This window comes from Salvelinus namaycush, chromosome 26 (assembly GCF_016432855.1).
Source record: "Salvelinus namaycush isolate Seneca chromosome 26, SaNama_1.0, whole genome shotgun sequence".
NCBI classification, from domain to species: Eukaryota; Metazoa; Chordata; class Actinopteri; order Salmoniformes; family Salmonidae; genus Salvelinus; species Salvelinus namaycush.
In genome coordinates, this window is record NC_052332.1 from 3,291,136 (window position 1) to 3,421,991 (window position 130,856).

Consider the following 130,856-nt stretch of genomic DNA (forward strand, 5'->3'; position numbering starts at 1 on the left):
GACAGAAAGACCACTAACTGCCAGTCTGTGGGTGGCGAGGCGTCTTTCCTTGCATTAGCCTAATTCCTTATTAACTACTCTCATCAACAGCTGCATTGACAAACCATGACACAGGTTTTTCATTGTATTTCACCTTTATTTAACCAGGAAAGACCCTTGAGGTTAGAAATCTCTTTTTCGAGGTCAGCAGGAAGTAGTCAGCGTGGACATACAATACAATGTAATACAATACGTTAAAAACAATCACAATAGTCAACAAAATGTTCCTCTGTCAGAGCTTTAAACTCAGCAAGCGATACCCTCTCCTCCAGTTTTAAAGTATTTTACAGCTCGTTCCAAGACCACGGAGCATTATAGGAGAATTATGTTTTTCCCATTTCAGTCCTGGCCTTAGAAACCGTGAAAGATAGTAGCAGCTGAGGCCGGAGACTATAAGTTTGTGATGACCTTATTAGTGAGGAGCACAGATAAGTAGGCAATAGTCCAAGCATGGCTTTGTACACAAAGAGATAGTAGTGTTTCAACCTTCTTGTAGGTGATGGGTGAGTGGTCTTGCGTTCGTTATAAATCTAAGCGCCCTGTGATACAGTGTCCAGCATCTAAAGGGTGCTGGCTGAGGCTTGCATGTAAACAATATCACCATAATCTAGCACAGATAGAAATGTATTGAACAAGGTCTTCCCTGACTGACATAAAGAAACACAATTTATTCCTGAAATAAAAACTCAACTTCAATTTCAGCTTTTTGGATAACATTTTAACGTGCTCATCTATCCACATACCAATACACTTATAAGAGGACACATTTTAAATGTGTTGAACATTTACAGTTAAAATGTTCAAGTGACTCCATTTGCCTGCTTTGAGATTGGAAAAAAAACATTAACTGTGTCTTGCTGGCATTCAGCACAAGTTTCAGGTTGGTAAAGTTGTTTCTTTGAATGTTGTCAAATGTTTGTAAGTTCTGAAAAGCATTGTCAGTGTTAGAGGCACAGGAATAAACTACTGTGTCATCAGCATACAAATGTTGATTTGTAGATTTTACATTACTACCAATATACAGTTGAAGTCTGAAGTTTACGTACACCTTAGCCAAATACATTTAAACTCAGTTTCACAATTCCTGACATTTAATCCTAGTAAACATTCCCTGTCTTAGGTCAGTTAGGATCACCACTTTATTTAAGAATGTGAAATGTCAGAATAATAGTAGAAAGAATGATTTATTTCAGCTTTTATTTCTTTCATCACATTCCCAGTGGGTAAGAAGTTTACATACACTCAATTAGTATTTGGTAGCATTGCCTTTAAATTGTTTAACTTGGGTCAAATGTTTCGGGTAGCCTTCCACAAGCTTCCCACAATAAGTTGGGTGAATTTTGGCCCATTCCTCCTGACAGAGCTGGTGTAACTGAGTCAGGTTTGTAGGCCTCCTTGCTCGCACACGCTTTTTCAGTTCTGCCCACAAATGTTCTATAGGATTGAGGTCAGGGCTTTGTGATGGCCACTCCAATACCTAGACTTTGTTGTCCTTATGCCATTTTGCTACAACTTTGGAAGTATGCTTGGGGTTGTTGTCCATTTGGAAGACCCATTTGCGACCAAGCTTTAACTTGCTGGACGTAGTGACGTCACACCAACAAAAACATGTTTTTCTTCTCGCAAAAACCTAAAGTGTCAAATAAAATGAAGTGGCTGAAGTGTTTCCATTACCCATTTAGGCAAAATGCGCATCAGTCCTAATAAATTGGTGATGGTCCGTGTCACAGTGAAACTTGCACTCCTGTAGATCTGAAATGCAGTAATTGGATGGTGAAACATGCCAGTCAACCAGAAAATTAAGGTGAAGCAATTCACGTATTCTTGAAAGTCAGGACAATCCTTATCCTGCAAAGAAACATTTTCTTCTAGTTCAAAAAATCGATTTAGCAAGCAGTAGGCATTTAGAATTAAGGAGCTTTAATAGTGACGTGTTGACAAAACTATTTGTCAATCGTCATTTATTTGAAAACACTTTCCATCATTATTTGTCGCAATAAAGAAAGTTTGAGAAAAGACAAATCCACCCCTGACGAACGGATAAAAATGTTGTTGATCATGTTGACAATGTATCTTATATTGTCAGTTTTCATTACACTGGCAATGATCTTTTGTTGTTGCGGCATTGCTTTTGTCGGAAAAACCTGGGTCAATGAAAACCTACCTAGTGACAACTCAAATCGCTTCGGAAAAAAGAGCCTTCTAATTAGCCTTCTTCTTACCTAATGAAACCCTGTAGCCGACATAACAAAACAATGTTTACATTCAATATTGTTTAGACAATCAAATAATATAATTGAAACTTAAATAAACAATTTCCAGAATCAAATGCAAAAATAGCCTTAATTTATTTAGTAGGCTTTAGGCTACTCGAACTTTATCAGCCGCACAGGTTGAAACTTTATATGGCCTGATATAAATGAACAAAAGCCTGAAATAATGTAATATTTAACTGATAATTAACTGAATTATCGTAAACAAATATGCAACCTGTTTGCACTTTAGCAGGCTGTGTATCCATCTACCGGGTTGTTGTCCTCTTTGTCCACAATGACTCCAAAATCCTTCCAAACAGGGTATTTTACTCGCGCAGCACCTGTTTCTATGTTGGTGTATTTCACCATCATTACCTTTCTTTCTCCTGTTACTTGACCCATTTTCGCGTGAGCTAGCAGTCAGGGATACTAATTGACAGTTCTCTACTCCACTCTCGCTGCGTGGCTGGTAGCCTAGTGCCATAGGCCTAGGTTATGTTTGTCTCACCACTCACGTAGCCTAATGGTATTCGCAACACAATTCAATAGCTCTTGGTTTTGTTAAACAAAATGATGGCATTTGGATATGGAATAAACAAGTCTGTCTGTTAATACTGAATGCTCACACTGGCAAATAATACCATTGTTCCACAGTATCAACAAATTAAACCCAGGAATGGTTTCAAATTTCAACTGATTTCATATCATGTGAGTTATTTTAAAAGAGCACATAATAGAATTGGCTTGCTCCGGTCCCTCTATGTGCTGTATGTAGATGGAAGGCTCTGGTCATGCTCATTGAACATTTTTTCATTCCCTATGTGTCTGTCTCCTACAGAGGGAAAGTCTCCAAGCTCCACTTCAGGAAAGCCACCATTACACACACACTCCTACACATGTGAAGCCTTCAATAACTTGGGAAAAACCATCACCATCGGTAACATGACGGTCCTCCATGATAAGACCATTCATATACAATGTTTTAACCTTAAAAATGTCATGACAACTAACTGAAGAGGTAGTATGTGAGAATGGATGTGTTGTGCTCATGGGGGCTTTGTAACTGAATTAGTGGCATTGAGGTCTCCCTCATCAGAACCAGAGTGGAAATGATGTGTGTGAGGGTTAGGGTTAATGACCTCTAAGTGGCTTCGTCCACTCCTCATAGAGGCACTTATTAAAAGGCTATGACTTCGAGGCTATGGTTGCTCTGAGGGAAAGAGCTCTTCACCTTGTGTTTTTTTAAATCAATAGTGGACAGCTGTTTTACAGTTTCTAGCCTGACTTTGCTGCTTAGTGGTAGTAGACACCACTTTCTATGGCACATCCCTTACCAATCCAAGATTAAAGGGCCTTTATTGTAAGTTTTACAAGTTGTGGTGTCCAGATAACTATTGCAGCATTTTATACAATTTTAAGTCATCACAAGCTGTGGATACAGGTATAAACGCTGACTGTGCAAACAATGTAACTTTCCAAAAGCACGCACAGTCATATTTTTTGTTCTGCCCTGGAGCACTTATTCATTATGTGCTCTGCCTTCTCTCGCTCCGCCAATTTGGCGGTCTCGCCAAAAAACTGTGATGTCGATCAACTTCTGGCTGATAGAGACAAACCCTGGGGCCTTTAATATTGCAGACGGGTAATGCTCGACCCCACGCTGGCTCCAAGTCTACATCCTCTCCTCTTTACTTCCGGCAATTTTGCAACATTGCAACAGTGATCAGTATGCGGGCCAGTTTAAAGCTGCCACTGAATCACTTTGTTCAATTAGCCAGTAGTACTTCTCTGAACAGCTGCCAAGGGAGAGAACAAAGCAATTTCATCCACCTCTTGTCTGAGGCATAAGCACAGCAAGGACAAGCGGCAGGAGCTCCGGGAAGCAGCCGATGCTAAACACGGCTAGGCTAGCCCTGCTCAATGTGGACAGCTAGACGCCTGAATCAGCATTCAGCACTCATTGTGTCTGTCTTTATTATGTTGCTGGCAGTGGCATATGATATTACCCTGGACTGCAGTATCTTGTCATGTCAGGTTTTGGAGGGACGTCTCATTCTCTACTCACATTGGGCCTACTGACACAAACAGGTTTGACTGGGAGGCTAAGGGCTGGCAACACATGAGCACATCAGTGAGAACATACTGTGTCACATACTGTATCATCAGCTATTACAGGTATTCCCAAACTGGGGTACTGGGGGTACGCACAATGCCGTCGGGGGTAAGCCAAATAAAAATGTGATTCTCACCTGAGAAGCCTCGTTTCACTGCCAAAAAATAAAATTACATCTAGTGTTCAGCGAAATAACAGCACAATGTCAAATACATGTAGCCTTGTCAAATAATGAACATTAACCGTTACTCTCTCACAGGAATTCCACTATCGGTCCTTATGGAGCAAAACGTAGCTGCTGCTCATTCCGTTTGCTCGAAAATGAATGGTTAAAAAAAAGTAAGGCCCGCGTCCATAGAGACACGTACCAGCTCTACTGGCAGTACTGCTACTACCAGCAGTACTGCCCCTGTCGACGACACAAGTTGTTCTGCTTCCACGAGCACATCCAATGCTAGCATCAGTAATTCTACATTTGTTGTTAGCCCAGCTAGCATGGACACTGACAGTTGTGAATCTGATGCAGCCGAAGAGCTACTGCCCCCTTACCCGGGAAAGCAATGAACAACAGACAGGGACGTTGGACCATCGAAGAGGCGCAAATATGATGAGAACTACATTGATTTGGGGTTCATTTATATTGGGAGTAGTGCCTTTCCTCAGCCACAGTGTGTTATATGTGCTAAAGTACTAAAGTACTATCTCACAACTCGATGAAGCCTTCACTCTTGCGCAGACATTTAGAAACAAAACATGCCAATTTGAAAAATAAGCCACAGGAGTTTTTTGAGTGAGAATTAAGATGACTTTCGAGTAGTAAGACATGTATAAAAGCAACATAAACCATTAATAAGAAAGGGCTAGAAGCGTCTTATATGGTGAGCTACTGAGCGGCTAAGACAGGCAAGCCCCCTGCTATTGTGGAGGACTTAATTCTATCTGCTGCCGCGGATATGGCTGGGACAATGCTTAAATATGACTGGGACAATGCAAAAAACTATACAGACAACGTCTTTCTCAAACAACACTGTTTCACAACGCATCAGTGACATGGCAGGAAATGTTTTGAAACAATTACTGCTTTGAATACAAGCCAGTGAATTCTATGCATTACAGCTGGATGAGTCAACAGACGTGGCGGGCCTGGCACAGCTCCTGGTATATGTCTGTTACGTTTATGGGGGGTCAATTAAGGAAGACATCCTCTTCTGCAAATCACTGGAAACCAGGACAACAGGAGAGGATATTTCTAAAGTACTCGACAGCTTTGTGACATCTAATGTACTTTGGTGGTCAAGATATGTTGTTATCTGTACTGATGGCGCATAAGCCATGGCAGGGAGACATAGTGGAGTGGTAATGCACGTGCAAGCAGTTGCTCCCGATGCCATTTGGGTACACTGCAGCATCCATCGAAAGGCTCTTGCTGCCAAGGGAATGCCTGACAGACTGAAAGACGTTTTGGACACTACAATGAAAATGCTTAACTTTGTTAAAGCAAGGCCCCTTCCCTGAACTCTTGTGTATTTTCTGCACTATGCAATGAAATCGGCAGTGACCGTGTAACGCTTTTAAAACAAACAGAAGTGTGCTGGTCATCATGGGGCAAAGTATTGACCCGTTTAAAAAAAAATTGAGAGACGAGCTTAACGTTTTCTTTACTTACCAAAATGTTCACTTGTCTGACCGCTTTCATGATGATGAGTTTCTCACACGACTGGCCTATCTGGGTGATGTTTTTTCTTGCCTGAATGATCTGAATCTAGGATTACAGGGACTCTCTGCAACTATATTCAATGTGCAGGACAAAATTCAGGCTAAGATTAAGAAGTTGGAGCTCTTCTCTGTCTGCATTAACAAGGACAAAACACTGGTCTTTCCATCATTGTATGATTTTTTTGTGTGCAAATGAACTCAATCTTACGGACAATGTCAAATGTGATATAACCAAATGTGATATAGCGAAGCACCTGAGTGAGTTGCTTGCGCAATTACGCAGGTACATTCCCGAAACGGTTGACACAAACAACTCGATTCGTTATCCCTTTCATGCCCTGCCTCCAGTCCACTTTCCAATATCAGAACAAGAGAGCCTCATCGAAATTGCAACAAGCGGTTCTGTGAAAATTGAATTTAATCAGAAGCCACTGCCAGATTTCTGGATTGTGCTGCGCTCAGAGTATCCTGCCTTGGCAAATTGTGCTGTTAAGACACGGATGCCCTTTGCAACCACTTACCTATGTGAGAGTGAATTCTCGGCCCTCACTAGCATGAAAACTAAATACAGGCACAGACTGTGTGTTGAAAATGATTTAAGACTGAGACTCTCCAATACAACCCAACATTGCAGAGTTATGTGCATCCTTTCAAGCACACCCTGCTCATTAACCTGTGGTGAGTTATTCACACTTTTTGATGAACAAATAAGGCTTTATATGTAAGATGGCTAAATAAAGAGCAAAATTATTGATTATTATTATATTATTATTTGTGCCCTGGTCCTAAAAGAGCTCTTTGTCACTTCCTACGAGCTGGGTTGTGACAAACTCCCACTCATTCTTATGTTTAATAAATGTATCGTATAGTGTGTGTGTGTCAGGCTTACAATGATGGCAAAAAACAACATTTGAGAGTGCGCTGACCCTGGTGCTAGAGGGGGTACGAGGCTGGAGTTTGAATGTTTGAAGGGGTACGAGACTATAAAAAGTTTTGGGAACCACTGACTGAGCTGTTACATGCTTCCTCTCTGGTGGCCATTTTTCCCTTGTTGTATATACCCAAGCTCTTTACTGTGCCACAGTTCTCTTTCAGTCGACTCGGTTCGACATCGCACTATGGGACATGCCCCCTCGTGTCCTATTCGCTGAAACCCTTTCAATCACGCCTAACAGGCCATTCAGAGCTTTGTGGGCGTGAGCCTCGCATATAGCACCTGCAATGCTCTGGTTTCCTCATTCAACTCCTCTTCACAAATCTAGTATTTGCTTATGAAACTGTTTTAACAGGTTTCTTCAGAAAACTTAGCTCTCAATTAAATTGCTCCATTCGGTGTGGGTTACCACTCTACCATGGGGCGTTGAGTTGCTTCTTTTCTATCGACAGAAATTCTGATAACTTATGCTTCGCTTTACCAAGCGAAGTTACCTCAGTTAGCTCCCCACCATTCAGAGTTCGCTAGCTGAACTGCAGAGTGTCTTAACTAGCTAGCTAGTTGGCTAACAGCGCCACACACAGTTCTGGCTAGCAACCAATGGGCTAACCCCCACTCGGTTTTCTTGGCTAAACTCGAGCGGTGCTGTTTATTCAAGTGTGTTACCCCACCATGAAGCACCATTCTTTATATTCCCCTGTAAAAGATAAACCGAACTGTGCTTTTTACCTCAAGCTGCTTTGTTTACGCACTGCTTCGTTTACGAGTCATCACTTGGTACGAGTCATCACTTCGTTTACGAGTCATCACTTGGTATTAACACTCGCTAGTTCAACTCGTGATCTCTAGCTCTCCTTCGGTCCCCACCGTTTAGTTAGCTAGCTGAACTGCAGAGTGTCTTAGCTAGCTAGTTGGCTAACAGCGTCACACATGTTTTTTTTAGCTAGCAACCATTGTGCTAAAAGATAAAGCTAGCTGTGCGTTTTTTCCTAGAGTGGCTTGGTTTACACAGCGAGTTGTCACTTCGTATTAACATACGCTTGGCTAGCTATCATCACTCTTGTGATAATAGCCTGCTAGTTAGCTAGCATCCCTGTTAGCTCTACTTTCACTACCCTGAACATATTTAGCACTTATTTCCCACTCCCCTGGTAAATAAAGCTTCCTGTTTCTGATTACCTTGTTTCAAACTATCATCGAACATAAACAAAGTACATGGCAAGTATTGTCCAGGCCTCATTCTCTTTTATTGTATTTTTGTTTATAACATTTTGGGTGGCCCATCAATTACCCCCCCCCCCCCCCCCCCCCCTCTTTGGAGGTAAAAAATAAACCTGTTTTTTCCAGCTTTGTCTTTTGTTGATGCATGTACATTCTACACACATTTTACATACATGGCTTTTTCTCATTTCACATAGCAATTATATTTTGATATACATTACATTTCGTTCTTGCTTGAGGTAGATTTAGTTTACAACAAAGTCCCAGGCTTTCCCGCTGCTTGAGCCCCCGGCAAAATGATTCGCAGGGGGTGGACCTTACAGACAAATCCGGAATTGAGGACGATGGCATGTCTCTTGCCGTATCAGGCAACGCCTTCTCTGACCAAGAGGTGGATTACACCCCTGAAGAAGAGTTGCTCTGCTCTGTTCTCCTGAACTTGTGTTGACCAGCCAAACTGCGGAGGTAGGGTAGTAGTCAATGACTGATCTCCCCTTCTTCGAGGTGATCAGACGCGCTGCCACCAAACTTGAGGTGGGGTATCCTACGCCTACTCCGCCTACCAAGAACACTAGGATGGATGGAATTACCCCTCAGGATAATTCCACAAACATCCGACAACGTATACAAGCCTTCCCAGACTGTGTGTTGTTTAAAAAAATATATATTTCACCTTTATTTAACCAGGTAAGCTAGTTGAGAACAAGTTCTCATTTACAACTGCGACCTGGCCGAGAAAATGCAAAGCAGTTCTACACATACAACAACACAGAGTTACGCATGGAATAAACAAACATACAGTCAATAATACAGAGGAAAAAGTATATATACAGTGTGTGCAAATGAGGTAAGATAAGGGAGGTAAGGCAATAAATAGGCCAAGGTGGCAAAGTAATTACAATATACCAATTAAAACACTGGAGTGATAGATGTGCAGAAGATGAATGTGCATGTAGAGATACTGTGGTGCAAAGGAGCAAGATAAATTTAAAAAAATACAGTATGGGGATGAGGTAGTTGAATGCGCTATTGACAGATGGGCTATGTACAGGTGCAGTGATCTGTGAGCTGCTCTGACAGGTGGTGCTTAAAGTTAGTGAGGGAGATATGAGTCTCCAGCTTCAGTGATTTTTGCAGTTTGTTCCAGTCATTGGCAGCAGAGAACTGGAAGGAGAGGTGGCCAAAGGAGGAATTGGCTTTGTGGGTGACCAGTGAGACATACCTGCTGGAGCGCGTGCCACGGGTGGATGCTGCTATGGTGACCAGTGAGCTGAGATAAGGCAGGGCTTTACCTAGAAAATACTTGTAGATGACCTGGAGCCAGTGGGTTTGGCGACGAGTATGAAGCGAAGGCCAGCCAACAAGATCATACAGGTCGCAGTGGTGGGTAGTATATGGGGCTTTGGTGACAAAATGGATGGCACTGTGATAGACTGCATCCAAATTGTTGAGTAGAGTGTTGGAGGCTATTTTGTAGATGACATCGCCGAAGTCGAGGATCGATAGGATGGTCAGTTTTATGAGAGTATGTTTGGCAGCATGAGTGAAGGATGCTTTGTTGCGAAATTGGAAGCCGGTTCTAGATTGAATTTTGGATTGGAGATGCTTAATGTTAGTCTGGAAGGAGAGCTTACAGTCTAACCAGACACCTAGGTATTTGTAGTTATCCACATATTCTAAGTCAGAACCGTCCAGAGTGGTGATGCTGGACGGGCGGGCATGTGCAGGCAGCGATCGGTTGAAGAGCATGCATTTTAGTTTTACTTGCATTTAAGATCAGTTGGAGGCCACGGAAGGAGAGTTGTATGGCATTGAAGCTCATCTGGAGGTTAGTTAACACAGTGTCCAAAGAAGGGCCAGAAGTATACAGAATGGTGTCGTCTGCGTAGAGGTGGATCAGAGAATCACCAGCAGCAAGAGCGACATCATTGATGTATACAGAGAAGAGGGTCGGCCTGAGAATTGAACCCTGTGGCACCACCATAGAGACCGCCAGAGGTCTGGACAACAGGCCCTCCGATTTGACACACTGAACTCTGTCAGAGAAGTAGTTGGTGAACCAGGCGAGGCAGTAATTTGAGAAACCAAGGCTGTTTAGTCTGCCGATAAGAATGTGGTGATTGACAGAGTCGAAAGCCTTGGCCAGGTCGATGAATACGGCTGCACAGTAATGTCTCTTATCGATGGCAGTTATGATATCGTTTAGGACCTTGCGCGTGGCTGAGATGCACCCATGACCAGCTCTGAAACCAGATTGCATAGCGGAGAAGGTACGGTGGGATTCGAAATGGTCGGTAATCTGTTAACTTGGCTTTCGAAGACCTTAGAAAGGCAGGGTAGGATAGATATAGGTCTGTAGCAGTTTGGGTCTAGAGTGTCTCCCCCTTTGAAGAGGGGGATGATCGCGGCAGCTTTCCAATCTTTGGGAATCTCAGACGATACAAAAGAGAGGTTGAACAGGCTAGTAATAGGGGTTGCAACAATTTCGGAAGATCATTTTAGAAATAGAGGGTCCAGATTGTCTAGCCCGGCTGATTTGTATGGGTCCAGATTTTGTAGCTCTTTCAGAAGATCAGCTATCTGGATTTGGGTGAAGGAGAAATGGGGGAGGCTTGGGCGAGTTGCTGTGGGGGGTGCAGGGCAGTTGACCGGGGTTGATAGGCAATAGTAATTTAGGCAGGTTACCTTGGCGTTCTTGGGCATGGGGACTATGTTGGTCTGCTTTAACCAAGTTCGTATAATAGACCGGGTCAGGGATATGTTGAAAATGTCAGTGAAGAGATTTGCCAGCTGGTCAGCAGGCCCTGCAGTCTTTTGGATTTGAACCTGTTTATAGGTCTTACTTACATCGGCTACGAAGAGCAAGATTACACAGTCGTCTTGAACAGCTGGTGCTCTCATACATGGTTCAGTGTTTCTTGCCTCGACATGAGCATAGAAGGCATTTAGCTTCTCTGGTAGGCTTGTGTTTTATGTCAACTCACGGCTGGGTTTCCCTTTGTAATCTGTGATAGTTTGCAAGCCCTGCCACATCTTTCGAGTGTCAGAGCCGGCATAGTAGGATTCGATCTTAGTCCTGTATTGATGCTTTGCCTGTTTTGATGGCTCGTCAGAGCAGTATTTCTTATAAGAGTCCGGATTAGTGTCCCGCTCCTTGAAAGCAGCAACTCTAGCTTTTTGCTAAGTGAGGATGATGTCTGTAATCTATGGCTTCTGGATGGGATATGTACTGTACGTACGTTTGGTCACTGTGGGGATGACGTCATCGTTGCACTTATTAATTAAGCAGATGACTGATGTGGTAAACTCCTCAATGTTATCGGATGAATTGAGGAACATATTCCAGTCTGTGCTAGTGAAACAGTCCTGTAGTTAGCATCCACTTCACGGGAACAATTCCATATTGAGCGCATCACTGTACTTTACTTTTGAAGCAGGAGGATAGAGTTATGGTATGATTTGCGAAAGGGGAGGGCCTTATATGCATTTTGTGTGTGGAGTAAAGGTTTCCTAGAGTTTTGAGGCCATAGTTGCACAGGTGACATGCGGGTAAAAATGAGGTAAAACAGATTTCAGATTTGCTGCATAAAAATCACCAGCCACAAGAAACGCTGCCTCTGAATGTGCATTTTCGTGTTTGCCTATGGCCCTATACAGCTTGTTGAGTGCAGTTTTAGTGCCAGCATTGGTGTGTGGTCATAAATAGACAGCTATATAAAATATAGATGAAAGCTCTCTTGGTAAATAGAATAGTCAGCAGCTTATCATGAGGTATTCTAACAAAGGAGAGCAAAAACTCTGGACTTTAACTTTAGAGATTGCACACCAGCTGTTGTTAACAAAGAAACACACCCCTCCTCCTTTCCTCTTACCCAAGTCTGCCATCCGGTCTTGGCAATGATTAGAAAAACCAGCGAGATGTACTCTGAGTGTACAAAACATTAGGAACACCTTCCTAATATTGAGTTGCACCCCATTTCAGTACAGGCTCAATTCGTCAGGGCATGGACTCTACAAGGTGTCAAACGCGTTCCACAGGGATGCTAGCCAATGTTGTTGACTCCCACAGTTGTGTCAAGTTGGCTGGATGTCCTTTGGGTGGTGAACCATTCTTGATACACACAGGAAACAGCTTAGTGTGAAAAACTGAGCAGTGTTGCAGTTCTTGACACACTCAAACCGGTGCTCCTGGTACCTACTACCATACCCCATTCAAAGGCACTTAAATATTTTGTGTTGTCCATTCACCCTCTGAATGGCACACATTCACAATCCATGTCTGTTGTCTCAAGGCTTAAAAATCCTTCTTTAACGTTTCTCCTATTGTTCATCTCCACTGATTTTAAGTGGATTTAACAGGTGACATCAGTAAAGGATCATAGCTTTCACCTGGTCAGTATATGTCATGGAAATGCTTTGCTGCTAATGTTTTGTACACTCAGTGTATATCCATGTCTTCGTTCAGCCATTGACTCTGAGAAACATAAGATATTACAGATTTTCAATTAAGTTATATTTTCTCTCCCGATGTAGTCTCGTCAGGATGGTGCCTCGCCTGCCTCGCTTTCGCCGTTTCCTCTTTCGAGTCCCAGGGATTAGGGCCTTGTCCGGAGTAAGCAGAATGTCCAGAGCTGTCGACTCGTTGAAGTAGTGTCACGCCCTGGCCTTAGTTATCTTTGTTTTCTGTATTATTTTAGTTAGGTCAGGGTGTGACAGGGGGGTTGTTTGTGTGTATTTGTCTCGTCTTGGGTGGTTGTATTGTATAGGGGGTTTTGTTGAGTGTATGGGGTTGTGTTCAGTATAGATGTTTAGGAAAGTCTATGGTTGCCTGGTTTGGTTCTCAATCAGAGACAGCTGTTTATTGTTGTCTCTGATTGGGAGCCATATTTAAGGCAGCCATAGGCATTAGGCTATTGTGGGTAATTGTCTATGTGATGTTGCATGTTTGCACTCAGTAATATAGCGGTCACGTTCGTTTGGTTATTTTGTATTGTTTGTTAAGTGTTCTTCGTTATTAAAAAGAATAATGTATTTCTCTCACGCTGCGCCTTGGTCTCCTCACTACGACGATCGTGACAGAATTACCCACCATACCAGGACCAAGCAGCGTGGTAAACGGCAGGAGAAGCAGCAGCAGCAGCAGCAGCAGCAGCAGGAGAGGCTGCACTATTTGGAGGAATGGACATGGGAGGACGAAATAGACGGCAAAGGACCCTGGGCAGAGCCAGGGGAATATCGCCGCCCCAAAGAAGAGCTGGAGGCAGCGAAAGCGGAGAGGCGCTATTATGAGGCGCTAGCACGGCAGAGCGGCTGGAGGCCCGAGAGGCAGCCCCAAAAATGTATTGGGGGGTGGCACACGGGGAGTGTGGCAGAGTCAGGAGTCAGACCTGAGCCAACTCCTCCTGCTTACCGTAAGGAGCCGGTCAGGGCGGAATTGGAGGTGAGCGACGCAGAGACAGTGAAGGAGTTAATGGGGAAATTGGAGGAAAGAGTTATGAGGGAGGTGCTGGTTTGGTGCATGAGGCACGACATCCGCCCGACTGAACGTGTCGGGGAGTTGATGTCACCGGGGACAGCTCTCCAAACTCGTCCTGAGGTGCGTGCTAGCCGTCTGGTTAAGACTGTGCCAGCCTCACGCACCAGGCCTCCTGTGCGCCTTCCTAGCCCTGAACGTCCTCTGCCAGCTCGGCGCTACAGCTCTCCCAGCCGTGCTTCCAGTGGAGAGAGGGGGCGTCGTACCAGGCAGGCACCGTGTTATGCGGTGGAGCGCACGGTGTTCCCGGTGCGTGTGCTTAGCCCGGTGCGCAACATCCCAGCTCCCCACATCTGCCGGGTTAGGGTGAAGATCCAGCCAGGGCGGATGGTGCCAGCCCTGCTCTCAAGATCTCCAGTGCGCTTTCACGGTCCGGTCTACCCAGTGCCACCTCCACGCACCAGCCCTCCGGTGGCAGCCCCCCGCACCAGGCTGTCTCTCCGTCTCATCGCTACAGAGTCTCCCGCCTGTCCAGCGCTGCCAGAGCCTTCCTCCTCTCCAGCGCTGCCGGAGTCTCCCGCCTGTCCGGCACTGCCAGAGCTTCAGCCCCTCAGTCCAGAGGCGCCAGAGCCAATCTGCCCAGAGCTGTCTGAGCTGTCTGCCTGTCCAGAGCTGTCTGAGCTGTCTGGCTGCTCACTGTCCGTCTGCCCAGAGCCGCCTGCGCTATCCGTCTGCCCAGAGCCGCCTGAGCTGCCCGTCTGTCCCGAGCCGTCAGAGCCGCCAGAGCCGTCCGCCAGCCAGGACCTGCCAGAGCCGCCAGCCAGCCAGGACCTGCCAGAGCCGCCAGCCAGCCAGGACCTGCCAGAGCCGCCAGCCAGCCAGGACCTGCCAGAGCAGCCAGCCAGCCAGGACCTGCCAGAGCCGCCAGCCAGCCAGGACCTGCCAGAGCCGCCAGCCAGCCAGGATCTGCCAGAGCCGCCAGCCAGCCAGGATCTGCCAGAGCCGCCAGCCAGCCAGGATCTGCCAGAGCCGCCAGTCAGCCAGGATCTGCCAGAGCCACCAAAGCGGGTATTAACTATGGTGGAGTGGGGGCCACGTCCCGCACCCGAGCCGCCGCCGTAGGAAGGCCCACCCGGACCCTCCCCTTCTGTGTCAGGTTTTGCGGCCGGAGTCCGCACCTTTGGGGGGGGGGGGTACTGTCACGCCCTGGCCTTAGTTATCTTTGTTTTCTGTATTATTTTAGTTAGGTCAGGGTGTGACAGGGGGGATGTTTGTGTGTATTTGTCTCGTCTTGGGTGGTTGTATTGTATAGGGGGTTTTGTTGAGTGTATGGGGTTGTGTTCAGTATAGATGTTTAGGAAAGTCTATGGTTGCCTGGTTTGGTTCTCAATCAGAGACAGCTGTTTATTGTTGTCTCTGATTGGGAGCCATATTTAAGGCAGCCATAGGCATTAGGCTATTGTGGGTAATTGTCTATTTGATGTTGCATGTTTGCACTCAGTAATATAGCGGTCACGTTCGTTTGGTTATTTTGTATTGTTTGTTAAGTGTTCTTCGTTATTAAAAAGAAGAATGTATTTCTCTCACGCTGCGCCTTGGTCTCCTCACTATGACGATCGTGACAAGTAGAAACGTTCATCCAAATCAAGGTTAGTGATCGCCGTCCTCATGTCCAGAAACAGTTCACTGTCATAGGAAATGATGGCGGAGACATGATCAGCGTAGAAAAAAATAGCAGAATTGGTCAGGAGCCCATAAGACGGCTGCTATCCACTGCAGCGCCATCTTCATGTACAGAATGAGAAAGAAGATGTACAGGCAGGAAGAGTAAACTGTTCTAAATTAGCAAGCCAAAGGGAATGATCCATCACGTTGCATCAGGAAACTCTAAGTACAGTACATGTTCCTTTTGCATAGACTATTTCATAAACTAACTCCTCTATTATTCTAAGCTCACCTTCACTGTATTGTTACCTGAATACCTCCATCTGCACCATGAGTGGTGATCTCATGTGTGTGTGGTCACAGACGGTTACCATTGTTACAAGGGTACAATAATGCCAAGAACAAATGTCAGCTGATGTCTTAAAGAACCAAATAATGCAAATAATGCAAATAATGCATAGATACTCCATGGATTGGATCAGCTAGAGCTGTCATCTCCCTTCAATGAATAAACATCGTCATATGTTCTCCTCTATTACTTCATAATGAATATGCAGGCCTTGATTCAACACTCCATTGATTTGTGGTACTTATGTCTGAGTAGTTTCCCTTCAAGGTTTTCCATTTAAGTAGCCCTTTTCTTGCAACTTGAAACCACAGGCCATCATTAGCCCGTCCATGCAGACCCTCCTCTGCATTCGCCGGGGCTTTTCATTTGTTTACCCTGAAAGGAAGTCATTTCTCAGTATTTCCTGGGACATAATGACCTGCATTAGCCAATTGTAGCTGGGAATTGACGAGGCTTGATTATAGATGTCGGCATAGCATTGGAAAGTCACACAGTATGCATAATGCATGTTGGTCATTTCCTCAAATCGTTTAGACATTGTAATCAAATCTGTCATGGTCACCAAAACATTTCATAAGATTAGGTTGTGTCATTCGAGAATTATCTGTATTCTAAGGTACAGCTTTCAAAGTTCTTGACATTTTCCATATTGACTGACCTTCATGTCTTAAAGTAATGATAGACTGACTTTTCTCTTTGCTTATTTGAGCTGTTCTTTCAATAACATGGACTTGGTCATTTACCAAAAAGGGCTATCTTCTGTATAGCAACCCTACCTTGTCACAACACAACTGATTGGCTCAAACGCATTAAGAAGGAAAGAAATTCCACAGTTTAACTTTTAAGAAGGCACGCATGTTATTTGAAATGCATTCCATACCTCATGAAGCTGGTTGAGAGAATGACAAGTGTGCAAAGCTGTCATCAAGGCAAAGGGTGGCTACTTTGAATAATCTAAAACACTATTTTGTTTACTACATGATTCCATTTGTGTTATTTCATAGTTTTGATGTCTTCACTATTATTCTACAATGTAGAAAATAGTCAAAATAAAGAAAAAAAAACTTGAATGAGTAGGTGTGTCCAAACTTTTGACAGGTACTGTGTGTGTGTGTGTGTCTGTGTATAAAATAGGGAATGGGTAAAACAGTAAGTTAACATTATTAAATCGATGTACATAGGGAAGCAGCCTCTAAGGTGCAGAGTTGAGTAACCGGGTGGTAGCCATCTAGTGACAGTGACTAAGTTCAGGGTAGGTTGTTGGGTGGAGGCCAGCTAGTGATGGCTATTTAACAGTCTAATGGCCTCGAGATATATAAGCTTTTTTCAGTCTCTCAGTCCCAGCTTTGATGAACCTGCACTGACCTACTGGATGATAGTGGGGTGAACAGGTCCTTGATGATCTTCCTGGCCTTCCTGTGACACCGGGTGATGTAGATGTCCTGGAAGGCAGGCAGTGTGCTCTCGGTGATGCGTTGGGTAGACCGCACCATCCTCTGGAGAGCCCTGCGGTTGTGGACGGTGCAGTTGCCGTACCAGGCTTTACACAGCCAACAGGATGCTCTCAACGGTGCATCTGTAAAAGTTGGTGAGGGTCTTAAGGGCCAAGACAAATTTCTTCAGCTTCCTGAGTTTGAAGAGGCGCTGTTGCGCCTTCTTCACCACACTGTCTGTGTGGGTGATGCATTTCAGATTGTCAGTGATGTGTACGCCGTGGAACTGGAAGCTTTTCACCTTCTCCACTGCTTCCCCTTTGATGTGGATGGGGGGCGTTTTATTCCTCACCTCCTCCCAGTAGGCTGTCTCATCGTTGTTGGTAATCAGGACTACCACTGTGTCGTCTGCAATCTTGATGATTGAGTTGGAGGTGTGCGTGGCCATGCAGTCATGGGTGAACAGGGAGTACAGGACGAGGCTGAGCACGCACCCTTGTGGGGCCCCTGTGTTGAGGATTCGTGTAGTGGAGGTGTCGATGTCTACCTTCACCACCTGGGGGCGGCCCGTGAGGAAGTCCAGGACCCAGTTGCACAGGGCAGGGTTCAGGCCCAGGGCCCCGAGCTTAATAATGAGCTTGGAGGGTATGGTGTTGAAGGCTGAGCTGTAGTCAATGAACAGCATTCTTACATAGGTATTCCTCTTGTCCAGATGGGATAGTGAAGTGTGCGGTGCGATGGCGGTTGCGTCATCCGTGGATCTATTGGGGCGGTAGGCAAATTGCAGTGGGTCTCGGGTGTCGGGTAAGATGGAGGTGATATGATCCTCAAAGTACTTCATGATGACAGAAGTGAGTGCTTTGGGTCGATAATCATTTAGTTCAGTTACCTTCGCTTTCTTGGGTACAGGATCAATGGTGGACATCTTAAAGCATCTGGCGACAGCAGACTGTGTCACTCTGTTATGTCAGACAACATGTTGTCTGGAACATTGACATTACTGCATTGTGATAGATATACGCCCATTGTTCATAAAGAATGTTTCCAAAGCCTTTTTCACACATCTCCATTCCAGCATCGTTGACAACACTTGCTACTCTTTTAAACTCATCTCAATATGGTGAGGGATTATTGTTTCTGAGATCAGGGCATCAGAATCTAAGCTTTACTCCGTTAATGCTACAAGACAAGTCCGGAGCACATGGACCTCCACTAACCAGATGTTGGACTGTGTGGAGAGATAGTACGTCAAATGTGACTCATTTCAGGAAACTAGGTGTATGTCGCAGATCAATACTTCACAGGAGAGCCATTTGAACGTAAACCTTTGGTAGAAGCCTACAATAAGGAAAAATTCCAGGTAAACAGAAAGTTGACAGATATAAATATTTTATAAATATTAGATGCTTACCCAGACACATTTGTCTAAATTGATGGGTCATGTGAAAGAAATGCTTTAACCCCCAGCCACATCCAGTGGTGAAAAAAATACTAAATTGTCATACTTGAGTAAAAGTATAAATCATTTCAAATTCCTTATATTTAAACCAGACAGCACAATTTATATCTTTTTTTTTTTTTTGACGGATAGCCAGGGACACACTCCAACACTCAGACATTAATTTAAAACATAGCATTTGTGTTTAGTCAAAATGTACTTTTGGGTGTCAGGGAAAATGTATAGAGTAAAAAGTACATTATTTTCTTTCAGAATGTAGTGAAGTAAAAATTGCTCAAAATATAAATTGTAAAGTAATGTACAGATACCCCCAAAAATTACTTAAGTGGTATGTTAAAGTATTTCTACCTAAGTACTTTTGACCACTGCCCAAATGCCTTTACAACAGTACATTAGCATACTGTATATACTGTTACACACGCACTTATCACATAGTATTCCATACATAAGTTAATGAAAATAATTTTCACCTGTAGTGCTGGTACTGCTTGATCTATGGCAGCGGCCTGAAGTACAGAGTCAGGTGTTGTTGCCAGCCATATCTTTCCACCTGCACCATACCATCTTCCAGTCCAACCAGCTGTGGGATGTTGACCTCTGTCACAGTGCTGTCCTTCACAACACCAGGAATCTCAGACAAAGTGTTCACTCTGGTCTTTCACTACACACACTTCATGCAAATAATGTTAGCTAGCTAGCCAGCCATCTAACATCAGCTGGTTAGCTAACAGCAAACTTTAACTAGCAATACAAACTGATTTTCATAGCTACCTAAAGTTAACCAAATAGGTTCAATGTTAGCTAGCTAACATTAGGCTATAACTAGCAATGCGAAATGGTATTCTGAGAAAACATCACTAATGCTAAACACAATTCATACATGTAAATTAATGTTAGCTAGCAAGCCAGCCATCTAACCTCAGCTAACGTTAGCTAGCTAACAGCAAGCTTTAACTTGGGGTATTTTGTTTAGACATGTCACGTTAACGTTAGCTAGATAAAAAATGAACTATAACCCCAATCCATAGAGTAACATTACTAGCAATACAAACCGATTGTCATAGCTAAATTTAACCAAATAAGTTAGGTTGAATGATAACATTAGCTAGCAAGCCAGCCATCGAACTCCAGCCGGCTAGCTACCAGCAGGCCTTAACTTGCAATGGAAACAACTTTCTGACAAAATTACAAACGTATAATGTCTGAAACTGTAGGTAGATTCTTCCCTGTGTACATGGATGAAAGCTTCATGGCAACTGCAACCCCTTTCATTAGACATCCTGTGTCGTTTCCGTTTAGTTTGCACAGCTTGTTTGGCCCGTTGGGTTCCACTGACTTCAAAACTCGGTAAACTTCTTCCGTGACAACAACACTGTTGATCGCCGTTTCTTTCCCATCACCGTCATCAGACGACTCTACAATGTCTTCTTCAATGAAAATGTTTTGACCTAAATCAGGGATTTCCTCGTCGTCTGATTCATTTTCAGAGTCAGAGAGAGTCAGCATGGCACAATCATCCTCCAGAAAGTAGTCCATTACAACTTTTTCCCAAAGACCTGATAAATTCAGGGCAGCGATGCTATTGAGGGCAGTAGCAACATATTTGCAGTTCTCCATGGCTAACGCTATATCTTTAGAAAAACTGCAGTAGAAAGGATTATCTACGCATAAAGAGCAGCTCATTTTATAGACACAAGATGCTACACCGCAGAATAATCTGAAACTCATCTCTCGGCATGTCCAGCCCACTCATTATCTCAACCAATCATGGCTAGCGGTAAGGTTCCTGTCTTTCTTTGGCTAAACCAACTAGGCTCTTAAAACTTCTTGTCAATACGGGGGCGCTGTTTTCACTTTGGGAAAAATCATGCCCAAATGAAACGGCCTCGTACTCTTTTCTAGATCATACAATATGCATATTATTATTACTATTGGATAGAAAACACTCAGCAGTTTCTAAAACAGTTTGAATTATATCTGTGAGTAAAACAGAACTCATTTTGCAGCAAACTTCCATACAGGAAGTGAAAAATCTGAAAACGAGGCTCTGTTTCAGGGCCTGCCTATTCAACTGGCTTTTATTTAGGGTTAATTTAACAACTTTTTTCGTATTTACAGATGGCATAAACGTTTGTTATTATTAAGGCACATGAAAGTTCACATGTTCGAGAAGGCATTTCTGCCAAAAAACGCATTTTGATAAAACAAGTTTTATGTTCAAACGGCTCTCCTGTGAAGTCGTGACTTGCGACATAAGCCTGGTTTCCTGAATCAAGTCACATTTTGTAATTGTCTCTGATTTTATCCAATGTAAAAAACACAATTTCCAATTTTGCTAAATAAGACCGAATCAGTGCGGTCGGTCACAAATAAACCCACATCAGTCGCCCCAGGATAAGGCCTTTCTGCAAAGCAAACAGACAATGTCATATCAATGTCATTTAGACATTACTCCATTCATGAAAAAACCATGGACATGTCATGTTTTCATAAGCTGCTAAAAACATCTAGACATCCATGACTGTTGGCTGGTGGATATTGAGTTCATCCCATTGGCCGGGTGTGGTCAGGGGAACTTCCTGGTGGCAGAATTAATTTCCTGTAATTCCGCCTTGCTAGGACCATTGTAAATATTCCTCGGCGCGTTACGTTTGACAGGATATATAAGGTTAATCTCTTAAATGTGTAATCCATTCGATTACACTTAACAGGGCAAACTAATGTCTATGATTCAGAGTATGGTTTGAATAGGATGCTCTAGTGGGATCTCTACATAAGCACACTATTAGTCTTGTGTTTTTTCCTTGTGCCAAGTCCCTGTTCAGTGTTGTCAGAGGGGTTTGTCTGCTCTTGGGAATGTTATGTCTCTCTGCTGGTGCTCGGTTGTGCAGCATGGGAGCTGAAGAGGGAGATTGCTCCTTTAAGCCCATAGATCTAGATGGAACAAATGCGCTTAGTAGAATGTGTTTGGCTTTCTTGCTTTGATCTATTTTCTCCATCAGTGCCTGCATATTCACCATGGGTAAGAAGGTTTTGACGCTTCACAATCCCACTAGTACTCCTCTGCATCTCATACTATGTTAATTTGTTCTGAAGAGTTATATATAGCTGCTTTTCATCCGGGTTATCTTTCATTTTAATTTCTCTTTCTCACTTTTAACGTGACTACGATCCCTTTTCTCCCATTCACACGCAATTGCGTAGTCAAAGTCGGTGAAGTTCTCTTTCTCTGCATGTCTCACTGAATCAGCAGTGAGAAATGTACACAAAGACTGAAATTAAATTGTGATGGGGTTTGTTTTGTCGCTGATGGGAGGGTTTTTCTTTGCCGCACTGAACCGCCTTCATGACAGATTGTAGAATCTTTCATCAAGAATTCCATCATCTGTGTTGGGCCACTCATTTCTCATCTGTTCAGGTGATTGTTGCTTTGCTTCCGTTGCAAGATGTATACATATAGACACAAAGAGAAAGTACATGACGAAAGCAAAGGCAGCCACTTTTATAAGGAATGCCTGCTCCGTGACACTTCAGTATGGTGAACTAACTGTCACCAACCGACTCAATTCGGTTTTATGTACCAAAATTTCAAATTGTGTTTTAAAAGTAGAGACTCAGAGCTAGAAAATGGTATATCATACACTACAGTTGAGGGACGATGAGAAAGTAATTCTGCTCAGAAAGTTGATAAACTTGTTACCCCACTTTTGAGAAAATGGCCCTTGAATGTTTTGGTACACATACTGGAGAGCTCGTCTTTGTCTACAGGTATTCCCAAACTGGTGTACGTGCAATGTTGTCGGGGGTACGCCCCCAAGAAATGTGAATCACTTTTTTTTTTTTTTTCACATTTTCAAACAGTTTTCCAACGGGGCTATACATTTGGGTGAGTTTTTTCTCTCACCTGAGTAGCCTCGTTTCACAGCCCAAAATAAAATTAAACCATCTAGTGTTCAGCAAAATACAATGTCAAATACCGGTAGCCTAGTCAAATAATTAACATCCAATCACATTAACCATTACTCTCTCGCGGTAATTCCACTAACGGTCCGTATGTAGCCAAACGTAGCTGTGGCTCATTCCGTTTGCTCGAAAATGTATAAACAACACATGAGCACATCAGTGAGAACATACTGTGTCACATACTGTATCATCAGCTATTACAGGTATTCCCAAACTTGTAACGGTTGTTCTCTTTTCAACCGAAAAGGAGGAGTAGTGATTGAACCAAGGCGCAGCGGGTTGTGAATACATAATTTATTTAAAGAAAAGACGAAAACACGAACTTCACTATAACGCGAAGAACGCACGAACAGGGAAAAATAGACTACACAAAAATGACGATGTACAAACATACCGAACAGTCCCGTATGGTGCGACAAACACTGACACAGGAGACAACCACCCACAACGAACACTGTGAAACAACCTACCTAAATATGACTCTCAATTAGAGGAACGCCAAACACCTGCCTCTAATTGAGAGCCATACCAGGCAACCCTTAAACCAACATAGAAACAGACAACATAGAATGCCCACCCAAACTCACGTCCTGACCAACTAACACATACAACAAACTAACAGAAATAGGTCAGGAACGTGACATAACCCCCCCCTTAAGGTGCGAACTCCGGGCGCACCAGCACAAAGTCTAGGGGAGGGTCTGGGTGGGCATCTGACCACGGTGGTGGCTCAGGCTCAGGGCGAGGTCCCCACCCCACCATAGTCAATCCCAGCTTACATCTCCCCCTACAAATGACCACCCTCATATTACACCCACTTAATCTTTTGGGTAACATCGAGACAAGGGGCAGCACCGGGATAGAGGGATAGCTCAGGACAGAGGGATAGCTCAGGACATAGGGATAGCTCAGGATAGAGAGGTAGCTCAGGATAGAGAGGTAGCTCAGGATAGAGGGGCAACTCCGGACTGAAAGGCAGCTCCGGACAGAGAGACAGCTCTGGACTGAGGGGCAGTTCTGGACAAATAGCCGCTCTGGGCTGAGGGACAGCTCATGACTGGCTGACGGCTCTGGACGCTCATGGCTGGCTGACGGCTCTGGACGCTCATGGCTCACTGACGGCTCTGGCAGATCCTGTCTGGTTGGCGGCTCTGGCAGATCCTGTCTGGTTGGCGGCCCTGGCAGATCCTGTCCGGTTGGCGGCTCTGGCAGATCCTGTCTGGTTGGCGGCTCTGGCAGATCCTGTCTGGTTGGCGGCTCTGGCAGATCCTGACTGACGACTGGCTCTAGCGGCTCCTGACTGACTATCGGCTCTGACGGCTCGGGACAGACGGGCGGCTCTAATGGCTCGGGACAGACGGATGGCTCAGACGGCGCTGGGGAGACGGATGGCTCAGACGGCGCTGGGGAGACGGCTGGCTCAGACGGCGCTGGGGAGACGGATGGCTCAGACGGCGCTGAGGAGACGGATGGCTCAGAGGAGACGGATGGCTCAGATGGCGCTGCGGAGACGGATGGCTCAGACTGATCCTGTCTAGCGGAAGGCTTTGGCTGCTCCTGTCTGGTGGAAGGCTCTAGCGGCTCCTGTCTGGCGGAAGGCTCTGTAGGCTCATGGCAGACGGGCGGCTTTGCAGGCTCAATACAGACGAGCAGTTCATGCGGCGCTTGGCAGACGGACAGTTCAGGCGCCGTTGGGCAGACGGCAGACTCTGGCCGGCTGAGACGCACTGTAGGCCTGGTGCGTGGTGCCGGAACTGGAGGCACCGGGCTGGAGACACGCACCATAGAGAGAGTGCGTGGAGGAGGAACAGGGCTCTGGAAACGCACTGGAAGCCTGGTGCGTGGTGTAGGCACTGGTGGTACTGGGCTGGGGCGGGGAGGTAGCGCCGGAAATACCGGACCGTGCAGGCGTATTGGCTCCCTTGAGCACTGAGCCTGCCCAACCTTACCTGGCTGAATGCTCCCCGTCGCCCGACCAGTGCGGGGAGGTGGAATAACCCGCACCGGGCTATGTAGGCGAACCGGGGACACCATGCGTAAGGCTGGTGCCATGTAAGCCGGCCCAAGGAGACGTACTGGTGGCCAGATATGTAGAGCCGGCTTCATGGCGCTTGGCTCAATGCTCCATCTAGCCCTACCAGTGCGGGGAGGTGGAATAACCCGCACTGGGCTATGCACACGTACAGGAGACACCGTGCGCTCTACTGCGTAACACGGTGTCTGCCCGTACTCCCGCTCTCCACGGTTAGCCTGGGAAGTGGGCGCAGGTCTCCTACCTGCCCTTGGCCCACTACCTCTTATCCCCCCCCCAAGAAATTTTTGGGTAGTACTCACGGGCTTTTCGGGCTTCCGTGCAAGATGCGTCCCCTCATAACGCCGGTTCCCTTCTCCGATTGCCTCTGCTCTCCTCAGTGCCTCCAGCTGTTCCCATGGGAGGCGATCCCTTCCAGCCAGGATCTCCTCCCATGTGTAGCAACCTTTACCGTCTAATACATCCTCCCAAGTCCATTCCTCCTTCTTGCGCTGTCCCTTCCTCTGATTACACCGCTGCTTGATTCTGGATTGGTGGGTGGTTCTGTAACGGTTGTTCTCCTCCTTTTCAACCGAAAAGGAGGAGTAGTGATTGAACCAAGGCGCAGCGGGTTGTGAATACATAATTTATTTAAAGAAAACACGAAAACACGAACTTCACTATAACGCGAAGAACGCACGAACAGGGAAAAATAGACTACACAAAAATGACGATGTACAAACATACCGAACAGTCCCGTATGGTGCGACAAACACTGACACAGGAGACAACCACCCACAACGAACACTGTGAAACAACCTACCTAAATATGACTCTCAATTAGAGGAACGCCAAACACCTGCCTCTAATTGAGAGCCATACCAGGCAACCCTTAAACCAACATAGAAACAGACAACATAGAATGCCCACCCAAACTCACGTCCTGACCAACTAACACATACAACAAACTAACAGAAATAGGTCAGGAACGTGACAAAACTGGGGTACGCGCAATGCCGTCGGGGGTAAGCCAAATACAAATTTGATTCTCACCTGAGAAGCCTCGTTTCACTGCCAAAAATAAAATTACATCTAGTGTTCAGCGAAATAACAACACAATGTCAAATACATGTAGCCTTGTCAAATAATGAATATTAACCGTTACTCTCTCACAGGAATTCCACTAACGGTCCTTATGGAGCAAAACGTAGCTGCTGCTCATTCCGTTTGCTCGGAAATGAATGGTTAAAAAAAAGTAAGGCCCGCATCCATAGAGACACGTACCAGCTCTACTGGTAGTACTGCTACTACCAGCAGTACTACACCTGCACCTGTCGACGACACAAGTTGTTCTGCTTCCACGAGCACATCCAATGCTAGCATCAGTAATTCTACATTTGTTGTTAGCCCAGCTAGCATGGACACTGACAGTTGTGAATCTGATGCAGCCGAAGAGCTACTGCCGCCTTACCTGGGAAAGCAATGAACAACAGACAGGGACGTTGGACCATCGAAGAGGCACAAATATGATGAGAACTACATTGATTTGGGGTTCATTTATATTGGCAGCAGTGCCTTTCCACAGCCACAGTGTGTTATATGTGCTAAAGTACTATCTCAAAACTCGATGAAACCTTCACTCTTAGAAACAAAACATGCCAATTTGAAAAATAAGCCACAGGAGTTTTTTGAGCGAGAATTAAGACGACTTTCATTAATAAGAAGGGGCTAGAAGAGTCTTATATGGTGAGCTACTGAGTGGCTAGGACAGGGAATTGTGGAGGACTTAATTCTTCCTGCTGCCGCAGATATGGCTGGGACAATGTGTGGGGAAAAGGCCAAAAAAACAACACAGACAACATCTTTATCAAACAACACTGTTTCACAACGCATCAGTGACATGGCAGGAGATGTCTTGAAACAATTACTGCTTCGCATACAAGCCAGTGAGTTCTATGCGTTACAGCTGGATGAGTCAACAGACGTGGCGGGCCTGGCACAGCTCCTGGTATATGTCCGTTACGTTTATGGTGGGTCAATTAAGGAAGACATCCTCTTCTGCAAACCACTGGAAACCAGGACAACAGGAGAGGATATTTCTAAAGTACTGGACAGCTTTGTGAAATCAAATGGACTTTGGTGGTCAAGATGTGTTGGTATCTGTACTGATGGTGCAAAAGCCATGACAGGGAGACATAGTGGAGTGGTAACGCGCGTGCAAGCAGTTGCTCCCGACACCACTTGGGTACACTGCAGCATCCACGAGAGGCTCTTGCTGCCAAAGGAATGCCTGACAGCTTGAAATATGTATTGTACACTACAGTGAAAATGGTTAACTTTGTTAAAGCAAGAACCCTGAACTCGTGTATTTTCTGCACTATGCAAAGATATGGGCAGCGACCATGTAACGCATTTACAACATACAGAAGTGCACTGGTTATCAATCAATCAATCAAATGTATTCATAAAGCCCTTCTTACATCAGCTGATGTCACAAACTGCTGTACAGAAACCCAGCCTAAAACCCCAAACAGCAAGCAATGCAGATGTAGAAGCACGGTGGCTAGGAAAAACTCCCTAGAAAGGCCAGAACCTAGGAAGAAACCTAGAGAGGAACCAGGCTTTGAGGGGTGGCCAGTCCTCTTCTGGCTGGGTGGAGATTATAACAGAACATGGCCAAGATGTTCAAATGTTCATAGATGACCAGCAGGGTCAAATAATAATAATCAGAGTGGTTGTAGAGGGTGCAACATGTCAGCACCTCAGGAGTAAATGTCAGTTTGGCTTTTCATAGCCGATCATTCAGAGTATGTCTATCACTCCTGCTGTCTCTGGAGAGTTGAAAACAGCAGGTCTGGGACAGATAGGTCCGGTGAACAAGTCAGGGTTCCATAGCCGCAGGCAGAACAGTTTAAACTGGAGCAGCAGCACGACCAGGTGGACTGGGGACAGCAAGGAAACATCAGGCCAGGTAGTACTGAGGCATGGTCCTAGGGCTCAGGTCCTCAGAGAAAGAAAGAAAGAAAGAACGAAAGAGAGAAAGAGAGAATTAGGGAGAGCAGACTTAAATTCACAGAGGACACCGGATAAGACAGGAGAATTACTCCAGATATAACAGACTGACCCTAGCCCCTCAACACAAACTATTGCAGCAGAGGGCCAAACAGGCAGGAAGATCACGTCAGTGACTCAACCCACTCAAGTGACGCACCCCTCCTAGGGATGGCATGGAAGAGCACCAGTAAGCCAGTGACTCAGCCCCTGTAATATGGTTTGAGACAGAGAATCCCAGTGGAGAGAGGGGAACCGGCCAGGCAGAGACAGCAAGGTGCCTTTGCTCCAGTGCCTTTCCGTTCACCTTCAAACGCCTGGGCCAGACCACGCTCAATCATAGGACCTACTGAAGAGATGAATCTTCAATAAAGACTTAAAGGTTGAGACCGAGTCTGCGTCTCTCACATGGATAGGCAGACCATTCCATAAAAATGGAGCTCAATCGGAGAAAGCCCTGCCTCCAGCTGTTTGCTTTGAAATGTTTGGGATAATATGGAGGCTTGCATCTTTTGACCGTAGCGTACGTATGTACGGCAGGACCAAGTCGGAAAGATAGGTAGGAGCAAGCCCATGTAATGCTTTTGGTTCTAGTCAAGATTCTAGCAGCTGTGTTTAGCACTAACTGAAGTTTATTTAGTGCTTTATCCGGGTAGCCGGAAAGTAGAGCATTGCAGTAGTTTAACCTAGAAGAGCCAAAGCATGGATACATTTTTCTGCATCATTTTTGGACAGAAAGTTTCAGATTTTTGCAACGTTATGTAGATGAAAAAAATATATCCTTGAAACAGTCTTGATATGTTCGTCAAAAGAGAGATCAGGGTCCAGAGTATCAGAGTATCCTGCCTTGGCAAATCGCGCAGTTAAGACACTGATGCCCTTTGCAACCACTTACCTATGTGAGAGTGAATTCTCAGCCCTCACTAGCATGAAAACTAAATACATAGAATATTTAATGGGCTTTTATATCATTATAATGCAGGGTTAATAATAATACTAATAATAATAATCATTGGTGTAACGATGCGCGCTGAGAGTCTGGAAGCAAGTTCAGGGAGTGAGTGATTTAATCAGTAAACGAAACACGAACAACGCACAGACATGAAACTGAAACAGAAACAATGACACCTGGGGAAGGAACCAAAGGGAGTGGCATACATAGGGAAGGTAATCAGGGAAGTAATGGAGTCCAGGTGAGTCTGATGACGCGCAGGTGCTCGTAACGATGGTGACAGGTGTCCGCCATAATGAGTAGCCTGGTGACCTAGAGGCCAGAGCGGGAGCACACGTCACAGTTGGATAACAGATCAGCTCTCGGAACTCATTAAGAGGGGGCTTCTATCTTCAATATGCTTTAAATGCTTTATTAGCCAAATGTTTAAAGTGCGTGCTGGTGACGGAGAGAATGCATTTGACGGTTTTTAATATTATTGCTTTCAGGAGGAACAGAAAATTGCTTGTCAATTCAGAAACCATGTGCCATGGAATCGGTACATCGAAAATCTCTTCCCAACTATTTTGCAGTCTATATGGCACAGCTGTCAATTTTACGAACAGATAGTCAATTTGTGCCACAGTTTAGACTTCCGATAGATCAGCGTTATAACTCCCCCTTGTGATAGTGTGGTGCTATGACACCATCTACAACTAACTGTCGCGGCATAAGCTCAAAACTTTTAAAGGAATAACCACTGTACCTTACATAGTGGAGTCTTGTTTAGACATGTAGCTAGCTAGCTAAACAAAGAACCATAATCCCAACTCATAACGTTACTACCATGCATGAATCTGCAGGTAGCTAACCAACTAGATTCAGTGTTAGCTAACTAGCTAACATTAGGCTATAACTAGAAATGCAAATGGCTCTGAGATGCAAATAATATTACTACACAGATCATACACGTAACGTTAGCTAGCAAGCCTGCCAGCTAACATTAGCTAGCTAGCTAACAGTACATTTTAACTTGATGAAAACTACTTTCTGACAAAATTAGAAAAATACCTGAAAATGTAGCTTGCCAGACTCTTACATACAATGATGAACGCTTCTCCCACTCTGTCACGGATGCCATGGTTTGAAGATGTAATTCGCAAAAAGGTGTTTTATACAACAGCCTTCTGTGTGTTCTCTTCTTGACATCCTCCGCATATTTCAAACACCAGAATTTTCTCCGTCTCCTTAGCTATCATTCTCTGCTTCCACTGGGCATTCCACTCATTTCAAAACTCTGTCCTCCAGAAAGTGGAGAGCAACACTTTTGCAGTTATTCATGCTATCTTTCAAAAAAGCTGCGTTAGAAAGGATTACCTACACATACTGAGCAGCCCTTTGTTATAGACTGAAGTGTGCTACATGTCAGACCAATCCGAACTCATCTCTCGGCATGTCCAGCCCATCCATTATCTCAGCCAATCAAGGCTAGCGGGAAGGTTCCTGTCTTTTATTTTGGCTAAACCAACTGGGCTCATAATTTAACAATTTTACTTATATTTACAGAGTAGTCACAACTGTCAGGGTGAACAGAGTAGGCCTACACATCCCTGCTATAGCATTTGTTTTCCTCTCTTTGGCTGTTGACATACTCCCGTTTGACAGACCAAGATGACCGAACGCATCCCCATTTTGAGAATGTGACAAAATGACAAAGCCACAGAGATGAACAGTATTAGCACTGTTGGCCCTGTTGTCACCAACCGTGGCTTTAGAGCAGGCATAATCACCCAGCATCTGCATGGGCTATGACTGTCCTATACTATTGGAGCACTGCTTGCTGCAGTCTCAGTCACATCAACTCCTCAAGTATCTCCCACTCAGTTTGGGAAAGGGGCTCTGAACGAGAATGGCTTTACTGTACCTCCCAACACTGCATAATGAATGAAATACTGCTGCTCCAGTCCTGCAGTTCTCGTCTGCACACATCTCATTTCGCAAAAGGTGACAATGTAAGAATGGCAAACGTTTTAAACAAAATTGCATTTCCTCACAGCGTTTGCTCAAAGTTTGTCTTTCATGATATGAGCGTTATTGATGGCACTATGTCTTTTCACTTCCACGAAACGGCAGCTCACTCCCAAATTCTCTGTAGTCAGTTTTTTTTCCAAAAGGTTTATTTTCTCTCAAACTGTATAATGCAAAGTAATTCCTAGCTTGTTTCTGGGAGTAGAGATGGCTATTTCTGCAATTAATGCGTTCTGCATTTGCATCGAACAGCCCCCGTGAAATGTAACTTTTCATTGAAGTTAGAAACCAATATACACATGCAGTTAGAAAAGCAAGCAGAAATTTGCATCCTGCAACAACAATTCCAAAAAGTTCTGGGACATTGTAAATTCCATGGAGAATAAGAGCACATCCTCCCAGCTGCCCACTGCACTGAGGATAGGAAACTCTGTCACCACCGATAAATCCACTTTAATTGAGAATTTCAATAAGCATTTTTCTACGGCTGGCCATGCTTTCCACCTGGCAACCCCTACCCCGGTCAACAGCACTGCACCCCCCACAGCAACTCGCCCAAGCCTTCCCCATTTCTCCTTCTCCCAAATCCAGTCAGCTGATGTTCTGAAAGAGCTGCAAAATCTGGACCCCCACAAATCAGCTGGGCTAGACAATCTGGACCCTTTCTTTCTAAAATGATCTGCCGAAATTGTTGCAACCCCTATTACTAGCCTGTTCAACCTCTCTTTCGTATCGATTCCCAAAGATTGGAAAGCAGCTGCGGTCATCCCCCTCTTCAAAGGGGGGACACTCCTGACCCAAACTCCTACAGACCTATATCTATCCTACCCTGCCTTTCTAAGGTCTTCAAAATCCAAGTTAACAAACAGATCACCGACCATTTCGAATCCCACTGTACCTTCTCCGCTATGCAATCTGGTTTCAGAGCTGGTCATGGGTGCACCTCAGCCACGCTCAAGGTCCTAAACGATATCTTAACCGCCACAGATAAGAAATAATACTGTGCAGCCATCTTCATTGACCTGGCCAAGGCTTTCGACTCTGTCAATCACCACATTCTTATCGGCAGACTCAACAGCCTTGGTTTCTCAAATGATTGCCTCGCCTGGTTCACCAACTACTTCTCCGATAGAGTTCAGTGTGTCAAATCTGAGGGCCTGTTGTCCGGGCCTCTGGCAGTCTCTATGGGGGTGCCACAGGGTTCAATTCTCGGGCCGACTCTCTTCTCTGTATACATCAATGATGTCGCTCTAGCTGCTGGTGAGTCTCTGATCCACCTCTACGCAGACGACACCATTCTGTATTCTGGCCCTTCTTTGGACACTGTTAACAACCCTCCAGACGAGCTTCAATGTCATACAACTCTCCTTCCGTGGCCTCCAACTGCTCTTAAATACAACTAAATGCATGCTCTTCAACCGATCGCTGCCTGCACCTGCCCGCCCGTCCAGCATCACTACTCTGAACGGTTCTGACTTAGAATATGTGGACAATTACAAATACCTAGGTGTCTGATTAGACTGTAAACTCTCCTTCCAGACTCACATAAAACATCTCCAATCCAAAGTTAAATCTAGAATTGGCTTCCTATTTCGCAACAAAGCATCCTTCACCCATGCTGCCAAACATACCCTCGTGAAACTGACCATCTTACCGATCCTCGACTTCGGCGATGTCATTTACAAAATAGCCTCCAACACCCTACTCAACAAATTGGATGCAGTCTATCACAGTGCCATCCGTTTTGTCACCAAAGCCCCATATACTGCCCACCACTGCGACCTGTATGCTCTCGTTGGCTGGCCCTCGCTTCATACTCGTCGCCAAACCCACTGGCTCCAGGTCATCTACAAGACCCTGCTAGGTAAAGTCCCGCCTTATCTCTGCTCGCTGGTCACCATAGCAGCACCCACCTGTAGCACGTGTTCCAGCAGGTATATCTCACTTGTCACCCCCAAAGCCAACTCCTCCTTTGGCCGCCTCTCCTTCCAGTTCTCTGCTGCCATTGACTGGAACGAACTACAAAAATCTCTGAAACTGGAAACACTTATCTCCCTCACTAGCTTTAAACACCAGCTGTCAGAGCAGCTCACAGATCAAAGCACCTGTACATAGCCCATCTATAAATAGCCCAAACAACTACCTCTTCCCCTACTGTATTTATTTATTTATTTGGCTACTTTGCACCCTCATCTACTGTCAAATCTACCATTCCAGTGTTTTAATTGCTATATTGTATTTACTTCGCCACCATGGCCTATTTATTGCCTTTACCTCCCTTATCTCACCTCATTTGCTCACATTATATGTAGACTTATTTTTCTACTGTATTATTGACTGTATGTTTGTTTTACTCCATGTGTAACTGTGTTATATGTGTCGAACTGCTGTGCTTTATCTTGGCCAGGTCGCAGTTGTAAATGAGAACTTGTTCTCAACTTGCCTACCTGGTTAAATAAAGGTGAAATAAAATATATTTTTTAATTATTTTTATTTCAGAAAAATGGCAATTTAATTTGACGCGTTGCCTCTGGGTTGTCTTTTGTATTATGTATAATTTAGACGACAGTGTTTCTTCTGTCACCACTGTAGTCCATTTGAATTCTGATGTTTGAGGATCAGAAAGAAAAACAGTGCATTTTGCTATTTTCTCACAGATCAGTCAAGAAACTGTGTAAGCGTAAGCGTGTAAGAGAGAAAAAACCTTTGTGGCTTTCGAGTATCTCTTTGTTTGCTTCAGCTGTTGCGCTCAATCTACTCTCTCAGTCCTTAAGGACCACGGTAAATAATGATACGCTGTGCACGTAGCACTAATGATAATGGAGCTCCCTCCTTCTCCCTCTCCTCCATTGAATGACTGACTTCCTGCCCATAGCTCCATTACAGGCACTAGTGGGATGGGGCGGAGTGTGTGCATGTGTCAGACGGTTGCACACAGAGGTCTTTTAACTGAGAAACAAATGAGCCTTTACCACAGGCACCAGGCTGGCGGACAGGGGGAGGCGAGGACAGAGAGCCACGGCACTAACACACACCCAGGTTCTCCTTAATTCTTTCCCCTGTAATTGACTCAACTGCCCTTTTTTTTCACATCAAAGCCAGGGCAAGGAGCCGAGGCTGGGACTATCCAGTGGTCATTCTTTACATTTTTTAAGCCCCCTACATAGTCGTGGCCAAAAGTTTTGAGAATGACACAAATATTAATTTCCACAAAGTTTGCTGCTTCAGTGTCTTTAGAAATTGTCAGATGTTACTATGGAATACTGAAGTATAATTACAAGCATTTCATAAGTGTCAAAGGCTTTTATTGACAATTACATGAAGTTGATGCAAAGAGTCAATATTTGCAGTGTTGACCCTTCTTTTTCAAGACCTCTGCAATCCGCCCTGGCATGCTGTCAATTCACTTCTGGGTCACATCCTGACTGATGGCAGCCCATTCTTGCATAATCAATGCTTGGAGCTTGTCAGAATTTGTGGGTTTTTGTTTGTCCACCAGCCTCTTGAGGATTGACCACAAGTTCTCAATGGGATTAAGGTCTGGGGAGTGTCCTGGCCATGGACCCAAAATATCGATGTTTTGTTCCCCGAGCCACTTAGTTATCACTTTTGTCTTATGGCAAGGTGCTCCATCATGCTGGAAAAGACATTGTTCGTCACCAAAGTGTTCCTGGATGGTTGGGAGAAGTTGCTCTCAGAGGATGTGTTGGTATCATTCTTTATTCATGGCTGTGTTCTTAGGCAAAATTGTGAGTGAACCCACTCCCTTGGCTGAGAAGCAACCCCACACATGAATGGTCTCAGGATGCTTTACTGTTGCCATGACACAGGACTGATGGTAGCGCTCACCTTGTCTTTACCGGACAAGCTTTTTCCGGATGCCCCAAACAATCGGAAAGGGGATTCCGAGGAAATGACTTTACCCCAGTCCTCAGCAGTCCAATCCCTGTACCTTTTGCAGAATATCAGTCCCTATATCAATCTGTCCCTGATGTTTTTCCTGGAGGGAAGTGGCTTCTTTGCTGCCCTTCTTGACACCAGGCCATCCTCCAAAATTCTTCACCTCACTGTGCATGCAGATGCACTCACACCTGCCTGCTGCCATTCCTGAGCAAGCTCTGTACTGGTGGTGCCCCGATCCCGCAGCTGAATCAACTTTAGGAGACGGTCCTGGCACTTGCTGGACTTTCTCGGGCGCCCTGAAGCCTTCTTCACAACAATTGAACCGCTCTCCTTGAAGTTCTTGATGATCCAATAAATGGTTGATTTAGGTGCAATCTTACTGGCAGCAATATCCTTGCCTGTGAAGCCCTTTTTGTGCAAAGCAATGATGATGGCACGTGTTTCCTTGCAGGTAACCATAGTTGACAGAGGAAGAACAATGATTCCAAGCACCACCCTCCTTTTGAAGCTTCCAGTCTGTTATTCGAACTCAATCAGCATGACAGAGTGATCTCCAGCCTTGTCCTCGTCAACACTCACACCTGTGTTAACGAGAGAATCACTGACATGATGTCAGCTGGTCCTTTTGTGCCAGGGCTGAAATGCAGTGGAAATGTTTTTGGGGGATTCAGTTCATTTGCATGGCAAAGAGGGACTTTGCAATTCATTGCAATTCATCTGATCACTCTTCATAACATTCTGGAGTATATGCAAATTGCCATCATACAAACTGATGCAGCAGACTTTGTGAAAATTTATATTTGTGTCATTCTCAACTTTTGGCCACGACTGTATATTCCACCATTAATGACTCGACAGGGAGCTTAGCTACAGCATGCCCTAAGTGCTGTCTCATCCGTGCCAATGATACAGCTCTCTGGCAGGATTAAAATCGGCCTCTATTTCTTTAAACCTCACTAGCTATGTTTTCATTAACTTGCCCAGTGATTTTTTTTTGGTCGACATTTAGAAGGTTCGCATAGAAAATAGAAGCAACAATTGCCTGCTCAGACGCGTTTCCATTGAACTATCTTGTGTCGATTAAAAACAGGTGGACGTAATGATGTCACACCTATAAAAAACATTTTGACAAATTGCACATTAATAAATTGGTGACAACCTGTACGCCCTCCCACCTACAATTAACGTACTGTATCAGGTAGCCCGTGAAAGCATTATTGACTTCTAGCCTGCCTCTTAGACCTTGTCCAGTATTTGTTAATAAAAGTTATGCTTGGCTGTTTTTGCCAAGAAAGCGCCTTATCATCTCCTAATGCACTCGTAACCTTCTTCCTGCCAATAGGCAAATAATCTGTCTCACTTTAAAATCTACGGTAGGATTTTTGTAGGTCAGGTCCTATCCTCTACCATAAATAATGGATTGAACTTCCTGTAAACGACTGCATGTAAAAGGAAATAAATGTGTTTCCATTTAGCTGGAGGAATAATTACCACAACCGAGGGTGTCCTTTTTCATCTAATATTACAGAGGCGCATTGCCGATTTTCAGAATGAACATCTCTTGATAGTTGTAGCAGACACAATTACTTCTTGGATGAGAATTTTGGATCCAAGCGTTAGGTAAACCAATATTAACTAGGATACTTGAAAGTTTGGTGATGAAAGATTCCACAGGGTGTTAATATTAAGCCTGATCAAAGATATAAATGCAACAATTTCAAAGATTTGACTAAGTTACAGTTCATATCCGGAAATCAGTCAATTGAAATAAATAAATTAGGCCCTAATCTATGGATTTTACATCACTGGGAATACAGATATGCATCTATTGGTCACAGATACTGTACTTTAAAAAAAGGTAGGGGAGTGGGTCAGAAAACCAGTCAGCATCTGGTGTGACCACCATTTGCCTCGTGCAGGGTGACACATCTTCACATAAAGTTGTCTGAGTATGCAGGACATGGAAGAACTGTGACATTTTCAGTTTACAGGACTTGTGTACAGATCTTTGCAACATGGGGCCGTGCATTATCATGCTGAAACATGAGATGATGGCGGAAGATGAATGGCACGACAATGGGCCTCAGGATCTCATCACGGTATCTCTCTGCATTCAAATTGCCATCGATAAAATGCAATTGTGTTCGTTGTCCATAGATTATGCCTGCCCATACCATAACCCCACTGGCACCATGGGGCACTCTGCTCACAACGTTGACATCAGCAAACTACTCGCCCACAAGACGCCATACACGCTGTCTACCATCTGCCAGGTACAATTGAAACCGGGAGTCATCCTTGAATCCTTCTGCAGCATGCCAGTGGCCATCAAAGGTGAGCATTTGCCCCCTGAAGTCGGTTACGACTCCGAACTGCAGTCAGGTAAAGACCCTGGAGAGGATGATGAGCTTCCCTGAGACGTTTTCTGACAGAAATTCTAGAGTTGTGCAAACCCAAAGTTTCATCAGCTGTCCAGGTGGATGGTCTCAGACAATCCCGTAGGTGAAGAAGCCGGATCTGGGCTGGCGTGGTCACATGCGGTCTGCGGTTGTGAGGCCGGTTAGACGTACTACCAAATTATCTAAAACGACAGTGTTCAATCAGCTTCTTGATATGCCACACCTGTCAGGTGGATGGATTATCTTGGCAAAGGATAAATGCTCACTAGCAGGGATGTGAACAAATTTGTGCACAACATTTGAGAGAAATACTCTTTTTGTGCATATGGAAAAATATTTTATTTCAGCTCACACTTTACATGTTGCGTTTAAGTTTTTGTTCAGTGTACCTTTGGCCTTTGATCAAGTTCAGAAACCACATTTTAATATTTATTACTTTCTGATCAACAGTGGATTATTAAAACATTTGTTGCCCGTAACATTGTTGGATAAGTCGACCATGACCAAACACTGTTGTACCCAATAATTTATATATACCCTAGATGACTAACAGGGGGTGCTGTTTTGAAGCCACCACGCCTCCATCTTGGCCCTCCTCCACATTGTAAAAAAATATTTGGGAAACTATAGAAATGCATTAATTAATGTCTACATTTGTTTTTGCCACGTTTATTCTATTACAGACACCTTAATGCATACTTTAATATTATATGTGAACTAAACATACAAATAATAAATAAACATTTTCCTTAAAGTATCATTTTTTGAAAGTACTAATATTACACCCCCACCCCCACTAGTTTACAATTGGCTCATTCATCCCCCTCCTCTCCCCTGTAACTATTCCCCAGGTCGTTGCTGCAAATGAGAACGTGTTCTCAGTCAACTTACCTGGTAAAATAACGGTAAAATAAATAAAATAAAAAAACACCCCCACTACAACTAAATACTTAAATACATGTAATTAAGTCCTTGAATCATTTAAATGAAATATTGTAGAATTCTATTCATTCCTATGGAGGACTGATTTCTGAGGAGTGCCAATATGGCTGACTGGTGGCTTTAAAGCCTCTCATTGGCCAATACATAGCATCAGCAATCCAGGGTTTACAGCATATACAGTACATCATTGGTTGTACCTTAAGTGTAGTATCTGGCAATCCAAGCACATTTGGCAACACCCGTTTGGCTTAACCATTAGATGTTGACTAGGTTTAGGGTAACGTGACTCCATTCAATGAACTGATTTAACCTTACTGCAACTGCTGCCAGTCTTCTCTTAGGATTCAGTATGTCAAAGTAATTTCCTGGAATTTTCGTCTCTTTAGATATTCCTGAAGTTTTACCATGTCCTCAATTTATGTGACTACAGTTCACTACTACCCTTGAAATTGTACTCGTTTGATGTCAGATTAAAAATTCTCTCCTCTGGCGTCTTTCATCTCGCACGCGTTAATGCTTGTTCAGTGTCACACACATTAGCTTCCCCCTTCCTTCCTCTATCGTATGATCTGTATCATCTTGAAAGCCATTGAGCCCCGAGACAATTTGTGGTATTAGATGACGCGGTATCCCCGCCTGCCAAATTAAATGTTTTCATAACAGCACCTGTGATATGATTCCATAGACATCCATTGGTTTGCAGAGCTGTCCCCATACCAAATATCTCTCCATTACTTGCAGTGGCTCATCATGCATCATTCAAATCACTGGGTCTTTACGACATGCGTTTGATCCGAGGCATGAGGTGCTATCAAATAGAAATATACCTCATTTGATCAAACCTCTCTTTTAAATGGCATAAATGTACTGTAAAGTTTAATATCAATATACAGACACCCGGATCCAGAGGATGAGAATAGCCACTTGACAGGAGGCCACTGTACTGACCCAAAGATACCATTACCGGTATTAATTCCTCTTGATGATTGAAAAGAGTCATGTGTGTGTCAATGGGAAGTGTGGCATTGGCTGGACCTTTTTGACTGTGGTCCTCCTCCTGGTTAAACCCCCTCACTTGCTCTCTCAGACCGCAGTCTTTGGATTGTCCTCCCAGCCTATTAGCACCGGGGGAAAGAGCTTAACAGCTCACCAGGGGGATGTCTTTGTTGTGCTGCTCAGGATCGTTAGGATATTGTGCTTAAAACCAGCCATGAAAAGTGTGGATTTTGTGACCAGTAATAATCCCGGCTCCTCTTGCATTGTGGCAGATGTGATTTGAGGGCCAAAGCAAATACGCATGGGCCGTGTGACAAACAAGACAGGGATTTTCTACGGAGGTGTAGTAAATAGCAGTGGAGGCTACTGAGGGGAGGACGGCTCATAATAATGGCTGGAACGGAGCGAATGGAATGGCGTCAAACACATGGAAACTATTTGATACCGTTTCACTGTTTCCGCTTGCCATTACCACAAGCCAGTCCTCCCCAATTAAAGTGCCACCAACCTCCTGTGGTAAAGAGAGCATTCATTGTGCTGTGCATTTCTGAGCTATGCTTCTGAATGATGAGAAGTTGAGCTGGTTCTGTGTCCCATGAATTAGCAAGAAATTGTACTCGCTATTACTATTCAGCCCGTCCAATACTGTTTCTTAACTTAAAACCTCTTGACACTAGGGGGGCGCCATTTCGACTTTGTAAAAATTCGTTCCCAAATTAAACTGCCTCGTACTCAATTCTTGCTCGTACAATATGCATATTATTATTACTATTGGATAGAAAACACTCTCTAGTTTCTAAAACTGTTTGAATTATTTCTCTGAGTGAAACAGAACTCATTCTGCAGCACATTTCCTGTCAGGGAGTGAGATTTCAGAAATCGAGGTCCCTGTTCTGAGGTCAGTTTATAAGTCCCCATGTAAGCCATCGGGCTACATGCACTGCATACGTCTTCCTCTAGATGTCAGTAAGCGGGGAGAATTTGAATGGAGTGGATTGCGCAATCTGGGGGCCTATATAAGACCGTGGAACGGAAGTACCGTTCTTTTCAACCGGGCGCCTGGCGCAGCAGGGACATCGCGATGGCCTCCTGCAAAGCTTTCGTTTTAGCAGTTCTATATCTCCGGTCATGTTTTTATTCGTTATAGTTGTTAAAGACATCATAAGGTAGTTAATTTAAACCGACTTATAGCAGTTTATATCAGTTTATTGCGATTTTCCTGGATTTCTTTGTGATGCGCTTTCACGAGTTGGACACCTCTCCAGTGGGTGGCTATCGTTAGCTGCTATTTCCACATGAGAAGAGGACATCTTTCAACCAAAAGACGATTGTTCTGGAGAAAGGACACCTTGCCCAAGATTCTGATGGAAGCTCAGCAAATAGTAAGCAGTCTTTATGCTGTTAATTCGTACTTATGTTGACAAATGTCAAATAATAATTCCGCCATGAATTATGGTGCGGTCTCGCTTTAGCGCACGCTGTATTGCGCAGTAACGTTAATTTTAAAAATGTAACACAGCGAATGCATTAAGAACTAATTTGTCTTTCATTTGCTGTCCAACTTGTATTTTTTAGTCAAGTTTATGAATAGTTTTCGATTAGAATAGGTGCCTCTCCAAGATGGCGCCGGACAGATTGCTTGAAGTTTTGGCCACTAATCACATTGTATAACCACGATTTGTGCTGCTAAATATGCACATTTTCGAACAAACTCTATATGCATTGTGTAATATGATGTTATAGGACTGTCATCTGAAGAATTCTGAGAAGGTTAGTGAAAAAATTAATATATTTTGGTGGTTTATACGTTATCGCTATTTTTGGCTTGAATCAATGCTGTTGTGATGTTTGCTATTGTGGTAAGCTAATATAACGCTATATTGTGTTTTCGCTGTAAAACACTTAGAAAATCTGAAATATTGTCTGGATTCACAAGATCTGTGTCTTTCATTTGCTGTACGCTGTGTATTTTTAAGAAATGTTTTATGATGAGTAATTAGGTAATACACGTTGCTCTCTGTAGTTATTCTAGTCGCTTTGGTGAGAGTTGTGATGGTGGCTGCAATGGTAAACTATGATTTATACCTGAAATATGCACATTTCTCTAACAAAACATATGCTATACAATAAATATGTTATCAGACTGTCATCTGATGAAGTTGTTTCTTGGTTAGTGGCTATTTATATCTTTATTTGGTCGAATTTGTGATAGCTACTGATGGAGTAAAAAACTGGAGTAAAAAAAGTGGTGTCTTTTGCTAACGTGGTTAGCTAATAGATTTACATAGTGTCTTCCCTGTAAAACATTTTAAAAATCAGAAATGATGGCTGGATTCACAAGATGTGTATCTTTCATCTGGTGTCTTGGACTTGTGATTTAATGATATTTAGATGCTAGTATTTACTTGTGACGCTATGCTAGGCTATGCTAGTCAGCTTTTTTACTGATGGGGGTGCTCCCGGATCCGGGTTTGGGAGGAATTAGAGGTTAAAGTAACGTCTATGAAGATATGGCCTTTGAATAACTTGGTGTAGTAATACATGTATGAAGTAAAGTAGTTCCCTAAAGAATAGTTTTATGGAAATTAGTTTTACCCATCTGAAGGTAAGGAGTCCCTGTGGGAAGAGACTCTTTTAGTGCTAATACATTTTGATTTAAGACTTTAAGACAGATTTAGTTCATTTATGTCCCAATCCCTTTTTTGTATTGACTGAATTGCCCAAATGTCAGAAGTCTAAGCTTTTATTTCCACACAGACACGCTCAAAACATGCATATGTGTCATATTGAATTTTGAGAAAAGAAGAACATCATGCCAGCTCTGAAATTTGCCTCTTTAGTATGAACAATTAAGCATGTTAAACTATGACAAAATTGTATTGTGTTTTGATAATGAGCGACTCCCTATTGGGTTATTTTAATGGAAAGTTCCCTATTTGGTTATTTTAATGGAAATATTACTTCACTGATTTTTCCTTTTATTGTCATTCACGCCAAATGAAGAACGATATCTGAGAAGAGCCATAAAACAATAGCTCAATCCCCTTGGGACGGATCATCTGTCTATTTCAATGGCTCCCACCCCTTGACAAAAAAAAACATACCCATTTTTGTATTAGCATAATCAATGGTCTAGTCAGAGGTTGAGAGAGAGAGCGAGGAAGAGAGAGGCCAGAGCCGTCTGCTTGCCTGTGATTCGTTGCTATTCCTCATAATTGGATCAAGTACGAACTTGTTCAGCTGTATGCTTTGTGTTCGGACTGGGAGCAGCCTGGGAAGAGTGCGTGGACATACCAAACAGAGCGAGACCGAGTGAGTGGGAGAGAGAGAAAAAGAGAGAGAGAGGCTAAAGGGGAGAGGAGGGGTGTGGAGAGGAAGAAAAGGGGAATATCCTGACTTGGCAATCCTTCCGCATTGTGCGTCTCTCTCTCTCTCTCCGCTAATGATCTGTTTCTCTGGACCTGCTGAGATGATTCCTCCCCTCTCGGCTGCTGCTTGAACACCACAGACAGACAGCATGTCACTCCTGCCACCGCAGTGCCTGCTTGATCTGTCCCAGCCGCTAGAGCCGCATCCTGCCCGTAGCGTTTACACAGCAGCTGGCTCCACTCTTCAAGTCCTCAGTTGAGTGAGCGCCTACTGATTCCACCCAGCGAACTGCACTGAACTCAACTGGATCATGTCTTCTGGGCTACTTTTGTTGTGCATCTAAGCTGAGCTGAATCTGATGCTTCTATTTCGGGACTTGTTTTGTGAACACATTTCCCATGAGAATGCTGAGAGAGTGAACCTGTGAAGATATCTTTCTCCCTGTCACGCAAGTCTTATCGGTTTATTTACCAGACGTTAACAAGGTAAACCCCGCAAGGCTCTGAAAAGCATCCTCCTTCATCTCTCACCCAACCCCCACCATGGTGATCTGATAATGGACAACACACTTTACAGTACCCGCCGCAGCCAGCTGCTGTGTGCTTTGAGTTGAGTCCAGAGATCCTTCTGTCAGAGAGAGAGAGAGGGAGGATGGCGGAGAGTGTGGAGGCGGAGGACTCCTCCGCCGGGCTGGTTGTCCCTCTCGGATCAGCGTCCCTTACCCACTCCTGCACCGATCCTAGACGAGCCCCAGAGGAGGCGCCGGAGGGGGCTGCGGCAGGTGGAGAGGGCGGGGAAGAGGGCACCGAGGGAGGCGGTGACAATTGCGATGGAGGTCAAGCCGGGCCCCTGGGATTATTGGGCTTGGCAGGGACCTGCTGCGTGTGCATAGAGATGGAACAGGTGCGCAGTTGCCTGCGCTCGGAGAAGATCTGCATCCTCCCCATCCTGGCCTGCCTGCTCAGCCTGGCCCTCTGCACTGCCGGCCTCAAGTGGGTCTTTGTGGACAAAATCTTTGAGTATGAGCCGCCCACCCACCTGGACCCTGATCGCATGGAACAAAACCCCTTCATCATCATTTCTGACCCCACACAGGATCTGCCAGTGTCATTTCCCCACCCCTCCCTTGTCCCAATGCCGACGACCACCACCACAGGACAACCTGAGGTCATAGTAGAAGGGAAACCCACCGGAGGACCCTTTGTACCCCAGTCCCCCAGAGTGACTCAGTACACCCCTACTTCTGCATTGACGTACCGCACAGACCCGCCCACGCAACCTGGACCCCCTAACACCCCAAAACCAGTGAACAAGGGGACACCAAACCCCTACACCCAAACTACTGTGGAATCTAATGACGTTATTCTCCCTAAATTCTGTAAGTACGCCACACTTTGTATTTCCAATGAAACCATGTGGTATTTTCATTTCCTCTCAGTTTTAGTTTACTCTCATCTTCAGTAAATATGTTCAGTTATATTAGCCTTGGAGGTTTAGACAAGAAAGGATTCTGAAGTGTAATGTCGGATAAAGACAAATTCACAAATATTAACTAGGGTAAGCATGTTTCTTTTAAGGAAACCAGATATTGTAGTCAGATGAAGGAAATCTACTGTCAGTTGATATTGAAATCAAACATCAGCATACTGGGTACAGACAGAAAGGAGATCTCCATGTGATACTATTCAGTGATAGTATACAATCCTCCAGTGTACAATACACAGCCTAAAAAGGCCATTACTTCTACATGTAGTTTTTTTTTAGCTTTTACAACCTTATTTTTTTCCTATTATGCAACTCTATAATGAGAATGATAATGCCTGTTGCTGAGCACTCTGTCTGAAAGCAGACATGCTGTGACTTGCTGTGTAGCCCAAGTGGCCATGACTAAGCCTCAGAAGAATTACCAACCTACCTGGGTGTGCGCAAGAAACACAATCCCTTTCGAAACCACCACAGGCTATTACTACTAAACAACCAACTATAAACTAAACAACTAGCTACTACTGCATAAACATGCCCCTTACAGTCCCACACACCACATGCGATACAGTTAATCACAAGCATGTTAATACCATGCTGTTATGTCAATTTCACCCAGCATTTCACCAAAACATGTTCTCATCTGCATATTTGAAAGCCGTGCATTATTTCCATTTCATATGAAAAATCATTAGCTGATGATGCACGACTTCCTAAAACGAAATGTTGTGGTGACGGAGAGGCTTCCTCCTGCCAGGCCGATGCTCCATTTCAATGTCAGAGCCTGCTGGAGGCTAATTGATTCACCCTCCACCTCTGAGCCACAGAGAAATACAATCCCAGTAATGCTATCTACCATGACTTTGAGAGCCGCCAGACTTAGAACTGCTGGGAAGCTGCTGAATCTACCAGCACTTTTGTCCTCTTGCAGCTTTCCCCCCCATTCCCTACGAGATTTCATATATGTTTTTCTCACCTGTCCTCATCTCAATTTGACTAGTATTGTCTCAGCAAAATAATCTTGCAGCAACAGGATTTGAACTTTTAGTCCAAAATGTGCTTAGCAACAAAAGAGTGATCAAATTAAAATCCTACATCTGTATTTGACTCTTGTGGTGTAGCTGTGAGTTTTTGTGGCTGCATGCCCTTGATGCATTTCCTCATGCAAATGAGACTTTCAGTGTAATTCATTCACACTTGACAATTGCCTGTTGGAGACGTGATGAGTAGACTATAGATCTACATCTCTTCGAAAGGCAGGACATTTGGCTAAGAACGCCTGCACTCTGATGGCTGACGTGTGTGCTTGGTTTAGTGAGCAGAGAGATGGGAAGGTTTCCTTGTGTTTGACACACCCCTGACGAAACAAAAGCATTGGCATTGAAATCTGCCAATCATCGGCCCAGATGAACGTTTAGTACTGTGTGTGCAGCTTCGCTCAGAAACTATGAATGCCTCACACCGATTGAGGTTTTTCGTAACTCATGCATTGATGACGTTTATATAATTTATTGGCTTGTTCCTCCACAGCAGAGTCACATTTTAGAAATTGAAAGAAACAGGTGGTGTGTCTGCTTCGTATGCATTCATTAGTCAAATCGAGGGCTGCTGTGAGGCAAGACACTCACCCTTTTTTAAGCTGCACGATCAATGTTTGGGATTTAAATTGGAAATGCGATCTGCTGCTTTGGTAATCCCAGACCAAATCAATACCCAGAGAGCAGGTCAGCTGTCCAACCAGGAAGCACAGTGAATGTGATAGTGATTTGTCGCATTATTTGACACATTGAGCAAATTAGAAAATGTGAAGGAAGCTAACGAATACGCCAATACGGATGCCATATCAATCTGTGTAGGGGTTTCAAAGTTGTGTCAGACATTCCTATGACTGCATGTGTGTATGAGACAGTTGGTGTTGTCGGCGACCGACAACACTCCTGTAATTGTTCTGCAAAAAAAGATATATACAACAATAACTCAATGTTGCAAGTACATGGCATGCTCGGGCTAGTTGACTGTAACATACATTAATACAAATGGTGCACCCTCTTAATCACAAATTCTAATGCGCTTCCTTTTACCCTAATTGGTATTTCCTAATAGTAATCAACTTTGCATTTCATTACAGTTTGGGTTGAACTGAGAAATGTCTAATTCCATTGTCACAATTCCCTTGCCAATTTGGTTTACCCACATGAAAAAATACTACAGTTTACTATAGAATATTATAGTACTTACTATACAATTCTGTAATAGACTGTAGTATACTGGGAGACCTCCGGTCGGTTGATCTAAGAAGACGTGTTTGAGAGAGGTCCCCATTTAAACGTTAATTTTACATGCCGCTGTTAGTTTTTATGTAATGTATCAGTTGGTTATATTCTTAAAAAAAAAAAAAAAACTGCTACAACCAACATATCGTTGAAGGTCGAACCAACTACTCGAATGCCGAAAATGGCTGCCGCGGCCAGTCCTGGTGCAGAGTTGGAGGCCTTTACTATGACCACACTTGTAGCTAAGCTAGCTAAACAAAGAAGTAGCCTAAAAGAGGATATGGCTTGTCTCCTCAGCACTTCACTGGCACCTCTCCAAACTTCCATTGACGCCTTTCGAGAAACGGTCAACACGTTTGGGCGACGCCTCACTACACTAGAAGGTTTCTCCACTGACAACACCGAGCGGATTGCTGAGCTAGAGGCAGCTGTCTCTCATATGAAAACGGCCAATACAGCTCTACTTTCCAAGGTACATTCGTTGGAGAATTATGCCAGAAGGGAATACATCTGGATCATTGGCATCATGGAGGGAATTTAGACTGGAGTCAATTTGTCTCTGACATGCAGGTGGGTAACAGGACAAACCGCCAGAGCTCGACCGAGCGCACAGATCCCTTACCCCCAAACCCAACTCAGGGGAGCGGCCTAGGGTGATCATAGCCTACTTTTATCATTACCAAAACAAGGAACGGTCAATGTGCTGGGCAAAGGAGCATCAACCAAAATTCTGTGGCCAAGATATACGATTCTACCCGGACCTGAGTGCCAATATCATGAAGAAAAGAGCTGAATTCAAGAACCTAAAAACCTGTCTCTACAAGAAGGGGATAATGTTTCAGTTCCTACACCCTGCCCATCTTCGTGTCTTTTGCAAGGGAGAGACCCTAATTTTTGACACAGTGGCCGAGGCTAAAGGATTCTATGTCCGGCGCGAAGAGAAAAGTTGATAGAAGAAGCGACCCGGCTGGCTAGCCATGGCGGGAGGGATATGTAGCTGGCTACTTTGCTAGCTGGCAATGGACTGATTTTCATGACATCCACTTGGATATTACTTTTCACATGAAAACAATGTTTATTTTTCTTGTTCCGGGATTTTGTTATTTTGTTTTATTTGACTGAGATTAGTGGCATCGTTAGCTATAATACATCACAATCAATTTGGCTGGCTAGCGGGAGCTGGCTGGACACACTTGACTGTTTACTATCTGACTAGCTAACGCCACATTTATATTGAAATGTATTTTTACAATGTAACAAGATGATTGCTTAACTCCAGGAGCACCCAGGGAAAACTTTATGACATCTATATTTGGCTGAGAAGATTTCAGACAACAGGGACATTTGGCTGACTTGCTAGCATGCACAACAAAAACCGGAGTGCTCAAGCACTGACTGGGTTATTTGAATGTGGCAGTGGATTTATCTGAGCACTTCTCTACCATTTCTAGTGGCTAGCTAGCTGATATATAGCTTGACATATGGACACCTAGCTAGCTACATCTAGAATCGACTGAACAAAGACCTGTATCCGTGCTAGCTGACTAGCATAGCTGGCACTAGTAACACATTAAATAGCCAACGTGGGTTTGGTATGTTTTGTTTGAACTAAGTTGGCATTAGCTAGTCTGTATAGACTATTTAGTAATGCTACAATCTCAGGGTTTGACTCGGATTCATTTCTTATTTGCATTCGCTTTCATGTGACTAATGCATTTGTTTGATTGAGTGGGTGTTTGGATATATTTAGCTTTCGCCTCAACCGAGACTCACTGATGTTGGAATATTTTGGCCTTCGTGTTTGTGGACTGCGTTCCCTGCTGTAGTCTTTGTGGTCGCGCTGTGCCTGAGTATCATATTTTACTCCCTGTGGTCGTGGACAGTGTGGCTGTGGGAGCGTGGCATGGAGCGCGCCCATAACACAACCCATGGGCCCGAAGTCTTGGCCAACAGAAGCACTTTATTTGGCTATTTTTGTTTAAGCCAATGGAGGATGTAACTGATCAACTATTGAGTGCCACTGTTAATATTTGAGTTCAAATTATTTAAAACTGGCGTTGTAAATAATTCTGTTAAAATCCGATCTGAATGGGAAAAGGAACTTGGTGGAGAGATCACTGGTGAAGTCTGGAATAGTGCCTCTTGTGCCCGGCTCAGCCTTATACAGGTAATATTTATGGTACATGTGACAGGTGTAAAAGGTTCTTGGCGGACTTGACCCACATGTTCTGGTCCTTTCCTCATCTGGCAGACTATTGGTTCACTATATTTAAAAGCCTTTCTGAAGCATTTGATTTAAAGTTGCAGCCTAGTGCAGAAATTACTATTTTTGGAGTACCAAAAAACAATCATTCTCTGACCTTTGCCTCCCTGTTAGCCAGCAGAAGGATTTTAAAGGGTTGAAAATCTATCAATCCTCCCTTAGCCTCTCTTTGGCTTAAAGATCGATCTGATGCTGTTCCTAAAATTTGAAAAAATGATGTATACTATTCGAGGGTCAACCACCTAATTGTATCCCACCTGGGACTCAATGATATCCTATTTTGAACAGTTCCAAAAACTTCCTCCAGATTCGTATTCTTGGCCCCACCCCCACCCCTTGAGGTTACTGCAATATAGGCCTATAAGATCACCTAATCACCTGAAATTGTTAGGTTATTACATTTTGGCTTGTATTGAAGTAACATTGTTGTATACTTTTGTTTGGTTTTCTGACATGTAACTCAATGACTTTCCCTTTTTAAATGTGTTTGGAGGCATTATGAGGGGGGACGGGAGGAAGGAGGTCGAAGGGCAACAAAAAGGGGGAAAATGGGGGAAAATGTCTCTTTTTATCTTTAATTCATTGTGAATATAAAATTATATACAAAAAAAACTGTAGAATACTATTCTACACACTGTAGTATCCCTCGAGCATGTGTTGTACCTACTATAGAATGTTGTAGTATACTATGTCTGAAAAAACACGACACTTTTTTAACTATGGTAAATACTACAGTATCAAATTTGCATATACCCTGCCCATTCCCCTCCTCCATATCGGTGGCACAAATTGGGATAAGTGAGAAACCTACATTCCAAGTATAGACCATATTGTGTTCCATACAGGTTAGAGAAAACAGCAGAAGTTCTGAACTATCCGGTCAGACCCCAGTGCTACAGTACCTACAGGTTATGGAAAATGTGCTCTTTTAGTATTTCTCCAGTAGGTTTTCCTATGTCAAAGATACCATAGTAGCACCATAGTATACTATAGCATTTTGTTCATGTGGGTAGCCACATTAAGTTGAATTAACTTCTTCACTCGAGTTCTGTATCATTTAGAGTTCGATATTCCTATGAAATATTACCTCGCCTCAGCAAAACTGGGCTTTGGAGTGTATTCACAGAACAGAGGGGCCTCTGCCTCAGTTTGACAGATAGCACACACACACACCCAATGATCTTTCCCTGTTCTGTTTATAAAGCCATTACTTGGGTAAATAACCCCTTCAGCTATCTTCTCAACACGTTCTCTTCAGGAAACAGCGCATTTACAGCGGCACAGTAGAAAATGAATTTCAAGCCAAGCTAATGAGCTATTCCCCATAAAGGCCGGAACTCAATAAAGGCAGTAGGTATAGGAAGCCATCTTGTTGTGATAGAGACAAATATGGACATTTGCGGTAAGCATTTTCTGTTCCCATTTACACATATTAATCCCTGTGGCTCATAGAAAATACCTGATATAGCACAATGCGCCCTTCCATGATCACAATGCTTAGAGATTAACAGGCTTCTATAGTGTTCACCCAGCAAACATGCCCACATTGGCACGATGTGGACTCAATGTGGGCTAAAATATTGGCCCCATGTAGGCTGCCCACATTGGGCCAATGCACCTTTCCGCAGATTTTTATGATTTTTTCATTGCAATGCATAAATTGTATCACTTTAAGCTTGAAAGATATTCAGTGAATGTGTTATATTGTATCAGAAAGACAACCAAGTTGTTGCTATCATACATACAGTATGTTTTTCATATGTCACATGGACTTGTTTAAGACTTCCTCATTGGCAAGATTCAAGAGTCAAAAGAATTGGCATCACACAACAGAACACTTAGGGCTCGATTCAATCAGATCCACTTTAGCCAACATCCGAGTAGTTGTTGTTTTGGCGGTGTCGAAAGTGGAACTGTGTTAGAGCTGTCAAATCCACAAGAGACTCCCGGCATAAAGCAGACATTGCCATTGGCAATGTGGGAGTCGCATTAACAGAAATTCCACACAGCCTTGTTTACAAGTTTGAACACTGGAATGTGAGATGCAATCTACACCTCAGTTAGGATTATAGAAAGCCTCATTATTTAGTTGAATTCTTTTTCATTGTGAGCGTAATTATTTATATTTAGCCTTTAATGACAAGAAGCAGTAGTTGCTGAAGTGAAAGAACTGGAAGAGGGAAGGCTGAGAAGAAGTGGGTCTAATAAAATGACCACTGTGACAATGACACTTTCTCGTTTTGAACATATAACACCAGTGGAGCTTCATGACAATGCTGCTCACCTTAGTTCCACCTCCGACACTGTCAAAATATCCGCTATGCGGGTGTCTGCTATCACAGGTTATGCTTGATCTGATTCAATCTATGCCTTAAATTGGAATGACACTTCTCAGTAACGTTTGCACAAAAGCGAGATGAGCAAACCCAAATTATTTTAATGAATTGCCGCCTCTACATTATGTAATAGCTGGGCTTGGTGTGGGCTAGCCCGTGTTGGGCTTGGTGTGGACTTTGTTCGGCTGGCTTGGGTTTGCCCGTGTTGGGCTGGTGTAGACTAGCCCGTGTTGGGTTAATGTGGGATTGGTGTAGGTTAGCCTGTGTTGGGCTGGTGTAGGCTAGCCCGTGTTGGGTTAATGTGGGATTGGTGTAGGTTAGCCTGTGCTGGGCTAGCCCGTATTGGGCTGGTGTAGGCTAGCCCATGTTGGGTTAATGTGGGATTGGTGTGGGCTAGCCTGTGTTCGGCTGGTGTAGGCTAGCCCGTGTTGGGTTAATGTGGGATTGGTGTAGGTTAGCCTGTGTTGGGCTGGTGTAGGCTAGCCCGTGTTGGGTTAATGTGGGATTGGTGTAGGTTAGCCTGTGCTGGGCTAGCCCGTATTGGGCTGGTGTAGGCTAGCCCATGTTGGGTTAATGTGGGATTGGTGTGGGCTAGCCTGTGTTGGGCTGTTGTAGGCTAGCCCATGTTGGGTTAATGTGGGATTGGTGTGGGCTAGCCTGTGTTGGGCTGTTGTAGGCTAGCCCGTGTTGGGTTAATGTGGGATTGGTGTGGGCTAGCCTGTGTTGGGCTGTTGTAGGCTAGCCCGTGTTGGGCTGATGTGGGATTGGTGTGGGCTAGCCTGTGTTGGGCTGTTGTAGGCTAGCCCGTGTTGGGTTAATGTGGGCTTGGTGTGGGCTAGCCTGAGCCCCTGCCCACCTTGCCCACAGAATACTCACATTGTGCCAGTTTGTAACTCATGATTGCTGGGCAGTTTTATATACACACTGTCCTTTGGGTTGTTGTATCCCACTGATGCTAAAAGGCATGGTTACATTAACATTAATAATACAACATATTGTAATGACAAGAAGCAGTAGTTGCTGAAGTGAAAGAACTGGAAGAGGGAAGGCTGAGAAGAAGTGGGTCTAATAAAATGACCACTGTGACATGGGATTTACTGCATTGGAAATTTGACCTAGATCAAGTTTCTCTCGATTTAAAATTTAAAATAATAGTGTTCTCTATGACCCTGAGATATGATTGTTTGTCTTAAATTGGTAGTATTCTTCTTCCTTAATCTAGGCTGTGATTTAAGTGTACCTTCCCCTTGACTTAAAATTGGATATCAATAGCAAAACTTAGTTGAATAATTTCTCTCACATTGTCTTGTAAAGATCAGTAATAAACCAGTCAAGGTGACGTAGCTACCACCTGACAGCACCATAAATCAGTGCACACATATTTGCCTTTGTGGTTTCATTTTGCGTAAGTATACAGCTTCACCAAATAATGCAGCATTTCCCAAACTCGGTCCTTGGGAACCCAAGGGATGCACGTTCTGGTTTTTGGCTTTAACAGGAGTATGATGATGGTGCCGCAGGGCTCTGAACCAACTATGCTATTTTGTTTGTTTTTTCATATTTTTTGTAACTCATTTTGTACATAATGCTGCTGCTACCGTCTCTTATGACCGAAAAGAGCTTCTGGACATCAGAACAGCGATTACTCACCTGGAACTGGATGAATCATTTTTCTTTAATGAGTCAGACGAGAGGGATTTACCCCAGACACCCGAACAGGCCCCCATCCCCGTCATTCGCAGGAGAAAGAGACGGAGGTTTCACGGAAGGAGTTAGGGGTGCCTTGTGAGGATCCAGCGACGAGTGGCTAATCAGCCTTTGCCATCGGTACTATTGGCCAACGTACAATCGCTCGATAATAAACTACAAGCACGTATATCCTACCAACGGAACATTAAAAACGGTAATATCTTATGTTTCAACGAGTTGTGGCTGAACGACGACATTAATTTAAAAAAAAATTATTTCACTTTTATTTAACCAGGTAGGCAAGTTGAGAACACGTTCTCATTTACAATTGCGACCTGGCCAAGATAAAGCAAAGCAGTTTGACACATACTCCATGTGTAACTCTGTGTTGTTGTAAAACAAACATACAGTCAATAATGCAGTAGAAAAAAAAGTCTATATACAATGTGAGCAAATGAGGTGAGATAAGGGAGGTAAAGGCAAAAAAAGTCCATGGTGGCGAAGTAAATACAATATAGCAAGTAAAACACTGGAATGGTAGATTTGCAGTGGAAGAATGTGCAATGTAGAAATAGAAATAATGGGGTGCAAAGGAGTGTGATAAACCCTCCCATGTCATAACCTTTCTGGGACCTGAGGCAGTATTGAGTCGTTTGGATGAATGAGGTGCCCAATGTAAACTGCCTTTTACTCAGAAGCTAGGATATGCATATAATTGGTAGATTTGGATAGAAAACTCTAAAGTTTCCAAAACTGTTAAAATAATGTCTGTGAGTATAACAGAACTGATATGGCAGGCGAAAACCTGAGGAAAATCCATCCAGGAAGTGCCATTATTTTGAAATGGGTGTTTTTCCATTGAAAGCCTATCCACCATATAAAGGGATATGACCCAGATTGCATTCCCTATGGCTTCCACTGGATGTGAACAGTCTTTAGACATTGTTTCAGGCTTTTATTCTGAAAAATGAGGGAGAATGACCACTTTGAATGAGTGGACAGTGGAAAGTCCAAGAGCCGTTTGGTGCTCGCGACCTAGAGCGCGCCTTTCGTTGTTTTTGCTTTATATTGACAACGCTATTGTCCGGTTGAAATATTATTGATGATTATTTAGACAACAAACAGCCTGAGGATTGATTATAAACATTGTTTGACATGTTTTTACGAACTTTACTATTTGGATTTTTCGTCTGCCTGTTGTGAGCCAATGGATTACTGAACAAAACACGCCAACAAAACTGAGGTTTTTGGACATAAAGATGGACTTTATCGAACAAAACAAACATTTATTGTGTAACATGGAGTCTTGTGAGTGCAACCATATGAAGATCATCAAAGGTAAGTGATGAATCTTATCGCTATTTCTGACTTTTGTGACTCCTCTACTTGGCTGGAAAATGTTTGTATGGTTTTGTGTGCTGGGCACTGTCCTCAGATAATCGCATGGTTTGCTTTCGCCGTAAAGCCTTTTTGAAATCCCACACATTGGCTGGATTAACAAGAAGTTAAGCTTTATTTTGATGTATTACACTTGTGATTTCATGAAAGTTAAATATTTATAATACTGTAATTTGAATTTCGCGCTCTGCAATTTCACCGGATGTTGTCGAGGTGTCCCGCTAGCGGCACGCCTTTCCCAAACAGGTTTTAAGTGTGCTTTCACCCCCCCCCTGACGAATAGCCTCGCCACCATTACAAAGTAATCCCTTTGACTATGCAACTTGCGATAATAGCCAACAAGCGGATTAAGACATCACTGGTTTACTTTGACTCAATCAGCTGGGTTTTAATCTATTGTGTTTGATGGTCCAGTGGTTGATTTTGACAAACGTTCCGAGACCGTAGGCCATCATTTAATTTGGAAATCAATTAAGGAAGTTTTATTTTAATGAAACAAGGACCATAATGTTTACACTTCAACCGGTTAGCGATAAGGAGCATTTGAATGGGGCCAAAGGGTTCATTATCATTATTACGAAAGGCCAGCTGAGGCGATAGTCTCTAATTTAATTAGGCTAAAATGTTTTGCCATTGATTAAGGTACCACCACTATTCTGTAATGGCTCTGTGTGCGTTCCTTTGTCCCCATTTAGTGACTCAGCAAATTCAAAAACAGTATGTGTTCCAAGTCCTCATTGAAAAGCCTCACCTATTCTGTGTCTGGCCATTTAGAGACCTTCAGGTTTGGCTGACGTCGGTACAAATCAAATGAGCACTCCCATTTCTGAATTACAGAATTCTACTTCAGAAAATGTGTAGATTATTTTTTACCTAACCTATTTAAGATCATTCATATGTGAACAGATGCCAGAGTACAGTGCAGAATTTGAGAATGATCCACTTAAAACATTGGTTCCTTTTGGTGATTAATATACTTAATTGCTGATGAAAGTGCATCAATTGTGCTGTTTATCAAACAAGGTCCATTACCTAATGGTGAGCCATCAGGTTGGCCCCAGCGCTGAACCCTAGGTAACCCCATAAATACATATCCTCAACCCTGAGTGACTTTTTAGCTCACAGATAAAAAAAAAGGCTTTCTCGCTCTGAGGTGTTGTCAGAATCTCCGGTTTGAAAAACATGCGGTGTCTCCCCTAAATAAATAATACAGAGAACAGCTAGAAGAGGGTTTAAAACCAACTGTGTCTGGCAGGAAGAGATTATATTTAGGACAGATCTGTTCAAAGTTCTCCCCTGGATATTTTTAGGTTTCACCTGTCATGTATCTGTAAAGATTAGCTTCTGGGCTTTCACCAAACCCTTTTTTCTCTCTGAGGTGAAGTTCATGATAAAGAAGCTGTTAAAGCTAATTAAATGGGTAAGAATTTGAGGTCCTACTACTTATCTCACCTGTCAATCATTATATGAACCAATGGTAAAACAAGGGCTTGGATCGGCATCCTAAATCAATTGTCTTCCAATGTACTCAAAGTCATAGCTTCTGAAGGAATTTTGTTTGTCACAGAGTGGAACACGGTCCTGATATGTAGCACCAAAGCCTTGGCCAGAAGATATAGGCTCTATCGGCGACTCAACAAAACGGAAATGGAAAAGCTACATCACTGTACCTTTGTCATAACCTTTGATTCAGACTACAGCACTTGTATTTCCACCTTCAGTGTTGCCAGTAAGAGACAATGGCTCAGTTGTGGAGTGCCACCGTAAGAGATGGATTGAAATTGACAGAAAGGGTACCTGGAGGGTCATGCTTTTTTAATTTCAGTCAAGGGGAGGGTTTAGTATTTGTTGATGTAGTCCAGGGGAGTGTCATGTAATTTGTAATTGATGAAATGGCAATATTTCTCAGTATTTCAGAATTAGTTGCTTATTAGGCTATATATCGATGTGTGCCCGACGCCGCCCCTCATCTCTGAGAGGCTACAAAGTGCAAGCACAAGTCATATTTCTACGAAAATGTACTTCCTTGTCACGTTCCTGACCTATTTCTGTTAGTTTGTTGTATGTGTTAGTTGGTCAGGACGTGAGTTTGGGTGGGCATTCTATGTTTTCTGTTTCTATGTTGGTTTAAGGGTTGCCTGGTATGGCTCTCAATTAGAGGCAGGTGTTTGGCGTTTCCTCTAATTGAGAGTCATATTTAGGTAGGTTGTTTCACAGTGTTCGTTGTGGGTGGTTGTCTCCTGTTTCAGTGTTTGTTCGCACCATACGGGACTGTTCGGTTTGTTTGTACATCGTTCCTTTTGTGTAGTCTATTTTCCCTGTTCGTGCGTTCTTAGTGTTATATGTAAGTTCGTATAGTTCAGGTTTGTCTACATTTGTTTTGTTGTTTTGTTAATTATTTCAAGTGGTTTCGTTTCGTGTTTTTCCCGTCTTGTTTTATTAAAATTATGTCATATCAACCCGCTGCGCCTTGGTTCAATCACTACTCCTCCTCTTCGGTTGTAGAGGAGGAGGAATACCGTTACATTCCTATAATCTTTTGCGCTGCTGGGATGGTGTAAATAAAACTGGGCTGCAGTACATCAAATCAAATTGTATTAGTCACATGCGCCGAATACAATAGGTGTAGACCTTACAGTGAAATGCTTACTTACGAGCCCCTAACCGACAGTGCAGTTTCACAAAACTTTTTACACACTGCAATGGATATTCCAGCCCTGAGCCACGGACAGCTCTGCTCTCACTGATCAAACCTTTTTTTGTGCTGCCTAACCAATACTGTGTAGGCCTACAGAGGCAGTTCAGGAGGAGAGTCAAATAATTATTCAGATTTTGGGGGGGATTAGGTCTATTCCAAAAAATACAATATATTGCGCAACGACTAGTCTTTGGCCTATGTTCTGCTCAGTTTGAAGATGAGAGCGTGATGATGAGGAGGACAGAGGTCAACTTTGATAGCTTGCTACTACTGTAATTGATTTTAATAAAACAATGTTTCTTGCCCATGATGTATTTATCAGAGTTATTGACCTCACAATAATTCAGATTTAAGTCATTTACAGTGTGGTGCTGAAACTTGACACAATCAAAAAATGGACAGTTCATGGTGCTGAAAGTAGACCAATTTCACTAGGCATAATTCATTTCAACCGTAGACTTTACTAACACTTTGTGTTGGAACCTATTTCTTCCTATTTAAGAAATAAGAGGTTAGCCTACCTGTTTGACAGACGAAATTAGCCTATAGGCTGCTATATCCATAGATTTATCGGCCAATTCCTCCACCCACCACTCTTTAAATAGCCCACCTCTGTGCTAGTGAAGGGCTGTTAAGTTAAAACCAGGACTAGTATTTAACGGGTATGAGAGGGTATGCCATAGGACTACCGTCCACATATTCTAAGTCAGAACCGTCCAGAGTAGTGATGCTAGACAGGCGGGCAGGTGCGGGCAGCGAGCGGTTGAAGAGCATGCATTTAGTTTTACTTGCATTTAGAGCAGTTGGAGACCACAGAAGGAGAGTTGTATGGCATTGAAGCTTGTTTGGAGGTTAGTTAACACAGTGTTCAAAGAAGGGCCAGAAGTATACAGAATGGTGTGGTCGGCGTAGAGGTGGATCAGAGAATCACCAGCAGCAAGAGCGACATCATTAATATACACAGAGAAAAGAGTCAGCCCAAGAATTGAACCCTGTGGCATCCCCATAGAGACTGCCAGAGGTCCGGACAACAGGCACTCCAATTTGACACACTGAACTCTGTCTGAGAAGTAGTTGGTGAACCAGGCGAGGCAGTCTTTTGAGAAACCATGTCTGTTGAGTCTGCCGATGAGGATGTGGTGATTGACAGAGTCGAAAGTCTTGGCCAGGTCGATGAATACGGCTGCACAGTATTGTCTTTTATCGATGGCGGTTATAAACAGCGCTTTGGTCAATGATGTTTTATGCTCAAAACACGACGTAAAATACCGGGGAAAGATGTGACTCCGACGCATAGTGGGATATAATTGTTTAGTTTCTTTGACATTCATAGGCTGAGCTACAACCTTCTATAGTCGATTATACAAAGAATGGACTTTGCGTGGGAACTAATCTAATTCTGTCACTATCAATTCATTATTAAGTTGTTCACTTTATGTACAATAGAAGATGTTTAACCCAGACAGCCTTCAGGGAAATACTTGTGACCTTCCATCATTGGGTTAAGCCATGGAAGAAGAGAAGCCAGGAGTTAAAGCTCACCTTTTTCAGGCGTCAGTAGGCCTACTCTCTGTCTGGGGTGGAAAGGTAGGTCTAACTTCTGAAAGTGCCATGCTCAGATTCCTAATGACGGCTCAGATTGAATTACTTGTTAACAGGGACAGTTTCGTTGCAAACAACAAAACACTGGTTTGGCATCGGAGAAATATGATAAGATGAACACAGGCCTATGTCTCTGTCCAGCCTTAGCCTGTAATTTAGGTAATTTGTGTGGTATTAAAAAAAAATCTGATAATATGTAAAATGACGTAGAATTGCATGACATTTTATCTGGACCTGCAAATACGATGATAGATTCATGCAATGATTTTAATATAAAGGAGATGTTTCCAACCCTATTCTTGTCCACGGTGGTCTGTGAACCCGGTGGCAGGTAGCCTAGTTGTTAGAGCGTTGGGCTTGTAACCGAAAGGTTGCTAGATCGAATCCCCGAGCTGACAAGGTAAAAATCAGTCGTTCTGCTCCTGAACAAGGAAGTTAGCCTAGGAACAGTGAGTTGTCATTGTAAACAAGAATGTGTTCTTAATTGACTTGCCTAGTTAAATAAAGGTAAAAAACCACAACCTTCTATCCCGCAGCCCTGTCTGCTATCAAACGTCCTGCGTTGCCATGCCATTTTTACAGGACAAAGAACAGTTTTTAAAACGGCATATCTGTCCAAGAAGTGAGGGTAAATGGTAAGCATGTTCTCTGCTTTCCACTCTGTTTTAATCATTATTTTGGGTATAGGGGAGGGTCACTTGTTTTTTTCAAGTGTTCAGGGTGGGTTTAGGTTACATATATTTTGCTGAAGGGAGGGCCATCCATTTTCATTTCAGAGAGGTCTGATTTTCTCAATGTAACCCTTATTTTATAAATAGTGTTAATGGCCAGTGTGGCCAACAGCCATCATGTCAGTTTCATTACTGCCTCATATGCCAATTGTAACATGTCCCTTCCCACATAGTCCCCCTGCACATCCCGTACCTTGATACAGTTCTTACATGACTGCTGTACTACTCCACACAATATTGAAGTGTTTTGGCAATCATAAAACAGCCAGCTAGGGAATAGACTTATATATTATACGGTACCATAAAGTCTCACCGAGAGCCAGTATGAAATGCCCTCTGACAAAAAGATGCCCAAATATCGATGTGTTTTCATCCGCTGCAGTGCCATAATAAAGAATAAGACATTAAAATGTCGATAAATGTGGTCGGCCATGAGGAATAACATTATCAGTGATTATAGTGGGACGGTAAAAACCACTAGGGTATTCGATTATGGAAACTCTATCAGAGAAGCTGAGTGGGTGAATTATTATTATTATTATTACGCCTTTATTTAACTAGGCAAGTCAGTTAAGAACAAATTCTTATTTACAATGACAGCATATCCCGGACAAACCTGGACGACACTGGGCCAATTGTGCGACGCCCTATGGGACTCCCAATCACGGCCGGATGTGATACAGCCTGGATTTGAACCAGGGACTGTAGTGACGCCTCTTGCACTGAGATGCAGCGCCACTCGCGAGCCTGAATCACTCGGTCTGCTTGTTTGAAACGCAGATTCAAGGTTTATAATTGCGATTTAAATTTAAACTATCATTATATACGCTTGGCAGAACCTGTCGAGAAGTGATGTTTCTCCGGCAATTCTGACACACCTGTAAGTGGCATTCAACAACAGGCCCTTTCTGTGTAATAGCCCCCTGCTCACCATAATGGCTGGTGTGTCCTCTTATTTGTCATTACAGGATAGCTGTGTAGACAGAGCAGGACAAACAATCAAGGTTAATATCGTGTGTGACGCCCAGTCTTCCCACTTCTACTGTGCTCTGCTAGGCTCTTTCCCACCTTGTTGATTAGCCCCTCGCTAATTCCCCATACTGCAATTAAAAGTCTCCCCGATGCCATTAGTAACCATCTGAACACTCCTCTGGAGGACTCTCTCTATTCTCTTTGTTTACAGGCTTCCAGTTGACTCATTCATCCCCCTCCTCTCCCCTGTAACTATTCCCCAGGTCATTACTGGAAATGAGAATGTGTTCAGTCAACTTACCTGGTAAAATAAATGGGCCAAAATGGCACACGTTTCTTCTTAACTCTTCAAAGATCCTTGAAGTCCTTGTTTTGAAGTGTGGATGCCATTTCCACTGAGTGTACAAAACCAATATTCAGTCGCAACCCCCTTTGCCCTCAGAACAGCCTCAATTCGTCTGGGGGAAGGACTCTACAAGGTGTCGGAAGCGTTCCACAGGGATGCTGGCCCATGTTGACTCCAATGCTTCCCACAGTTGGGTCAAGTTGGCTGGTAGTGTATCTTTTTTCCGACTAGCTCGTTCCATCTCATTGCACAGAAGCTCAATTGGATTGAGATCTGGTGACTAGGCTGGCCACTGCAGTAAACTGAGTTCACTGTCATGCTCGTGGAACCATTCCTGGGCAATCCTAGCCTTGTGGCATCCTGTTTCCTGTTGGAAAAATCAATTCTCAGATGAATACACTTTATCAAGGAGCCCAGTGTGTGCCATGTAAACACACCCCACATCATCACACCACCACAACCAGCCTGCAATGTTGACAAGCGACATTACGGATGCATGTACTCATGTGGTTCTCCATACCCATCAGTGTGAAACAGCAGGAACCGGGACTCATCAGACCAGGCAATGTTTTACCAATTCTCCAGTGTCCAGTGTTTTCGTTCCTTAGCCCACTGCAATCGCAGTTTTTTGCTGAAGTGGATCTCTGCATGCAAAGCATGGCTTTCTGTCATACCTTGTCCATAGACTGCTTACAGGGTTTTGTCATTTGGGTGAACTATCCCTTTAGCCAAGTCATTAAACCGGGGTGCTGACTGGAATAGGATTCTCATTATTCTACATGAGGAAATAGCAAGAGCAGTTGTAAAATTAGTATGGTTGTGTTTTTACAATTTCTCCATATACTTCATTCAAATCAAATAATATCTAATTTTATTGGTCACATATTCAGCAGAAGTTAATGCGGGTGTAGCGGATAGAGTGCAGTAGTTTCTAACAATTCACAACAGTAGTATCTAACAATTCACAACAATACACACAATCAAAAAGTAGAAAAATGGAAGTAAGAAATATTTAAAAATTAGCATGAGCAATGTCAGAGTGACATTGACTAAAATACAGTAGAATAGAATACAGTATATACATATGAAATGAGTAAAGCAGTATGTAAACATTATTAAAGTGACTAGTGTTCCATTGTTAAAGTGACCAGTGATTCCATGTCTATGTATATAGGGCAGCAGCCTCTAAGGTGCAGAGTTGAAAGCGGTGATAGAGGTGGTAGCCGGCTAGTGATGAATATTTAACAGTCTGATAGCCTTGAGATAGAAGCTGTTTTTCAGTCTCTCGGTCCCAGACAAATCATTCACCAAACCCTAAACCTCAACTACATCTCGTAACTAATAATGTAGAAATTGAGCAAGTTGAGGTGACTAAACTGCTTGGAGTAATCCTGGATTGTAAACTGTCATGGTCAAAACATTCGATACAACAGTAGCTAAGATGGGGAGAAGTCTGTCCATAACAAAGTGCTGCTCTACCTTCTTAACAACACGATCAACAAGGCAGATCCTACAGGCCCTGGTTTTGTCACACCTGGACCACTGTTCGTGTGGTCAGGTGCCACAAAGAGGGACTTGAGAAAATTGTAGTTGGCTCAGAACAGAGCAGCACAGCTGGCCCTTAAAAGTACACGGAGAGCTAACATTAATGACATACATGTCAATCTCTCATGGTTCAAAGTGGAAGAGAGATTGACTTCCTCATTACTTGTTTTTGTAAGAGATGTTGACAAGCTGAAGGTACTAGCACACAGCTCGGACACCCATGCATACCCCACAAGACATGCCACCAGAGGTCTCTTCACAGTCCCCAAGTCCAGAACAGACTATGGGAGGTGCACAGTACTACATAGAGCCATGACTACATGGAACTCTATTCCACATTAGGTAACGGATGCAAGCAGTAGACTCAGATTTAAAAAGCAGGTAAATAATACACCCTATGCACCTAGCGGGGACTGCGAAGTAACACAATAACACAAACATAGGCACAGACACATGCATACACACACATGATAACATACGCACTATACACACACGTACACGTGGATTTTGCATTGTAGATATATGGTAGTGGAGTATGGGCCTGAGGGCACACACTTAGTGTGTTGTGAATTCTGTAATGAATGTATTGTAATGTTTTTAAAATTGTATGACCCTCTTAATTTTGCCGGACTCCAGGAAGAGTAGCTGCTGCCTTGGCAGCAGCTAATGGGGCTCCATAATAAATACAAATAGAAATACAAATGCTTGTGAATTACCGCTGCTCTGATATCCAAAAGTTCTTTCCGGCTGTATGTAATAATAAGAAAAAACATTCTGGGCTAATAATGTAAGAAATAACACACACAGAAAAATATATACTGCAAAGTTGCTTAGGAACTAGAAGCAGAGCTGCCATGTCTGTTTGCACCATCTAGTCATTAACTTCTTTGATATAGGGGGCAGCATTTTCACTTTGGATGAATTGCGTGCCCATAGTGAACTGCCTCCTACTCTGTCCCAGATGCTAATATATGCATATTATTATTATTATTATTACTATTGGATAGAAAACACTCTGAAGTTTCTAAAACTGTTTGAATGATGTATGTGAGTATAACAGAACTCATATGGCAGGCAAAAACCTGAGAAAAAATCCAAACAGGAAGTGAGAATTCTGAGAAGGGTCGATGTTAAAGTCATCGCCTATTCAATTCCCTGTAATATATGGATCTGTTTGCACTTCCTACGCCTCCCACTAGATGTCAACAGTCTGTAGAACGCCCAATGAAGCCTCTAGTGTGATGTGGGGCCGGATGGGAGGTGTTTCAGTCACTGGTCTGGCAGATTGCCAGTTCTTGCTCAGGCGCTTTCCTCATGATATCGCCTTGCGTTCCATTACTTATACAGACATGAAGAAATGCTCCGGTTGGAACGTTATTGGATATATATGATAACAACATCCTGAAGATTGATTCTCTACTAAGTTTGACCACTTTATTCGACTTGTAATATAACTTTTTGAAGTTTTCGTCCGACGTTTGCCTGCATCTGAGCGAGCGTTTGGACACGTACTACACATGCTAGCAAAGTTAGCTAATTGGACATAAGTAATGGACATAATCGAACAAAACAACAATTTATTGTGGAACTAGGATTCCTGGCAGTGCATTCTGATGAAAATAATCAAAGGTAAGGGAATATTTATTATGTAATTTCGTATTTCTGTTGACTCCAACATGGTGGAGAAATGTTGTTAAATCTGAGCGCTGTCTCAGATTATTGCATGGTGTGCTTTTTACGTAAAGTTTTTTTTAAATCTGACACAGCGGTTGCATTAAGAACAAGTGTATCTTTAATTCTGTGTAAAACATGTATCTTTCATCAAAGTTTATGATGAGTATTTCTGTTATTTGACGTGGCTCTCTGCAATTACTCCAGATATTTTAGAGGCATTTCTGAACATGGCGCCAATGTAAACAGAGATTTGTGGATATAAATATGCACATTAGCGAACAAAACATAAATGTATTGTGTAACATGATGTCCTATGAGTGTCATCTGATGAATATCATCAAAGGTTAGTGATTAATTGTATCTCTATTTCTGCTTTTTGATACTACTATCTTTTGCTAGGAAAATGGCTGTGTTTTTCTGTGGCTATGTACTGAGCTAACATAATTGTTTGGTGTGCTTTCCCCGTATATCCTTTTTGAAATCAGACATGTTGGCTGGATTCACAACATGTGTAGCTTTAATTTGGTGTCTTTCATGTGTGATTTCATGAAAGATTGATTTTTATAGTAATATATTTGAATTTGGCGCGCTACATTTTTTCTGGATTTTGGTCAAGTGGGACGCTACCGTCCCACCTATCCCAGAGAAGTTAAGTTGCTATTACGAATGGGTAAGGGAACTGTACAAAGGTAAGAAGAGTAACCTTTAACTTGATCACCAGAAATGAAAGTGAAAGTATGAATATCGCTTTTAGTTTTCTAGGAGAATAATAATTATTATTTTTAACCTTTATTTAACCTCTCTAGGGTATGTGGGACGGTAGCGTCTCACCTCGTCAACAGCCAGTGAAACTGCAGGGTGCCAAATTCAAAACAGAAATCCCATAATTAATATTCCTCAAACATACATGTATTTTACACCATTTTAGAGATACACTTGTTGTAAATCCAGCCACAGTGTCCGATTTCAAAAAGGCTTTACGACGAAAGCAAACCAAACGATTATGTTAGGTCAGAGCCAAGTCACAGAGAAACACTTTTCCAGCCAAAGAGAAGAGTAACAAAAAGCAGAAATATAGATAAAATGAATCACTAACCTTTGATGATCTTCATCAGATGACACTCATAGGACTTCATGTTACACAATACATGTATGTTTTGTTCGGTAAAGTTCATATTTATATCCAAAAATCTGAGTTTACATTGGTGCATTATGTTCAGTAGTTCCAAAACATCCGGTGATTTTGCAGAGAGCCACATCAAATTACAGAAATAGTCATCATAAATGTTGATGAAAATACAAGTGTTATACATGGAATTTTAGATCCACTTCTCCTTATTAATGCAACCGCTGTGTCAGATTTAAAAAAAACTTTATGGAAAAAGCAAACCATGCAATAATCTGAGTACGGCGCTCAGACGACAAATCAACCCAGAGATATCCGTCATGTTGGAGTCAACAGAAGTCAGAAATAGCATTATAAATATTCACTTACCTTTGATGATCTTCATCGGAATGCACTCCCAGGAATCCCAGTTCCACAATAAATGTTTGTTTTGTTCGATAATGTCCATCATTTATGTCCAAATTCCTCCTTGTTGTTCGCGCGTTCAGTACACAATCTAAACTCACGAAGCGCGGGCAGGTCAAGGCAAAAGTTCAGACAAAAAGTCATATTACAGTCTGTAGAAGCATGTCAAATGAAGTATAGAATCAATCTTTAGGATGTTTTTAATATAAATCTTCAATGTTCCAACCGGAGAATTCATTTGTCTTCAGAAATGAGATGGAACTCAAGCTAACTCTCACATGAACGCGCATGGTCAGCGCATGGTCAGCTCATGGCAGACCTTACTCAATCCCCTCTCATTCGCCCCCACCTCACAGTAGAAGCATCATACAAGGTTCTAAAGACTGTTGACATCTAGTGGAAGCCTTAGGAAGTGCAACATGACCCAATTTCCACTGTATCTTGGATAAGCAAAGAGTTGAAAAACTAAAAACCTCAGATTTCCCACTTCCTGGTTGGATTTTTTCTCAGGTTTTGGCCTGCCATATGAGTTCTGTTATATTCACAGACATCATTCAAACTATTTTAGAAACTGCAGAGTGTTTTCTATCCAAATCTACTAATTATATGCCTATTCTAGCTTTTATGGCTTTGTAGCAGGCCATTTACTCTGGGCATGCTTTTCATCCGGACGTGAAAATACTGCCCCCTACCCCAAAGAAGTTTTAACATCTGCTAACCATGTGTATGTGACCAATAAAATTTGATTTGATTTGTCTCTTATCAGGACGTTTTTTGATCATCAGGTGAGGCAAAAGTACAATGTTTCTGAGGTGTGGGAGAAAACAAACACATTTCTTGTCAACAGCTGTGATATAAGGCACCTCATCTCCGTGCACAAAACCCTGACCTGAAAATTAACAGAAGACACGATGAGAGTAATTAGCTGATCATATGACACAGCTGACTAAAACAGATGCTCCCTATGTCTGGTAGCCCTAGGAACTGTTAACCTATAGCCTGGAGTAGCCTCGCACACACAGGAAGTGGTCAGAGACAATGGGCTTCCTCTCTACTCTTTAACAGATCATTTGGTGTTCAGGCCCCCAAGGGATGTGGGTTGTGGATAGGATACTCTATCTGCAAGCATGTCAGTGTTTTCTGGATGTTGTTGCGATGTTGGCTTGAGATGAAATAGTTATCACATAACCTCCTAGCTGCTGCTAGCGACACTGGTTTATTAATTCAAACCAGCGTTTTTGACTCTCAGGTCCCAGAAAAATGAACAGGCTATATTAACTCCTGAGCCTGCTATTGTTTTACAATTTAAGTGGGATACATGGTGTTTGTCTCTATAATGCCCAGTTATCTATCATAAAGCTATGACGATAAGTTTATCAGATGACAATAACATACACTTACCGTTACCTCTTCACATGCACTCGTCTAATTAATTATACCTGCCACTACCACTAGTGTGAAATATGGCACAGCAGTGTTTTATTACCCGCAACCAATGTACTGTACCTTTACATACATTGGCATGTGGTGTCACACACAGTTAATATAGTTATCATACATTTACTATTTCTGAATTAAATCAAAACAAATATATAGAGGAACTAATATGGTTGGCTACTCTGCCCAAAAGGATACCTCATTTAGCTGGTGAAAGTTGAAGAAAAGTCTATAAACTCGTAAGTTATTCACTAAAATGTTTTACTCAAGCTGTATTCTCCCCCCGTTAATTGGGCCCTCTGAAGAGGAGCCCTTGAAAGTCTTTATCGAATAGGAGGAGACGTCTGCTCAAAAAAAATCGGCCCAAACACGGCATCTCCATGGTGTGTATTAGATTATCCATTGGTTCAAGTTGTGGCCCTAGAAGCAGACAGTAAAGCCAACCAAAGGGGATGAGGGGGGTGGTTATGATTATAACACGCTCCATTGGTTGGAGAAATCCAATTGGGCTCTTGACTAAACAGACACCAGGTGGTCGGAAGCAGTCTGTCAACAACCATTGGAATGGGGAAAGAAACACTTTCAGGTTTTTTTCCCTTTCACTATCATTAGTTATGGTGCGAAATGGAAAGCATGGGTGTAGTTTATCTAAAAAAAAAAACATATTTTTTTTGCTTAATAATCACCCTCCCGGATCCGGGATCATCCTCATCAGAAAAGCTGACTAGCATAGCCTAGCCTAGCGCCACAGGGATATTCATATAATATAATTTCATGAAATCACAAGTCCAATACAGCAAATGAAAGATAAACATCTTGTGAATCCAGCCAACATTTCCGATTTTTAAAATGTTTTACAGCGAAAACACAATATATATTTGTTAGCTCACCACAATAGCCAAACACACAACGCCATTTTTTCACCGCAAACATAGCTTTCACAAAACCCACAAATAGAGATAAAATTAATCACTAACCTTTGAACAACTTCATCAGATGACAGTCTTATAACATCATGTTATACAATACATTTATGTTTTGTTCGAAAATGTGCATATTTATAGCTACAAATCCTGATTTTACATTGTGAATACGGCGCCAAAATTCACCAAATTGTCCGGAGAAATTTTGGACAGTCACGTAATCTAACCAAAAAACTCATCATAAACTTTGCTAAAAAATACATGTTGTACAGCAAATGAAAGATACACTGGTTCTTAATGCAACCGCTGTGTTAGATTTTAAAAAATAACTTTCTGAGACAGCGCCCAGCCATTCTCCGCCATGTTGGAGCCAACATATTCCACAAAAATACGAAATAACATATATTTCATATACATATATTAAATAACAAATATTCTCTTACCTTTGATGATCTTCCATCAGAATGTAGTGCAAGGAGTCCTAGTTCCACAATAAATCGTTGTTTTGTTTAAGAATGTCCATTTCTTCTGTCGAATTAGCAACTTTGGCTAGCATGGTGGAGCGCACATGCCCATGAACTCTTGGCGCATGGAACGAAAAATTCCAAAAGTCACAATAAACGTCGAATAAACTGGTCAAACTCAGTTGAAAATCCATCTTTATGATGTTTTTCTCATATGTATCCAATAACGTCCAAGACGGAGCATTTCGTTGTGTCTACCTAACGCATTTCAGAAAATAATATGGTGCTCTCTCGTGCGCAGCAAAATACTGCCAATTAGGCGGACCTGTCACTCCAAAAGCTCTCATTCGGTCTCACATCAAGCTAGACACCCCATTCAACATTCTGCCTGTTGACATCTAGTGGAAGGCGTATGAACTGCATACAGATCCATAAATATAAGGCAATTGAATAGGCAAGGCCTTACACAGACACCCATTTTCAGAATTTTCACTTCCTGTTTGGAAGTTTGCTGCCAAATGAGTTCTGTTTTACTCACAGACATAAAAAAAAGAAATTTGAGTGTTTTCTATCCAATAGTAATAATAATATGCATATCGTATAATCTAGAACAGAGTACGAGGCCGTTTAATTTGGGCACGATTTTTTCCCAAAGTGAAAACAGCGCCCCCTATTAAGAAGAAGTTAATCAGAATGTTGCCCCTAACTGCACAGTTACTGGAATTCAAAGTGACTGTAATTTACAGTTACATTAACAATGCAAGCCAGTCCAGCGATTTAAACACAACGCTTAGTAGTATTTCATTTAAATGGAAGATGTTCGCCTCACCCCCTACAGGAAGCGTTTCCTTATAAGAATATGAATCTACCCTCCCCATCAACAAGCCAATGTGGTGCCCTCAGCTCAGTTACGAGGTGATCTTATATTCCTGCAGTCACTGCACATATGTATGCCATTTAGCAGATGCTTTTATCCCAAGTGACTTACAGTAGTGAGTGCATACGGGTGTCCCCAGCGGGAATCAAACCCATGATCCTGATATTTCTAACGCCATGCTCTACCAGCTGAACCACATAAGACCACATCCAAATGTTGGTTCTGGTGATGTTTAGGTTGTAGAGGAGCATCAATCATCATCAGTGATGTAGAGGTAAAGAAATAAGTGGATAAACTATAAACACCAGGGGGCGATCGAGATAAGATGAACAATCACCGATATAAACCAAAACATATTACATTTTTGGAACTATGTTGTTTGATTGCCTTTTCAGGTAGTTAAAAATGACAGAAAACGCACATCAGGTCATGCCTCCCAAAATAGTTCATTTGGACTGGACACTAGAAATGTCCAGAAAAATAGGATGTGGAGATGTTCATATTGAAATGTGTTATCTTTTTAATCACATTCATGTTCTTATTATCTCATGTAAGCTATACTGAAATACAGTTTTCTTTATAGTAAACTGCAAAAGTGCACCAGTGTTAAATGCGCTTAGTTGACTCTAAAATGTTTGATAGAAATTACAGATTCTCTCAGGGGACCCAGTTTAACAAACAGATCACTGACCATTTCGAATCCCACCATACCTTCTCCGCTGTGCAATCCAGCTTTCGAGCTGGTCACAGGTGCTCCTCAGCCACGCTCAAGGTACTAGACGATATCATAACCGCCATCGATAAAAGACAGTACTGTGCAGCCATCTTCATCGACCTGGCCAAGGCTTTCGACTCTGTCAATCACCGTATTCTTATCGGCAGACTCAAAAGCTTTGGTTTCTCAAATGACTGCCTCGCCTGGTTCACCAACTACTTCTCAGACAGAGTTCATTGTGTCAAATTGGAGGGCCTGTTGTCCGGACTTCTGGCAGTCTCTATGGGGGTGCCACAGGGTTCAAATCTCGGGCCAACTCTCTTCTCTGTATATATCAATGATGTCGCTCTTGCTGCTGGTGATTCCCTGATCCACCTCCACGTAGACCACATCATTCTGTATACATCTGGCCCTTCTTTGGACACTGTGTTAATTAACTAACTTCCAAACGAGCTTCAATGCCATACAACACTCCTTCCGTGGCCTCCAACTGCTCTTAAATGCTAGTAAAACCAAATGCATGCTTTTCAACCGTTCGCTGCCCGCACCCACCCGACTAGCATCACTACTCTGGATGGTTCTGACTTAGAATATGTGGACAATTACAAATACCTAGGTGTCTGGTTAGACTGTAAACTCTCCTTCCAGACTCATATTAAACATCTACAATCCAAAATTAAATCTAGAATCGGCTTCCTATTTCGCAACAAAGCCTCCTTCACTCATTCCGCAAAACATACCCTCGTAAAACTGACTATCCTACCGATCCTCGACTTCGGCGATGTCATTTACAAAATAGCTTCCAATACTCTACTCAGCAAACTGGATGCAATCTATCACAGTGCCATCCGTTTTGTCACCAAAGCCCCTTATACCACCCACCACTGCGACCTGTATGCTCTAGTCGGCTGGCCCTTGCTACATATTTGTCGCCAGACCCACTGGCTCCAGGTCATCTATAAGTCTTTGCTAGGTAAAGCTCCGCCTTCTCTCAGCTCACTGGTCACGATAACAACACCCACCCGTAGAACGAACTCCAGCAGGTATATCTCACTGGTCATCCCCAAAGCCAACACCTCCTTTGGCCGCCTTTCCTTCCAGTTCTCTGCTGCCAATGACTGGAAGGAATTGCAAAAATCGCTGAAGCTGGAGACTTATATTTCCCTCACTAACTTTAAACTTCAGCTATCCGAGCAGCTAACTGATCTCTGCAGCTGTACATAGCCCATCCAATCTACCTACCTCATCCCCATATTGTTTTTATTTACTTTTCTGCTCTTTTGCACACCAGTATTTCTACCTGCACATCGTCTGCTCATCTATCACTCCCGTGTTAATTTGCTAAATTGTAATTACTACTATGGCCTATTTATTGCCTTACCTCCTCACGCCGTTTGCACACACTGTATATAGACTTTCTTTTTTTCTATTGTGTTATTGACTCTACGCTTGTTTATTCCATGTGTAACTGTGTTGTTGTTTGTGTCGCACTGCTTTATCTTGGCCAGGTCGCAGTTGTAAATGAGAACTTGTTCTCAACTAGCCCACCTGGTTAAATAAAGGTTAAATTTAAAAGAAAATTAGCTGGTTGTGCCACCTTTAGCTGCAATGATTGCAATCAAATGCTTCCTGTAGTTGTTGATCAGTCTCTCACATCGCTGTGGGGGAATTTTGGCCCACTCTTGCATGCAGAACTGCTTTAACTCAGCGACATTTGTGGGTTTTAAAGCATGAACTGCCTGTTTCAAGTCCTGCCACACCATCTCAATTGGGATTAGGTCTGGACTTTGACTAGGCCAGAGAACAATCTATGACTAGGGTGGCTGGAGTCTTTGACAATTTTTAGGGCCTTCTTCTGACACCGCCTGGTATAGAGGTCCTCGATGCTAGGAAGCTTGGGCCCAGTGATGTACTGGGCCATGCGCACTACCCTCTGTGGTGCCTTGCGGTCGGAGGCCGAGCAATTGCCATACCAGGCAGTGATGCAACCGGTCAGGATGTTCTCGATGTTGCACCTGTGTAGGACCCATGCCAAATCTTTGCAGTCTCCTGAGGGGGAATAGGCTTTGTATTGCTCTCTTCACGACTGTCTTGGTGTGTTTCGACCATGATAGTTTGTTGGTGATGTCGACACCAAGGAACTTGAAGCTTTCAACCTGCTCCACTACAGCCCCGTTGATAAGAATGGGGGCATGCTCTGTCCTCCTTTTCCTGTAGTCCACAATCATCTCCTTTGTCTTCATCATGTTGAGGGAGAGCTTGTTATCCTGGCACCACACGGCCAGGTCTCTGACCTCCTCCCTACGAGGCTGTCTCATCGTTGTCGGTGATCAGGCCTACTACTGTTGTGTCGTCTGTAAACTTAATGATGGTGTTGGAGTCATGCCTGGCCTTGCAGTCATGAGTGAACAGGGAGTACAGATGGAGTACGCACCCCTGAGGGGCCCCAGTGTTGAGGATCAGCGTGGCAGATGTGTTGTTACCTACCCTTGCCACTTGGGGTGGGCCGTTAGGAAGTCCAGGATCCAGTTGCAGAGGGAGGTGTTTAGTCCCACGGTCCTTAGCTTAGTGATGAGCTTTGAGGGCACTATGGTGTTAAACGCTGAGCTGTAGTCAATGAATAGCATTCTATTCAGGCATTTGGAAATTGCTCCCAAGGATGAACCAGACTTGTGGAGGTCTACAATTTTTTTTCTGAGGTCTTGGCTGATTTCTTTTCCTTTTCCCATGATGTCAAGCAAAGAGGCACTGAATTTGAAGGTAGGCCTTGAAATACATCTCCAGGTACACCTCCAATTGACTCAAATGATGTCAATTAGCCTATCAGAAGCTTCTAATGCCATGACATCATTTTCTGGTATTTTACAAGCCGTTTGAAGACACGGTCAACTTAGTGCCTGTAAACTTCTGACCCACTGGAATTGTGATACAGTTAATTATAAGTGAAATAATATGTCTGTCAACAATTGTTTGAAAAAAAACTTGTGTCATGCACAAAGTAGATGTCCTATCCGACTTGCCAATATAGTATAGTTTGTTAACAATACATTTGTGGAGTGGTTGAAAAACGAGTTTTAATGACTCCAACCTAAGTGTATGTAAACTTCTGACTTCAACTGTACATATCGTGTATATGCGTGAACTGTTTTGACTGGGAAGGATACGGTAAGCTGCAATGGGCTGTTGGGTCGGCAAAAATCCACCACCAGCCCACCATTGGTTCAAGGAGCTGATGCAGGAGAAGGACGAGACACTCCATCAAGCAGTGTCTCCGCTCCCCAGTTTTGGGTTTCTTATTCACCACCCACATTGTTTGTTGTTGATTGAACTGTATCTTTCTCTTCCACTGCATGATTCCATCAAACACGGTGGGTAAAAATGTGCAGCTTAAGCTCTGCAGCATTGTTAAATATAGCCCTCATGACCCCCTCTCTCTCTCTCTTCTCTCATTAAGCCTCTGCTGTAAAACTAACAATATTTCAAACCATATTTCTCCCTGTTTTGATACTGGATTAAGAACTAGACTGTACAAGGGAGTAAGGTGTGTAGTGACTGATTTGGTACTGATCGTTTACAAGTTCTAATGCATACAGTATGTGCTGATGCATATCAGATAACAATGCTGACTTCTGCTGATTGAATCAATGTCAGTAATAGGGTTTGTATCAATAGCTGGTTGACATTTTGAAAGGTCCCAAACAAAAGCTGAAAACGTCAGTAATGGCAATCAGATGTGTTTTTTTTTTCCTCACTGGGCAATTACCCTTATCTAACAGAGCAATCTTAGGTAGGCCAGTTTCCTGTCTTGTAGTTGCAGTGCTGAAAAGGCTCACCATTTCTAATAGATAAACCGCCCTGCAATTTAGCCCCTGAAAGTTGGTGGATTTGAAAAAAGTGAAGAAGGCTGTCAGGGTCATATCGTTGGAATGGTTGGTATTCATGATTTGTTGAGTGTGTCATTACTTAAACTTGTCGCTTATTTAAGCCCTAATGTAATTGCATTGGTGTCTGTGAGGAGAGATTATTTCCCATATATTAGCTACAGTCTATCTGTATGCAGAGGGGAGCATACATTTGTTTTTTTAGAATGAAGAGTAGGATGCAGACTTGATTGATTTAATGGTGGCATAGCAAGTAATTCGATTTGGGGGAGATAAGCAATCTGTTGCATTGTCAATTAGTGTTGGCTGTTTACTGGGAAACAACAGTATGGCCCCTAGAGATTGAATTGCATTTAGTCAAAAGGTAATGTCTCTCAGTACAAAATGTAACCTGATGGTGTCTGTGACCTATGAAATCATTGCGTCATCTCAACAATAATCTATGAGTTAACTCGATTGTCTGTCAGGAAAGAGACACAGGCACGGGCACTACGTCGGAATCGAACGGAATCGTCAATGAGGCCTTAACCAGTCACATTGCCATCCGGGTCACGATCCTCGTACCATTGCAAATGGGGAATGAGGGAGTAAAAGACATCAGGTTGGGGGGGGATAGGTTTTTAAAAAGGAGGAAGAGATGCAGCAATGCTCACCTCGTCCGGCTGGAATTAGCTAGGACCAAAATGTGGTCTTAAGCCAAAATGTTGTATGTGAAAGTATATTCCTCCTGCCCTTGTGGTGCTCTGAGCCTGAGATGGCCCGGTGGGTGGTTCACGGCCCAAGACGGGATTTTTTTGGCCTTAATCACTGTCAAACCGACTAGAGTGTTCATCCATGCCAGGAAGTATGCCTGTTTGATACAAACACAATCTCGCTCTGGCAGGTGTCTTGATTACTCTTTGCATATTTGTTTTGCAAGATAACTCATTCAACGCCCTAGTCATCGAGCTCTGAAGTCTTTTCGGCTGGCAGTTTGCATCCATTCTATTTCCGATGCGCAAAGACTTCTGATGCCAGAAGTGACGTCCGGATGAGATAGAGGGTTAGGGGTGGAAAAGTGCTTATTTAAAATGTTTATGGGCTTTCACACAGTGCAGACTGGGGAGGACAGGCTGTGGGGAGAGGCTGTAGAGACCTCCAGCAGACAGAGTGCTTAGAGCTCCAGCCTATTGATTCACTGGACGGCACTGGCCTGCGCTGCGCCAATGGGCAGAAAAGGAGAAATGCGTCTCCACGTCTTGAGACTGGTCCAATGCTGCATTGGACATCACTGGTCCAATGCTGGTTCATTGAAGATAAGAGAACCATTCTGAATTGATTTGAGGTTTGAAGTAATTATTTAGACAGCAAGTAGTTGTACATGTTTTATTCATATTTGAGTTATATCACTGCTCTTAATGTCTCTCCGTGCTGTTTTATTGTAGCATTTTTCTATTTTAAAGCAAGTGTAGGCTAGTAGGATGGAATGTCTTTCATCATTGTTTCAGGACTTCTCTCACACAATTGGGCTCTGGAATAGCACATTCATATTTGAGTTGTTGAAATGATCGCTCTACCGCAAGAGGTGTCTTTTCTTTCTTGTAAATATGTATGTACATCTTTATGTTGTAAAGGCGTATGTGCGATAAAGCATTTTATTGATATATTTACTGTCAAGGATAGCAGTAATCAATAGGCAAATCCTTGCTTTGTGGGTTTGGTTTACTATATCTCTTGCCATTCATTGTGTGTTCCGCTGTAACAAAGGTCACGGGTATAAATCATGGATGTACACTGAGCGCACAGAGAGGCCACAGTAGCTTTCTCTAAGCACTAGCATTCAGCTGAACACTCCCCCAGGGGCCAATGGGATGACTGGATCCATTTCCTGCATTTAGTGCTAATCCCTGGTATCTTCCTGCAGCTGCCACCAGCACCACCGCTGTGGTGAAGACCTCCAGCCACATGACGCGCTGTCGTGACAGCCAGAAAAACTACTGCGTAAATGGAGGGGAGTGCTTCACCCTGGACATCACCCCTGGCAGGTCCAAGTTCCTCTGCAGGTAGGACATGATGAAACACAACACCATCCACACCACACACTGGATACTATGCAAACTATGTTTGACTTGATGTTTAATACAGTTCCTGATGGCTTATGACTGCTATTTCTAAATATTTAATTGTGCTCCCACATGATGTATCATTATAGAATTTTGCCAGTGCCGACTTCAGAACACTACTTTGCTATTTTGTACATGTCAAAAGGTAGCACATGCTGATACAGTAGATGCAGTCATAACATTTACTATCTATCATGTCTGAAGTCATGATCTTTTAGAATGCTGTATTGTCTCGACCCATTCATGCCTGCTGAATTAGGCACCAGAGCTTTTTAGGCCCAAACTGCCAAGTTTAGAGGAAAGTGCAAAGTCTTTTTACAGTAAAGCAAAGGTGTCAGCTGAATTTTTGGGGGAGTAAATCATTAAACAATCCAAAGACCTGAGCAGAGATTAAAGAAGGAATGCACAAGACATCATAGCGGTGTACAAATGTACTGCCTCTGCACTGTGAAATGTCTTTTTGGGGCAGACGTAGGGGAGCTGGATGGATGTTCTAATGGATGCTGTGCATGACACTAACTGGGCTAAGAAACAGGGAGAGCATGCAGAGCGGAGCAGGTGGAGGTCCCTATCCACATGCTCCTCTGCCCTCCTACATTATTAATGCCGGCTCCTTTCATCGCCACAGCCCAACCGCTGCGCTCCATTTCAGAAAAACAAACCCCAAATCTGGGGCGATGTTGTATTTATGAGATTTTTCTTTCTGTCTTCTTACCCATTTCATTGTTTACTTTGGAACCTTAGAGCTGGGTCATGTTCATTAGGCACCAAATGTGACTAAACAGACTGTAATAGGGAGGGACTACCTAAACGTTGCGAAACGTTTTAAATAGTTTTCCGTCACATGCCCTACTGAACATGACTCTGTGCTGGTGTCAGGATCAGCCGTGTTCTTACAGCAGGACATTGATTCATGCTCCAGCATCGCACTCTGTTGTCAAGAGTGTTCAGCCCTGATCCAAGCGATAGAGCCGATGAGAGACCGAGGCAGGACGGGGCTTGATGTGCTTTCCCGGTGCCCCCTGTGGCTTGAATCTCTGTGACTTTCCTTCTCTGAGAGTTTGAGTTCTCAGCTCAAGGCACATGAGTAGCGAATCATCCCCAGCAGCAAACAAGCTGGCATGCACTTCACACGCTTCGTATGAGAAGCAACAGCATACATCGCTGACATCTGTATTTGACAAGATTATCACCTCTCTGCGGTCCTGTCCCCATTCTCCATCATTGTCATTCACATAAAATCCATCTGAGGTAAAATCATGTATTATCCAGACCAATTGACCACTAAGGCATTGAAGTACACTGTGGTCTGTATAGCAAAGTGGATTGACCCGTTAGAAACATTCAGAGGTTGTAAACTCTGCCTAATTACCTACAGCATCTCCCAATTTGTATATTACATCATTACATCTGTGGTTAGAACATCCAGTAGTTTTCAAAAGACATGGTGAGGTGGTGATACCTCATGGTATTATTGCTTCCATTGCAGCAGCAAATGCCTGACAAGAAAGATCACTGCAGCTCACTGCAGCCCCACCCTCTTTGTGCCTGACACAAGACTTGACATTGCCAAGGATACACTTTGGGTCTGGGCCATCCAATACATACATAAGACATAAGTCCACCGACAGATTGAGTTTCGTATTAATCACTTCAGTGACTAAGCTCAAAAATGCTGCTGTCTCCGGGAAATTTTGTTTCGTTTCAGTAAATGATGCAGCATGCCGTCACTGGAAGGGAGGGAGGGGAGAAAAATAACCTGTCGGTCTCCCTCAGAAATAACTCTATCTACAAAAATAACCTGTCTGCCAGGGGTCCCTGTGGAGCCCGATTCACTGAAGCCTGAACAGTCGGAGCACGGATTCTGTAACAGGCACACAGAACGTCATGGAAGCAACGCTTTACATCCTGACCCCCTCAATTTATTTATAGCAAATTATGTTCTATTTTATTTATTTATTTTCTTTAAACTTTATTTAACTATTCATATTTACATTTAAATATTCATAGCCAATATGAATGTCTTTCTTTAGCCATGCGGTTATTTGAAACGGCAGTACATTCGAATTACGTCCTACTGTACTGTACCTGACAATGGTCACTGACCTCTGGGTAAACCAGCATAAATACCAGCAACACCTACACCTATCAGTTTCCTGCTATTTTCCATCCCACTCCCATGTTCCCCTCTCTCTATCCCCCTTTTCTTTCTCTGCCTCAGAGAATGGGCTTGCCCAGCAGACCCTGTCAGAACTGAATCACAGCTGGACTGGCTTGTTGGATTCTTTCTCTGCATCTCACTCCACAATCTCTTCCTTAGCAAGGCTTTACTCAGCCTCCTGCTTTGTCATCAGACACCAGATGACCTGTCAGTCTTCGCCCCTAACCCACACGTTAATTCCCGCTTCAGTACACAAACAACTTACAAAACGAAGAAACGTCAAAAAGGGCAGATTTTTAAAAAAAAACTGAGCATTGGTCAGTAGGTTGCCCTTTTTTAATTAGCCTCTAGTCATTTAGATTTTAATGAAGGGCTTAATTTGTTAATGTGCCGCTACTTGGTAGACTGGTAGATGTTACATCAGGCCACCCCCAGGTGCTTAGCGGAATACATTGGGAAGCGATGTCAAGCCACTGTGCCTGTGAGAGTCATAAACCCCAAATATTTGTGCATTCAAGTGAACCCAGCCATTAGTGTCCTCTGGTGTTTCATACCTGTTCAAAGTTCCAATCACGCTCTCTTCCAGAGCCAGACGGCCAATACATCCAGACAATTTGTTGTGTGTGTGTATGGAGTGGAGTAGAACGGCATACAAATTACTAATAGACACACATACACACTCATCCTGACTCATTTCTTTGTTGATAATCAGACAATTATTCAGGCATGGTGTCCACAGCTAAGGCGTCACGCTAGCGGGACAACTTCCGGTGATACTGGAGGGCGCACATTTCAAATAAATAATCGTAAAATTATGGATATTAAACATTTAGGTACATACAAGTGTCTAATATCGGTTGAAAGCTTAAATTCTTGTTAATCTAACTGCACTGTCCGATTTACAGTAGCCATTACAGCGAAAGCATGCCATGGGATTGTTTGAGGACGGCGCTCCACATCAAAATATTTTTCCACCGCCACAGGTTTCATAAATTCACAAATAGCGATTAAATATTCACTTACTTTTTGAAAATCTTCCTCTGATTTGTCATCCAAAGTGTCCCAGCTATAACATGTAGTGTCGTTTTGTTAGATTAAATCCTTCTTTATACCCCAAAAAAGTCTGTTTAGTTGGCGCCATCGATTTCAGTAATCCACTCATTCAACATGCAGAGATAGGAATCTGAAAGTCTACCCCTAAACTTTGTTTCAACAAGTCAAAATACATTTCTATTGACTCCGCAGATACCCTAAAATGTCATCAAACTATAATATTTCATACGGAAAGAAGTATGTTCAATAGGAAACCGATTTTAGCAGGTGAGTTCTGTCTTTATCTTGCGTGCATACACAAATGTCCAAGACTGTGTCCCTGTACTAAAACTGTTATTTCTCATTCGTTTTGGAAGTTACAAGCCTGAAACCTTGAACAGACTGCTGACACCCTGTGGAAGCCATAGAAATTGCATCCTGGGAGCTAGAATTCATTATGCCCCTATACTTTCCATTGAAAGAGCATGGGCTCTCAAAAAAACTAAATTCTGGTTGGTTTTTCTTTGGATTTTCTCATACCATATCTATTGTGTTATAGTCTCCTACATTATTTTAACATTTCTACAAACGTCAACGTGTTTTCTTTCCAATGGTACCAATTATATGCATATCCTGGCTTCAGGGCCTGAGTAACAGGCAGTTTACTTTGGACACGTCAGTCAGACGGAAATTTAGAAAAAAGGACCCTAGCCCTAAGAAGTTTTAATTAAATCTCCCTGGAATCAGAATGCATGAGCCAAACATTTGCTGAAATTCGAGGCCTGTTGAATAAGACATTGATTTAGACTTCTCTCAAGTACATATGTTTTCGCAAACAGAACTGGCAATGGTTGCAAGACATATCAGTCTCCTTGACCCACATGCATCGCTGTTGTTGTCTTCTGTAGATCTGGTGTAAACTCATCTTCTCTTCTTCCTTGTCTTCTGTTTGTGACTTTTTTGTTTCCCTCTCAGGTGTCCAAATGAATTTACTGGTGATCGCTGTCAAAACTACGTAATGGCCAGCTTCTACAGTACGTCTATTTTCTCTTCCTGTCTGTGCTTGTGTTTGGAGCATGCTCAATCAGCGCTACTTCCTGTTGCTTCATTTTTAAATGTTGTATGTATCCCATAACGGTAGCTAACACACTTTTGTACGTTGCGAGGTTCCATACATTTGACCTTAATTTAGCGCCCCAAAAACGTAATACTTCCAGGTCAACTGTAATATGAATACCATTGTAAAGCACAATTTCTCCCCTTTCCAGCAAAATCAATGACGAGACCTTCATGCTACCCGTCTCTGCATGATCGTCTTTTTAAAAATGGTGGGTGGGGAAGCAAAAGCTACTGCGTCATAGTGAAAGGGGAGATATGTCGTGTTTGGAAATGGCATTTTTCACCCGATTTGTCCAACTTATCAACTCTAAAATGTAAATATAACACTATAATGAGTTTATATAATGTGTCATTACATACCTATTTAAAGGTTTGTGTCGAATTAGAATATGGTTTTTAAGGCGGCGCTAAATTTATCTTCACAATTAAACTGTTTTTTTAGAGTCATGATGGCTCGCAGTGATTACGCAAAAATTAACAATTTATTGAATTAACTATTGATGAACTCACGAGTAATTCACTTTACACTCACCATTGATCATTTCTTGTTTTTAATCTGTGAGAGAAGCTCTACACATGGTGGAAAGCGGCTGTGCGGCACAGAATAAGTTGAATAATGCGTGCAGTACGTTACGTTGTGACACGTCATACTTTAAAGTACAGCGTCAGCGGGGTCAGTTTCTCAACTTTTCTCCAGTACTATGGGCCCATTACCATGTCAATCGACACTGAATCGAGGCTTAGTTCACACCCCGGACTTTGATGCCAACACAGTCGCTACAGTCCCATTTAGTTTTCATTGCAGCCTCATTTAAATGCTGCAGTAGCGCAAATGTGTACGGATCGGGGTTAGTCACCGTTACCTGGTTCTCGCATGTACATTTGTTTTGCCTTGTTTTGTTGAGTTGGATGAAATTTAAAGCAGTTCATTATAGTTTGCTGATATTGTGTTAGTTATGTCATGATTGAACGGAACAATAATAGAAGAAAGATGGGGGAAATGAACACTCAAACGTATGTATATTCAACTTTCCAAACTTGAACCTTCAAATAGGAGGCAGGGGACAGTGTAGTTTGTAGTACTAAAAAAGCTCTATATCGCTACTTACTGCCTTTGAAAGGAAACAACTTAAGCCTGCAATGTATTTTATAATCTGAAGAGCAATAACACTAATGGGAGGTGGGTGGGGGTCATTGTGGATCATGGAGGCACTGTAAAAACCTGAACAGAGACCTCTTTGATGTCATGGAAAGGCAAGAGCGGGAGAGAGGCAGCCGCCCAGGCAATGGGCCCCAGTGCACTTTATCACTATGACTTACCCACTCACCTTACAGTCCAATTACCATAGGTTACCTGGCAACAGTTGCGGTGCGTGGGTAAAATCACTGAGGAAGCCAAGCCAAGCCAGTTAAAAAGCCATATTGCAACCTGTGTTTTGATAATTTAATTGTTTGCTCTATAAATGGTGATTTATACTTCGTCTATTGACATGTCTGTAGACAGTTGGCGCAGTGACATCATGAACATTCTATTGTCGTCCGACATTATGAAAAAGTATAAACACAAAAACGACAGGCTGCACGACATCAGCACCCTGGTGGTCCAAAATAGCATAACTGGTGTATTTTGACACCAATAAACCCATCCATTTACAAATGTATTTAGTATATGTCAATCTAGCAAACCAGGCAACTAAAGCAACTCTCTAAACAATGTCTTGGTTTGCTTCTAGCTTGTTAGCTAGCTAACTAACATTAGCTGGCTAGCCAGTTAAAATAATGACCATATCATAGCTGACAACATCTTAACTTTAGCACATTTTTATTGATTATTACAGGAAAATAAACTGACAAAAATGTTATTATTTACAAGTTAATGGTGAGCAAATTAAAGAAAATAGCTTGTGACGAAATAAAAGTAGGGCATTCTACATGAGGATTTTAGAACTTGAGCATTGTCTCGTTGCTGACTCGGTCAGGTAACCATGACAACGGACACAGCGACAGGGTCAAAGTTGAACTTTTTTTCGTCTGTCTGCAACAAGGAAATGGACAGTCGCAGCGATGGTTTTTGTATGTTTATGGGGCAGTGTTCAGTCTAGGTGTTTGTATGTCTATGGTTGCCTAGATTGGTTCTCAATTAGAGACAGCTGTCTATCGTTGTCTCTGATTGGGAGCCATATTTAGGCAGCCATAGTCATTAGGTAGGTTGTGGGTGATTGTCTATGTCTTTACGTTAGTTGCTTGTGTCTGCACTTTCGTTCTATAGCTTCACGGTCGTTTGTTGTTTTTGTATAGTTTGTCAGTGTTAGTTTCATGTTCGTCTTCAAATAAAAAGAAGATGTACTGTTATCACGCTGCGCCTTGGTCCTCCTCTCTTCATTGTTACGACGATCGTGACACTAAGACAGGGAATTTTTACTTTAAAAACTGAGTTAAAATCTATCTGGCTAAAGTATATGTAAACTTCTGAATTCAACTGTAAATATGAAATGAGTAAAAAATTATGTAAACATTATTAAAGTGACTAGTGTTCCATTATTAAAGTGACCAGTGATTCCATGTCGATGTACATACAGTAGGCCAGCAGCCTCTAAGGTGCCGGGTTGAGTAACCGGGTGGTAGCTGGCTAGCGATGGCTATATAACATTCTGATGGCCTTGAGATAGAAACAGCTTTGATGCACCTGTACTGATCTCGACTTCCGGATGATAGCGGGGTGAACAGGCCGTGATGTAGGTGTTCTGAAAGACAGGCAGTCAAATCAAATCAAATTTTATTTGTCACATGCTCCGAATACAACAGTGAAATGCTTACTTACAAGCTCTAACCAACAATGCAGTTTAAAAAAAAGAAAGAAAAAAAACGAATAAGAAATAATAGTAACAAATAATTAAAGAGCAGCAGTAAAATAACAATAGCGAGGCTATATACAGGGGGTACCGGTACAGAGTCGATGTGCGGGTGCACCGGTTAGTCGAGGTAATTGAGGTAATATGTACATGTAGGTAGAGTTATTAAAGTGACTATGCATAGATAATAACAGAGAGTAGCAACAGTGTTATGCAAATAGTCTGGGTAGCCATTTGATTAGATGTTCAGGAGGCTTATGGCTTGGGGGTATAAGCTGTTTAGAAGCCTCTTGGACCTAGACTTGGCGCTCCGGTACTGGTGGCTGGAGTCTTATACAATTTTTAGGGCCTTCCTCTGACACCGCCTGGTATAGAGGTCCTGGATGGCAGGAAGCTTGGCCCCAGTGATGTACTGGGCCATACGCACTACCCTCTGTAGTGCCTTGCGGTCGGAGGCCGAGCAGTTGTCATACCATGCAGTGATGCAACCAGTCAGGATGCTCTCGATGGTGCAGCTGTGAGGCAACTTGAAGTTTTTCACCTTCTGCACTGCGGTCCCGTCGATGTGGATAGGGGTGTGCTCCCTCTGCTGTCTCCTGAAGTTCACGATCAGCTCCTTCGTTTTGTTGACGTTGAGGAAGAGGTTATTTTCCTGGCACCACTCCGCCAGGGCCCTCACCTCCTCCCTGTAGGCTCTCTCGATGTTGGTAATCAGGCCTACCACTGCTGTGTTGTCTGCAAACATTTTTTTACCACTTTTTCTCCCCAATTTCATGGTGTCCAATTGGTAGTTACAGTCTTGTCTCATCGCTGTAACTCCTGTACGGACTCGGGAAAGGCGAAGGTCGAAATCCGTGCGTCCTCTGAAACACAACCCAACCAAGCCAAGCCGCACTGCTTCTTGACACAATGCCCACTTATCCCGGAAGCCAGCCGCACCAATAGGTCGGAGGAAACACTGTACACCTGGCGACCGTGTCAGCATGCACTGCGCCCGGCTCGCCACAGGAGTCATTAGTCACTAGGACATCCCTGCAGGCCAAACCCTTCCCTAAAAAGACGCCTATTGAGATGTAATCGGAGTGTGGAGGAAGCAAAGGAACAGAGGGAGTTGTATTTTGCGTCTCCCTGAGATGACAGCGAGTGTATTGGAGGAGCTAATCAAATGAACGCCGCTGTCGCTATCTGTTCCTCTAATCATCGTGGCCCACTTGTACTATTTAGAAAACCATTTTTTTACACAAAAATAGTGCACTGGGACTTTACTTTATTAGCGGACCAAAAATTCTCAGCACACCCCACCCCCAAACCTCTTCCCGCGGCTATGCCAGTTGGTGGCCTATATCTAGCCAGGGAAAAATACCCTGTCCATGAACCGCTGGAGCTGCAAGGATGGCACGCTGCCAGCAATGCAACAAGAGACACTCACTGCTACGTCGGAGGAGTAGGGATGCTGTAGATGAGGAGGAGCTACGGATGCTGTGTGTGCATAGTATAGGCCGAGAAAGGATGGACGCAGCCCTGTCCTTGACGATCAGGAAATATTATCCAAAGGGGGGACAGCCAATGTCTCCGTATGGCTGTTGCCAACATAGTCATATATTTTCACGCTTGATGTGGGAACGCAGCTGAGATCAGAGAGGACAGACATGAAGACAGCTCCGACAGGGGTTCAGAAGAGCTGAGAGCACAATCATATACCGCTCGCTGACAAATGGACCTCCTGACAAGGGCTGCTTGTACGCTACTGAAAGTGGAGGTATATGTTAGGGTCTGTTCAGAGTAGTATTCAGGAAAGAGTCCTTTGCTTCTGATTTGACTTGTCCTTGTTTGACCCAGCGAGAGTAGTTGAAGATGTTGTTGATATTGATAGTACTCTGCACTCTCCTGAGGCGTGACAGTTGCCCGTGACCATGTAGGGAAAGTTGCAAAACCTTTGAAACTCAGTCAGCGGTCATATGACACACAGTGAAAGCAGGACTTTGATATTTGTTAACAATGAGATGAGTCATAGAATTTGACCAAGAACAGAGTGGCTGTTATTGTTGTCACCAACCATATTTTGAGTAGAGAACATGTATAGGTTACAAAAACATTTTTTGTTCACATTGGCATAATGGGACTAAATCTAATCCCATTTATAAAGTATTGGCTGAATTTCTATACATTTTTCAGAGCAGCGTTGCTGGGACAGTCATATGAAAGGTGCCTTGTAAGCTAAGGGTTCACAAGTGCAGAACAGCCATGTGTTTATGTTTTGCATCGTTTTTAAGGACCAACAAGATGTTTGAATATTAGTCAGATTTACTCAGGGAAAAATAGGCCTTCTGTTCCTATACTACCTCATTGCGTCAGTTTATACACAACTTTATAATCACATCACAGCTCCTTCGATAACACAGCTATTAACCAAAATAACAGTATGATAATTGTAGCCTATTGTCAAAGAAAGAATAGGAAGTACATCACAGTACATAACAGTGGCATTGGAATTTTATCCATTTTAGAATAAGGCTGTAAGGTAACAAAATATGTAAAAAGTGAAGGGGTCTTCCAACTTTCCGAATGCACTGTATATATACTGTACATATAATTTTTGTATTCCTCTAAACATATTTAACAGGCATGGCTGTTGATCGGAGTAATGGCAAATGAGAATTTGGTATGACGGCAAAATTGACTTTGTAGATCTGCATTAGTGTGTGTTGGGAATAGAAATAGTACATGATCATCACACATCGTGAGAGGTGTAGGACATGCCGTAGTGTTTAACATTGAACGACTAATGCCCTACCAAGTGCCCGTAAACCTGCCTGATTGACCATGTAGTGACATTACCATTGGTAATGCAAGCAAAGTGATGTTTGCATGTGCATGCCACTGCACCGGGAAAGTTCCTCTCACGGTAGCGATTATTAGATGGATAGATTTTAATGCATTTTTTGATTAACTCATGTATTCGATGGGTTTAGGTGTTTGATCACTTTTCCTAATTGTGGTAACATCATCTTAGTTACTTAGTTAGCTGTTAGACTATAATAGAGTGGATATTCTAGAACAGGGTTTCCCAAACTTGGTCCTGGGGCCTCCCATGGGTGCATGTTTTGTTCAGCTGTGTAGTGCTAGGGCAAACAACAAAACATGCACCTATGGGAGGCCCCAGGACCAAACCCTCTTCTAGAATAATTATAGAATTATTCTATAAGGTGAAATAGTCAGTTATAATGCATTATTCCATTCTCTGTCAAAACAATTTGTGAGCAATATAGTTCTGAATAACACCTCATCTGAAAAAGACCTCTCTTTTCTTTTTGTCACGTGTCTGCATTGGCAGAACATCTTGGGATTGAATTTATGGGTATGGATAGTTCCTTTCTCGTCAGTTTGCAGACGTAGGACTAGAAGCTTGAGCCTGCCCCCCTCAACTCCAGTCAGTTTCCTTGTGCCAATGAAGGGATCATCCAGCCATAACATACACTATTTGTTATAGAATAATAAACATACATGCACGCTATATATGTAGCTCAAATATGCTGCCCATCTATCAAGCCTTTATGCTGTTATTCTGGCAGCAAGCCCAAAAATGGCAATGTGATTAACGTCATATAGTTCCACTCAAGTTTCGAAGCCGCATGGTGTAGCCAGCATCTACAACGCTTGGTCATGACACCTTCAATTATACATTTCTGGAAAACCTCGATGTGTTAGCGTATAGTCAAATTAACCTGCACACATACAAATACCACCACACACATTAGGTTCTAAAATGTCCACCATAAACTCACATTAGACTCATTCAAACGTTTGAGCTACAGTAGACTATCTCGTTGTTGTGTCCGACACACATTAGATAGTGTAGGTGCCCGGAGAGACTGCAGTGTGTTTATGCTGTATGTTCAGATCCCTTCAGCTCTTGCTTTTGCCTCTTCCTTGCATCTCCCCTGATCCCTCCTCTGTTCCAACCAGTATTTCGCATGTCATGCCAGCTATGCTGATAGCGTCCTTCCTCGCTACCCATTCATTTCATCTCCTTCTTTCCTGTCTTCCTATTTCCTACTGTACCGTGTGGATGTACTGTATGTGTCCAGTATCCCATTTTGTTTTCCTGTCATCTCATGCTACCTCCCCTTGTCTCATCAGTGATGTCCGTTTTTGCTGTAGGTCTTTTAAGTGATCTTGATGTTGAAAAATTGACCAAATAATTGTTCTTCATTTTAAAAAGTGATTGTTTCTAGCATCATTTGTTCACAGGACACGTAATACTGAGGCAAACCGACCAATTTTTTTTAAACGGAGTAGAGTACAAACTAGGTGCGATTACTGAACAGTTCATATAATTACACACTTCACTTGATCCCCTAATCTGGTGACTTGTAACCTATAAATATTTTGAAAGACAAATATTCCATAATTCCAAGCGCTGGGTCCTGTGAACAAACAATGTTGCACTGTTTGCAGTATTAGAATATTAACATTACACAAAGGAGTGATTTTAATTTTCTTGATGCATAACAATGTCTTATATACAGTATGCATCTGTTGTATTAGTAACACCTGGTCTGGTTAGAATGCATTGTGGAAAATGCATTTTCTGTGGTTTGCCTAGTCATGATTACTGAGCCCGACCTTGAACTAACACTTCCTCGCTTCCCGACTGGATTTAACAGAACTGCCTCCTCAGATCAATGTGTTCGATTTCCTCCGTCTCGGTCAACAGCCAACACCCACTAACACAATGTTATATCTGGGCCACGTTCAGTAGCCAAACATTGTTTAACATTGCAGAAAGAAATGCCATGAATAAAGCCAACGTGATTCCTCTAAAACGTTGTGCCCCGGTTTGTTTCTGTGAACGTATAACCCTATAATACATCACCTAACACACGTTTGTTCATTTCCCTTGGGATTTCCAAGTAGAGCTTGGTTTGTGTAACAGTAAGGCCTGCATGTTGTGGAGTTTTAAGAATGCATTGTCCTCTTTTCCAGAAGCTGAGGAGCTGTATCAGAAACGTGTATTAACAATAACAGGAATCTGCATTGCACTCCTAGTGGTTGGAATCATGTGTGTGGTTGCCTACTGCAAAACAAAGTAATTCACGTCACATTTTTACGCTAAACTCAAAATCACAACCTCTGATGTCAACCTTTGACAAAATATGTCATCCCTCTGATTTTTGGATTGGCTAAATGGCTGGTCAGTCTCACAATGCAGTTTGTCTTTACGTGCACAGAAAGCAGAGGAAAACGCTCCATCATCTTCTGAGGCAGAGCCTACGAAATGAGAGAAACACCATGGCTAGTATGGCTAATGGACCTCCGATTTATAACCCTTCCCTTGAAAACGTCCAGTTTGTCAATGTAAGTCACTCACGTAGCTTACACCTTATAATGGTGACTAAGCAACTCTCACGCTAACTTTCAAATGTTCATTGATTTCAGAATGTATTCACAGCCCTTGACTTTTTCCACATTTGTTGTGTTACAAGATGGGATTAAAATGGGTTTAATTGTCTTTTTTTGTCAATGAGCTATACAAAGCACTCTGTCAAAGTCTAAGAACATTTTAAACATTTGTAAAAAAAGAATAAAAGAATAATAATACATTAATATATCTTGATTAGATAAGTATTCAACCCCCTGAGTCAATTCATGTTAGAAACACCTTTTGGAAGCGATTACAGCTTTGAGACATTCTGGGGAGTATCTAAGAGATTTATAAATCAAATCAAATCAAATTTATTTATATAGCCCTTCTTACATCAGCTGATATATCAAAGTGCTGTACAGAAACCCAGCCTAAAACCCCAAACAGCAAGCAATGCAGGTGTAGAAGCACGGTGGCTAGGAAAAACTCCCTAGAAAGGCCAAAGCCTAGGAAGAAACCTAGAGAGGAACCAGGCTATGAGGGGTGGCCAGTCCTCTTCTGGCTGTGCCGGGTGGAGATTATAACAGAACATGGCCAAGATGTTCAAATGTTCATAAATAACCAGCATGGTCAAATAATAATAATCACAGTAGTTGTCAAAGGTGCAACAGGTCAGCACCTCAGGAGTAAATGTCAATTGGCTTTTCATAGCCGATCATTGAGAGTATCTCTACCGCTCCTGCTGTCTCTAGAGAGTTGAAAACAGCAGGTCTGGGACAGGTAGCACGTCCGGTGAACAGGTAAGGGTTCCATAGCCGCAGGCAGAACAGTTGAACCTGGAGTAGCAGCACGGCCAGGTGGACTGGGGACAGCAAGGAGTCATCATGCCAGGTAGTCCTGAGGCATGGTCCTAGGGCTCAGGTCCACCGAGAGAGAGAAAGAAAGAAATTGAGAAAGAAAGAGAGAAAGAGAGAATTAGAGAGAGCATACTTAAATTCACACAGGACACCGGATAAGACAGGAGAAATACTCCAGATATAACCATCTGACCCTAGCCCCCCGACACAAACTACTGCAGCATAAATACTGGAGGCTGAGACAGGAGGGGTCAGGAGACACTGTGGCCCCATCCAATGATACCCCCGGACAGGGCCAAACAGGCAGGATATAACCCCACCCACTTTGCCAAGCACAGCCCCCACACCACTAGAGGGATATCTTCAATCACCAACTTACCATCCTGAGACAAGGCCGAGTATAGCCAACAAAGAACTCCGCCACGGCACAACCCAAGGGGGGGCGCCAACCCAGACAGGAAGACCACGTCATTGACGCAACCCACTCAAGTGACGCACCCCTCCTAGGGACGGCATGGAAGAGCACCAGTAAGCCAGTGACTCAGCCCCTGTAATAGGGTTAGAGGCAGAGAATCCCAGTGGAGAGAGGGGAACTGGCCAGGCAGAGACAGCAAGGGCGGTTCGTTGCTCCAGTGCCTTTCCGTTCACCTTCACACTCCTAGGCCAGACTACACTCAATCATAGAACCTACAGAAGAGATGAGTCTTCAATAAAGACTTAAAGGTTGAGACCGAGTCTGCGTCTCTCACATGGGTAGGCAGACCATTCCATAAAAATGGAGCTCTATAGGAGAAAGCCCTGCCTCCAGCTGATTGCTTAGAAATTCTAGGGACAATTTGGAGACCTGCGTCTTGTGACCGTAGCGTACGTGTAGGTATGTACGGCAGGACCAAATCAGAAAGATAGGTAGGAGCAAGCCCATGTAATGCTTTGTAGGTTAGCAGTAAAACCTTGAAATCAGCCCTTGCCTTAACAGGAAGCCAGTGTAGGGAGGCTAGTACTGGAGTAATATGATCAAATTTTGGGGTTCTAGTCAGGATTCTAGCAGCTGTATTTAGCACTAACTGAAGTTTATTTAGTGCTTTATCCGAGTAGCCGGAAAGTAGAGCATTGCAGTAGTCTAACCTAGAAGTGACAAAAGCATGGATACATTTTTCTACATGGATTAATTTTTGGACAGAAAATTTCAGATTTTTGCAATGTTACGTAGATGGAAAAAAGCTGTCCTTGAAACAGTCTTGATATGTTCGTCAAAAGAGAGATCAGGGTCCAGAGTAACGCCGAGGTCCTTCACAGTTTTATTTGAGACGACTACAACCATCAAGATTAATTGTCAGATTCAACAGAAGATCTCTTTGTTTCTTGGGACCTAGAACAAGCATCTCTGTTTTGTCTGAGTTTAAAAGTAGAAAGTTTGCAGCCATCCACTTCCTTATGTCTGAAACACAAGCTTCCAGCGAGGGCAATTTTGCGGCTTCACCATATTTCATCAAAATGTACAGCTGTGTGTCATCCGCAAAGCAGTGAAAGTTAACATTATGTTTTTGAATGACATCCCCAAGAGGTAAAATATATAGTGAAAACAATAGTGCTCCTAAAATGGAATCTTGAGGAACACCGAAATTTACAGTTGATTTGTCAGAGGACAAACCATCCAAAGAGACAAACTGATATCTTTCCGACAGATAAGATCTAAACCAGGCCAGAACTTGTCCGTGTAGACCAATTTGGGTTTCCAATCTCTCCAAAAGAATGTGGTGATCGATGGTATCAAAAGCAGCACTAAGGTCTAGGAGCATGAGGACAGATGCAGAGCCTCGGTCTGACACCATTAAAAGGTAATTTACCACCTTCACAAGTGCAGTCTCAGTGCTATGATGGGGTCTAAAACCAGACTGAAGCATTTCATATACATTGTTTGTCTTCAGGAAGGCGGTGAGTTGGGTTAGTTTTTCAAAAGTTTTTGAGAGGACTGGGAGATTCGATATAGGCCGATAATTTTTTATATTCTCTGGGTCAAAGTTTGGCTTTTTCAAGAGAGGCTTTATTATTGCCACTTTTAGTGAGTTTGGTACACATCCGGTGGATAGAGAAGCGTTTATTATGTTCAACATAGGAGGGCCAAGCACAGGAAGCAGCTCGTTCAGTAGTTTAGTTGGAATAGGGTCCAGTATGCAGCTTGAAGGTTTTGAGGCCATGATTATTTTCATCATTGTGTCAAGAGATATAGTAATAAAACACTTGATTGTCTCCCTTGATCCTAGGTCCTGGCAGAGTTGTTGCAGACTCAACACAACTGAGCGCTGGAGGAAAACGCAGATTTAAAGAGGAGTCTGTAATTTGCTTTCTAATGATCATGATCTTTTCCTCAAAGAAATTCATGAATGTATTACTGCTGAAGTGAAAGCCATCCTCTCTTGGGGAATGCTGCTTTTTAGTTAGCTTTGCTACAGTGTCAAAAATACATTTTGGATTGTTCTTTTTAGTTAGCTTTGCTACAGTGTCAAAAATACATTTTGGATTGTTCTTATTTTCCTCAATGAAGTTGGAAAAATAGGATGATCGAGCAGCAGTGAGGGCTCTTCGATACTGCACGGTACTGTCTCTCCAAGTTTGTCGGAAGACTTCCAGTTTGGTGTGGCGCCATTTCCGTTCCAATTTTCTGTAGCTTGCTACAGAGCTCGGGTATTTTCTGTATACCAGGGAGCTAGTTTCTTATGAGAAATGTTTTTCGTTTTTAGGGGTGCAACGGCATCTAGGGTATTGCGCAAGGTTAAATTGAGTTCCTCAGATAGGTGGTTAACTGATTTTTGTTCTCTGACGTCCTTGGGTAGGCAGAGGGAGTCTGGAAGGGCATCAAGGAATCTTTGGGTTGTCTGAGAATTTATAGCACGACTTTTGATGATCCTTGGTTGGGGTCTGAGCAGATTATTTGTTGTGATTGCAAACGTAATAAAATGGTGGTCCGATAGTCCAGGATTATGAGGAAAAACATTAAGATCCACAACATTTATTCCAAGGGACAAAACTAGGTCCAGAGTATGACTGTGGCAGTGAGTATGTCCAGAGACATTTTGGACAAAACCCACTGAGTCGATGATGTCTCCGAAAGCCTTTTGGAGTGGGTCTGTGGACTTTTCCATTTGAATATTAAAGTCACCAAAAATTTGAATATTATGTGCTATGACTACAAGATCCGATAGGAATTCAGGGAACTCAGTGAGGAACGCTGTATATGGCCCAGGAGGCCTGTAAACAGTAGCTATAAAAAGTGATTGAGTAGGCTGCATAGATTTCATGACTAGGAACTCAAAAGACGAAAACGTCGGGTTTTTTTTGTAAATTGACATTTGCTATTGTAAATGTTAGCGACACCTCCGTCTTTGCGGGATGCACGGGGGATACGGTCACTAGTTTATCCAGGAGGTGAGGCCTCATTTAACACAGTAAATTCATCAGGCTTAAGTCATGTTTCAGTCAGGCCAATCACATCAAGATTATGATCAGTGATTAATAGTTCATTGACTATAACTGCCTTTGAAGTGAGGGATCTAACATTAAGTAGCCCTATTTTGAGATGTGAGTTATCACAATCTCTTTCAATAATGGCAGAAATGGAGGAGGACTTTATTCTAGTGAGATTGCTAAGGCGAACACCGCCATGTTTAGTTTTGCCCAACCTAGGTCGAGGCACAGACACGGTCTCAATGGGGATAGCTGAGCTGACTACACTGACTGTGCTAGTGGCAGACTCCACTAAGCTGGCAGGCTGGCTAACAGCCTGCTGCCTGGCCTGCACCCTATTTCATTGTGGAGCTAGGGGAGTTAGAGCCCTGTCTATGTTCGTAGACGAGAGCATCCCTCCAGCTAGGGGGGGTCACTCCTCAACAGGCCAGGCTTGGTCCTGTTTGTGGTTGAGTCCCAGAAAGAGGGCCAATTATCTACAAATTCTATCTTTTGGGAAGGGCAGAAAACAGTTTTCAACCAGCGATTGAGTTGTGAGACTCTGCTGTAGAGCTCATCACTCCCCCTAACTGGGAGGGGGCCAGAGACAATTACTCAATGCCGACACATCTTTCTAGCTGATTTACACGTTGAAGCTATGTTGCGCTTGGTGACATCTGACTGTTTCATCCTAACATCGTTGGTGCCGACGTGGATAACAATATTTGATCACCTGGATTGTACAGTATTGGTACATTATTCTTTTTTTAATTCTTCAAGCTCTGTCAAGTTGGTTGTTGATTATGTCTAGACAGCCATTTTCAAGTCTTGCCATAGATTTAAGTCAAAATTGTAACTAGGCCACTCAGGAACATTCAATGTCATCTTGGTAAGCTACTCCAGTGTACATTTGGCCTTGTGTTTTAGGTTATTGTCCTGCTGAAAGGTGAATTTGTCTCCCAGTGTCTGTTGGAAAGCAGACTGAACCAGGTTTTCCACTAGAATTGTGCCTGTGCTTAGCCCTATTCCGTTTCGTTTTATCCTGAAAAACTCCCTAGTCCTTGCCGATGACAAGCATACCCATAACTTGATGCAGTGATGTTTTGTGTTGGATTTGCCCTAAACATAACGCTTTGTATTCAGGACATAAAGTTAATTTCTAAGCCCAATTTTTTGCAGTTTTACTTTAGTGCCTTATTGCAAACAGGATGCATGTTTTGGAATATTTTTATTCTGTACAGGCTTCCTTTTCATCCTGTCATTTAGGTTAGTATTGTGGAGTAACTACAATGTTGTTGATCCATCCTCAGTTTTCTCCTATCACAGCCATTAAACTCTGTAACTGTTTTAAAGTCACCATTGACCTCATGGTGAAATCCCTGAGCGGTTTCCTTCCTTTCGAAAAACGTTATTCAACGTTGACATTATGGGCGGTTGTGTGTGTGTGTAGGCCAGTGACACAATCTCAATTTAATCCATTTTAAATTCAGGCTATAAAACAACAAAATGTGGAAAAAGTCAAGGGGTTTGAATACTTTCTTAAGGCACTGTATATATTTTTGTTGACTTGTTTCAGAGTACATAGAGCTACAGTATCTGCACATTTCATATTGTGAACGTGATTTCATGGCCTTATTATTGATGCTTCTTTTGATTGTTTCCCGTTTCCCTTCTTATAGCAATTTGTGTCTAAAAATGCATTGCCCACACAGCATCTACCCGTGAAGGAAACGGAAATGTCTTTCTCCACGAGCCAGTACACATCATCAGTGCATCAATCCACAACGGTCACCCACACCTCCAGTCAAAGGTAACCCTATACAATCCGACACGACAGCTTTCCTTTTTCCTTTCCTTCCTCTCCTCCCATCTGTAAAAGTCGTCCGCTTTTAAAAAGAGATGAGCAATAGCGCTTGCTCTAAGAAGACACCGTAATAATGTGTCTAAGATAAAGTGCTTTTATATAATGTTCTTTTCATCTCCTTCAATCTGTCATAACTGTCAAGATGCATTACAGCCTCTCTACGCTATCTTAATCGAAGTCCTTCTCATTTCACCCCAGCCAACCTCCGCTTTTCCTCCTTTCCTCTTTCCCCTCCGTTTATATCAGGGGTTTGAAAAGCAATGAGTTCACATTGGGGGGAATTCCGACCCCAGTTAAGGCACGTCAATTGAACGTAATGATCTTTTTAGGATCTTTTCTCTCCATGCGTATTCGGACCTTGAACTTAAGCATGAGAATAGTGTGTTTTTCACATGCTCTCCGTTTGGGGTGGAGACCGAATAGAGGAAGTGTATCTACAGATACGCCGTATTCTGACCTTCAACTTAATGCCCTTATAATTCCACCACCTTTACACGCGAGGAAACCATGAATAACATCTAGTGAATCTACCGGTTCCAAGTGGAAATAGCATCTACTTTATGCTTTCCGATAGAAATAACACCATTCTCCATGCACTGTAATTTACAACTTGATACGAGCTAGGTAAATGAGTAATCCGTTTTCGATAAGGGAGTTGTGTATATATAAATGACACTTGTTTTAGATTTATATTACCTTATAATCGATGGAGACGTGAAACCAGTTATATGGTAGCATACTGAAGCATGTCAACATATCCATTTCCCACAGTACAGCTTATGAAATGCTGTGCCATTATGCAGAATTGAAACTGTACAGCCTTTTAACTTATGTAGCCTGAGAAACAAGGTTCATGAAGTCAATAACTTGCTTGTGACAGATGACATTCATATTCTGACTATCTCTGAAACACACTTAGATAATAGCTTTGATGATACAGTGGTAGCAAAACATGGTTATAACATCTACCGAAAGACAGAAATACCAACGGAGGCGGTGTTGCGGTCTATATTCAGAACCACATTCCTGTAAAGCTTAGAGACAATCTAATGTTAAATACTGTTGAAGTAATATGGCTACAGGTTCATCTGCCTCACCTAAAGTCCATTCTGGTGGGAAGCTGCTACAGACCACCAAGTGATAATAGTCACTATCTGGATAATATGTGTGAAATGCTTGATAATGTATGTGATATCAACAGAGAGGTATATTTTCTGGGTGATTTAAATATTGACTGGCTATCATCAAGCTGCCCACTCAGGAAAAAAATTAAAACTGTAACCAGTGCCTGCAACCTGGACCAGGGTAGTTACAAACCGCACAGGAATTAAATCATCAACATGTATTGATCACATTTTTACTAACGCTTCAGATATTTTCTCTAAAGCAGTATCCAAATCCAATAGGATGTAGTGATCACAATATAATAGCCATATCTAGGAAAACCAAAGTTCCAAAGGCTGGGCCTAATATAGTGTATAAGAGGTCATAAAACACGTTTTTTAGTGATTCATATGTTGATGATGTAAAGAATATTTGCTGGTCTGTGGTGTGTAATGAGGAGCAACCAGACGCTGCACTTGACGCATTTATGAAACTACTTATTCCTGTTACTAATAAGCACGCACCTATTAAGAAAATTACTATAAAAACTGTTAAATCCCCTTGAATTGATGAGGAATTGAAACATTTTATGGTTGAGAGGGATGAGGCAAAAGGTATGGCAATTAAGTCTGGCAGCCCAACTGATTGGCAAACGTATTGCAAATTAAGAAATCATGTGACTAAACTAAATAAAAATAAACTACACCATGAAACAATATCAAGAATGATAGTAAAAAGCTTTGGGGCACCTTAAATTACATTTTGGGGGAAAAAGCCAGCTCTGCTCCTTCATTTATTGAATCAGATGGCTCATTCATCACACAGCCCACTGATATTGCAAACTACTTTAATGACTTCTTTACAGGCAAGATAAGCAAACTTAGGGATGACATGCCAGCAACAAACACTGGACACTACACATCCAAGTATATCGGACCAAATTATGAAAGACAAGAATTGTACTTTTGAATTCTGTAATGTCAATGTGGAAGAGGTGAAACAACTATGGTATCTATCAACAATGACAAGCCACCAGGATCTGACAATCTAGATGGAAAATTACTGAGGATAATAGCAGACTATAATGCCACTCCTATTTGCCACATCTTCAATTTAAGCCTAGTAGAGAGCGTGTGCCCTCAGGCCAGGAGGGAAGCTAAAGTCATTCCGCTACCCAAGAAGAGTAATGCCCCCTTTACTGGCTCAAATAGCTGACCAATCAGCCTGTTACCAACCCTTAGTAAACTTCTGGAAAAAATTATGTTTGACCAGATACAATGCTATTTTACAGTAAACAAATTGACAACAGACTTTCAGCATGCTTATAGGAAAGGACTCTCAACAAGCACAGCACTTACACAAATGACTGATGATTGGCTGAGAGAAATTGATGATAAAATGATTGTGGGGGCTGTCTTGCTAGACTTCGGTGCAGCTTTTGACATTACCGATCATAGTCTGCTGCTGGAAAAACATATGTGTTATGACTTTACACCCCTTGCTATAATGTGGATAAAGAGTTACTTCTCTAACAGAACACAGAGGGTGTTCTTTAATGGAAGCCTATCAAATATAATCCAGTTAGAATCAGGAATTCCCCAGGGTAGCTGTTTAGGACCCTTGCTTTTTTCAATTTTTACTAACGACATGCCACTGACTTTGAGTTAAGCCAGAGTTTCTATGTATGCAGATGACTCAACACTATACATGTCAGCTACTACAGTGACTGAAATGACTGCAACACTCAACAAAGAGCTGCAGTTAGTTTCAGAGCGGGTGGCAAGGAATAAGTTAGCCCTAAATATTTCTAAAACTAAAAGCATTGCATTTGGAACAAAACACTTACTAAACGCTAAACCTCAACTAAATCTTGTAATAAATAATGTGGAAATTGAGCAAGTTGAGATGACTAAACTGCTAGTAACACTAGATTGTAAACTGTCATGGTCAAAACATATTGATGCAGTAGTAGCTTAGACGGCGAGAAGTCGTCAACACTATCAACCAGGCAGGCCCTAGTTTTGTCGCACCTTGACTACTGTTCAGTTGTGTGGGCAGGTGCCACAAAAAGGAAAATTGCAGTTGGCTCAGAACAGGGCAGCACTGCTGGCCCTTGGATGTGCACAGTTAGCTAATATTAATAATATGCATGGCTGAAAGTGGAGGAGAGATTGACTTCATCACTGCTTGTATTTATGACATGTTGCAGGCACCGAGCTGTCTGTCTAAACTACTGGCACACAGCTCAGACACCCATGCATACCACACAAGACATGCCACAAGAGGTCTCTTCACAGTCCCCAAGTCCAGAACAGACTATGGGAAGCGCACAGTACTACATAGAGCCATGACTACATGGAACTCTATTCCACATCAAGTAACTGATGCAAGCAGTAAAATTAGATTTAAAAACACCTTATGGAACAGCGGGGACTGTGAAGCAACACAAACATTGGCACAGACACATGCATACACACACACGATAACATACGCACTATACATACACATGTATTTAGTACTGTAGATATGTGGTAGTATGGAGTAGGGGCCTGAGGGCACACAGTGTGTTGGGAAATCTGTGAATGCATTATAATGTTTTTAAAATGGTATAAACTGCCATAATTTTGCTGGACCGCAGGAAGAGTAGCTGCTGCCTTGGCACCTATTGGGGATCCATAATAAATACAAAACAAAAAAATTATTTTATGTTTTTTTTTTCTCTCTGTAAATGTTTTGGGAAGCCTGGCTTCCCTTGGTATCCATGAATACACGCCACTCTCCACAATTCTAACCTAATTGTCTAAACTACTGGCACACAGCTCGGACACCCATGCATACCCCACAAGACATGCCACAAGAGGTCTCTTCACAGTCCCCAAGTCCAGAATAGACTATGGGAGGTACACAGTACTACATAGAGCCATGACTACATGGAACTCTATTCCACATGGAGATAACACTCCCTCAAGTAACTGATGCAAGCAGTAAAATTAGATTTAAAAAACAGGTAAAATGGAACACATGGATCAGCGGGGACTGTAAGCAACACAAACATTGGCGCGCACACACACACACACACACACACACACACACACACACACACACACACACACACACACACACACACACGATAGCATACGCACTATACATACACATGGATTTAGTAATGTAGATATGTGGTCGTGGTGGAGTAGGGGCCTGAGGGCACACAGTATGTTTTGAAATCTGTGAATGTATTGTAATGTTTTAAAATTGTATAAACTGCCTTAATTTAGCTGGACCCCAGGAAGAGTAGCTGCTGCTTTGGCATAAGCTAATGGGGATCCATAATAAATACAAAAACAAATGCAAACTTACAGGGATGGGCACTCTCGAATGTCGTAATCATAAGCTACCCCAATTTTCTCTGTTTCCTATTTCTTTCATGTTAAATGTTAGCCACTATCAGCAGACCCGGCGCCAGGGGGCAGTTGAAATCGTTGAGGGGGCTACATTTATTGGGGTTCTTGCATTGGAATTATATTGAATTCTGCTTATATCACAATAAACAAAGTTCAAATGCAGAGACTCTTGAGATCATTGAGTGCTTTTGAAGTGACAGGCTACAGATTTCACAACAACCTATCTCCCTTGCGCTGTATCAGCGTAAAATAAGTGCCTTCTGGCAGTGTTTGCCACACACCCTCCCCTTATTCTGGTCTCGACATTTTAAATTATGCTCGAGACACATTCCTCACACATAAGCAGTAACCTCAAACATTGCCAGGACATAGCTTTGGTCATTTTCCCTTCAAATGAAATCATTACGGTTCAGTATTTTCTGACCACCCCTCTTAAACGGACACACTACCCAAACTTGTGACAGCAAGGCAGAATGGTACATTCCAAATGAGCACTGGGTACATGATGCATATTCACCGACATGGTATGTCCATTTGGTGAATGTAGATAAGTGGAGCAAAAAATGAACATCATAGCAGTTGCCCCGAGGCAGATGAACTCCTTCCCCAGGCCCTAAACACTGTCCACTAACCTTTTGGCAATGCGAGGGCACAAACTTCCCCACATGGGCTTTTGTTGAAGCAGGTAAGGGAGTGTTCTCTCCAGAACGATGCACAGCGAACCCTTGGGTTGTCTCCAGACCCCCCAACACAACTTCCGTTCCAAACCAAGGAACATTTTTTGCAGTGCAGTCATTTTCTCTCCAAGCTTGGGGAAAGGGTCAGAGCACACCCTCTCCTCTCTAGGCTCTGGAGAGAGCTTGTTCACAATCAATTCAGTATCCGTCAATGTCGGGATGAAAACCTCACGCGCCCTATCATAGGGCCCCCTATAAGAACAGCAGAGGAGCAGGAAAGAGACAGTTCGGGCCTCCAACACGGCGTCCTCACCAGGGCCTGACTGGTAAACTTGACTCCGCCCTTATAAACATAATTCAAATATTACAAGCGGAGGCGTATCACATTACTCACTTAGCTTACCATATATATGAGAAGTGTTTTTTCCTGCTTTTTATGGAAACGCAAAAGGAGTCATACCTAACCACCCCAGTGGCTTTCCATAGGCCCCATACACACACCACGGCGCGCTCTGTCCATTGTGCTGACAGCGCAGCAGAGTATACCGATGTATTTAGTGCCAACCTGTCACTCAATCATTTGAAGTTTTTTTTGCTATTTTTATATAGGGACATAAAACTAAAACTGAGGGGGCACAAGTTGGAACTGAGGGTGCTAAGCCACCTTTAGCCCACTCGTAGAGCCCTGTATGACTATCAATATCTACCATCATTAGGCCTAATAACCACACAACTATTGTTAGTGCCCTTCACTTGGTACTGTATAGCCTACATTATCATTCCATTTAATTACATTGTTTCGTTTACATGAATTTGCTTCCTCTGTAAACACTGTCGTGGCCATGTGGTTGTTGCTGAGGATCATTAGTTACAGTTGATAATATAAAAAAAGCCATGTTGGCTAATTAAATTGTTATGGAGCAGTTTGAACCCGACGCATTGCCAATACTTGGCCGTGTCATCACACAGTTCCATGGTTAGTGCAGGCGATAGACGAGGGTATAGCCTACTATTGAACACAATTCTCCCTACCATAATTCTATGTACACTAATCTTCCAACATTACCATGGGTTGAAGAACTGAATGTGGCAATTTTCAGAATGAATAAAAACCACCATTTGCGTAAAGGCTCTCCAAACCATTTTTTAATGATACGTTAATACTTTCCTGAATTTAAATAATCTACAAAATCAAAGTATTTTCTAATCTACCAATTGGTGCTGAAACGGAGACAAAATGTAATATGCATATATTTAGATGGCTTTCTTTCATTGATCATTGATCCCTAATATTCTGAATATATTCTAGTGAGCCTGTCAACAAAATTCTAACTAAAAGGTACACCGTATTTTAAGGGATGGCTTAAGATAAATGTACTGAAACCCCTATTGAATGGAAACTCCACAAGACAATCTGTTGGCCAGCAAGTGGGAGGGTTTTCAGCGGTTGAATTAAATTTATTCAGAGCTCGCAAGGTATCCACACCTACAGAGCGCATTATGCGACTAAATATGGTAAGTCTGAATACTAAATACTGAGAAGTGCGTAGGGACGGCGTGTGTGGGAAAGGCATACATTTCCTAAGTCTGAATCGCCCTGTTGTGATTAGTCTCTGTCAGTTGGCGGTTGATAGAATGATAACCCGTCCTGTTACATGATTGCCTGCGAATCACCTCGCTCACTGAATGATTGACGCTGGATTCAACAAGGAAAGCGGTTCTGTGATCTTGAACCGTAAAACAGCAGTGGACAATGTATTGTAGTGCAACATTAACTACTATGGGACAACTGAGGCTCAGGTTGAACATGTAGAGCAACCTGCGTTTAAGTGCTATTTTAATCCTTTAAATACTTTGTGGTTTTATTCTAGCCTGCTTGGAGTGTAAGATAGGCAGTTTTAGCAGATTTGGGACTATTCTATTGGTCCATTAAGCCGGGCAAGCTCAATCAAGCCCAGCTGAAGTATTTGAAATTATTTCTAAAAGTATTTGAACCCAGGTTGGCAATAGACATGTTTTAACATGTTTACAGCTTACGTCAGTGTCTGAAGCAGCCAGTGTTTTGCCGTCATTTAAGAGAAGCAATTAATTTCCCTCTTCTGTCTACCCTCTTCCTTCTCCTCTGTCTCCCCTCAGCTGGAGCAACTGCCGCAGCGAGTGTGCCTTCTCTCACAGCTGCTCTGTCTTGGTGATGTCATCAACGGAGAACAGCCGGCACGCCACGCCCATCCACCGGGGTCGTTTGGACGCCACGGGCGGCGCCAGAGACCTGAGTGTCTACCTGAAGAACACCCGAGACACGCCAGACTCCTCCAGGGACTCGCCGTTCAGAGACAGGTAGGAGAAAGATGCCCTAATGTAGCTGATGGTGCTCCATGCTGCTTTACACACAATAACCTCCCTTCAGCCCATACAACTAATTGAGGGTTTGTGACTAATGATAGTGTCTGCCACTTCTTAATGACCTGAGTTAAATAGAGATATCCATTTAAGAATAATTTATATTTTAGAGATTATACTTGATATCATTTTTAGGGAATAACATTAATTTTATATATCAGGGCATTTTTTTATAAATATACAGTAAACCAAGATTTAATCCAAGATTTGTGGTATTTCCATTGCCATGCTATCATTTTCTTTCTTCTGAATGAAATAGTTATTTGTTAATTATTAGAGGTTTCCTATGAGCTGTCCTATTGTAACGGTGTGCACTGAGAGTCAGGAAGCAAGTTCAGGGAGTGTTTTAATAAATAAACACAACATAATGTAAAACAAGAAACACGAACAATGCACAGACAGGAAACAGAAACAATAACGCCTGAGGAGGAAACCAAAAGGAGTGACATATATAGGGAAGGTAATCAGGAAGGTGATGGAGTCCAGGTGAGTCTGATGATGTGCAGGTGCGCGTAACGCTGGTGACAGGTGTGCGCCATAATGAGCAGCCTGGTGACCCAGAGGCCGGAGAGGGAGCACACATGACACCTATATTTAGACTTCACAAACAGTCCCTCCTAGATCAAACCTAATGGACAATGATGACTTCATAAATCCTCATTAGTAAACCAATGTGGTGCTGATGAGCGCAGGTGTAACCGTGTTGTCAGAGTCGAGCTGTGCAGCAAAGATCACAGGCCACACTGAGTCAGAGAGGACCCATCTGTGCACATAACTCCAATGACTGGCTAGGGCACACGGAGACAAATGCTCCAGTGTTCTTCACATCAGTGTCTCTGTCCTCCCCACACATACAAAGAGAAATGCCTATACAGTCCTACACCTGATTGATGAAATGGATCGGGAATGGATGTGTATCCTGAACGAGAGTAGAGGAATGTAAAAAAGAAAGTATTTGAGTGGAGACTGGTGAATTGCACTGCACTTCAGTAAAGGAGCCTACGCTCATCGGACGTGCACTTGAGGATTTGACTGTACCTATAGGGAACAAAATGTAATGCTATGGATTTAGTTAATTTAGCTAAAAAGCATGTGTTAACAGTATGTGTCCCTAATAAGGATTCAAGTGTTGTCCATACATACAGTTGTGTTTTCTGACTTTTCTGTTCCTAATCGATAGTGGCTTCTCTTTTGGTCCTGTCTGTCAGGTATGTATCAGCAATGACCACCCCAACGCGCCTGTCTCCTGTGGAGTTGCTCTCTCCCGTGACCCCGGCCTCCCCTCCTTCTGAGATCTCGGCCCCACTATCCAGCCTGGCCACCTCAGTCCCCTCGGTGGCAGTCAGCCCCTCTGGCGAAGAGGAGCACCCCCTGCTGTTCACCACCACGCTGTGGCCCCGTGACAAGCCGCCGCGCCCCGACCACCACCACAGCCAGTCCAAAAGGAACTCTGCCCACTACAACTATGGCCACAAGGCCCACAGCCCCCCGCCCAGCCCGCTGAGGATTGTCGAGAACGACAAATGCGAGACCACGCAGGAGTACGAGGCGGTCGCCGCCACGGTTGTGGTACCAACCTTCCCCCCGCAAAGCCTCCCGAAAAAACTCACAAACAGCAACAATGGCCGACGTGCCAATAGCACAAAGCCCAACGGCCACACGACGGGCCACGAAACGGAGTCCAACGAGCGAGTGAGCAGTACGGCGAGGAGCAGCTCGGAGAGCGACACGGAGGAGTCCTATCGCGTGGGAGAGGACACGCCCTTCCTGAGCTTACAGGATTCCATAGCTGCGGGTGTGGAGCCGCTCACAGACAGTTGCAGAACTTACCCAGCACTCCGACTCTCCCCGCAGGATGACCTGCAAGCCAGGTTATCCAGCATCATCGCCAACCAAGATCCAATTGCTGTATAATGTCAAAAATTAAAAATATCGCTTAGAAAAATACTTATGTCAGATTCAAAAATAAATAAGTCTCTACTCAACTCTTATTTTCTATGAATTAAATATTTGCAAAAAAAAAGAAAGAAAGAAAAAGTTTATTTTAGCGAAGTAGTGAATAAAGTATTTTATAAATAAATAGAAATGTGTACAAACATGCTCATGTCATGAAAGAAAGTGCCATACACTACTATATACCAATGGTTCAGAGTATTTCAATGGAGAAAGATGTCAATGGTGCCTTTAATTTCCATTTGGTGTGCTTAAGGGAACTGCATCACGACTCTGGTCCATATATTCATAATTTCCATCTCGCTGTTGGCATTTCCACCTGACCCTTAAAACAAAAGAATCCACCAGCACTATGCATTACCTATAATGACCTGTATGAACTACTCACTGTAAGCTCAATACAATGGTGTTCTACTGCGGTGTTGCTTTTGTGTACAAGTGCATGTCATTTCTCCTCATTCACAGTAATGCAGTCATAGCCTACTAACAGAGGTGCATACAACAAAGTATTTAGTGTTTACCTAACACAGCACCAAAATATTATACAGGATTTCAAGATTTCCCCCCACTCACTTTTGGTTGACTCAAATGGTAAAATAAAATTGGATTAGTATTTTTTTATGCTTTTCTTGGCCCGTTAGCTAATAACACATTCATTACCAAGTCAATCACCTAGGAAGAATGTTGAATGTGTAATCTGACTAACATGATTAAATATTTGTATGAACATAACAAGATTCAACAACTGAGACACAAACTGAACAAGTTCCACAGACATGTGACTAACAGAAATGGAATAATGTGTCCCTGAACAAAGGGGGGGTCAAAATCAAAAGTAACAGTCAGTATCTGGTGTGGCCACTAGCTGCATTAAGTACTGCAGTGGATCAACTCCTCGTGGACTGCACCAGATTTGCCAGTTCTTGCTGTGAGATGTTACCCCACTCTTCCACCAAGGCACCTGCAAGTTCCCAGACATTTCTGGGGGGAATGGCCCTAGCCCTCACCGTCCGATCCAACAGGTCCCAGACGTGCTCAATGGGATTGAGGAGCGTCATGTCAGGATGAGCCTGCAGGAAGGGTACCACATGAGGGAGGAGGATGTCTTCCCTGTAACGCACAGCATTGAGATTGCCTGCAATGACAACAAGCTCAGTCCGATGATGCTGTGACACACTGCCCCAGACCATGACGGATCCTGCCCCTCCAAATCGATCCCGCTCCAGTGTACAGGCCTCGGTGTAACGCTCATTCCTTCGACGATAAACGCAAATCCAACCATCACCCCTGGTGAGACAAAACCGTGACTCATCAGTGAAGAGCACTTTTTGCCAGTCCTGTCTGGTCCAGCAACGGTGGGTTTGTGCCCATAGGCGACGTTGTTGCCGGTGATGTCTGGTGAGGATCTGCCTTACAACAGGCCTACAAGCTCTCAGTCCAGCCTCTCTCAGCCTATTGTGGACATTCTGAGCACTCATGGAGGGATTGTGCATTCCTGGTGTAACTTGGGCAGTTGTTGTTGCCATCCTGTACCTGTCCCGCAGGTGTGATGTTCGGATGTACCGATCCTGTGCAGGTGTTGTTACACGTGGTCTGCCACTGCAAGGACGATCAGCTGTCCATCCTGTCTCCCTGTAGCGCTGTCTTAGGCGTCTCACAGTACGGACATTGCAATTTATTGCACTGGCCACATCTGCAGTCCTCGTGCCTCCTTGCAGCATGCCTAAGGCACGTTCATGCAGATGAGCAGGGACCTTGGACATCTTTCTTTTGGTGTTTTTCAGAGTCAGTAGAAAGGCCTCTTTAGTGTCCTAAGTTTTCATAACTGTGACCTTAATTGCCTACCAACTGTAAGCTGTTAGTGTCTTAACGACCGTTCCACAGGTGCATGTTCATTCATTGTTTATGGTTCATTGAACAAGCATGGGAAACAGTGTTTAAACCCTTTACAATGAAGATCTGTGAAGTTATTTGGAGTTTTACGAATTATCTTTGAAAGACAGGGTCCTGAAAAAGGGACATTTATTTTTTTGCTGAGTTTAGAATAATTCATAAAATAAAAATAATTGGGTAAATTGGGTAACGGTTAGTATCTTGGGATATTTACTGAATGCACTATGTATATCCTTGCCATTATTCTGTGTATTGCGTTCTATATAATAGATGTATTTAGTAATCTCTGGTTAAGCAATACTCTGTACGATTCTTGCTCTCACTATAGTCACATCTCATGACTTGCAAGTCCAAATTTTTCGAGATATGTACTGAATGAATGATTGAATATATGACTCAGTCTTTCAACAACACATCTGTGGGTAGTGCATTCTAGCGATCAAAGATAAAGCACCAATATGAAATAAGGTACATAGTGAAAGCTTTTTCATATGTTTCAATTGTGTTTTAGTATGCTAGTCAATTTCTGCATTTTTGTCCTTCTAAACATTTTGGATAATGTAAACATTTTAGATGTTACATTATCCAATCTGTTCTTTTGTGTGAATACAGTACGTATTTGTTTTCAACTGTCCGACTTTGTGTTATCTCTGTGTAATATCATCGACATTAACATATTTTATTATATAATATTTATGTTATATCCCAAGGATACATTTAGGAGTCATGCTAGACAGGAACCACATGAGATATGGGTTGAATGAGTATTCATGGCCTGCTGAAGACTGTCACCAATAATTTATCACTATAATGAATAGGTAACTAGACAAATTTTCTTTACTACATGATCACTTTTGGGACTTCATAACCAACCCGTAAAGATTCATTGTTTCCAAATGGTAATTTCCTCTTAACAATCGACAGTCTTCAATCTGCTTGTCGCCAGCATTAGCATGACACTATGGTATGAAGGCTTTACCCCCCCTAAATTCTACATTTGTAATGATGATGATACATTTCAGATTGGGCCAACAGATTTATATTTCTTTATATTATTTATTTAGTGTTTATTTATTTTGTGGTTCTTATTTCATCTTTTAATTACATATTACATATTTTAATCCGTGTTTTATATATTTGGTTGGTATATATTTGAAAAGTGTGGAAATTTTATATTTTGGAACCATTGTGTTTCTCTGTCCCCATTATACAGTGGGGCAAAAAAGTATTTAGTCAGCCACCAATTGTGCAGGTTCTCCCACTTAAAAAGATGAGAGAGGCCTGTAATTTTCATCATAGGTACACTTCAACTATGACAGACAAAATGAGAAAAAAAATCCAGAAAATCACATTGTAGGATTTTTAATGAATTTATTTGCAAATTATGGTGGAAAATAAGTATTTGGTCAATAACAAAAGTTTATCTCAATACTTTGTTATATACCCTTTGTTGGCAATGACAGAGGTCAAACGTTTTCTGTAAGTCTTCACAAGGTTTTCATACACTGTTGCTGGTATTTTGGCCCATTCCTCCATGCAGATCTCCTCTAGAGCAGTGATGTTTTGGGGCTGTTGCTGGGCAACACGGACTTTCAACTCCCTCCAAAGATTTTCTATGGGGTTGAGATCTGGAGACTGGCTAGGCCACTCCAGGACCTTGAAATGCTTCTTACGAAGCCACTCCTTCGTTGCCCGGGCGGTGTGTTTGGGATCATTGTCATGCTGAAAGACCCAGCCACGTTTCATCTTCAATGCCCTTGCTGATGGAAGGAGGTTTTCATTCAAAATCTCACGATACATGGCCCCATTCATTCTTTCCTTTACACGGATCAGTCGTCCTGGTCCCTTTGCAGAAAAACAGCCCCAAAGCATGATGTTTCCACCCCCATGCTTCACAGTAGGTATGGTGTTCTTTGGATGCAACTCAGCATTCTTTGTCCTCCAAACACGACGAGTTGAGTTTTTACCAAAAAGTTATATTTTGGTTTCATCTGACCATATGACATTCTCCCAATCTTCTTCTGGATCATCCAAATGCTCTCTAGCAAACTTCAGACGGGCCTGGACATGTACTGGCTTAAGCAGGGGGACACGTCTGGCACTGCAGGATTTGAGTCCCTGGCGGCGTAGTGTGTTACTGATGGTAGGCTTTGTTACTTTGGTCCCAGCTCTCTGCAGGTCATTCACTAGGTCCCCCCGTGTGGTTCTGGGATTTTTGCTCACCGTTCTTGTGATCATTTTGACCCCACGGGGTGAGATCTTGCGTGGAGCCCCAGATCGAGGGAGATTATCAGTGGTCTTCCATTTCCTAATAATTGCTCCCACAGTTGATTTCTTCAAACCAAGCTGCTTACCTATTGCAGATTCAGTCTTCCCAGCCTGGTGCAGGTCTACAATTTTGTTTCTGGTGTCCTTTGACAGCTCTTTGGTCTTGGCCATAGTGGAGTTTCGAGTGTGACTGTTTGAGGTTGTGGACAGGTGTCTTTTATACTGATAACAAGTTCAAACAGGTGCCATTAATACAGGTAACGAGTGGAGGACAGAGGAACCTCTTAAAGAAGAAGTTACAGGTCTGTGAGAGCCAGAAATCTTGCTTGTTTGTAGGTGACCAAATACTTATTTTCCACCATAATTTGCAAATAAATTCATTAAAAATCCTACAATGTGATTTTCTGGATTTTTCTTTCTCATTTTGTCTGTCATAGTCGAAGTGTACCTATGATGAAAATTACAGGCCTCTCTCATCTTTTTAAGTGGGAGAACTTGCACAATTGGTGGCTGACTAAATACTTTTTTGCCCCACTGTATATGTTGTCTTCAATATGGGCTCAAATGTCTGTTTGCCTTTAAGCATTGATACCGCTATGTTATTCAACATAAATAAATTCAAATAAAAAATGCACAAGTACTTTGAGTGTACATACACACTGGTGATTAGCTGTGTGGCTAGAAACCAGAACAAAATCTCCCGTCAATCACATCTTGATATACCCCTTGATGAATTGCTTTCAATTTATGTAAACACCATGAAAATCTTAAGTACTTTTTTAAAATAAAAATATTAAACCAATGTTTTGTGTTTGAGGACCACCACCTCAAAGCCTTTGTCTCTGTCTTAAATATTTTCCAAAACCAGTGGCTTAAAGTACTTAAGTAGTACTTTAAAGTATTTTTAAAGTATTTTTGGGGGGTATCTGTACTTTACTTTAGTATTTTTTTACAACTTTTAATTCACTACATTCCTAAAGAAAATAATGCACTTTTCACTCCACACATTTTCAATGACACCTAAAAGTACTCGTTACATTTTTATTTTTTATTTTAATTGTAAATGTAACCTTTATTTAACTTGGCAAGTCAGTTAAGAACACATTCTTATTTACAATGATGGCCTACTGGGAAACAGTGGGTTAACTGCCTTGTTCAGAGGCAGAACGAACGTTTTTTACTTTGTCAGCTCAAGGATTCGATCCAACATCCTTTCGGTTACTGGCCCAATGTTTTTCCTATTTTGTTGCATTACAACCTGTAATTTAAATTGAATTTTATTTGGATTTCATGTAATGGACATACACAAAATTGTCCAAATTGGTGAAGTGAAATGATATATATTTATTTTTTTCAAAAATACAAAAAAATTAAAAACGGAAAAGTGCTGCGTGCATATGTATTCACCCCCTTTGCTATGAAGCCCCTAAATAAGATCTGTTGGAACCAATTACCTTCAGAAGTCACATAATTAGTTAGATTGCACACAGGTGAACTTTATTTAAGTGTCACATGATCTCAGAATATATACACCTGTTCTGAAAGGCCCCAGAGTCTGCAACACCACAAAGCAAGGGACACCACCAAGCAAGCGGCACCATGAAGACCAAGGAGCTCTCCAAACAGGTCAGGGACAAAGTTGTGGAGAAGTACAGATCAGGGTTGGGTTATAAAAAAATATCAGAAAATTTGAACATCCCACAGAGCACCACAACAACCCTGCCAAGAGAGGGCCGCCCACCAACACTCATGGACCAGGCAAGGAGGGCATTAATCAGAGAGGCAACAAAGAGACCAAAGATAACCCTGAAGGAGCTGCAAAGCTCCACAGCGGAGATTGGGGTATCTGTCCATAGGACCACTTTAAGCTGTATACTCCACAGAGCTGGGCTTTACGGAAGAGTGGCCAGAAAAAAGGCATTGCTTAAAAACCTCTACGGACCCCCCATCCCGGATCCGGGATCATCCTCATCAAAAAAGCTGACTAGCATAGCCTAGCCTAGCGCCACAGGGATATCATATAATATAATTTCATGAAATCACAAGTCCAATACAGCAAATGAAAGATAAACATCTTGTGAATCCAGGCAACATTTCCGATTTTTTAAATGTTTTACAGCGAAAACACAATATATATTTATGTTAGCTCACCACAATAGCCAAACACACAACGCCATGTTTCCACCGCAAAGGTAGCTTTCACAAAACCCACAAATAGAGATGAAATGAATCACTAACCTTTGAACAACTTCATCAGATGACAGTCTTATAACATCATGTTATACAATACATTTATGTTTTGTTCGAAAATGTGCATATTTATAGGTACAAATCCTGGTTTTACATTGTGAATACGGCGCCATAATGCACCAAATTGTCCGGAGAAATTTTGGACAGTCACGTAATCTAACCAAAAAACTCATCATAAACTTTACTAAAAAATACATGTTGTACAGCAAATGAAAGATACACTGGTTCTTAATGCAACCGCTGTGTTAGATTTACAAAAAAGAACTTTAGTTCAAAGTACAGCATGCAATATTGTGAGACAGCGCCCAGCAATTCTCTGCCATGTTGGAGCCAACATATACCACAAAAATACGAAATAACATCATAAATATTCTCTTACCTTTGATGATCTTCCATCAGAATGTAGTGCAAGGAGTCCTATTTCCACAATAAATCGTTGTTTTGTTTTAGAATGTCCATTTCTTCTGTCGAATTAGCAACTTTGGCTAGCATTGTGGCGCACACGTGTCCATCATCTCTTGGCGCATGGAACGAAAAATTCCAAAAGTCACAATAAACGTCGAATAAACTGGTCAAACTCGGTTGAAAATCCATCTTTATGATGTTTTTCTCATATGTATCCAATAAAGTCAGAGACGGAGCATTTCGTCGCGTACATGCCTTATATTTTTAATATTGAATTATAAAAATATCCTACCCCTCTAATTTCCAGCCACTAAAACAGAACAGGGTGTGGGACTATTTGTTCTGTTTTACAGATATTTTTATAATTCAATATTAAAAATATAAGGCATGTAGGATATTCTTAGAAATACATTGTTGTACACCTAGCCTAACCCGGGCCATTGTTTTTCACACTGCAGCACTAAAATGCATCCTCATCATAATGTAGGATTGGAGAGTTCAATGTTTCTTGATTTGTCAAGTCTTTTATGAGCAATTTAACAATCAAGCTTAAATGTTTTGGACTATTAAATTCTGATTTCAGTAGAATCGGTTTTGTGTGTGTGTGTTTCTGTGTCTTGTGCTTGTGTGTGTTGGAGGGGTTGTTTTGGGATAATGGTGCAGCAAAACAAAGCTTCATATACAATAGAGATAGTACCTCAGTAATTGTGAAATACCAAAGTGGATTAATTCACTCGGTGCCTGGATGGTGATGCAGCCTGAAATTAACCCTGGGTGGAGTGAAAGCACAGAGGGCACACACTAGACATCAAACACTGTGCTCCTGGAAGATAATTACTTTTCTGAGTACAGTATGGTGTGACTGTCTCACCCTTTTCACAATATCATGCCGACCCGGTGCTAGACTGCACGGTGCACAGCAGACTCACGTTCAGTCATAACTTTCAGAGTAGGTCTATATGGCTTTATGAACATACTTGGCACTGTGTAATGTGCAACCAATGCTAGTTCCAATTGTGTGTCACATTGCAGGGCCATGTGAACCCTCTTAGGATGAGCAGTCAGTGAATAACTTGAATGGGCCAAATTGCTTTTCTGTCATGTTAGAGAGCTCACTTGAATATACTGATGAACGTTTGGAGATGACTTCACAAAATAGTAAGTAAAACCATTTGTGTAAGTAAGATTAGGATAAACTAAAATGCTCAATAATAAACAATACAATTCTAGTATTATAAGCCTGAGCTTATCATACAAAGTTCATACAAAAAGTTGTGTAGGTGTATTCTGTTAGATTATCTGCTGTGCGGTACTCCTGTGCACCTGATCTACATGAGTATGAAATAGCCTACCTCCTTGCCCCTCGGTCCAGTGAAGCCATGGAGCCTCTGTCTTTGTAGCTCTTCTACGCACTGAGCCCAGCAGTGCTTTATAGACCCCTCTATGATGCGCTGTGCTATAGATCAGTGTCTTGCAGTCATTACCTGAGTGGAGAAGAACAAATATTCATCAACAAAAAAAAGAATTATACTCCCATCCACCAATTTATCCCAACTGTAAGAACTAGATCCATCTATAGTGCAGTTAATGTGATTTTCCTGTTTTTTTAATGATAATTACGCACTACAAGGTCAAAGAAAAACTCTGAAATTGTGAAAATTATAATAAATCCCTTTGTGTGTAAGAACTGTTTACAAACAATCTTGGAATTTCAGCCTGTTAAAGTGGGATGAAACTTAGGGAATAAAATTATATAAAATATATTTTGGAGTTATTTTCATTAAATAAACACACACAGTGATTTTATTATAAATACAGTTATGATATAGAAATACAATTACAAAGACTGCATGGGGGCTGAAGTAATGTGATAACAGTAAATAGAACGATGCGTTAACAACAATCTGCCTGTAGCTCAGGACCTTGTAACGGCTGTCTATCTCTTCCTCCTCATCTGACGAGGAGAGGCGAGAAGGATCGGAGGACCAATACGCAGAGTGGTAAGTGTCCATGTTTTAATAATATAAACTGAACACTACACAAATAACAAAATAACAAATGTGAACGAACCGAAACAGTACCGTGTGGCGACAAACACTGACACGGAAGACAAACACCCACAAACCAACAGTGCAAACAGGCAACCTAAATATGGCTCCCAATCAGAGACAATGCAAAACACCTGCCTCTGATTGAGAACCATATCAGGCTAAATGAACAAACCTAAACATAGAAACAAATAACATAGACTGCCCACCCCAACTCAGGCCCTGACCATACTAAATAAAGACAAAACAAGGGAAAATAAAGGTCAGAACGTGACAGACCTGAAGCAAGGATATGCATATTCTTGATTCCATTTGAAAGGAAACACTTTGTTTGTGGAAATGTTAAACTAATGTAGGACAATATAACACATTAATCTGGTAAAAGATAATACAAAGAAAAAAAACATGGTTTTTAGTATGTTTTTTATTCCATCAGCTTTGAAATGCAAGAGAAAGGCCTCTTTCTAATATTCCAGGTTAGGGGCAATTTAGATTTTGGCCACTAGATGGCAGCAGTGTATCTGCAAAGTTATAGATTGATTAAATGAGCAATTGCATTTCTGTTCAAAATGTTGTCTAATTGGTATATTAATCAATTTAAGTTCATAACTGTGCACTCTCCTCAAACAATAGCATGGTATTCTTTCACTGTAATCGCTACTGTAAATTGGACAGTGCAGTTAGATTATAATTTAAGCTTTCTGCCCATATCAGATACAGTTGAAGTTGGAAGTTTACATACACCTTAGCCAAATACATTTAAACTCAGTTTTTCACAATTCCTGACATTTAATCCTAGTAAAAATTCACAGTCTTAGGTCAGTTAGGATCACCACTTAATTTTAAGAATGTAAAATGTCAGAATAAGATAATGATTCATTTCAGCTTTTATTTCTTTCATCACATTCACTGGGTCAGAAGTTTACATACATTCAATTAGTATTTGGTAGCATTGCCTTTAAATTGTTTAACTTGGGTCAAACGTTTTGGGTAGCCTTCCACAAAATTCCTCCTGACAGAGCTGGTGTAACTGAGTCAGGTTTGTAGGCCTCCTTGCTCGCACACACTTTTTCAGTTCTGCCCACAAATGTTCTATGGGATTGAGGTCAGGGCTTTGTGATGGCCACTCCAATACCTTGACTTTGTTGTCCTTAAGCCATTTTGCCACAACTTTGGAAGTATGCTTGGGGTCATTGTCCATTTGGAAGACCCATTTGCGACCAAGCTTTAACTTCCTGACTGATGTCTTTAGATGTTGCTTCAATATATCCACAAAATTTTCCTCCCTCATGATGCCATCTATTTTGTGAAGTGCACCAGTCCCTCCTGCAGCAAAGCACCCCCACAATCTGATGCTGCCACCCCCGTGCTTCACGGTTGGGATGGTGTTCTTCAGGCTTGCAAGCCACCCCCTTTTTCCTCCAAACATAACAATGGTCATTATGGCCAAAACGTTCCATTTTTGTTTCATCAGACCAGAGGATATTTCTCCAAAAGGTACGATGTTTGTCCCCATGTGCAGTTGCAAACTGTAGTCTGGCTTTTTTTATGGCGGTTTTGGAGCAGTGGCTTCTTCCTTGCTGAGCGGCCTTTCATGTTATGTCGAGATAGGACTTGTTTTACTGTGCATTCAACATGTCAATACCTCTCATAAATACATGCAGTGATGAAGTCAATCTCTCCTCCACTTTGAGCCAGGAGAGATTAATATTATTAATATTATCTCTCTATGTACATCCAAGGGCCAGCCGTGCAGCCATGTTCTGAACCAATTTCAATTAAAGTCCTTTTTTGTGGCACCTGACCACACGACTGAACAGTAGTCCAGGTGCGACAAAACTAGGGCCTGTAGGACCTGCCTTGTTGACAGTGCTGTCAAGAAGGTAGATCAGCACCTTATCATGGACAGACTTCTCCCCATCTTAGCTACTGCTGTATCAATATGTTTTGACTATGACAGTTTACAATCCAGGGTAACTCCAAGCAGTTTAGTCACCTCAACTTGATCAATTTCCAAATGATTTTTACAAGATTTAGTTGAGGTTTAGGGTTCAGTGAATGATTAGTCCCAAATACAATGCTTTACTTTTTTCATAAATATTTTGGACTAACTTGTTCCTTGCCACCCACTCTGAAACTAACTGCAACTCTTTGTTAAGTGTTGCAGTCATTTCAGTCGCTGTAAAAGCTGATATGTATAGTGTTAAGTCATCCGCATACATAGACACTCTGGCTTTCCTCAAAGCCAGTGGCATGTCATTAGTAAGGATTTTAAAAAGTAAAAGACCTTAGACAGCTGCCTTGGGGAATTCCTGATTCTACCTGGATTATGTTGGAGAGGCTTCCATACGCCGGTGGCTTGTCATTGTAAACAGACAACAACAACAAAAAATTCACCTCTTCCAAACTAACTTCCCAAAATTTAAAATTACAATGCTTGTCTTTCATAATTTGGTCAGTTATACTTGAATGTGTAGTGTCCGCATTTTTTGCTGGCATGGTATGCCCAAGTTTGCTAATCTTGCCAATTAAAAAATCATTAAAGTAGTTGGCAATGTCAGTTGTTTTTTTGATGAATGAGGCATCTGTTTCAATGAATGATGGAGCTGAGTTTGCCTTTTTTCCCAGAATTTCATTTAAGGTGCTCCAAAGCTTTTTTACTATCATTCTTTATTTCATTTTTCTTTGTTTCATAGTGTAGTTTTTTTCTTCTTTTTATTCAGTTTTGTCACATAATTTCCCAATTTGCAATACGTTTGCCAATCGGTTGTGCAGCCAGACTTATTTGCCATTGCTTTTGCCTCATCCCTCTCAACCATACACCTTTTCAATTCCTCATCAAACCACAGGGATTTAACAGTTTTAACAGGGATTTAACTTATTATATGACCTCTTATACACTATATTAGGCCCAGCATTTGGAACTTTGGTTTTCCTAGATATTGCTACTATATTGTGATCATTACATCCGATGGATCTGGATACTGCTTTCAAGCAAATTTCTGCAGCTTTAGTAAAGACGTGGTCAATACATGTTGTTGATTTCATTCCTGTGCTGTTTGTAACTACCCTGTTCGGTTGACTGATAACCTGAACAAGGTTGCAGGCCCTGCTTACAGTTTGAAACCTTTTCTTGAGTGAGCAGCTTGATGAAAGCCAGTCAATATTTAAATCATCCAGAAAATATACCTCTCTGTTGATATCATATACATTATCAAGCATTTCACACATGTTATCCAGATACTGATTGTTAGCACTTGGTGGTCTATAGCAGCTTCCCACCAGAATGGGCTTTAGTTGAGGCAGATGAACCTATAGCCATATTACTTCAACAGTATTTGACATGAGATCCTCTCTAATCTTTACAGGAATGTGGTTCTGAATATAAACAGCAAAACCTCCACTATTGGCATTTCTATCTTTTCTATAAATGTTATAACCTTATATTGCTACCACTGTATCGTATTATCTAAGTGAGTTTCAGAGATAGTCAGAATATGAATGTAATCTGTTACTAGCAAATGATTGATTTCATGTACCTTGTCTCTTAAGCTACATGTATTAAAGTGGGCTATTTTGAGCACTTTTCTTCTGGGATGCTTACTTGCTTCCATTGCTTTACTGGGAAGTTTAGCAGCAGTAGATGTGCTCATGTTATTTATGTTAGTGTAGGGTGAGCTGCTCACAGTATACTTCCTCCTAGGGCACACCGGCTTAGTGCCGGAGTGTAGACTGGTTTGCTGGAAGTTGCAGACTTCGAATTCCACGGCTCGTGACATGCAACCATCATTGATTGATTGTCCTTCGACTCTGCTATCAGATGTGGCAGCTCCGGGAAACACCAGCCAGTCGGATAACGATAAACTACAAGGCGGAGATGCATCCCACAAGCATGAATGCTGTCTAGCCACCGGCGTAGAAAAAGTAAACATTCCACTCTGCGCTTTCCCAGGTTTCCTATGTAGGCTGGCGACCTGTGTGATCAATGAAGCCACCTCCAGCCTATAATCCTCATTAGCTTGTTGGCTAGCAGCTTAGTGTCTCTGTGAAGCAGGCTTAAACCTGTCTTAAGCGAGATTCCAGGACAATAAATAGCGGTCCTTGCTGTTAAAAGCTAACCGCGTTGCGGAATCCACACAGAGACAAGTTCTGTATTCATATTTAATGAATATTGGTTTTGTTTAAATCAAAAATAACAAACCAAGTGTTTTCCAGCATACAATGTTCAGCTGCACACTGAATACTTATGTACATGTGATATTTCCATTTTAATCAATAATCTAAAAACCTGTTTTTGCTTTGTCATTATGAGGTATTGTGTGTAGATTGATGAGGGAAAACAACAATTTAATCCATTTTAGAATAAGGCTGAAGGGGAACAAAATGTGGAAATCGTAAAGGGGTCTAGATACTTTCCGAATGCACTGTATCATCATCATAGACCAATCCACATCATATTGACCTGCTAATGAAATTAGGATATGTGTGTCAAAATACAAACCAAATCAATTAACGTATCTACGGTGTGATCAGCAATAGCACAGATTACATTGTTTACTGTGGACAAATAGGGCATACTGCAAATGTAGCCTAAAGAGAGCATTCTCAAGGAAAAGCTTTGTTGCTATCCATGTGAGTGTTTAAAATGTTTGAAGTTAACCCAAACTTATGTTTGAAGAATGTGTAAAGGTTTGGAGGGATCATACGGTTCAGCAAATAGTCTAATTTGTAATTTACTGTTACAGGTCACTATTACATGGAAGAAAGTCATAGATCAAAGAATTTCTTAGAGGGTAAGATAATTCAATGGGAAAATAACTGTCATGAAACTGCTTGAGAGCATGTATACAACTATGTATACTATTGTAGTCTAAGTTACAGAACGTATGCCACTTCCTTCCAGGAAGAAAGAGTTAGTTCACAGCTCTGTTTTGTGTTCCTAGCTTATGTTCCTAGCAAGGCAGGGGATGACTTTAAGCTCTCAAAGCCACTTGCCCATATGGCAAGTACAGTTTATGTTTTACTTGCCCTAAGGTCAAAGTTACTTGCCCCAAAAAATGTAATGGTCCGTTACACGCACAAATGGTTCAAATTTCAAGTACCTTTCATTTTAACGGGAGACGCGCATACTCGAGGCTCAGCAGTAACACTGCTGGTAGCCAAAATGCCATTGTATCATATGACAGGGCAATCTTGTCTTGTCACTAACTTGTGTCAGACAAACAATATGGCCTGTTGTTCGAACAACAATACATTTAATTAGATTACATACACACCAGCTCATTGCTATTGAACTGCAGTATTTTGTTTAGTACTTTGATCATGAAAAATTAAGTAATGTACTGTAAGTGTAGAAGTAAGAACTAAATTGATCTAGTAACTGTAACATTAGTCCTTAAAGGCTGGGTACTGATGAGTGCGGATCATCATTACAGTCATCCCAAAATGGAATAACGTTACACAACTAACAAAATATCTGCTAAAACACAATACTGTCTTGAAGTTTCTATCATACGATGGCTAACGTTAGTTAACATGGGTCTGTGCAAAATGTTAGTACCCTACTGAAAACTAGCTAGGCTATATTTCACAGGCTTGAAATATAGCTAACATTAGCTAGAGCTACAACTTGACAGGTTTAAGGGTAGCTACATGAGTTTGTATCTAGGTTTTATGATGAGAGCCATATGTTATCAAAAAAGCTAATACATTTTGCATACACCCCATACTTAGTCAATTGCTAGCTAGACAATAATAGTTTATCACCTATATGGGATAACAAACAAAAAATATATAAAAATATGTAAAAATGTTTTTAAAAATGTAAACATATTAGCTAGCTAGTCGCCTCTCCCTAGTCTCCAACAATCGGATGTTCCGGTTGTCAAGGGAAATGGAAAGAGAGCCAGCACGTTTGAGTGGTAAGCCGATAGTAGCTGACTTTAGACGGAGTCGACGAGAAAAGTCGGGATGAGGTACATATGCACCGACAGCAAGACGGACAACTTCTGCTGTTTCCAGGAAACGCTTAAATGGCAGACACACTACCATTCAAAAGTTTGGGGTCACTTAGAAATGTTCTTGTTTTTGAAAGAAAATCACATTTTCTGTCCATTAAAATAACATGAAATCGAAGAGAAATACAGTGTAGACGTTGTTAATGTTGTAAATTACTATTGTAGCTGGAAACGGCAGATTTTTTTAATGGAATATCTACATAGGCGTACAGAGGCCCATTATCAGCAACCATCACTCCTGTGTTCCAATGGCACGTTGTGTTAGCTAATCCAAGTTTATCATTTTAAAAGGCTAATTGATCATTAGAAAACCCTTTTGCAATTATGTTAGCACAGCTGAAAACTGTTGTTCTAATTAAAGAAGCAATAAAACTGGCCTTCTTTAGATTAGTTGAGTATCTGGAGCATCTGCATTTGTAGGTTTGATTACAGGCTCAAAATGGCCAGAAACAAAGACCTTTCTTCTGAAACTCGTCAGTCTATTCTTGTTCTGAGAAATGAAGGCTATTCCATGCGAGAAATTGCCAAGAAACTGAAGATCTCGTACAACACAGAACAGCGCAAACTGGCTCTAACAGAATAGAAAGAGGTGTGGGAGGTCGCGGTGCACAACTGAGCAAGAGGACAAGTACATTAGAGTGTCTAGTTTGAGAAACAGACGTCTCACAAGTCCTCAACTGGCAGCTTCATTAAATAGTACCTGCAAAACACTTGTCTCAATGTCAACAGTGAAGAGGCGACTGCGAGATGCTGGCCTTCTAGCAGAGTCCGAAAGATACAGAACGGCAGGCAAGCTCAGGGTAGACAGAGGTCAGTAATCCAGGGTGGTGTGACAAGATACAGAATGGCAGGCTCAGGGTCAGGGCAGGCAGAATGGTCAAAACAGGAACTAGAGGAAGGCAGAAGCACAGGAAAAACACTGGTAGGCTTGATGACTCAAAACAAACTGGCTCAACAGACAAAATACACTGGGGATAATGGGGAAGATGGACGACACCTGGAGGATGTTGGAGACAAGCACAAAGACAGGTGAAACAGATCAGGGTGTGACAGTAACCCCCCCCCCCCCCCCCTCTAGGGGTGCCACTTGGCATCCTACCTGGGCCCATAACTGGTTGATCGGGGTGCCCGTGTTGGAACTCAGCGATGAGGTCTGGGTCCAGGATGTGCCTAGCAGGGACCCAGCACCTCTCCTCTGGGCCATAACCCTCCAAGTCAACCAGGTACTGGAATCCCCTGCCCCACGGTTGAACCTTCAGGAGGCGCCTCACCGTGTACGCCGGTTGGCCATCAATGAGACAGGGGAGAGGGGTGGGCCTGGAAAGAGGAGACAAAGGGCTGTGAGACATAGGTTTAATCCTAGACACATGAAAAGTAGGATGTATACGGAGGGTATGGGGCAACAGAAGACAAACAGCAGAGGGGCTAATGATCTTGGAGATGGGGAAAGGGCCGATAAAACGGGGGAAAGAGTCATGGGACTCCACTCGGAGGGGCAGATCTTGGGTGGACAGAGGATATAACCTTGCCCGAGACGATTCCGGGGAGCCGGGGTCTGGTGGCAGTCCACTTTTCGTCGGTACCTGGAGGTAGTCTTGCGAAGAGCCAACTCTTCGCAAGAGTTGGCTCTCTTCCAGGTATGGCAACAGCGGCTGACAAACATCTGGACTGAGGGTATGCCGACCTCTTCCTCTTGCTATGGGAAGAGCGGGGGCTGAAACCCAGGGAACACTCAAAGGGCGATAGACCCGTGACAGAGCAGGGGACGGTGATGCTGTAACGGCTGTCGTCGGTGGAAGAAGGTGAGGACCAAGGTGCAGCGTGGTAAGTGTTCATGATATTTAATAATAATCAAAACTGAACACTGAATAACAAAACAACAAAGAAACAACCGAAAACAGTTCTGTCTGGTGCAGACACACAAAGACTGAAAATAACCACCCACAAAACCCAACAGAAAACAGGCTACCTAAATATGGTTCCCAAACAGGGACAACGATAAACAGCTGCCTCTGATTGAGAACCATATCAGGCCAAAAAAATCATAGAAAAACTAACATAGACAACCCACCCAACTCACGCCCTGACCATACTAAAACAAAAGACAAAACAAAGGAACTAAGGTCAGAACGTGACAGTTGCGGGCATATTCAACCCACACGAGTTGCTGTCTCCAGGTGGTGGGGTTAGCGGAGACAAGGCAGCAAAGAGTTGTCTACAGATCTTCATTGGCTCGCTCCAACTGGCTGTTGGACTGAGGGTGGAACCCGTAGGACAGGCTGGCCGACGACCCAATGAGTGTGCAGAACACCTTCCAGAACCGGGACGAGAACTGAGGACCCCGGTCGGAGACCATGTCCACCGGGAGTCCATGATCTGGAAGACGTGCTGCACCATGAGCTGGGCCATCTCTTTGGCAGAGGGTAGCTTGGGGAGAGGAATGAAATGGGCGGCTTTGGAAAACCGGTCCACTACTGTCAGGATGGCGGTGTTGCCATCAGACGGGGGAGACCCGTGAAGAAGTGAGACCAGGGATGGTGAGGGACAGGCAGTGGTTGAAGGAGACCAGCCAGAGCTTGCTGAGGAGTCTTGTTCTGGGCACAGATCGTGCAGGCGGCGACGAATGAGGAGACATCCAGAACCATGGTAGGCCACCAAAAGCGTTGACAGCGTCAGGAACAAACATCCGGTTATCTGCCCCCCCTGAGTTCGGCTGGGAACGCTGCGTATCACGGACCTATTCCCCAGCTGAGTGCCGTCGCCAGGCACGAGGTGGGAAAGATTGTAGGGTGTAGCGGCGGGGCTGTAGCGGCGGGGCTATAGCGGCGTGACAGCGCATCCGGCTTGATATTACTGGATCCCGTAGCAGAGGGAGAAGTTAACCTGATGAGGATAGGGTGCGCTATTTACACTTTGGGGGAAAAACGTGCCCAATTTAAACGGCCTCGTACTCTATTCTTGCTCGTACAATATGCATATTATTATTACTATTGGATAGAAAACACTCTCTAGTTTCTAAAACCGTTTGAATTTTGTCTGTGAGTAAAACAGAACTCATTTGGCAGCACACTTTCTGACCAGGAAGTGGAAAGTCTGAAAATTATGCTCTGTTCAAGGGCCTGCCTATAAATGGGCATGACACGTATGAGTATACATGCACGTCATACACCTTCCCCAGGATGTCAAGATGCAGTGAGAGAAGAAATGGAGTGATTATCTTGGTCTGAGATGGAATACGTCCTCTTGGAATGACGTGTCCCCCATTTTATGTTTTCAGGAAGGCGCGAAGTTGGTTCTGGATTTGCCATCGGAATAGCTGTCGTTATAGCCGATTACTATCTCCGGCTTTGATTTTATTTGATACATGTGACCATATCATCGTAAAGTATGTTTTTTCAATATAGTTTTATTAGATTTTTGAAATTTATTCGGGACGTTAGGCGTGTTGCGTTGTGTGCCTTTGTTCAGAAAGGAGAGCTTCGAGCCACTTGGCCAGTGTACTGGCTAATTGAAGAGGGAAAAACGATGTTCTAAATCCAAACAACGACTGTTCTGGACAAAGGACCCCTTGTCCAACATTCTGATGGAAGATCAGCAAAAGTAAGAAACATTTTATGATGCTATTTCATATATCTGTCGAACTGTATACTAGTAGTTTTGCGGCCCGGTTTTGGCCACTCTCTTGCTATAACATAAGCCTTATGTCGTAATGAAGATATTTTTAGAATTCTAACACTGCGATTGCATTAAGAACTAATGGATCTATCATTTCCTATACAACATGTATTTTTTTGTAATGTTTATGAATAGCTATTTGGTCAGAATAGGTGAGAGTCTAATAGAAATATCCGCACATTCTGGGAAAAAGAAGCTACATTAGCATTATGGATAACCACTGATTTCAGCTCTAAATATGCACATTTTCGAACAAAACATAAGTGTATGTATAACCTGATGTTATAGGACTGTCATCTGAGGAAGGTTTATGAAGGTTAGTGAAAATTGATATCTTTTGCTGGTTTATTCGCTAACGCTAACGTGCCTATTGCTATCGCTAACGTGCCTTGATGAATGAATGCGGTTGTGTGTAGGCTATTGTAGTAAGCTAATATAATGCTATATTGTGTTTTCGCTGTAAAACACTTAAAAAATCTGAAATATTGGCTGGATTCACAAGATGCTTGTCTTTCATTTCTGTACACGATGCATTTTTCAGAAATGTTTTATGATGAGTATTTAGGTATTCCACGTTGGTCTCTATATTTACTCTGGCTGCTTCGGTGCTATTTTTGACGGTAGCTGTGATGTAAAACTGATTTATACCTCAAATATGCACATTTTTCGAACAAAACATAGATTTATTGTGTAACATGTTATAAGACTGTCATCTGATGAAGTTATTTCTTGGTTAGTTTGGTTGGTTCTTGGTTAGTTAGGTTGGCTTTGTGCATGCTACCTGTGCTGTGAAAAATGTCTGTCCTTCTTTGTATTTGGTGGTGAGCTAACATAAATATACGTGCTGTTTTCGCTGTAAAACATTTAAATAATCGGACATGTTGACTGGATTCACAAGATGTGTATCTTTCATTTGCTGTATTGGACTTGTTAATGTGTGAAAGTTAAATATTTCTAAAAAGTATTTTTTGAATTTTGCGCTCTGCCTTTTCAGTGGAATGTGGGAGGAGTTCCGCTAGCGGAACGCTGGGGCTAGACAAGTTAAACTGTGTGAAAAGCAGGGCCCACCTAGCTTGCCTGAATTTGAGATGCTTGGCAGTGCGGAGATATTCCAGGTTCTGTGATCCGTCCACACAATGAATGGATATTCCACCCCCTCCAACCAGTGTCTCCATGCCATCTTCACCGCGAGGAGCTCACGATTCCCCACATTGTACTTCCTCCCGTGACGTTGAGGCGATGGGAGAAGAAGGCGCATGGATGTAACTTGAGGTCCAGGGCTGAACGCTAGGACAGGACAGCCCCCACTCCGATATCCGAAGCGTCGGCATCTACCACGAACTGACGGGACGGGTCTTGATGAACCAATATGGGAGTTATGGGGAAGCAGTGTTTGAGGTCCCTGAACGCCCGGTCAGTAGCTGGGGACCACATGAATGGAACCTTGGGAGAGGTGAGTGCATACAGGGGAGAAGCCAGGGTGCTGTAACCCCAGATAAAGTGGCAATAAAAGTTGTCAAATACCAGGAAACGGTGAAGCTGCACTCTGGACGTAGGCTGGGGCCAATCCACCACCACTCTCACCTTCCTGGGATCCATCTGTACATTCCCTGCAGAGATGATGTAATCAAGGAAGGTAATGATGGAGCGATGGAATTCACATTTCTCCGCTTTCACAAAAGCTGGTTGTCCAGGAGGCACTGGAGGACATGTCGGATATGAAGCGCGTGTTCTTGGGCTGAGTGGGAGAAAATGAGGATATCGTCAATGTAGGCGAAGACAAACTGGTTCAACATGTCGCAGAGAACATCATTAACCAGGGCCTGGGACACAGCTGGGGCATTGGTAAGGCTAAATGGCATGACCAGATATTCATAGTGACCGCTGGCTGTGTTGAAGGCAGTCTTTCACTCGTCCCGTTCCCATATTCGCACCAGATGGTAGGCATTCCGCAGGTCGAACTTGGAGAAAACGGTGGCCCCCTGGAGCGGCTCGAAGGCCGAGGAAATGAGTGGTAGCTGGTAGCGGTTCTTCACCATGATGCCATTGAGGCCCTGGTAGTCGATTGCCCTGGCGCAGCGAGGGAGGCAGAAGGACGAATACACCTTGCAACTAGGGAATCCTCGATGTAAGTTTCCATAGCCTTGGTCTGCGGACACGACAGAGAGTACAGTCGTCCCCGGGATGGTGTGCTGCCTGGGAGAAGGTTGATCCTGCAGTCATAGGGTTGGTGCGGAGGAAGTGAAGTGGCCCGAGCATTACTGAAAACCTCCCGGAGGTCCTGGAACTCCGCGGGAATGGCGGAGAGGTCCGGGACAACTTCCGAGCCCAAAAGAAGAAGTCCCGGGGCAGGCTGCGCTGACTTCATGCAATGGCCGTGGCAGAACAAGCTCTAGGCCATGATGGTACCAGCAGTCCAGTCTATGAGGGGATTGTGTCGCTGGAGCCAAGAGAATCTCAATACCACGGGAACCTGAGGAGACTTAATTAGCATGAATTGGATTGAACCGAGGTGAACCGGCAGACTTAGGAGACTCTTGGGGGAACTCGGGTAGCCTTGGGTCCTCTCGGCCACGGAGGCGTCAGGGACTTCCGGGATGCCTCGGAGGCGAAGTGGAATTGAACTTCCTCTCCTTCATACGTCCCTGTAGCCGCCCATCGATCCAGATGCTCATGGCAATGAGCGAGTTGAGATCCGTCGGTAGTTCCCGGACTGCTAGCCCGTCCTTCACTTCCTCCGATAATCCATGCAGGAATGTGTCGAACAGCGATTCCGGGTTCCAGGCACTCTCAGCTGCCAACGTGTGGAAATCCATTGCGTAGTCTGCCACACGGTGGGAATCTTACCAAAGCTGGAGTAACTTCCAGACAGCCTCTCTCCCGGACAACGGAGAATCATAAACCTTCTTCACCTCCGCCAAGAACTCCTCCAGACTGAAGCATACGGCTGACTATTGTTCCCACATGACCGTAGCCCAGGCGAGAGCCCTCCCGGACATAAGCGTGATGAGGTACGCTATCTTCGAGTAGTCCGAAGGGAATGAGGGCTGCAGCTCGATGATGAGAGAACATTGCGAGAAACGCCCGACAGGTTCCCGACTCTCCATCGAAGCTTTCTGGGGGAGGTAAGCTTGGTTCTCTGGAAACCGGGTTGGTCGTGCTGCTAACAGCTGAGTTACTGAGGGGCTGAGAGGTTACCGTCATGGTAGGCTGCCTGACAGACAACCCACGGAATTGCTCCAGCAAAGTGTTCAACGCGCGGTAATGGCGTTCGGCCAAGGTCTGGAACCCCTCCATAAGACCATGAAGCAACTCCTCGTGCCTTCCAAGGGTGCCTCCTTTGGAGGAGACTGCATTGCGGAGCTGGTTCGAGTCTGCTGGGTCCGACATGGCCAGTTCGTACTGTCAAGGCTTAGGAGAAGACCAAGATGCAGTTTCGAAGTAACAAAGGTTTTTTACAAGAACAAGGGTGACAGGCAAATGACAGGTCAAGGGCAGGCAAAAATCAGTAATCCAGAGCAGAGTCCGAAAGGTACAGAACTGCAGGCATGCTCAGGGTCAGGGCAGGCAGAGGTCAGTAATCCAGGGTGTTGTGACAATGTACAGAATGGCAGGCAGGCTCAGTGCAGGCAGAAACCAGGAGAACTAGAGAAAGACAGGAGCACAGGAAAAATGCTGGTAGGCTTAACGAAACAAAACGAACTGGGAACAGACAAACAGAGAACACAGGTATAAATACACTGGGGATAATGGGGAAGATGGGCGACACCTGGAGGGGGGTGGAGACAAGCACAAAGACATGTGAAACAGATCAGGGTGTGACACTACCTTGTTTTATTAGGGCTCTAAATAAATACTAGTTGTGCCCCTGCACCATGGATTTAAAATGCCCCCTTAGGCATATCATCCTGGACCCAGGCCTTGTTGCCTTATTTCACTTGTAATATCTAGCACACTCCAATTCCGTCCTCTGGCATTTATCCAGTTTATTCATATTCTCTCAGTCAGCTTACCATTCACGTTTGTACAGTGTTCTTCTACACTCTGTTGCTGTTTACTTCATCTAGTTCTTTTATGTTGTGAATTGTAGTAAGGGCAAATCAATTCCCTAGCTTTCTACAGGACATTGTGGGTATGATAAAGGTTTATCTATGATGGAGGACTTATAATTTCTCAATTTCAGCTTTTTACTTTTCAAACTTGGATGTGAATTTATATTCACATCCAAGTTTGTGAATATATCCAAACTTTCTGCCCAAAAATGATGCAGAAAAATGTATCCATGCTTTTGTCGCTTCTAGGTTAGACTACTGCAATGCTCTACTTTCCGACTACCCGGATAAAGCACTAAATAAACTTCAGTTAGTGCTAAACACGGCTGCTAGAATCTTGACTAGAACCCAAAAAATGTGATCATATTACTCCAGTGCTAGCCTCTCTACACTGGCTTACTGTTAAGGCAAGGGCTGATTTCAAGGTTTTACTGCTAACCTACAAAGCATTACATGGGCTTGCTCCTACCTTTCTTTCCGATTTGGTCCTGCCGTACATACCTACATGTACGTTACGGTCACAAGATGCAGGCCTCCTTACTGTCCTTGGAATATCTAAGCAAACAGATGGAGGCAGGGCTTTCTCCTATAGAGCTCCATTTTTATGGAATACCCATGTGAGAGACGCAGACTCGGTCTCAACATTTAAGTCTTTATTGAAGACTCATCTCTTCAGTAGGTCCTATGATTGAGTGTAGTCTGGGCCAGGAGTGTGAAGGTGAACGGAAAGGAAGGTGAACAGAAGCAGTTTCAACTGTTCTGCCTGCGGCTATGGAACCCTGACCTGTTCACCGGATGTGCTACCTGTCCCGGACCTGCTGTTTTCAACTCTCTACAGACAGCAGGAGCGGTAGAGATACTCTCAATGATCGGCTATGAAAAGCCAACTGACATTTACTCCTGAGGTGCTGACCTGTTGCACCCTCGACAACTACTGTGATTATTATTATTTGTCCCTGCTGGTCATTCATGAACATTTTAACATCTTGGCCATGTTCTGTTATAATCTCCACCCGGCACAGCCAGAAGAGGACTGGCCACCCCTCATAGCCTGGTTCCTCTCTAGGTTTCTTCCTAGGTTCTGGCCTTTCTAGGGAGTTTTTCCTAGCCACCGTGCTTCTACACCTGCATTGCTTGCTGTTTGGGGTTTTAGGCTGGGTTTCTGTAGAGCACTTTGTGACATCAGCTGATGTAAGAAGGGCTTTATAAATAAAATTGACTGATTTATATATTTTTTTATTTAAGTATTTGTACTGTTGAATGAAAGACATGTTTCTTATTTAAGATGTATATCCTAGTTTAGATATAGTGAAATTGTTTTCCCCCACTTACAGAAAAGGGATCTCCACAATATTTAATCTTTACACAACTTGAGAAATACATGGCATGTCATTCTTGTCTGTGCCAAGAGCCAGAGAAGGATGCAACAGCCCTGTCAATCGTCCTTGTGCTCCCAGCTATTTCTAAAAAATAAGTAATGTATTCCTGGCCTGGTAAAGTCATATGTGATAGTACTGCTGCATTAAGGACAGAATGTACAGTCATTTTCTATGGCGTGGTTAGATGGCCGGGAGTTTGGGGGTCATCGCTCATTCTCTATTTGTAATGTTTTTCTGTTGTATTAATGTTGATCTTATTGCAGGGGTGGCCAACTCCCATCGGCTGTGCTAACACAGGCAAGACAATTCTGATATTTTTTTCACTAATTGCTCTTTTGACCAATCACATCAGATCTTTTCCAGACCTGATTTGATTGCTCAAAAGAGCAATTAGTGAAAAAAAAAGATCAGAATTGCGCTGCTTGTGTAAAAGAAGCCTTAGAGAACTATAGAAGTACATGGGATGAGGTAGAGGCTGAAAGCTATGGCTAGCGATCAATCATTGATAAACAAACAATCAAACTTTACTCGGAGTGGGAGCTGTTCGGCACGGCTGTGCTGTGACTGGGTCAGAGCTGGTAGGAGATAGTGATGGAGAAGAAACTGGAGCAAGTACGGAGCATAGTGGGACAAATAAAGGGGGGAGTAAGAAGGATAAAAAGAAAGTGGGAGAGAAAGGGAGTAGGGGTTTGAAGGGAAGCGAGAGGTCTATGGAGGCAAAAAAAGGAAAAGGTTTGAGGAGAGCAACATAGTTTCCAATGCTCGCGGCAGTTCGGAGGTAGAGAACGCAGAGGAAGGGCAAGATAAGTTGTGAGGGGAGCATGGAGGTGAGGAGGAGCATAAAGTGATTCTGAAGTTTAGGGAGAAAGGGGGAGTTGGGGCGATGAGTCCGATAAAGTTGACGGCTGTGATAAAAGAGTTGATTGGGGAAGTTGTCAAAGTGTTAAGATGGGAGCTCTCAGAAAGTGTAAGGTAGTGTCGAGCAGCTAGACTGATCAAGCAGAGAAGCAGTGGATTAATTAAAGGGGTGATAGCAGGAGTGCCTGTGAGTGTTAGCACTAAAGAGGTAAGCGACAACTTGAGAGGAGGCGTTCTAAATCAAATCAAAGTTTATTTGTCACGTGCGCCGAATACAACAGGTGTAGAACTACAGTGAAATGCTGAATACAGGCTCTAACCAATAGAGCAAAAAAGGTATTAGGTGAACAATAGGTAAGTAAATAAGTAAAGGCTATATACAGTAAAAAAGACAGGCTATATACAGTAGCGAGGCTATAAAAGTAGCGAGGCTACATACAGACACCGGTTAGTCAGGCTGATTGAGGTAGTATGTACATGTAGATATGGTTAAAGTGACTATGCATATATGATGAACAGAGAGTAGCAGTAGCGTAAGAGAGGGGTTGGCGGGTGGTGGGTGGCGGGACACAATGCAGATAGCCCGGTTAGCCAATGTGCGGGAGCACTGGTTGGTCGGCCCAATTGAGGTAGTATGTACATGAATGTATAGTTAAAGTGACTATGCATATATGATAAACAGAGAGTAGCATCAGCGTAAAAGAGGGGTTGCGGTGTGGGGCTCACAGTGCAAATAGTCCGGGTAGCCATTTGAATTGAGTACGAGGCAGTTTAATTTGGGAACGAAATTATTACAAAGTGCAAATAGCACCCCCTATTGCCAAGAGGTTTTAACTTGGCTTTCAAAGACCTTAGAAAGGCAGGGTAGGCTAGATATAGGTCTGTAGCAGTTTGGGTCTAGAGTGTCTCCCCCTTTGAAGAGGGGGATGACTGCAGCAGCTTTCCAATCTTTGGGAATCTCAGACGATACGAAAGAGAGGTTGAACAGGCTAGTAATAGGGGTTGCAACAATTTCGGCAGATAATTTTAGAAAGAGAGGGTCCAGATTGCCTAGATCCGGCTAATTTGTAGGGGTCCAGATTTTGCAGCTCTTTCAGAACATCAGCTATCTGGATTTGGGTAAAGGAGAAATAGGGGGCTTGGGCAAGTTGCTGTGGGGGGTGCAGGGGTGTTGATCGGGGTAGGGGTAGCCAGTTGGAAAGCATGGCCAGCCGTAGAAAAATGCTTATTGAAATTCTTAATTATAGTGGATTTATCGGTGGTGACCATGTTTCCTAGCCTCAGTGCAGTGGGCAGCTGGGAGGAGGTGCTCTCCATGGACTTTACAGTGTCCCAGAACTTTTTTGAGTTTGTGCTACAGGATGCAAATTTCTGCTTGAAAAATCTAGCCTTAGCTTTCCTAACTGCCTGTGTATATTGGTTCCTGACTTCCCTGAAAGTTGCATATTACGGGGGCTATTCGATGCTAATGCAGAACGCCACAGGATGTTTTTGTGCTGGTCAAGGGCAGTCAGGTCTGGAGAGAACCAAGGGCTATATCTGTTCCTGGTTCAACATATTTTGGCATGCTTATTTAAGATGGTGAGGAAGGCACTTTTAAAGAATAACCAGGCATCCTCTACTGACAGGATGAGGTTAATATTCTTCCAGGATACCCGGGCCAGGTCGATTAGAAAGGCCTGCTCGCTGAAGTGTTTTAGGGAGTGTTTGAAAGTGAAGAGGGTTGATCGTTTGACCGCAGACCCATTACCGATGCAGGCAATTGGGCAGTGATCGCTGAGATCTTGGTTGAAAACAGCAGAGGTGTATTTGGAGGTCAAGTTGGTTAGGATGGTATCTATGAGGGTGCCCGTGTTTACGGATTTGGGGTTGTACCTGGTGGGTTCATTAATAATTTGTGTGAGATTGAGGGCATCAAGCTTAGATTGTAGGACGGCCGGGGTGTTAAGCATGTCCCAGTTTAGGTCACCTAGCAGCACGAGCTCTGAAGATAGATGGGGGGCAATCAATTCACATATGGCGTCCAGGGCACAGCTGGGGGCAGAGGGTAGTCTATAGCAAGTGGCAACGGTGAGAGACTTGTTTCTGGAAAGGTGGATTTTTAAAAGTAGAAGCTCAAATTGTTTGGGTACAGACCTGGATAGTAATACAGAACTCTGAAGGCTATCTCTGCAGTAGATTGCAAAACCGCCCCCTTTGGCAGTTCTATCTTGTCGGAAAATTTTATAGTTAGGGATGGAAATGTCAGGGTTTTTGGTGGTCTTCCTAAGCCAGGATTCAGACAAGGCTAAGACATCCGGGTTGGCAGAGTGTGCTAAAGCACTGAATAAAACAAACTTAGGGAGAAGGATTCTAATGTTAACATGCATGAAACCAAGGCTTTTCCGGTTACAGAAGTCAACAAATGAGAGCACCTGGGGAGTAGGAGTGGAGCTAGGCACTGCAGGGCCTGGATTAACCTCTACATCAACAGAGAAACAGAGGAGGAGTAGGATAAGGGTACGGCTAAAGGCTATCAGAACTGGTCATCTAGTACATTCGGAACAGAGAGTAAAAGGAGCAGGTGTCTGGGCGCGATAGAATAGATTCAAGG

General features: G+C 42.9%; 1 protein-coding gene across 1 annotated transcript; it reads left to right on the forward strand.

Annotated features, from left to right (window-relative positions):
- The first annotated feature begins 42,901 nt into the window (after positions 1 to 42,901).
- On the forward strand, positions 42,902 to 103,379 carry LOC120021842 (pro-neuregulin-1, membrane-bound isoform-like). Its single transcript, XM_038965689.1, has 9 exons — positions 42,902 to 43,628; positions 74,991 to 75,129; positions 79,358 to 79,416; positions 85,688 to 85,711; positions 87,340 to 87,442; positions 87,585 to 87,711; positions 93,699 to 93,829; positions 101,202 to 101,402; positions 102,674 to 103,379. Exons 1-9 carry the CDS (start codon positions 42,902 to 42,904, stop codon positions 103,377 to 103,379), a joined length of 2,217 nt encoding a protein of 738 aa, XP_038821617.1.
- The last annotated feature ends 27,477 nt before the right edge of the window (positions 103,380 to 130,856 follow it).

Bases quoted from the DNA above. Each gene is read 5' to 3' on its own strand.
- LOC120021842 (XM_038965689.1), top strand. From the start codon at position 42,902: ATGGCGGAGAGTGTGGAGGCGGAGGACTCCTCCGCCGGGCTGGTTGTC. The intron at 75,130-79,357 runs GTAGGACATGAT...TTTCCCTCTCAG, and splicing joins AGGTCCAAGTTCCTCTGCAG to GTGTCCAAATGAATTTACTG. The intron at 87,443-87,584 runs GTAATTCACGTC...TTACGTGCACAG, and splicing joins GTTGCCTACTGCAAAACAAA to AAAGCAGAGGAAAACGCTCC.